Source organism: Cherax quadricarinatus, chromosome 98, assembly GCF_038502225.1.
Source record: "Cherax quadricarinatus isolate ZL_2023a chromosome 98, ASM3850222v1, whole genome shotgun sequence".
Lineage (NCBI taxonomy): Eukaryota > Metazoa > Arthropoda > Malacostraca > Decapoda > Parastacidae > Cherax > Cherax quadricarinatus.
Window position 1 is genome coordinate 5,097,590 of NC_091389.1, and position 132,060 is coordinate 5,229,649.

Genomic DNA, 132,060 nt, shown 5'->3' on the forward strand with positions numbered 1-132,060 from the left:
CATAGAAGATGAGGAGGTACCTGTACCTCCCCCCATAGTAGACATAGGTCTCAGACACTCCTAAGAGAGGGAGCCAAGACCGGGCGATTATACCGAATCGAATTCACTCACCATGTTAAGAGAGAGCTTTAGCCATAGGGCCACAAGGCACCTGAATCGATTCCACAGCCTTCGTATATGAGCCGAACAACCTACCACTTTAGCCATGAGCCATCTGTCAGTAAACAGACTCTGGAAAAGACAGTTTTCTCTAATATATGTCCTGATCTATACCCAAGTGTCTTCTTCCACATCTTTCTACGTCTATGATATTTTTCACATAAACTGTTTTCTATTCCTGGGTTGAGGCACTTATGGTTTAGTGCTTTCCTCTGATTGTAAGAACATGAGGAGCACTGCGGCAGGCCTACTGGGCCATACAGTGGATTGTGCAAGAAAGGTATAAAATACCGACAATATGAAAGTTAAGACACATGTGCAACATCTGGATATCTTTATTGTAGTAGACGTTTCGCCATCCAGTGGCTTTATCAATACAGATTCTAGGACATAATAGGAAGACAGTAGAACTATATACAAAAGATGAGGTAATCAGTCCCTCGGCCTTGGAGTTAGTGTTCACAGCATCGTGGTGGAGGAGAGTCTGGAGCAAAGGCAAGAAGACTGGCGCTTTTTATAGGCGTCAGTGAATGGGACGGGCAGCAGACGAGGGCGGTCACTGGTAGGCGGGATTCCCCAGTGGAAGTGGGTCCTTCCCAAAGAGATGGGTTAGTTGCAGCAGCCGTGAGGACATCTACAAGACCTTCTTCACGGCTGCTGCAACTAACCCATCTCTTTGGGAAGGACCCACTTCCACTGGGGAATCCCGCCTACCAGTGACCGCCCTCGTCTGCTGCCCGTCCCATTCACTGACGCCTATAAAAAGCGCCAGTCTTCTTGCCTTTGCTCCAGACTCTCCTCCACCACGATGCTGTGAACACTAACTCCAAGGCCGAGGGACTGATTACCTCATCTTTTGTATATAGTTCTACTGTCTTCCTATTATGTCCTAGAATCTGTATTGATAAAGCCACTGGATGGCGAAACGTCTACTACAATAAAGATATCCAGATGTTGCACATGTGTCTTAACTTTCATACAGTGGATTGTCCTTTGGCTTGGTTGGCACGCTCTCGCCTCACACACTGAGTGTCTGGGGTTCAATCCCCGGCACAGGTGAAAACGAACATTAAAATGGTATAAAATACCGACAGATTGTTAGGTAAGACACATATGCAACAGTTAGGTATCTTTATTTCGAAACGTTTCGCCTACACAGTAGGCTTCTTCAGTCGAGTACAGAAAAGTTGATAGAAGCAGAAGATACTTGAAGACGATGTAATCAGTCCATCACCCTTAAAGTTTTGAGGTGGTCAGTCCCTCAGTCTGGAGAAGAGCATTGTTCCGTTGTCTGAAACAATATTGTTTCAGACAACGGAACAATGCTCTTCTCCAGACTGAGGGACTGACCACCTCAAAACTTTAAGGGTGATGGACTGATTACATCGTCTTCAAGTATCTTCTGCTTCTATCAACTTTTCTGTACTCGACTGAAGAAGCCTACTGTGTAGGCGAAACGTTTCGAAATAAAGATACCTAACTGTTGCATATGTGTCTTACCTAACACAGGTGAAAACGTTGGGCGTCTTTCCTTATACCTGCTGTCCCTGTTCACCTAGCAGTAAGTAGGTACCTGGGTGTTAGTCACCTTATATCTGCTGACTCTTCACCTAGCAGTAAATAGGTACCTGGGTGTTAGTCACCTTACACCTGTTGTCTCTATTCACGTAGCAGTAAGTGACTAACATGCGGGTAGAACATAAGAACATAAGAACATAAGAATGTAGGAACACTGCAGAAGGCCTACTGGCCCATACGAGGCAGGTCCTTATCAAAACGACATCTAGCTTTAGGTAGATGTCGTTTTGATAAGGACCTGCCTCGTATGGGCCAGTAGGCCTTCTGCAGTGTTCCTACATTCTTATGTTCTTATGTTCTTATGTTCTACCCGCATGTTAGTCACTTTACACCTTCTCTCCCTGTTCACCTAGCAGTAAGTAGGTACCTGGGTGTTAATGAACTGGTGTGGGTGGCATCCTGGGGGAAATAAGACAGACAGTCCTAGATGACACACTGACTTTGTTGGGTTATCCTGGCTGGATAACATTCTCTACCCCGGGTAATCTTGGGCGGATAACACTACCTACTCTGGGTTATCCTGGCTGGATAACATTCTCTACCCCGGGTAATCTTGGGCGGATAACACTACCTACTCTGGGTTATCCTGGGTGGATAACCCTCGTCAGGGCTACAAATCCAAGAAATCTTAACTTTGCAGATAACGATGGGTGTAGCGGCTATGGCTGGGGTGATCGTGTATCGCATGTCAGTGTCCGCCGCCCCAATCTTCCGTCACAGAACTCCTAATTCTCCCGATCCTGCCGTGTTTTCCTCCATCACAGCCTCGTTGATCAACTTGTTCTGCATCACCATATTCAACATGGTAGGTTGTCCTTGGAAGCTGAAAAAAAATAGATGGTACAAGTGTCTTATCTCTGGAGAACAGTGGACACAGAACCTGTGTAGCGCCTCGTAGTCTTGTATATATCTACAATTGAAATCCTAGTATCAAATACTATTATTTAACTATTATTTACTGTATACATGCATGGCATACAATACCGACATCCAGTGGATTTGTCAATACAAATTCTAGGACATAGTTTGAAGACAGTAGAACTGTATACAGAAGATGAGGTAATCGGTCCCTCAGGTTTGGAGTTGGTCTGAGGATCACCGTAGTCGTGAAGACGCTGCAACATTATGGAATCTTGGTTCTGAGGACATCTCCACAACCTTCTTCATTGTTACTAACCCGTCTCTTGGGTAGGACCTACTTCCACTGGGTAATCCCGCCTACCAGTGACTATGCCTTCGTCTACTACCCGTCCCTTTCCACCTGACGCCAGTATATAAGCACCAGACTTCTTGCCTGTGCTCCAGAATCTACACGACTACAGTGCTCTTCACATCAACTCCAGTTAGGATGGTGTTGTTCCAGAGATGTGGAAGATGACTAATGTAATTCCAATATTTAAATCAGGGGATAATTTGATTCCATCAAATTACCGTCCAATAACCTGACGTCTATAGTAGTTAAAGTATTAGAATCAATTATAGCTGATGTTATTAAAAGTCACCTTGGTTAGTATAATTAGGTTGGATAAGTACATGAGTGGGAGGGGTTGGATTTGAGTGGGACTTTCACATCAGAGCTTATTTCTTGGGTGGCATTGAAAATTGGGTTGGGCAAATGTTTTGTTAGTGGGATGAATTGTAAAGGACCTGCCTAGTATGGGCCAACAGGCCTCCTGCAGTGTTCCTCCTTTCTTATGTTCTTATGTTAATTTGAGTAATGAATCTCAGCATGGGTTCACGAGAGGTCGTTCCTGCCTGACAAATGTACTGACGTTCTTCAATAGAACATTTGAGGCAGTTGACAGTGATAAGGAATATGATATTGTTTATTTGGATTTTAGTAAAGCCTTCGATAGAGTACCTCACAAGAGACTCTTGGGGTGGCCCGGTGGCCTGGTGGCTAAAGCTCCCGCTTCACACACGGAGGGCCCGGGTTCGATTCCCGGCGGGTGGAAAAATTTCGACACGTTTCCTTACACCTGTTGTCCTGTTCACCTAGCAGCAAATAGGTACCTGGGTGTTAGTCGACTGGTGTGGGTGGCATCCTGGGGGACAAGATTAAGGACCACAATGGAAATAAGTTAGACAGTCCTCGATGACGCACTGACTTTCTTGGGTTATCCTGGGTGGCTAACCCTCCGGGGTTAAAAATCCGAACGAAATCTTATCTTATCTTATCTTACCTCACAAGAGACTCTTAAGAAGATTGGCAGCTCATGGTATAATTTGATTCCATAAAATTACCGTCCAATAATCCTGACGTCAACAGTAGGCAAATTATTTAAAATCAATTATAGCTGACATTATTAAAAGTCACATTGAAGGGCATAACTTGATTAATATATCTCAGCATGAGTTCACGAGACGTCGTTAACAACTGAACAAGCATGCTGGTTCAGTTGTTAATGATAAGAGAAGATTTCGTTGGGATTTTTAACCCCGGAGGGTTAGCCACCCAGGATAACCCAAGAAAGTCAGTGCGTCATCGAGGACTGTCTAACTTATTTCCATTGTGGTCCTTAATCTTGTCCCCCAGGATGCCACCCACACCAGTCCACTAACACCCAGGTACCTATTTGCTGCTAGGTGAACAGGACAACAGGTGTAAGGAAACGTGTCGAAATGTTTCCACCCGCCGGGAATCGAACCCGGGCCCTCCGTGTGTGAAGCGGGAGCTGTAGCCACCAGGCCACCAGGCCACCGACCTTTACTAATAATATAATAAGGTCCTGGAGACGTGACTAATGAACAGATAAAATGTTATGTTAGTGCCAGGAATGTCTGTATTATTTATGCTGGACCCTATTTTCAAATTGGCCTTTTCTTGAATTTTGTGTGAAATTGGCAAAAGTAGTAATTTCAGATCACTTTATTGGGTAGTTGAACTAGGTAAATGGGCAGTTTCTTGTACTCAGTCGATAGAATAAAAAGAGTTCTAGCAAAATAGGTATGAGTTTGGTCGACTGGAACAATCTAATTGCTCCAAAATAGGGATCAAAGTGGGCGAAATTGTAGATGCGTAAATATCACCGAGACCATTAACTTCCCAATAACGTAATTCCGTAAGTTTTCCATCAAATTTCATACTTTTGGTTTCATTACCTTCAGAAGATACACAGCAAGAACTTAAGAGATGTTTACATCATATGCATTAGTTGCTATATTGACTGAGACCCACGATGTGGACTCTGGTGATCCCAGCATTGTCGGTCGACAATCAAGACCATGTACGAAAACCAAATCGAAGAAATCAGTTCAAAAATCTATTTGTTCGACAACTAGTCCGTTCGACAACCAAGGTCATTGCATTACTACTGCTACTACTACAACTATTATAATATGCACCTCACTCTGTACCTATATATACCCCTCTGTTCCTGTATTGTTTGCAACAGCTTGGCAAAGTTCCTGGAGGGTGAAAGGTCACATTAGTTGCACTTGTGTCGTTTTACCTAACAAAATGTAAGTGAATGTATAATCTTTATATACTTCTTTTAACTTTAGGTGTCTGCCTTAGGGCTGGTGCACAATTCATGATCCAAGGAACTAGAGTTATCCTCACACTTCTGGGATGAGACATAATTATCACTGATTCTCTAGGATGTGTGTGACCCATATGGGTTTAGTGCCACCTTGTGAATATAATCATAATAATGCTACTGCTACTACTACTACTACTACTACTACTACTACTACTACTACTACTACTACTACTACTAGTAGTATTAATAATAATGTGTGATCATGCAGGTGTACACAAGAGTTGCTGTAAGACTGACGGAATGGGAACTTCACAGAACACAGACGGAACACGAGGACTCCCTCACACTCAAAATGTACTTACTACAGTTTGTCAACTATTACTCCTCCATCTTCTACATAGCGTTCTTCAAGGCTACCTGGCCTGGATACCCAGGCGACTACAACCGCATCTTTGGTTTCCGCAAGGAAGAGGTACAAGTGATAGGTTGTAGTAGGCTGTGAAGATCAGTTGTCTGTGAGGGGTGAATGGTCTGTTAGGATCAGTGGTTTGTGAGAGTCAGTGATCTGTGAGAGTTGAAGATCAGTGAGGGGTCTTTAGCTGTGTGGCAAAGGTAATTTGGGGTGGAACTGGAACCCATGGCAAGCAAGTCCTAAAACTCGCAGAGCAGTGTGGTAACGGTGGGACCAGTTAACTCTAGTAAGATTCATCCAACTAGGTATATTTCTATACACCAAAGGAAGGTTAGCATGGGCCACCACTGTGACCACAAATAAAGCTTTTTCAAGATGAATACCACACCAGCACAACACTCACAACCCATATAAGAGTCAGTATCACTATACTCTTTCATGATCTCCCTTTTAGCCTCCATGTATAACATTCTTTGTTTTCACTGCTGATATCCGTGGCATGCAAAGAGTATGGTACAATTTATTCAGTGTATGTCACACTTCCATATAGGCTGCCTCCCAACCAACAAACCGGGTACTGAGGGTTTAACGATCGGTAGAGTACCCATCGTTAAATCAGTACATTGGTTCATTAGCCAATCACAGGCAAGCCCGCCAAAGCTGATGCAATGTGATTCACTTGTGGTAAGCAATGGCAGACTTGCCTAGCTGCTGGTTGAAAATCATACACTCTTGCTTCTGCCTTGCCAACTGTCACTCTGGTGTACACTTACTGTTCCATCTGTACATATACATAGTGTACATATTTGTATGTACCTGGCTAAGGCAAATATGCATTATAGTTTACTGCTAAGCTCTGTTTGCTTCATTTCCCATTATGACCAGGTCTCACAGGTCATTCTTTACCTGTGTTCGTAATAATATCTAGTATTTCATTACCTAATTTTTTTGTTATTCTCATCATTTTGCTCTTTCCTATGTTCACTTTTAATTTCCTTCTCTTACATACCTTCCCAAATTCGTCCACCAACTTTCGCAGTTTTTCTTCAGAATCTGCCAAAAGTACAGTGTCATCAGCAAAGAGCAACTGTGATAACTCCCACTTTGTGTTAGATCGCTTATCTTTTAATCCCACACCTCTTGTCAACACCCTATCATTCTCTTCTTTCATAACCCAGTCTATAAATATGTTAAATAACCATGATATCACCAAAAATATCTATCTAAGGCCTACTTTTACCTGAGCCTGACTATCGTTATTAAAACTCCTATTTACGCTCGGTAGCCTACCTCCTATTCCATTCACTTGCCACATGTGCCACTTTCCCCTCTTGTCCACCTATCGTGTGCCTTTTCTGAATTGACAAATGGAACGATAAACTTCTTTACCCTTTTCTAAATATTGCTCACTTATGTGCTTCAGTGTGAACACTCGGTCTAAACATCCCTTACCCTTCCTAAAATCTTGTTCGTCTGCGATGTTGCTCTCTGTCTTACTCTTAATTCTTTCAATAATCATTCTACCATTCACTTTTCCTGTTATATTCAACAGGCTTAGTCTCTTTTCTTTTATACAAAGGAACTATGCACCCTTTCTGACAGTCCTTAGGTACCTTACCCTCTTTCATACATTTATTGAACAAATGTACCAACCACTCCATCTTGATCCTGTAAATCCCTGCTGCTTTACCCCCTTTGTCATATGGATGGTGGTGTGTGGGGGGGTTGAGGAATGGAAAATGGGGTAATGATGGGTAAGGGGGAGAAGAGCGGAAGGCGGGAGTAGTTTTATACCTGGTAATGTAACACATTCCAGTGCTGACCGTACTACTGGCAAGACAGTCGCTGTACCATCAAGAGGATTCCCTTCTATTGAAGGGATACTTCGATCCCCCAATCTTCCAAGATGCCTCATCGCGTTAAGATTAAACCTGCAAGTACTAAAGTGGATGATGCCTCAAAGCTTGCACTTGCGGCTGTCCTAAAAGGCAGCCTGCAAGATATTGTCCACTACTGCCATCAAGACTGCATGACCTTTCCTTACTTGCAGGTGAAAAGTCCTGTGTTCGTGAAACGTCTTGACAGAATCGTCACCGCCATCCCAAGTGAAGAACTTGAGTCACTCACCGAAGTACAGAACATCAGGACTTTGGTGGAAACCATAAACATACGAAACACCTCGTCTATGATCAAAATCTCCTTCAAAAACATCACTGTGGCTGCCCAAGCTCTATCTGACGGACGGGCCATTTCTTACTACTTTATTCACCCCAGACACATGGAACCTGGGCCTTTTAAAAACATCTCTTGCAACCGCCATATCAAGGACAAGAAAATCTCTTCTACTTGCGGAAAAGATGACCACGATTACTAATCATGTACCACCGTCATTGTTCCTGCTTGCCTAAACTGCGGCCACATGTCCAGTAAGAAAAAGAATCTTGTCCAAAAAAAGATTACCGATAGATCCCTGGCTGTCTTCAAGACCCCAGGCTGTCTTCAAGATCCCTGGCTGTCTTCAAGACCCCAGGCTGTCTTCAAGATCCCTGGCTGTTTTCAAGATCCCTGGCTGTCTTCAAGATCCCTGGCTGTCTTCAAGACCCCTGGCTGTCTTCAAGACCCCTGGCTGTCTTCAAGACTCCAGGCTGTCTTCAAGACCCCTGGCTGTCTTCAAGATCCCTGGCTGTCTTCAAGATCCCTGACTGTCTTCAAGATCCCTGGCTGTCTTCAAGACCCCTGGCTGTCTTCAAGACCCCTGGCTGTCTTCAAGATCCCTGGCTGTCTTCAAGACCCCTGGCTGTCTTCAAGACTCCAGGCTGTCTTCAAGACCCCTGGCTGTCTTCAAGATCCCTGGCTGTCTTCAAGATCCCTGGCTGTCTTCAAGACCCCTAGCTGTCTTCAAGATCCCTGGCTGTCTTCAAGACCCTTGGCTGTCTTCAAGATCCCTGGCTGTCTTCAAGACCCCTGGCTGTCTTCAAGACTCCAGGCTGTCTTCAAGACCCCTGGCTGTCTGCAAGATCCCTGGCTGTCTTCAAGACCCCTGGCTGTCTTCAAGATCCCTGGCTGTCTTCAAGACCCGTGGCTGTCTTCAAGACTCGTGGCTGTCTTCAAGACCCCTGGCTGGCTTCAAGACCCGTGGCTGTCTTCAAGACCCGTGGCTGTCTTCAAGACCCCTGGCTGTCTTCAAGACCCCTAGCTGTCTTCAAGACCCCTGGCTGTCTTCAAGACCCCTGGCTGCCTGCAAGACCCCTGGCTGTCTTCAAGACCCCTGGCTGTCTTCAAGACCCCTGGCTGTCTTCAAGATCCCTGGCTGTCTTCAAGCAGGCACTTGACAAGCACCTAAAGTCGGTACCTGACCAGCCTGGCTGTGGTTCGTACGTTGGATTGCGTGCGGCCAGCAGTGACAGCCTGGTTGATCAGACCCTGATCCACCATGAGGCCTGGTCAGACAGGGCCGCGGGGGCATTGACCCCCGGAACTCTCTCCAGGTAAACCCCAGGTAAATTTATGCAGCTATAACGAAACTACAGACTGACACCTCCAAGATCTTCCAAGCCACTGGACAGGTATTTACATTAGGCGACTCACTCTCCAATTCCTGACGGTGCTCCCTGCAAGGTGCTGTAATACAAAGTGTACACCTTGCAGATGTAGCAAATCCCGTCTGTATATTTTGTCTGCCTTAGTTTTCGCAGACTCCACACCTTCAGGGAGGAATCGGCCAAAAAATTGTAGCTCTTTTGTTTACCGTCGGATTTCCTCCAGTTTTGGTGCACAAGAGAAAGTGTTTTTACTCTTTCTTGAAAATATTTATCAAAAATATACCTCAAACAACAACTGAGAAAAGACTGAAAAAAGACTGATTTACAGAAAATGCCATTTGGCAGGAAGGTAGTCGTATATGGGACGACGTAAGGTTGTTTGGACACTTGGTGCCCAGACAACAATGTTAATACGTATTTACCCCAAAACTTTTCCTCTAAATAACTTATCTTTATTTCACAAAAAAATAAAGTTTGTTAGTTCTTGGAATGTTGCAAAAAATCTGCCCTTTACTCCCACATAACTAACAAAGTATTTGGAATATTTCCAAAAATGAATAATTGCAAATTAGAGAAATCATTATTCTACAATTTCTGTGAATATTATTCCATTTAATTAAGTAATAAAGGCAGAAATAGGTACATTAGGTGAATAAGTTACTTCCGAGATATTGCATCGACACCATGCCTAACCCTTCTAGGGTAGGGTAGGTGCCTGAGCCCGAGCCTTTAGCTCATAAGACTGTCATTCCCATTTGCCCCCTTGTGGCGGGGATGGCAGACCAGAGAGGCCTAGCTTGTGGCTAGGCCTGGGGACAGTTGGTCCCAAAGATGAGGAGGTACTTGTGCCTCCTCCCATGGGAGACTTAGGTCTCAGACACTCCCTAAAGAGGGAGCCAAGGCCGGGCCACCACTTGAACAAGGCCCGGGCCGGGAGAATACCGGCGAATCTTTAACTAACTAACTAACGAGATATTGGCCGGGAGCGCCGGCCGGCCCGCCGTCTCAAAAAAAAAAAAAAAAAATCGCGAAAATCGCGTTTGTTTGGGAGTATTTCTTAGTAAACTGATGTTCTAGTGCAGTTATCCTCTTCAAAACACCGTTTTCTCTTACTCAGAGACGACATGGAGGAGTAACTCATTTATATCGAAATATTCCCGATAATCTCTCGCCATATTATGGCCTATTTTATTCAGTCTAGAGTATATAACATGTTTGTATGTTATTTATAGTGTTTATTATATCATATTAGATCAATTCTGATACATAAATAAGCCGTGGAGTTGATATATAAGCTGATATAAGCGTAATAATGAAGTAATTTCTCCTGGCACTCTCTGGAGCGGTGGTAGGCCTGGTAGGCTCAAAGTCTACGGATAATATCCGCCTACTGTTTTATGATGCCAAATAGTCAGTTTATTTATTTATTTATTTATTTTAATTTGAGCACACATACAGAGGTACAACAAATACAGATAAGAGCAGCATGCCAAAGCCACTTACACTATGCATAGCATTACGGGCTGGCTTAAAATTAACTTAAGATGAACTAAGCAATGATGACATCAGTGATAAAACTTTAATGTAAACAGATTACTATAAAGCACAAGTGAGTATTACAAAGACAGGTCATATTGTTGTATGCATTGTTGTACATTCAGTAGAATGGAGTATTCTGTTAGGTAGTGTATTTAAAAAATAATAAAGTTAGATTGGGTTTTAGGTTTAACATTTATGTGATATAATTGTGAGAAACATTTAAGATATACAATTTATAAGGTTCAGTTATTCAGTATTTATTTGGTTTTGGGTGAGTAAGTGATCTTTGAGAAGAGACTTGAATTTATAAACAGGTAGTGTTTCTTTTATATTTACAGGTAATGAATTCCAGATTTTAGGGCCTTTTATGTGCATTGAGTTTTTGCATAGTGTGAGATGGACACGAGGAACATCAAAGAGTGATCTGTGCCTTGTGTTATGGTCATGTGTTCTGTTGAGGTTGGCAAGGAGATGTTTGAGGGGAGGGTTAATATCAGAGTTGAGTGTTCTATGTATGTAATAGGTGCAGTAATAAGTATGAATGTTTTGTATGGTGAGTAGGTTTAGTGTATTGAATATTGGTGGAGTTTGCTGCCTGTAGTGAGAATTTGTTATCATTCTAACTGCAGCCTTTTGTTGGGTAATTAGTGGTCTGAGATGGTTAATTGTTGTTGAGCCCCATGCACAAATTCCATAGGTGAGATAGGGGTAAATAAGAGTGATATAGGGCCAGGAGGGCTGACTGTGGAACATAGTACCGTATCTTCGATAGTATGCCTACAGTCTTAAGATAAGATAAGAGATAAGATTTCGTTCGGATTTTTAACCCCGGAGGGTTAGCCACCCAGGATAACCCAAGAAAGTCAGTGCATCATCGAGGACTGTGTAACTTATTTCCATTGGAGTCCTTAATCTTGTCCCCCAGGATGCCACCCACACCAGTCGACTAACACCCAGATACCTATTTGCTGCTAGGTGAACAGGACAACAGGTGTAAGGAAACGTGTCGAAATGTTTCCACCCGCCGGGAATCGAACCCGGGCCCTCCGTGTGTGAAGCGGGAGCTTTAGCCACCAGGCCACCGGGCCTTGGAAATTTTCTTAGAAATTTGTTGTATATGTGTATGAAATTTGAGTCTATTATCAAGGTGGATTCCTAAGAATTTTCCCTCTGTTAGTTTTGTGATAGGTGATCCATTTATCATTATGTTAAGAGGGACATCTGTAGCTCTGTTACCAAACTGAATGAAGTAGGTTTTGTCAATGTTTAGTGTAAGTTTGTTAGTCCTCATCCAGGTAGATATTTTCTGTAATTCGGTATTTACAGTATTGGCTAGCGTGACTGGGCTCGGGTGAGAGAAGACGTATGTAGTGTCATCTGCAAATAGTGTGGGTTTGAGTAATTGCGAAGCATTTGGAAGGTCATTTATGTATAGGAGAAAGAGAAGAGGGCCAAGGACACTTCCCTGTGGGACACCAACTGTAATTGGTTGCGCAGAAGAGTTTGCCCCATTTGCGTACACATATTGGCTTCTGTTGCTGAGGTATGACTTGAGGTAGTTGAGGGAGTGCCCTCTTATACCATACTGTGACAATTTTACGTGGAGCAAGTCATGGTCAACTGTATCAAAAGCTTTACGTAAGTCAATGAAGATCCCCAGTGGGACTTCTTTTTTCTCTATTGCAGTGTATATATGTTCTAGCATGTGTATAATAGCATCATTAGTATTTTTATTAGGCCTGAATCCAAATTGGCAGGGGTTGAGTATGTTTTGGGAGATAAGGTAGGAGTAGATTCGTTTATGAATTAATTTTTCGAAGATTTTTGAGAGAGGGTGTAAGTTGGATATTGGCCTATAGTTATTCAACTCTGTTTGGTCTCCTCCTTTGTGGATCGGGGCCCCTCAAGGAAGGTTCCTTGATGTTGGTGAGGGGCTCTTGATTTAGGGAATTTGATCTGTGCTCCAGTTCCCCAAATTAAGCCTGAATGCCTTCCACAACCCCCCCCCCAGGCGCTGTATAATCCTCCGGGTTTAGCGCTTCCCCTTTGATTATAATAATAATGTGGATCGGGGTGACCCTTGCTATTTTGAGTACTGTAGGGAAGGTGGAGGATTCAATGGATTTGTTAAAGAGTGTTGCAATGATTGGTGATAGCACTTGTGACACTTTTTTGTATATAAAGGGTGGTAAGGTATTTAAATCTCCTGCCTTGTTTTTTAGTGCGTTGATAATAAGGGAGACTTCGTATGGGTTAGTCGGAGCTAGGAACAGTGTGTTCGGGTAGTTGCCGGTGAGGTAATCATTTGGTGGGGTATCTGAGCTTGGGATTTTATTGGCAAGGTTTTGTCCTATAGTGGAGAAGAAATCATTGAGTCTGTTTGCTGTTTCTGTTGGTGGGAGTTGGGGTTCATCTGATTTTGCTAATTTTATTTCGCTATTTCGTGATATCTTTTTTGTTCCCAGAATTTCTGATAGGGTTTTCCAGGTCTTTTTTATATCACCTCGTAAGTTGGATAATCTGTTCTCATAATACAATTTTTTTGCCTTTCTTATCAGGCTGATTAGGATTGACGAGTAACGTTTTGTTTGGTCTCTGGTTATGTGACCCATTCTGTACTGTTTTTCATATCGGTGTTTTGTATTTATGGATTTGAGAATGCTGGGTGTTAGCCAGGGACTGTTCAGTCTCTTTGCTGTCATCTGTTTAGTTTTTTTAGGGCAGTGCTTGTTATAGAGGTATTGGGTTTTTTTTAGAAAATTATTAAAACATTCGTCAATATCTGTATAGGTTTCTAGCTCAGTGTGCCAGTCAATGTTTGCTATTGCTGTTGTGAAGTTATTAATGGCTGCCTCATTGTGAAGTCTGAAGGTGACTTTAGTAGTGTCTTGGGGTATTTTACCAAGAGTTGTTATGAGGAAAGTAGGGTAGTGGTCTGTGGTATTATCTGTAATTATGCCTGATTTTAAAGGGGATATGGTGTTGGTCCAGATGTGGTCAAGTAGGGAAACACTAGTCTCTGTAACTCTTGTAGGTTTTGTTACTGTTGGTAGCAACATACAGTTACTCATTGTGTTTGTGAATTCAGTAACGTGTGGGTCCTGGTCTTGCAGGAGATTTATATTGAAGTCACCTGAGAGTAGTAAGTGATCTTTGTTCATGCGTGCATCAGTTATCATACTTCCTAGGTTTTGACTAAATTGGCTAATGTTTGACTGTGGAACTCTGTAGATGTTTATCAATGTGAGAGGTTTTTGTAGGTACTTGGATTTGAATTTAGCTATTATATATTCCCCATGTTCATCCCTTGTGCAAGTATTAGTGATACATTCTAGTTGGTCTGAGTAGTATATGGCTGTGCCACCCCCTTGTGTTATTATATTAGAAAGAATAATGCAAGAAAAATCGATAAAAAACAAGGAAAATTTTCCAAAATATATATGGGCTGTGAGCAGACTCGCTACCCATATCGCGGTCACCATACATGATATAAATGACAATAATTTCTTGTAGAAATGTCGTAGAACATTGATTCTGGTACCATTGTGTTGCCAGAGAGTTTAGCTATTTTTCTATATGAATAACTCTGTTTCCAAAACTTTTCGATTTTATTTTAGTTCGCGCAAATAATCAAGAACCCCTCACCAGCATCAAGGAACCTCCCTTGAGGGGATTGGTTCATAAATAATGGTGCATCAATATCATAAATAATGGTGCATCAATATCATAAATAATGGTGCATCAATATCATAAATAATGGTGCATCAATATCATAAATAATGGTGCATCAATATCATAAATAATGGTGCATCAATATCATAAATAATGGTGCATCAATATCATAAATAATGGTGCATCAATATCATAAATAATGGTGCATCAATATCATATTATTATTATTATTATTATTATTATAATCAAGGGGGAAGCGCTAAACCCGGAGGATTATACAGCGCCTGGGGGGGGATGTGCATCAATATCATAAATACAAGCAAATGCACTTTCAAGAAAATCAATGAATACATTGAACATTATTACAGAGTGGGTAAAAATACTCATAGTGCCTTTATACATTTATTGAGTAGAACTGGTTGTTCAGACAATATTCCTGAAGTTCCATGAAGATCCCTTCATCCTGATGTTCCATGAAGTTCCCTTCATCCTGAAGTTCCATGAAGATCCCTTCATCCTGAAGTTCCATGAAGATCCCTTCATCCTGAAGTTCCCTTCATCCTTTAGTTCCATGAAGATCCCTTCATCCTGAAGTTCCATGAAGTTCCCTTCATCATGAAGTTCCATGAAGTTCCCTTCATCCTGAAGTTCCATGAAGTTCCCTTCACCCTGAAGTTCTCTGAGGTCGGCCAGTCATGACAATCCATCCCAATCAAACTGAAAAGAAAGAAATGAATGCTCAAAATCCTATTCCCAGTAATTATTCCCAGTGATTATGTACACAGATGCTGTAATTGCACACATATATGATATTTATATACATAAAAATACACCAAAAAAAAAACACAAGAATTACGTACCTTTGACCAGGTGTAGGTGGACACATTGTCATCTAATGTCCACCAGGCTCGTAGGACATGTCCTGTCCCCTTTTCCTCTTCTTGCTTTTTCTGGTCCGTACTACCTGCATGTTCTTGTCCATTTTTTCAAGGTGTTTTTGAGTCACTGCTGAACGTCCATAGCCAAGGGGTATGTCTAGGCAGCTCCTCACATACCCACTATTGTACTCTGCCACAGCATGGCTGGCTGCGAAATCAGCTTGCCTCTTTGTTCGAAATAGGGTTTTATTGCAGTAAGACCATATGCGTTGATGTAGACTTTCATTAGCGTTTTGCGTTCTGCCTTTTACACAACGCCGCATCATTTCATCTGTTGTTAGGTCTTTGTAAATATTATGCACCTTCTTCATGTATGCAGGTTCTAACTGGAGCTGTACTTTCATTGTGGTGTGAGATGGTGGGGGAAGGTTTGCTGCTACTGCTTTCTGGTAGAAACACCAGGAATTATCACCTGTTGGGCAAAGGTGATGCTGTGGTTTTTCATCAGTTGAGGAACAATGAAAGAAGCTTGCCATGATACTATTCCTCATATCTTCAACATCATGATTGATCTTCTCTCGCAGGTTCTTCTGAAAGTAGTGCGTCAACTTATCGATTACAAAGTCGGTCAACATGCCCATTTTCTTCATGGCGAACTCCTTCCTCTTCCTCCCAGTTTTCAATTCTTTCTCAACATATTGTGACTTGACTAAATCTATTAGTCTGTTCTTTAGACGTTTAGCATAGTGATTGATACATTCCTCTTTTTCAACATTTACACCTGGATATGGACCTTCACCATCGTTGAGGTCAGCAATGGCTTTATATGTGTTGCTATCACCATCACTCACAATTGTTTTGTATCTTAATTTATTTTCAAGTGATCGCTCCCACATCATTACTGCTGCTTCACTTTCCATCTTTGCAGAGGTTCCTGAATAGTTTATGTTGCATTCAAGTTCGTGTTTTTTGCGAAATTCTTCATATTTTTCATTAGTTATTTTCTTACTGTTCAAACGATTTTCCAAAAAGGAACACATATTACAGTACTTGCTGAAAATTTGATAATCAACCACTAATTTTGTCAAGGCATCTATAGCAACACCAATGCCTATATTTGAGTGATGTCCCCTTGTGTGCCATGTTCCGTCATACGTTACATCAATGTCAAGAATTCCTGCATCATCTGGCACAATATTCAGTTTGCGATATTCTTGAACAATAATGTCTTTAGATTCAGCAAGTATTTTCTTACATGACTCGACAGATTTTTCTGTTATCATAGACGCATATTTATTGTATGTCTCCAGACTGATATGTGGCAAACTACACACTGCATTTCTACGGACAAATGCACGGTATCCACGACCTGCTAACAATTCCCCATACACCATCCTACCAGTTACAGCATTCAGTGTTTTATACGACCTGGGTTTTTCCCCCAACTTATAGGGACACATAATACACTCTAGAACAACAGTGCTCTCTAGATGTTGCTCATAATATACAGGCTTCAAGCTTGCAACACGACACTTAGGGCAAACTACATGCGAAAAGATATCAGTATATAATTTTCTACGATCAACAATCATCAATCTCTTTCCAGTGCTATGAGGATGTATAGTGTCAAATAATGACACTCTCTTTTTGGCACTTGACACCCCAGCAGGTGCAGGTGTTGACACTGGAATATCACTCGCAACACAACTATCACTGTCACGTTCAACACTATTATGAATATCAGTGGTGGCCATGGAGCTGTTGGCCACATCTGGGGTGGCAGTGGAGGTGCTGGCCACGGATGTGGCCACCAGAGATGTGGCCATGGAGATGCAGGCCACAGGAGATGTGGCCACCGGAGATGTGGCCACGGAGATGCTGGCCACAGGAGATGTGGCCATTGAGGTGCTGGCTACAGACGTGACATATCTTTTGGTTTTCGAACCTTTGGGTCGGCCAACTGGACGTCGTGTGGCCACAGGTATCGCTGTTTGTTTCTGCTTTCCCGATCCTCTAGGTCGGCCACGTGAACGTGGGGTGGCCACATATACAGTGGCCGTGGAGGTAGTGGCTGTGGAGGTAGTAGTCGTCATGGTGGCCATGGAGGTAGAAGTCGTGATAGTAGTAGCTGTCAAGGTGACCACGGTGGCCACAGTGGCCATGGATTCGTCTTGAGAGGAGTGTGGTGGCACTAACTCTTGAGAGGAGTGTGGTGGTACTAACTCTTGAGAGGAGTGTGGTGGTACTAACTCTTGAGAGGAGTGTGGTGGTACTAACTCTTGAGAGGAGTGTGGTGGTACTAACTCTTGAGAGGAGTGTGGTGGCACTAACTCTTGAGAGGAGTGTGGTGGTACTAACTCTTGAGAGGAGTGTGGTGGTACTAACTCTTGAGAGGAGTGTGGTGGCACTAACTCTTGAGAGGAGTGTGGTGGCACTAACTCTTGAGAGGAGTGTGGTGGTAAAGAAAGTCAGTGCGTCATCGAGGACTGTCTAACTTATTTCCATTGTGGTCCTTAATCTTGTCCCCTAGGATGCCACCCACACCAGTCCACTAACACCCAGGTACCTATTTGCTGCTAGGTGAACAGGACAACAGGTGTAAGGAAACGTGTCGGAATGTTTCCACCCGCCGGGAATCGAACCCGGGCCCTCCATGTGTGAAGCGGGAGCTTTAGCCACCAGGCCACCGGGCCTTCTCACAGCTACACTGATGGTTTCCAGTTACTATTTAGAAGATCTACCTAAAAAATACACCAAAAAAAAAAAAGGAAAAAATACGTGTGTGGTATTGTTATGACGTAAGCCGCCGCGCTGTGATGACCTAGTTACCTTTCTTATAATTACCATAACTTTTTATCTAATTGTCGTACAGACACGAGACGCACACCATAATGTTGCCAGATGTCTGCTCTATTTTTCGATAAATTAACTAATTTTTCATATTTTTTCGATTTTTTGGTCTCTGAGCTCAGAATTGCCCTACAGCCCCCTGAATTCTGCATCCTCAAGATTCTTCCCAACTATGTTAACTTCACTGCAGACCTGTCTCCTGCCCAAGATACTGTCCCTGGAAGCTCATCCACCGACACTGTTCATGCTGCCTCAACCACTGTCTCCCATGCCTCCCAACCCGTTGTTACACCACTATTACACCTCTCCACTGCTCCTGTCGACCCTCAGTCACCTGTTAACAACACTGTTTACCTGGAGTTTACCTGGAGAGAGTTCCGGGGGTCAACGCCCCCGCGGCCCGGTCTGAGACCAGGCCTCCTGGTGGATCACAGCCTGATCAACCAGGCTGTTGCTGCTGGCTGCACGCAAACCAACATACGAGCTACAGCCCGGCTGATCCGGAACTGACTTTAGGTGCTTGTCCAGTGCCAGCTTGAAGACTGCCAGGGGTCTGTTGGTAATCCCCCTTATGTGTGCTGGGAGGCTGTAGACTCGCCTACTGTATCCACTTCAGAAGAAGACACTGATGACTCCAGTACACCTTCATGGAAAAACCTTACCTTCTACACTGCTCCATCAAATGCACCAATGACCTGCTCTGAACTCTACAAAGGCCACGGTGCCGGAACAGTCAAGTTTGCCTGCGGGCCACCACTTCACACTCACCCAAGTTCTTGAGTCCATCAAGCTTCTGCGTTTCACCTTTGGAAATAAGATTAAACTATACCACCTCTCCAGGAGTAGCTTCAGCAAGTTTGAAAATGGTTCCACTTCAAACCTGCCTCCATAATCACTCCTCTAACACCCATCAGTGTGCTTCCCTCTGGAGCCCGGTCCCTGGACCCATTGTGTACCCCTGTAATCTGTAAATACCTTTGTAACTTGTCATGATTGTGACTAGACCTACCTGGAGTTCATTACCTTTGTAAACTGTGAGTTCATTACCTTTGTAAATTGTGAATTCATTACCTCTGTAACTTGCTCAGCTATCAAAACTTTGGAGTCCAGTCCCTGGACCCATTATGTACCTCTGTAATCTTTTGACTACCGCCCACAGGATGGGTATGGGGTGCATAATAAACATATTAAACTAACTAACTAACCTCTGATGTTCGTCTGCCTGCCCTCTCCTGCCACCTAACTTGCTGCCAGCTTCTCAAAACCTCCAACCACCACAAGACCGTTGCAACAGAGCCTGCACCTCGTCCTGCTTTTCCAGTCTGCCTCGCTAGTGCCTCATTTTCTCATTTTCTCTCTTTTTACACTCCCTCAACACTTTCCTAACGTCTTTTTTGCTCTCCTTATACCCCACCTTCCTTACATCATTCTACTTCGTAAACTCCTCTCATGCTAGATAAGATTTCGTTCGGATTTTTAACCCCCGAGGGTTAGCCACCAAGGATAACCCAAGAAAGTCAGTGCGTCATCGAGGACTGTCTAACTTATTTCCATTGGGGTCCTTAATCTTGTCCCCCAGGATGCGACCCACACCAGTCGACTAACACCCAGGTACCTATTTGCTGCTAGGTGAACAGGACAACAGGTGTAAGGAAACGTGTCAAAATGTTTCCACCCACCAGGAATCGAACCCGGGCCCTCCGTGTGTGAAGCGGGAGCTTTAGCCACCAGGCCACCGGGCCACCTTTCTTTACTGCTATCTTTACCTCGTCATTCCATGAATCATTTCTTTTGCCTCCTGCACCCACCCTATGTCCATGAAGTGTGATAAATGTTTTAAAAAACGACAAGTTGAAGACTGAGACACTTACGCAACATATGGGAATCTTTATTTATGTGTTTAGTCCATTATTCTACGAGATTGATGGACTGAACACATCGACTCCAGGCTGAGGGACTAATTACCTCTAGCTCCTCCTCTCCTTTCACCAATCTACTTTGTATTGGACTGATGAAGTCACTGTGTGGCGAAACGTTTCCTCAATAAAGATTCCCATATGATGCTTAAGTGTCTCTATATCCATAAACCTGTTCTGTACACTCTAACATTGCAGTCTTAAATCTACTCCATACACAAATAACCCGCACATAGATGAGAGGAGCTTACGACGTCGTCGTAAGCTCCTCTCATCTACGGGTTATTTGTGTATCGTTCCAGTCACGGTATTGTGCCTTTTTTTGTTATCTGCCCCATACCTCCAGTTTATAAACGAATTAGAGTATATTTAACATGTTAACAGTGTGAGCCTGGAGGCTGTCTGATTGAACTATCGGTGCAGTTGGCCACAATAATGATCGGGAGACAGGCCATCAACGCTGCCCTGGAAATGGGTGTTCCAGTTGTCCGTAGCTGGTGTAACAAAATGACTTTACACTCTCCCAAGCAACCCTTCAATGTTCTCTGGCCACAGTGGGTCAAGGACTTCTATCGCATCAACTGTGACTCCCGAAGCCTCTTCTTTGAGTATTTGGAGATGGGTGAGTGTTTTGTGATGGGATACTGTCTATTAAAATTTGTTAAATTTGTCCTGACACGAGTCTGAGTGATGCTGTCTATTGTCCAATTAAGAACGTACACTTTAGAGCGGATTTTTTCCCTTCATTTCTCCTCTGATATCTCTCACATAATATTTCTTATTTTGGGTCAGGATATGTTAAGTTTAAGCTAACATTATATTTAACCCGTTGCTATGTATAATAACCTGACAATATGATAATAAATTACAAAAGGTAAACCATACCACGGGTGGGGTTAGAACCCGCGGTCAGAGAGTTATAAAACTCCAGACCGACGCGTTAACCACTGGACCAGCTGCTACAATAAGATTCACCCAACTAGTTATATTCATACACCATAGGAAGGTTAGCACAGGCCACCACTGTGACCACAAATAGAGTGTTATTACTGACCGCGGGTTCTAACCCCACCCATGGTATGGCTTGTTCACAATCTTGTCATTATGATTTTATGAATCATGTACAACAGAATATTTGCTTCTGGTAATGAGAGACGGATTTCAGAGTTTTGTCCATACACTTACAATCAAATTTTACATTACATTTAAATGTAAGTGAAAAACCCAGTACTTACTAGTACCACTTTTTACCAGTGTCACAAAAGGAGAGAGAAAAAAAACTGGATGGGTTAATGACTTGCTTCGTGGAACCTCAGGTCGGTTGACTGAGACTGGAATATTTCTTGAGTATTCAACTTATATTTTGATGCTGCATCGTAAGGTGTGATGGATGAGATTTTACCCAACATTAATAAAAAAAATCCGAGCTTCACCTTACGGTAGAGTTATAGGATGTGTCTATGTTGCTAATGATTTCTCTAGTGATGAACTAGTGAGTGTTACGAGCATTTTGAGATCGTCTCAAAATTCACTCTGTTTAACCCCGTCACACATGTAAGTCAGTAAGTTAGTTTATTCAGGTATACACAAATACAGTTACATAGAATTATCATACATAGCAACATATGAGTAGACAACCTGGGATAATCCAAAAAAGTCAGATAAAGTGACTTATTTCTATTGGCTTCTTTTAATTGTATCCGTAAGTCCCCGTCACACCTCTAGGATACGTGTGGCAGCGTTCCTCTGGTCATAAGTCATTTACTAACATCGAGGTGCCCAGAAAAGACTTCAGGGCACACTTGTTGTGCCAGTAGTGAGGTATGAGGCAAAGTTATATCCTGGAAACTGGACCAGTTCTCCTCATCTTCTGATGGGCCCTGAGAGCCTCCCAGTTCCTGGTGTTGTGTGGCCCCTGTGGTTTAAGTGCGTCTCCCTCAATATAAGAAAATAACGAGAAAATGAAGTCATTGAACATGTTTTTGACATCAGAATCGCAGTTCCACTAATGTTGACGATAAAGATATCTAAATGTTTTTATCGTCAGTGTTAGATGGTTCGTAAGAACGATATAAACGTGTTTACTGTCAATGTTAGATGATTGGTTTGTAAAGACGATATATAACGTTGTGTTTTCCTTCTTAGTATTGCAGTTCGGGTTTGTAACGATCTTCGTGGCATCATTCCCGCTGGCTCCAGTGTTCGCATTGGTCAACAACTTGCTGGAAACCCGCCTGGATGCCAGCAAGTTTATCAGGCACTACAGAAGACCAGCACCACACCGCGGCAGAGATATTGGTGTTTGGTTGAAGATACTTGACACCGTCAGTAATATCGCAGTAGTTAGCAATGTTAGTGTCTAGTCTGTTAGTTAACATTGTTAATGCTCTCTCTAAGGTAGTTACCAGTATTAGTGGCCACTCTGGTGGTGTTACCAGTGTTAGTGGCCACTCTGGTGATGTTACCAGTGTTAGTGGCCACTCTGGTGATGTTACCAGTGTTAATGGCCACTCTGGTGATGTTACCAGTATTAGTGGCCACTCTGGTGGTGTTACCAGTGTTAGTGGCCACTCTGGTGATGTTACCAGTGTTAGTGGCCACTCTGGTGATGTTACCAGTGTTAGTGGCCACTCTGGTGATATTTCCAGTGTTAGTGGCCACTCTGGTGATATTACCAGTGTTAGTGGCCACTCTGGTGATGTTACCAGTGTTAGTGGCCACTCTGGTGGTGTTACCAGTGTTAGTGGCCACTCTGGTGATGTTACCAGTGTTAGTGACCACTCTGGTGGTGTTACCAGTGTTAGTGGCCACTCTGGTGATATTACCAGTGTTAGTGGCCACTCTGGTGATGTTACCAGTGTTAGTGGCCACTCTGGTGATATTACCAGTGTTAGTGGCCACTCTGGTGATGTTACCAGTGTTAGTGGCCACTCTGGTGATGTTACCAGTGTTAGTGGCCACTCTGGTGATGTTACCAGTGTTAGTGGCCACTCTGGTGATGTTACCAGTGTTAGTGGCCACTCTGGTGATGTTACCAGTGTTAGTGGCCACTCTGGTGATATTACCAGTGTTAGTGGCCACTCTGGTGGTGTTACCAGTGTTAGTGGCCACTCTGGTGATGTTACCAGTGTTAGTGGCCACTCTGGTGGTGTTACCAGTGTTAGTGGCCACTCTGGTGATATTACCAGTGTTAGTGGCCACTCTGGTGATGTTACCAGTGTTAGTGGCCACTCTGGTGATGTTACCAGTGTTAGTGGCCACTCTGGTGATGTTACCAGTGTTAGTGGCCACTCTGGTGATGTTACCAGTGTTAGTGGCCACTCTGGTGATATTACCAGTGTTAGTGGCCACTCTGGTGATGTTACCAGTGTTAGTGGCCACTCTGGTGATATTACCAGTGTTAGTGGCCACTCTGGTGGTGTTACCAGTGTTAGTGGCCACTCTGGTGATGTTACCAGTGTTAGTGGCCACTCTGGTGGTGTTACCAGTGTTAGTGGCCACTCTGGTGATATTACCAGTGTTAGTGGCCACTCTGGTGATGTTACCAGTGTTAGTGGCCACTCTGGTGATGTTACCAGTGTTAGTGGCCACTCTGGTGATGTTACCAGTGTTAGTGGCCACTCTGGTGATATTACCAGTGTTCCAAAGGTGAACACCCCTGGAACATTATATCAAATATTCTGGCTTTGAAGTGGCTAGTTTACCCCCCATATCCATCCTGTGGATGGTAGTGCAAGAGCATATAGATACAGAAAAGGCCTATGAACTAGGCCTAGAAACTAGGCCACAAAGGGTTAACAGGAATATATCTTCATTTAAATCTTGAGAGATTGATGTATCCGATATTTTGAGAATGTACTTAAAGATACACTTTACGGTAGTGTCTTCATTGATTACGTTCTATTATTTTTCAAAGTTTTTGCGTAATGTTCCGGTTGTGGTACCTGTTATGTCAGGAGTGGAGGTCTGGAACCTGTCTTGTCAGGACTCAAGGAGGTCTGGAACCTGTCTTGTCAGGACTCAAGGAGGTCTGGAACCTGTCTTGTCAGGACTCAAGGGGGTCTGGAACCTGTCTTGTCAGGACTCAAGGGGGTCTGGAACCTGTCTTGTCAGGACTCAAGGAGGTCTGGAACCTGTCTTGTCAGGACTCAAGGGGGTCTGGAACCTGTCTTGTCAGGACTCAAGGAGGTCTGGAACCTGTCTTGTCAGGACTCAAGGGGGTCTGGAACCTGTCTTGTCAGGACTCAAGGGGGTCTGGAACCTGTCTTGTCAGGACTCAAGGGGGTCTGGAACCTGTCTTGTCAGGACTCAAGGGGGTCTGGAACCTGTCTTGTCAGGACTCAAGGGGGTCTGGAACCTGTCTTGTCAGGACTCAAGGGGGTCTGGAACCTGTTATATGCCAGAAGTGAAGGAGATCTGGAACCTGTTATATGTCGGGAGTGAAGGAGGTCTGGAACCTGTCTTGTCAGGACTCAAGGGGGTCTGGAACCTGTTATATGCCAGAAGTGAAGGAGATCTGGAACCTGTTATATGTCGGGAGAGAAGGAGGTCTGGAACCTGTCTTGTCAGGACTCAAGGGGGTCTGGAACCTGTTATATGCCAGAAGTGAAGGAGATCTGGAACCTGTTATATGTCGGGAGTGAAGGAGGTCTGGAACCTGTCTTGTCAGGACTCAAGGGGGTCTGGAACCTGTTATATGCCAGAAGTGAAGGAGATCTGGAACCTGTTATATGTCGGGAGTGAAGGAGGTCTGGAACCTGTCTTGTCAGGACTCAAGGGGGTCTGGAACCTGTTATATGCCAGAAGTGAAGGAGATCTGGAACCTGTTATATGTCGGGAGTGAAGGAGGTCTGGAACCTGTCTTGTCAGGACTCAAGGGGGTCTGGAACCTGTTATATGCCAGAAGTGAAGGAGATCTGGAACCTGTTATATGTCGGGAGTGAAGGAGGTCTGGAACCTGTCTTGTCAGGACTCAAGGGGGTCTGGAACCTGTTATATGCCAGAAGTGAAGGAGATCTGGAACCTGTTATATGTCGGGAGTGAAGGAGGTCTGGAACCTGTCTTGTCAGGACTCAAGGGGGTCTGGAACCTGTTATATGCCAGAAGTGAAGGAGATCTGGAACCTGTTATATGTCGGGAGTGAAGGAGGTCTGGAATCTGTTATATGTCAGGAGTGAAGGAGGTCTGAAACCTGTTTTATGCCAGGAGTGAAGGAGGTCTGGAACCTGTTTTATGCCAGGAGTGAAGGAGGTCTGGAACCTGTTTTATGCCAGGAGTGAAGGAGGTCTGGAACCTGTTTTATGCCAGGAGTGAAGGAGGTCTGAAACCTGTTTTATGCCAGGAGTGAAGGAGGTCTGAAACCTCTTATATGCCAGGAGTGAAGGAGGTCTGAAACCTGTTTTATGCCAGGAGTGAAGGAGGTCTGGAACCTGTTTTATGCCAGGAGTGAAGGACGTCTGGAACCTCTTATATGCCAGGAGTGAAGGAGGTCTGAAACCTGTTTTATGCCAGGAGTGAAGGAGGTCTGGAACCTGTTTTATGCCAGGAGTGAAGGAGGTCTGGAACCTGTTTTATGCCAGGAGTGAAGGACGTCTGGAACCTCTTATATGCCAGGAATAAAGGTCTAAACACCGATAGCTTTCTTGGTATATATTGTATTTGGACACGGTAACTGGGTAAGCACAAAGTTGCATTGTAGGATGAACAAAAGTCACAGTAAAGTAGCTGGAGCAATTTACAAACTGGAAATATAAATTATGGAAAGTCTCAGTCATCCATGACTTAGCAGAGGCAGGAAGGTGGGTCGTGTATAGTCTGGTCTGCCGAGTACATGACGACGCTTGATACAGCATTTAGACTGACCCTTCATAACTCTAGTAACCATAACAACACGATTGCAAAAATATCACGGTACGGATTGGGTTTGAACCCATGGCAAGTGAGTTTTAAAGACTTAGTTGCCATGGGTTCTTTAAGCCCCACCCGTTCTTTGATTTACTTCTCTGCGCCTTCTTGCGTTCGACCCACAAGAAATACAATATATTTCTCAGCAAGACAGATCACACATTAAAGTCACTTACTTTCTCTCCTCCCAGAGTTTTATCATCGCCTTCACGTCCAACTTCATCCCAGAGACTGTGTACCGCTACACCGTGTCCAGCGATGGCTCACTACGAGGCTTCCTACAGAACTCTTTGGCGTACTTCTCCGTAATGGATTTCCCCGCGCCCTATAGACCACGAAATGCACAGAGCCACGTCTTCTGCCGGTGAGGACAGGTCCTTCTCAGATCCACCCCTTCTCTCATTGGTCAGACATAAAAGATTATCAAAGACGGTTGTGTACCAGTATTCTGTTGTATTGTAGTGTGTGCCTGAGTGGATATTATAATGGTATCAGTACGGACAAGTGATGGCCTACACAGTATGTGGGTGGCCTGGTGGCAGCAACTCTCGCTTCACACGGTGAGGGTCCGGGTTCGATTCCCGGCAAAGGTGGGAATCTGGCGTGTTTCCTAACAGCGGTTGTCCATGTTCACCTAGCAGTAAAAAAAGGTACTTGGGTGTTAGTGGACTGGTGTGGGTGGCATCCTGGGTGTTAGTGGACTGGTGTGGGTGGCATCCTGGGTGTTAGTGGACTGGTGTGGGTCACATCTTGGGTGTTAGTGGACTGGTGTGGGTCACATCCTGGGTGTTAGTGGACTGGTGTGGGTCACATCCTGGGTGTTAGTGGACTGGTGTGGGTCACATCCTGGGTGTTAGTGGACTGGTGTGGGTCACATCCTGGGTGTTAGTGGACTGGTGTGGGTCACATCCTGGGTGTTAGTGGACTGGTGTGGGTCACATCCTGGGTGTTAGTGGACTGGTGTGGGTCACATCCTGGGTGTTAGTGGACTGGTGTGCATCACATCCTGGGACAAAACTGACATAATTTGCGGGAAATGCTCAGCATAACAAGGTACTTTTTATATAGTAGTATGTCATTGATGTCAACTATGGTCTGTATACATTGTACATGTATACCTTGTACATGTATACCTTGTACATGTATACCTTGTACATGTATACCTTGTACATATATACCTTGTACATGTATATCTTGTACATGTATACCTTGTACATGTATACCTTGTACATGTATACCTTGTACATGTATACCTTGTACATGTATACCTTGTACATTTATACCTTGTACAAGACTTGTCTTTAGCATTGTCAGTAATTGCACTGGAAAACCTCCCAGAGGCAAAACATTGTTAAATCAAGTGTTATATTCCCGAGTACAAATTTAACAAGAAGTATTTAACATTAGATACCGGGCGTACCGGAGGGCAGGAGGGCAGCAGGATGAGTACCAACACACACACTTGTACTGGATCATCCTTACATCCAGGCTCGTCTTCGCTCTTGTGTTCCAGGTGAGGTTCTCTCTCTCTGCTCTCTCTTTTACTTCTAGAAAACTCTCTCAGTAGGTAACTGTTCATGCTGGAAGTTTTCCAGTATTGCTCATTCATGTCACAGGTTTTCCAGTATTGCTCATTCATGTCACAGGTTTTCCAGTATTGCTCATTCATGTCACAGGTTTTCCAGTATTACTCATTCATGTCACAGGTTTTCCAGTATTGCTCATTCATGTCACAGGTTTTCCAGTATTACTCATTCATGTCACAGGTTTGCCAGTATTGCTCATTCATCATCACAGGTTTTCCAGTATTGCTCATTCATGTCACAGGTTTTCCAGTATTGCTCATTCATGTCAGAGGTTTTCCAGTATTGCTCATTCATGTCACAGGTTTTCCAGTATTGCTCATTCATGTCACAGGTTTTCCAGCATTAAGAGGTGCCTAAATTTCCCTCTCCTAATATAATATTTATTTTTCCCCTTTAATCTATTGGTGACCGTAGCGCAGTGGTCAGTGCAGTCGGTTCGCAACCTATTGGCCCCAGGTTCGGATCCTGGACAGGTCGAGACATATGGACCAGTCTCCTCACACTCACTGTCCTTGTTAACCTTCAGTAAAAAGGTTCCTAGGAGTTAGTCGGTCGTTGTGGGTCGCATCCTAGGGAATGGTCAAGTTCTACAAACTACTGGGCAACTTGAATATCTCTCAGTTGACCTATTGATGCACTATCTGTCCCCAAAGTTCACGACAAACGAATCATAAAATCCGCAAGGCTACACCCAAAAACCTAGCCTAAAACACCTATCTTGCCCGTAATTACTTACTTGCTCATTTGTGTATGAATTTTCATCTGGGCTGCCTCTTGGGATTATCTCTGATAAACCATTATTTACCATATTTCTCCATTTTAGGTGTCTTAAGTTGACAAGACCCAGCAACAATATATTTGGGCTGGAACTGGAAGATTTTCCAGGCGGTAGACCATTTTCAGAAGCTGTTCCTTGAATTATTGGAAAGTTGTATCAGGTCGCTTGTATACAAGCGACCTGATACACTGCCATAACTTCAATATCATTTGTAATGCTTAGTAATCCCGAGCAAATGAGCAACTCTGTGACATACAGGCCAACACCCCCATCCCCTCCTTGTTGCCTGTTCATCCAGTCGCCTTCGAATAAGATGTACCCTGGAATCCATATTTCGTTTTCAAAGTGATCCGTTGTGTGGGTCTCTGTGAAAGCCTCAGATATTGTACTTGACTCTGTGAGCAGTCCATTGATGAAAGGCATTTTTTCTGTCTGTTGATGGCTTTAGAACCTGCGAACCTGCATATTTGCAATACAAATATGTTGCCGTACCGATGGGACTGGGGTAGGTGGCTTTATTTGGCACTAATATCTGTTGTTCTGGAGTGGGGGCCACTGACTGTACCTCCACTCTGGTAGTGACCCGAAGTGGTGGGTGTAGTGTTTTCTTTCTGGCACCAAGGTCTGTGTGTTCTGTACTTTCATTTTTATTATAATTAACACATCGGCCGTCTCCCACCAAGGCAGGGTAGCTCGAAAAAGAAAAACTTTCGTCATCATTCACTCCATCACTGTCTTGCCAGAGATGCACTTGCACTACAGTTATAAAACTGCAACATTAACACCCCTCCTTCAGAGTGCAGACACTGTACTTCCCATCTCCAGGACTCGAGTCCGGTCTACCGGTTTCCCTGAATCCCTTCATAAATATTACCTTGCTTACACTCCAACAGCACGTCAAGTCCTAAAAATCTTCTTGTCCCCTTTAAACGGCATGCCTGACAGTATATTCCAGTTGTAGATTCGCTGGTACATTTACCTGCCCTGGTCTTTTCCAGATGGTGACCAGCAGCTGACAGTAAATGTTGTAACATTGTCTTCCATGAGTAAAATACGAGAAGAATTATATACTTTTTGGGTCATAAAGTTGCAACAAGATTTTGGATGGTCAGAATTGCATGTCCCACCTGTTTCTCCAGATATGCCATGTACACAGATACCCTGAGGCCTGGTCACAGACCGGGCCATTGAGCCGTTGACCCCCGGAACGCTCTCCAGGTGCACTCCAGGTATACTCCAGGTATACCAAGGGCACATAATTTACAGATTCGATTTCTGTTTGCCAGGAGTTTTTGTAGCCACGAGGTTGTTGTTTCAGAACACTGTGTTTGTTTCAGAACACTGTATTTGTTTCAGAACACTGTGTTTATTTCAGAACACTGTATTTGTTTCAGAACACTGTGTTTGTTTCAGAACACTGTGTTTGTTTCAGAACACTGTGTTTGTTTCAGAACACTGTATTTGTTTCAGAACACTGTGTTTGTTTCAGAACACTGTATTTGTTTCAGAACACTGTATTTGTTTCAGAACACTGTGTTTGTTTCAGAACACTGTATTTGTTTCAGAACACTGTATTTGTTTCAGAACACTGTATTTGTTTCAGAACACTGTGTTTGTTTCAGAACACTGTATTTGTTTCAGAACACTGTGTTTGTTTAAATTACTTTGTATGTGTTTCAGAACATAGTGTTGGGTCTTACCATCATGGTAGAGTGGGTCATCTCGGATATACCAAGCAGTCTCAAGGTTAGTTTGGTAGTTACCTTCATAAACGAGGGTTGCCTTTCAAGGCTAGTGGTTAATGGGCACCGTTCTTCAGATCAAGGTTAGTGGGCACCGTTCTTCAGATCAAGGTTAGTGGAGCACCGTTCTTCAGATCAAGGTTAGTGGAGCACCATTCTTCAGATCAAGGTTAGTGGAGCACCGTTCTTCAGATCAAGGTTAGTGGAGCACCGTTCTTCAGATCAAGGTTAGTGGGGCACCGTTCTTCAGATCAAGGTTAGTGGAGCATAGTTCTCCAGATCAAGGTTAGTGGAGCACCGTTCTTCAGATCAAGGTTAGTGGAGCACCGTTCTTCAGATCAAGGTTAGTGGGCACCATTCTTCAGATCAAGGTTAGTGGAGCACCGTTCTCCAGATCAAGGTTAGTGGGGCACCGTTCTTCAGATCAAGGTTAGTGGGGCACCGTTCTTCAGATCAAGGTTAGTGGAGCATCGTTCTCCAGATCAAGGTTAGTGGGGCACCGTTCTCCAGATCGAGGTTAGTGGAGCACCGTTCTCCAGATCAAGGTTAGTGGGGCACCGTTCTTCAGATCAAGGTTAGTGGGGCACCGTTCTTCAGATCAAGGTTAGTGGAGCACCGTTCTTCAGATCAAGGTTAGTGGGGCACCGTTCTTCAGATCAAGGTTAGTGGAGCACCGTTCTTCAGATCAAGGTTAGTGGGGCACCGTTCTTCAGATCAAGGTTAGTGGAGCATCGTTCTCCAGATCAAGGTTAGTGGAGCACCGTTCTTCAGATCAAGGTTAGTGAAGCACCGTTCTTCAGATCAAGGTTAGTGGGGCACCGTTCTCCAGATCAAGGTTAGTGGAGCACCGTTCTCCAGATCAAGGTTAGTGGGGCACCGTTCTTCAGATCAAGGTTAGTGGAGCATCGTTCTTCACATCAAGGTTAGTGGGGCACCGTTCTCCAGATCAAGGTTAGTGGGGCACCGTTCTTCAGATCAAGGTTAGTGGGGCACCGTTCTCCAGATCAAGGTTAGTGGGGCACCGTTCTCCAGATCAAGGTTAGTGGGGCACCGTTCTTCAGATCAAGATTCGGCCGTTCCCTGAATCAAGGTAAATATGTCCCAGTCGAAGCCAAAAAAACTCCTAAACAATGTTAGTACGTCTAATCAACGTCAATGCACATTTCTGATCAAATTCAGAACGTTTTTGTAATCAACGTGAGTACTTTTCTGTAATCAACGTGAGTACTTTTTTTGTAATCAACGTTCTTAGTGTCAGTATATTACTGGTTAAGAGCCGTTTGTGTGACTGACACTGTAATTCAATTCTATTTTTTAATATTGCGGACGTAAGAAATTGTGTGGATGTTCCACGGATGCGGATGCGGATGCGGATATCCGATACATCACTACGGGATGCTCTACATAATCTATTCTTTTGTAATCAAACCTAGCCTGGCCTAATTTATTATGTAATGTAATCTTGTTTTGCCTAACCTGACTTAGGTGGTCAAACCTTTCCTAGCTCAACCTATCCAAGCTCAACCTATCCAAGCTCAACCTATCCTAGTTCAACCTATCCTAGTTCAACCTATCCTAGTTCAACCTATCCTAGTTCAACCTATCCAAGTTCAACCTATCCTAGTTCAACCTATCCTAGTTCAGCCTTTCCTAGTTCAACCTATCCTAGTTCAACCTATCCTAGTTCAACCTATCCTAGTTCAACCTATCCTAGTTCAACCTATCCAAGTTCAACCTATCTGTGGAAAATACTGTATATATTTTCCAGAAATACAGTAGTTATTAAATGTAAATAGATGGCCATACTGTATTTAAAATTTATGTAATCGAAAACGGGAAGCTGCGCCTGCGCAGAGGAGACTCGCCATCTTGGTTTTGAATTTGTATTAGAAACGTTGGTGAATGGGGAAGAATTTTTCGTGCTCTAGAGGTTAAAATTGTGTTGACACCTCTCAAATAGGAGGCGAAATTGTTGGACATGCATTCCTGCATAACTTGAGATATCAGACGACTGGACAAGACAGCTCCAGGAACCTCAGATAAGCTCTCTAGATTTATGTTATAATTCTCACCAGTGTTATTTTCATAGATTTAGTTAGAGTGAGGTTTTCTGAGTATGATACATATTAATCTCCTGTCAGATTGGTGAGTGATATTAAGATATATTTTCCTTCTGTTATGTAATTGTATATATATATAACCATTTATTATTTTTAATATACAGTCCACAAATTTATATATTTACCAGTATTCCTGGTGATGTATATTTCATTTAATTAATAGGTCCAGAGCAACTTGTGGTTATGACAGTGGTAGGTATCGAAGGGGGACATTTTTTGCGACCTAAGTGTCCCAAATTCCTACTTGTCTATGTAACATTGATAAATAATAATTATCTTTGTTATCATTTACTGTTATGTACATAATTAGTTACATTCAGATAAATGCAATTTTCCACACTATCCTAGTTCAACCTATTCAAGATCAACCTATCCAAGCTCAACCTATCCTAGTTCAACCTATATAAGCTCAACCTATCCTAGTTCAACCTATCTAAGCTCAACCTATCCTAGCTCAACCTATCCAAGCTCAACCTATCCAAGCTCAACCTATCCTAGCTCAACCTATCCAAGCTCAACCTACCTCATTGTTACAATCAACCTATCCTAGCTTAACCTATATGTTAAAGATTCTGTATAAATATACAGACACAGTTGTATACAGGTGATACTTGAGGTACAGTGGGTTACAGTAAGTATATTCAGGTATACACAAATACATAGATGATCATACATAGCAGTATATGTGTAGAGAACCTGGGATAATCCCCCAAAAAAGTCAATGACACCAATCAAACCCAGCCCCTCCCACTGATGCATTTATCCAACCTAAATTTGAAACTACCCAAGGTTTTAGCCTCAATAACCCAACTAGGTAGACTGTTCCACATGTAGAGAACCTGGGATAATCCCCAAAAAAGTCAATGTGATTTATTTCCATTGGGGTCCTTTTAATACCATTGGAATCCTCTAATTTCTATTGGGGTCCTCTAAAAGCAGTGCCCCTCCTTCGACCCCGACACATCAATACTCACATAATCTGGATCTTCAATATACCAACAGTTACCAAGTATGAAATCCAATAACACTAATAAATTATGATAGATGGATTGTATAAGTCTGATTTTGATTTAACGTTATCAGAGAATTGTGGTGTCCACGACCTTTATTATATTAATACGCATAATGATATAAATTATTTGTCAGTATAGTATTTTTCACCAGTTATATAAATATAACTTTATAAATGACTAACCATAGTTATTGTTGATAAATAACGTCCTAATGCTTCTCTGACAGCTAAATATATTCACTAACAAATTCAAAATCTACTAAAAAAATAAGGAAACATACTACTGTACATACAGTAGGCTGCACACACCGTTCAGCGTCTCCTTATTTTCCACAATTCCTGCGATAATGTAGGTGTCTCCGAGGGAATTTGACCATTAACAGCAGCCCACGATGTTTACGTATTTTTTAGTCCCTCATATTCCCCTATATACCCATTTTCAGCTTCGATGACACCCGATTTATCACCACTCTGTACAACCAAAGTTTTCAACTTCTCGACACTTCCCTGGTTTCCCTATTACTCGAAATTTCTCTATAATGAACCCAACAACACATTTTAATAAACACATAGTATGTTGTTTAATTTTATATACTCTAAATTCAGGAAATTTAATAAAATTCTTCTTGTTATTGTTGATTCGTCGGTACTGTCCTGGTCCGGGTGTTTTCCAGGTGGTGGCCAGGTCTTGACTCCCTGTCTTAGGAGTATCTAAGACCTAAGTCTGCCATGGGAGGAGGTACAAGTGCCTCCACATCTTCTATGTCTACCATGGGAGGAGGCACAAGTGCCTCCACATCTTCTATGTCTACCATGAGAGGAGGTACAAGTACCTCCACATCTTCTATGTCTACCATGGGAGGAGGTACAAGTACCTCCACATCTTCTATGTCTACCATGGGAGGAGGTACAAGTGCCTCCACATCTTCTATGTATACCATGGGAGGAGGTACAAGTACCCCCTCATCTTCTATGTCTACCATGGGAGGAGGTACAAGTGCCTCCACATCTTCTATGTCTACCATGGGAGGAGGTACAAGTACCTCCACATCTTCTATGTCTACCATGGGAGGAGGTACAAGTACCTCCTCATCTTCTATGTCTACCATGGGAGGAGGTACAAGTACCTCCACATCTTCTATGTCTACCATGGGAGGAGGTACAAGTACCTCCACATCTTCTATGTCTACCATGGGAGGAGGTACAAGTACCTCCTCATCTTCTATGTCTACCATGGGAGGAGGTACAAGTACCTCCTCATCTTCTATGTCTACCATGGGAGGAGGTACAAGTGCCTCCACATCTTCTATGTCTACCATGGGAGGAGGTACAAGTACCTCCACATCTTCTATGTCTACCATGGGAGGAGGTACAAGTACCTCGTCATCTTCTATGTCTACCATGGGAGGAGGTACAAGTACCTCCACATCTTCTATGTCTACCATGGAAGGAGGTACAAGTACCTCCACATCTTCTATGTCTACCATGGGAGGAGGTACAAGTACCTCCTCATCTTCTATGTCTACCATGGGAGGAGGTACAAGTACCTCCTCATCTTCTATGTCTACCATGGGAGGAGGTACAAGTGCCTCCACATCTTCTATGTATACCATGGGAGGAGGTACAAGTACCCCCTCATCTTCTATGTCTACCATGGGAGGAGGTACAAGTACCCCCTCATCTTCTATGTCTACCATGGGAGGAGGTACAAGTACCTCCTCATCTTCTGGGACCAACTGTCCCCAGGCCTAGCCACATTCCCCGCCCTCACGGGGCTCGTAGGGAGAAGCTAGGCCTCTGGTCTGCCATCTTCCCCACCCCAGGGTGGCTAATGGGAATGACAGTCTTGTGAGGTGCAGGTGGTATCAAGCTCTAGCTCTGGCACCTTCCCTGCTCTAGGAGGGCTCCTGGGAGTAGAGTTTACCTGGAATTTACCTGGAAAGGGTTTCGGGGGTCAACCCCCCCGTGGCCCGGTTTGAGACCAGGCCTCATGGTGAATCAGGGTCTAATCAACCAGGCTGTTACTGCTGGCCGCGCGCAAGCTGACGTACGAACCCCAGCCCTGTTGGTCAGGTACTGACTTTGGGTGCCTATCCAGTGCCTTCTTGAAGACAACCAGGGGTCTTGAAGACAGTCAGGGGTCTTGAAGACAGCCAGGGGTCTTGAAGACAGCCAGGGGTCTATTGCTAATACCCCTTATGTATGCTGGGAGGCAGTTGAACAGTCTTGGGCCCCGAACACTTATTGTGTTGTCTCTCAGTGTGCTCGTGGCACCCCTTCTTTTCATCGGGGGAATGTTGCATCTCCTGCCGAGTCTTTTGCTTTTATATGGAGTGATTTTCGTGTAAAGGTTGGTACCAATCCCTCCAGGACCTTCCAAGTGTATATTATCATGTATCTCTCTCGCCTGCTTTCCAGGGAGTACAGATCAAGGACCTTTAACCGTTCCCAGTAGTTTAGGTGCCTTATTGCACTTATGTGTGCCATGAAAGTTCCTTGTACACTCTCCAGGTCTGCAATGTCGCCAGGCTTGAAGGTGGCCGTTAGTGTACACAGTATTCCAGCCTAGAGAGCACAAGCAATTTGAAGACAATCATCATGGGCATGGTGTCCCTAGTTTTGAAGGTTCTCATTATCCATCCTATCATTTTCCTAGCGGATGAGGTAGATACATTGTTGTGGTCTTTGAAGGCGAGATACTCTGACATTATCACTCCCAGGTCCTTCACATTACTTTTCCGTTCTGTTGTATGGTTAGAATTTGTTGTATACCCTGATGCATTTTTAATTTCTTCAAGTTTTCCATATCTGAGTAGTTGAAATTTCTCCTCGTTGAACTTCATATTGTTTTGAGTGGCCCATTCAAAGATTTGGTTGATGTCCACTTGGAGTCTCGCAGTGTCTTCGATGGAGGTCACTGCCAAGGTGATCCGGCACTGCCATGGTGATCCGGGTGTCATCCACAAAGGAAGACATGGAGCTATGGCTTACATCTCTGTCTATGTCAGAAATGAGGATGAGGAATAGAATGGGAGCGAGTACTGTGCCTTGTGGAACAGAGCTTTTTACCATGGCTGCCTCAGACTTTACTCTGTTTACTATTACTCTTTGTGTTCTATTTGTCAGGAAGTTGTAGATCCATCTACCAACTTTTCCCATTATTCCTTTATCACGCATTTTGTGTGCTATTACACCATGGTCACACTTGTCGAGAGCTTTTGCAAAGTCTGTGTACACTACATCTGTATTTTCTTTATCCTCTACGGTATCTAGGACCTTGTCATAGTGGTCCAGTAGCTGGGACAGACAGGAGTGACCTGCTCTAAACCCGTGTTGCCCTGGGTTGTGTAACTGATGGGTATCTACATGGTTACCTACCATGCTTCTTAGAGCCCTCTCAAATATTTTTATAATATGTGCTGTAAGTCTGTAGTTCTTTGCTGTTGCTTTACTGCCACCTTTGTGGAGTGGGGCTATGTCTGTTGTTTTTAGTGTGTGTGGGATGACCCCTGTGTCCATGCTCCCTCTCCATAAAATGCTGAAGGCACGCGATAGGGGCTTCTTGGAATTCTTGATAAGCACGGAGTTCCATGAGACTGGGCCTGGGGCAGACTGCATGGGCATATCATTTATTGCCTCTTCAAAGTCTTGTGGAGTTAGGATAATATCCGAGATTTTTGGGATGACCAAATTTTGGGTTTCGTTCATAAAGAATTCATTTGGATTGTCGACCCTTAGAGTGGGCAGTGGATTACTGAACACTGAGTCATATTGGGACTTTAATATCTCACTCATTTCTTGGCTGTCATCTGTGTATGTCCCATCCCGCCTAAGCAGGAGCCCAATTCTGGATGTTGTTTTTCCCTTAGATTTGGCATAAGAAAAGAAGTATTTGGGGTTTTCTTCAATTTCCTTTATGGTTTTTAGTTCTTCCTGTGATTCTTGTCTCCGGTTAGAATCCTTCAGCTGAAGTTCGATATTTGCAATTTCAATGACTAGTGCTTCCCTTCGTATTTCAGATATATTGACCCTACTCAGCAGCTCTGTGACTCTTCGCCTTCGTCTGTATAGGGAGCATCTCTCTCTTTCCAGTTTACATCTTCTCTTTCTTTTTCTTAATGGCATGTGTCTTAAGCAGATCTCAAGAACCACAGAATTCATTTTTTCAAGGCAAATGTGGTGTATATAAAATATTTCCACACTATTCTTATGTAATCAAACTAGTCTTGCCTAACCTAACCTAACCTAATCCTATATAAGCAAACATAGCCTAGATTAACATAATCTAACCTAATTCTATATAAGCAAACATAGCCTAGATTAACCTAATCTAACGTAACCTAAACTAGACTAGTCTAATCTTACCTGCTGAAAGAATAACAGAACTCACTGCTATGACAATTACAGGGCAAACTAAAACATTATTTACATTTCCATTACTGAGTTGTAAATTATTTCAGTCACGGTATTATGATTTTCACTTTTAAAGGATTTATTCATCTCGCTAAATATTTATATTTGTAATTATTTCAGGAACAGATTCAAAAGGAATCACATGTGGCGAATAAACTGATAATGGAAGAAGTGTGTGTGAGAGGTGTCAGGGCTGGTTATCCCCTGGCGGATGGCAGTGGTCGTCCACACGGACCTAGTGAGAGGGATACATGTCATCTGGTGGATGGCAGTGGTCGTCCACACGGACCTAGTGAGAGGGATAAAGGTCATCTGGCGGATGGCAGTGGTCGCCCACACGGACCTAGTGAGACAGATACCTGTCACCTGGCGGATGGCAGTGGTCGTCCACACGGACCTAGTGAGACGGATACCTGTCACCTGGTGGATGGCAGTGGTAGTCCACACGGACCTAGTGAGACGGATACCTGTCACCAGGCGGATGGCAGTGGTCGTCCACACGGACCTAGTGAGAGGGATACCTGTCGCCTGGCTGATGGCAGTGATCATCCACACGGACCTTGTGAGACGGATACATGTCACCTGGCTGATGGCAGTGATCATCCACACGGACCTAGTGAGACGGATACCTGTCACCTGGTGGATGGCAGTGGTCGTCCACACGGACCTAGTGAGAGGGATACCTGTCACCTGGCAGACGGTAGTCACCTTCCACACGGATCCAACGAGAGGGATAATTGCCACCTAGCAGACGGCAGCCACCTTCCACATAGACCCAACGAGGACACCTGTTACCCTACAGACGGAAGCCACTCAGGACACGAACTCAGTTCGGAGACAAGCTTCTGAGATACATCTTGCAACATCAACAATGGCATCCATGTTACCACTCCTGTTTAAACGATTGATTTCACACAAGATACGTGTGCAACATGTTTTCAATTTTAGAAACTTTACGCTATCCAGTGGCTCCTTCAGTCCAACACAGAGAGGAATGGAAAGTGAAGATAAATCTAAAATAAACAGTCCCTCAATCAGTAGGGATCGTGCATGTTCACCACTGTGTATATTGTAACAATGTTTGTGTTGCGTTAGAAATACACAAGTGCCATTAAGTATGGGTTTAGGTTGCATAGTAATGCTGAGTATTGGTTTATAAACCAGGTAAATGCACGAGTGTATTTTGCATTCCTCTCTTTTGTTCAGTTAAGTCAAAATTGGACGTCTTTTGTATATAAAGTTTAGCTGAAGTTAGTTTAATTTTGTTTAATATGTTTATTATGCACCCCATACCCATCCTGTGGGCGGTAGTCACCCCATACCCATCCTGTGGGCGGTAGTCACCCCATACCCATCCTGTGGGTGGTAGTCACCACATACCCATCCTGTGGGCGGTAGTCAAAAGATTACAGAGGTACATAATTGGTCCAGGGACTGGACTCCAAAGTTTTGATAGTTGAGCAAGTTACAACGGTAATGAACTAGATCTGGTCATAATCATGACCAAGTTACAAAGGTAATGAACTAGATCTGGTCATAATCATGACCAAGTTACAAAGGTAATGAACTAGATCTGGTCATAATCATGACCAAGTTACAAAGGTAATGAACTAGATCTGGTCATAATCATGACCAAGTTACAAAGGTAATGAGCTCCAGGTAGAGCTGGTCACACTCATGAATAATTGCAAAGGTAATGAATCATAAACACATTAATCATGAGAATTTACAAAGGTAATGAGCTGAAGTGACAGATTATTTGGTAATATTGTAACTATTACCTTAATGTGGAATTACCTAAGAATATTTTTGTGTTGAGGAGGATTTTGTGTTGGTGATGTATTTAGTGTTACTGTGAGTGTTGGTGATGTATTTAGTGTTACTGTGAGTGTTGGTGATGTATTTAGTGTTACTGTGAGTGTTGGTGATGTATTTAGTGTTACTGTGAGTGTTGGTGATGTATTTAGTGTTACTGTGAGTGTTGGTGATGTATTTAGTGTTACTGTGAGTGTTGGTGATGTATTTAGTGTTACTGTGAGTGTTGGTGATGTATTTAGTGTTACTGTGAGTGTTGGTGATGTATTTAGTGTTACTGTGAGTGTTGGTGATGTATTTAGTGTTACTGTGAGTGTTGGTGATGTATTTAGTGTTACTGTGAGTGTTGGTGATGTATTTAGTGTTACTGTTGGTGATGTATTTAGTGTTACTGTGAGTGTTGGTGATGTATTTAGTGTTACTGTGAGTGTTGGTGATGTATTTAGTGTTACTGTGAGTGTTGGTGATGTATTTAGTGTTGCTGTGAGTGTTGGTGATGTATTTAGCGTTACTGTGAGTGTTGGTGATGTATTTAGCGTTACTGTGAGTGTTGGTGATGTATTTAGTGTTACTGTGAGTGTTGGTGATGCATTTAGTGTTACTGTGAGTGTTGGTGATGTATTTAGCGTTACTGTGAGTGTTGGAGATGTATTTAGTGTTACTGTGAGCAACAGGAAAAATATTGTTAATATCAGCCACACAGAATCAGAACCCTGCCAATAACCTGTGGAGTTCCTCAAGGTAGTATTCTGGGTCCTTTACTGTTCCTGTGTTACGTGAATGACTTGCCCGTCAAATGTGAGGTGTTACTGTACGCAGATGATAGTGCTCTGTTAGTATCAGGTCAAGACCCACAAGATATGGCTAGGGTACTGTCACTAGAACCAGAGTCCTATAGCTAATGGTTGGTAGACTATACCACGGGTGGGATTAGAACCCGCGACTTACTAATTAACACTACATCTCAGTTTAATATGTTTATTATGTACCCCAGACCCATCCTGTGGGTGGCAGTCAAAAGATTACAGAGGTACATAATGGGTCCAGGGACTGTACCTCAACATTACAGAGGTACATAATGGGTCCAGGGACTGTACTTCAACATTACTGAGGTACATAATGGGTCCAGGGACTGTACCTCAACAGTACTGAGGTACATAATGGGTCCAGAGACTGTACCTCAACATTACAGAGGTACATAATGGGTCCAGGGACTGTACCTTAACATTACTGAGGTGCATAATGGGTCCAGGGACTGTACCTCAACATTACAGAGGTACATAATGGGTCCAGGGACTGTACCTCAACATTACAGAGGTACATCATGGGTCCAGGGACTGTACCTCAACATTACAGAGGTACATAATGGGTCTAGGGACTATACCTCAACATTACATAGGTACATAATGGGTCTAGGGACTGTACCTCAACATTACAGAGGTACATAATGGGTCCAGGGACTGTACCTCAACATTACAGAGGTACATAATGGGTCCAGGGACTGTACCTCAACATTACAGAGGTACATAATGGGTCCAGGGACTGTACCTCAACATTACTGAGGTACATAATGGGTCCAGGGACTGTACCTCAACATTACTGAGGTACATAATGGGTCCAGAGACTGTACCTCAACATTACAGAGGTACATAATGGGTCCAGGGACTGTACCTCAACATTACAGAGGTACATAATGGGTCCAGGGACTGTACCTTAACATTACAGAGGTACATAATGGGTCCAGGGACTGTACCTCAACATTACAGAGGTACATAATATGTCCAGGGACTGTACCTCAACATTACAGAGGTACATAATGGGTCCAGGGACTGTACCTTAACATTACAGAGGTACATAATGGGTCCAGGAACTGTACCTTAACATTACAGAGGTACATAATGGGTCCAGAGACTGTACCTCAACATTACAGAGGTACATAATGGGTCCAGGGACTGTACCTCAACATTACTGAGGTACATAATGGGTCCAGAGACTGTACCTCAACATTACTGAGGTACATAATGGGTCCAGGGACTGTACCTCAACATTACAGAGGTACATAATATGTCCAGGGACTGTACCTCAACATTACAGAGGTACAAAATGGGTCCAGGGACTGTACCTCAACATTACAGAGGTACATAATGGGTCCAGGGACTGTACCTCAACATTACAGAGGTACATAATGGGTCCAGGACCTGGACCCCAAAGCTTTGATAGCTGAACTAGTTACAAATTGATAATAAATCATAATCTTAGGCACGAAACATAAACTATAAAGGGTAAATAATTTTAATGTCTATTGCAATGGGGAATGTAAGGTGTTGGGAGCAGTGAGAGAATTAAATACCCCGCATAACGATTACCTCCAAATGTGACCAATTATGTAAGTGTATTTATGTAAGTGCATTTGTACGTGTATGTTTCGGGGTCTGAAATAGACTAATCTACTTCACAATATTTCTTATGGGAACAAATTCGGTCAGTACTGGCACCTGAACATACTTCTGGAGTGAAAAAATATCGTTAACCGGGGGTCCACTGTACTATGTATTTTGCAATTATCTATTGTAGTGTTTATAGGTGTTAATTGTTGTTACCTGCGACTTGGACAACAGTAAACACATCAGAGACAAGGAGAGTGGGTCAGTGTAGTGAGGATATTGGCAGCCCAGGATGCCGCAGCAGAGTGGTGATTATTGTAAGTCTACAGCAGCATCTGCGGTGGTAGAGTCGGTGGTATCACAGGGAAGGTTGGAACCTTTCAAGTTTGAACCCATGTAAGGTTGCTTTGGAGCTTTGGTTAAGTTTATATTAAGCCAATTTCGCTCATTTGGGAATTAAGAGGAAGACACCAAGAGGAACTTCTTGCTAGTGTCCCTGGGATCAGAAACTTAGTGTTTTAGGTAATGTTTGTGCACCAGAGTTATGACGACTTGGTAGTGATGGCTATGAAGTGTAACTCTGGGGGCCAATATGACCCCAGAGTTAGTGACCAGTTAGTCATGGCGCTGGTGCTGCCTCAAGTGTATTTCCCTAACTTAGTTCCTGAATATTTGGATTTGCAAGGTACGCAGTCTGCAAAATTTGCTGGAAAACTTTAAAGTTGCAATAAGCATTTGTTGGAGATGAGAACACTGTTTCTGAGGTACAAGTAACAGTGTGACATGTAAACATTGTGGGCACCATAGTAATAAATCTTGTGCTTAAAGATTATTCCTGTAATAAATGTCATAAGAAATATTCACGAGTGTCTCCTAAGGTTGTCTCAAAATCACGTAGCGACAAGAAGGGGACATTAATGAAATAGTCATTGAGACGTCCTAGAATAAAGTCCATGTCCTAATGTCCTAAATGTCCTAAATGCAACAAGCTGGGAAGATATCCTAAACAACATGGATTCGAACCTTTCCCAAGAGAGAATTAACTCGTAGATGAGGTACGTTGAAGACAAGTAAACTAGAGAGAGAGAGAGAGAGAGACGTTCCCTGTAAAGGCAAAGGGCTGTATGACCCTTGCAGGTTTAACGCTTCATTTTTATACTACTACTACTACTACTACTACTAATAATAATAATAATAATAATAATAATAATAAAAATAATACAGGCAGATACGTAAAGTCAGTACCTGACCAACCAGGCTGAAGTTCGTACGTCAACTTGCGTGCGGCCAGCAGTAAAAGCTGTGAACACTAACTCCAAGGCCGAGGGACTGATTACCTCATCTTTTGTATATAGTTCTACTGTCTTCCTATTATGTCCTAGAATCTGTATTGATAAAGCCACTGGATGGCGAAACGTCTACAATAAAGATATCCAGATGTTGCACATGTGTCTTACCTTTCAGTAAAAGCCTGGTTAATCAGACCCTAATCCATGAGGCCTGGTTTCACACCAGGCCGCAGGGGGCGTTGACCCCCGAAACCTTCTCCAGGTAAACTCCAGGCATAGGAGAAGACCCAGAGAGCTGGTGCGAGGGGCCAGAATATCATACATAGAGCCTTAACATAGAGTCATACAGGAGACAACAAACATAGAGTCATACGGGAGACAACAAACATAGAGTCATACGGGAGACAACAAACATAGAGTCATACGGGAGACAACAAACATAGAGTCATACGGGAGACAAACATAGAGTCATACAGGAGACAACAAACATAGAGTCATAAGGGAGACAACAAACATAGAGTCATACAGGAGACAAACATAGAGTCATACAGGAGACCACAAACATAGTCATACAGGAGACAACAAACATAGAGTCATACGGGAGACAACAAACATAGAGTCATACGGGAGACAACAAACATAGAGTCATACAGGAGACAACAAACATAGAGTCATACAGGAGACAACAAACATAGAGTCATACAGGAGACAAACATAGAGTCATGCAGGAGACAACAAACATAGAGTCATACAGGAGACAACAAACATAGAGTCATACGGGAGACAACAAACATAGAGTCATACGGGAGACAACAAACATAGAGTCATACGGGAGACAAACATAGAGTCATACGGGAGACAACAAACATAGAGTCATACGGGAGACAACAAACATAGAGTCATATGGGAGACAACAAACATAGAGTCATACAGGAGACAAACATAGAGTCATACAGGAGACAACAAACATAGAGTCATACGGGAGACAACAAACATAGAGTCATACAGGAGACAACAAACATAGAGTCATACGGGAGACAACAACCATAGAGTCATACGGGAGACAACAAACATAGAGTAATACGGGAGACAACAAACATAGAGTCATACGGGAGACAACAAACATAGAGTCATACGGGAGACAACAAACATAGAGTTATACGGGAGACAACAAACATAGAGTTATACGGGAGACAACAAACATAGAGTCATACGGGAGACAACAAACATAGAGTCATACAGGAGACAAACATAGAGTCATACAGGAGACAACAAACATAGAGTCATACGGGAGACAACAAACATAGAGTCATACAGGAGACAACAAACATAGAGTCATACGGGAGACAACAAACATAGAGTCATACGGGAGACAAACATAGAGTCATACGGGAGACAACAAACATAGAGTCATACGGGAGACAACAAACATAGAGTCATACGGGAGACAACAAACTCAGGACAAAATAAGATAGAGTACTGGGCCCAGACCTGGATGAGACGGATTCTAGACACGTTGTGACACCAAAGAAATGAGTGAGATACTGAAGGACCAGTATGACCCTGTGTTTAGTGACCCGCTGACCAGACTAACAGGTCACAACATGATTTATATTTCATGACTGAGAATCAAAATTTGGTCAATTGAAAAATCTCTGATATATACCCATGCCATAAGTCTTGGAAAAGTAATTATTGACATGCCCATGTACTCCGCCCCACTCTGCCCCGCTCTGCCACAGTGTCCCACTCTGCCATACTGTCCCACTCTGCCCCACTCTGCCCCACTCTGCCACACTATCCCACTCTGCCCCACTCTGCCATACTGTCCCACTCTGCCCCACTCTGCCCCACTCTGCCACACTGTCCCATTCGGCCCCACTCCGCCCCACTCTGCCCCACTCTGCCCCACTCTGCCACACTGTCCCACTCTGCCCCACTCTGCCATACTGTCCCACTCTGCCCCACTCTGCCACACTGTCCCACTCTGTCTCGCTCTGCCACACTGTCCCACTCTGTCCCACTCTGTCCCACTCTGCCCCACTCTGCCACACTGTCCCACTCTGTCTCACTCTGCCCCTCTGTCCCACTCTGTCCCACTCTGCCCCACTCTGCCACACTGTCCCACTCTGTCTCACTGCCCCACGCTGTCCCACTCTGTCCCACTCTGCCCCACTCTGTCCCACTCTGTCCAACTATATCCCACTCTGTCCCACTCTGCCCCACTATATCCCACTCTGTCCCACTCTGCCCCACTCTGGAGTTTACCTGGAGAGAGTTCCGGGGGTCAACGCCCCCGCGGCCCGGTCTGTGACCAGGCCTCCTGGTGGAGCAGAGCCTGATCAACCAGGCTGTTACTGCTGGCTGCACGCAAACGAACGTACGAGCCACAGCCCGGCTGATCAGGAACCGACTTTAGGTGCTTGTCCAGTGCCAGCTTGAAGACTGCCAGGGGTCTGTTGGTAATCCCCCTTATGTGTGCTGGGAGGCAGTTGAACAGTCTCGGGCCCCTGACACTTATTGTATGGTCTCTTAACGTGCTAGTGACACCCCTGCTTTTCATTGGGGGGATGGTGCATCGTCTGCCAAGTCTTTTGCTTTCGTAGTGAGTGATTTTCGTGTGCAAGTTCGGTACTAGTCCCTCTAGGATTTTCCAGGTGTATATAATCATGTATCTCTCCCTCCTGCGTTCCAGGGAATACAGGTTTAGGAACCTCAAGCGCTCCCAGTAATTGAGGTGTTTTATCTCCGTTATGCGCGCCGTGAAGGTTCTCTGTACATTTTCTAGGTCAGCAATTTCACCTGCCTTGAAAGGTGCTGTGAGTGTGCAGCAATATTCCAGCCTAGATAGAACAAGTGACCTGAAGAGTGTCATCATGGGCTTGGCATCCCTAGTTTTGAAGGTTCTCATTATCCATCCTGTCATTTTTCTAGCAGATGCGATTGATACAATGTTATGGTCCTTGAAGGTGAGATCCTCCGACATGATCACTCCCAGGTCTTTGACGTTGGTGTTTCGCTCTATTTTGTGGCCAGAATTTGTTTTGTACTCTGATGAAGATTTAATTTCCTCGTGTTTACCATATCTGAGTAATTGAAATTTCTCATATCCCACTCTGCCCCACTCTGCCCAACTATATCCCACTCTGTCCCACTCTGCCCCACTATATCCCACTCTGTCCCACTCTGCCCCACTATATCCCACTCTGTCTCACTCTGTCCCACTCTGTCTCACTCTGTCCCACTCCGTCTCATTATATCCCACTCTGTCCCACTCTGCCCCACTCTGTCTCACTCTGTCTCACTATATCCCACTCTGCCCCACTCTGTCCCACTCTGTCTCACTCTGTCCCACTCTGTCCCACTCTGTCTCACTCTGTCCCACTCTGTCTCACTATATCCCACTCTGTCTCACTATATCCCACTCTGCCCCACTCTGCCCCACTATATCCCACTCTGTCTCACTCTGTCCCACTCTGTCTCACTCTGTCCCACTCCGTCTCACTATATCCCACTCTGTCCCACTCTGCCCCACTCTGTCTCACTCTGTCTCACTATATCCCACTCTGCCCCACTCTGTCCCACTCTGTCTCACTCTGTCCCACTCTGTCCCACTCTGTCTCACTCTGTCCCACTCTGTCTCACTATATACCACTCTGTCCCACTCTGTCCCACTCTGCCCCACTCTGTCTCACTATATCCCACTCTGTCCCACTCTGCCCCACTCTGTCTCACTCTGTCTCACTATATCCCACTCTACCCCACTCTGTCCCACTCTGTCTCACTCTGTCCCACTCTGTCCCACTCTCTCACTCTGTCCCACTCTGTCTCGCTCTGTCCCACTCTGCCCCACTCTGTCTCACTATATCCCACTCTGTCCCACTCTGCCCCACTCTATCCCACTCTGTCCCACTCTGTCTCACTCTGCCCCACTCTGTTCCACTCTGTCCCACTCTGTCTCACTATATCCCACTCTGTCCCACTCTGCTCCACTCTGTCTCACTCTGTCTCACTATATCCCACTCTGCCCCACTCTGTCCCACTCTGTCCCACTCTGTCTCACTATATCCCACTCTGTCCCACTCTGCCCCACTCTGTCTCACTCTGTCTCACTATATCCCACTCTGCCCCACTGTCCCACTCTGTCCCACTCTGCCCCACTCTGTCCCACTCTGTCCCAATCTGTTTCACTATATCCCACTCTGTCCCACTCTGCCCCACTCTGTCTCACTCTGTCTCACTATATCCCACTCTGTCCCACTCTGTCCCACTCTGCCCCACTCTGTCCCACTCTGTCCCACTCTGTCTCACTATATACCACTCTGTCCCACTCTGCCCCACTGTCTCACTCTGTCTCACTATATCCCACTCTGTCCCACTCTGCCCCACTCTGTCTCACTCTGTCTCACTATATCCCACTCTGTCCCACTCTGTCCCACTCTGTCCCACTCTGTCCCACTCTGTCTCACTATATCCCACTCTGTCCCACTCTGCCCCACTGTCTCACTCTGTCTCACTGTATCCCACTCTGCCCCACTCTGTCTCACTCTGTCCCACTCTGCCCCACTCTGCCCCACTCTGTCTCACCCTGTCTCACTATATCCCACTCTGCCCCACTGTCCCACTCTGTCCCACTCTGCCCCACTCTGTCCCACTCTGTCCCAATCTGTCTCACTATATCCCACTCTGTCCCACTCTGCCCCACTCTGTCTCACTCTCACTATATCCCACTCTGTCCCACTCTGTCTCACTCTGTCCCACTCTGATTCACAATACCCCACTCTGTCCCACTCTGCCCCACTCTGTCTCGCTCTGTCTCACTATATCCCACTCTGCCCCACTCTCACTCTGTCCCACTCTGCCCCACTCTGTCTCACTCTGTCTCACTATATCCCACTCTGCCCCACTCTGCCCCACTGTCCCACTCTGTCCCACTCTGCTCCACTCTGTCCCACTCTGCTCCACTCTGTCCCACTCTGTCCCACTCTGTCTCACTCTGTCTCACTATATCCCACTCTGCCCCACTCTGTCTCACTATATCCCACTCTGCCCCACTCTGTCTCACTCTGTCTCGCTATATCCCACTCTGCCCCACTCTGCCCCACTCTGTCCCACTCTGTCCCACTCTGCCCCACTCTGTCCCACTCTGTCTCACTATATCCCACTCTGCCCAACTCTGTCCCACTCCGACCCACTCTGCCCCACTCTGTCCCACTCTGTCCCACTGTCTCACTCTATTCCACTCTTCCCCACTCTGTCCCACTCTCCCCCACTGTCCCACTCTGTCCCACTCTGTCCCACTCTGCCCCACTCTGCCCCACTCTGCCCCACTCTGCCCCACTCTGTCCCTCTCTGTCTCAATATATCCCACTCTGTCACTCTATCCCACTCTGCACCACTCTGTCCTACTCTGTCTCACTATATCCCACTCTGCCCGACTCTGCCCAACTCTGTCCCACTATGTCCCACTCTGCCCCACTCTGTCCCACTGTCACTCTATCCCACTCTGTCATTCTATCCCACTCTGCCCCACTCCATCCCACTCTGTCACTGTATCCCACTCTGTCCCACTTTGTCTCACTCTGTCTCCCTATATCCCACTCTGCCCCACTCTGCCCCACTCTGTCCCACTCTGTACCACTCTGTCCCACTCTGTCTCACTATATCCCACTCTGTCCCACTCTGTCACACTCTCCCCCACTCTGTCCCACACTGCCCCACTCTGTACCACTCTGTCCCACTCTGCCTCATTCTGTCACAACCACTAAACCCAACAATAACAGTCCTCAGACCGTCACAACCACTAAACCCAACAATAACAGTCCTCAGACCGTCACAACCACTAAACCCAACAATAACAGTCCTCAGACCATCACAACCACTAAACCCAGCAATAACAGTCCTCAGACCGTCACAACCACTAAACCCAACAATAACAGTCCTCAGACCATCACAACCACTAAACCCAACAATAACAATCCTCAGACCGTCACAACCACTAAACCCAACAATAACAGTCCTCAGACCGTCACAACCACTAAACCCAACAAAAACAATCCTCAGACCGTCACGACCACTAAACCCAACAATAACAGTCCTCAGACCATCACAACCACTAAACCCAACAAAAACAATCCTCAGACCGTCACAACCACTAAACCCAACAATAACAGTCCTCAGACCATCACAACCACTAAACCCAACAATAACAGTCCTCAGACCGTCACAACCACTAAACCCAACAATAACAGTCCTCAGACCGTCACAACCACTAAACCCAACAATAACAGTCCTCAGACCGTCACAACCACTAAACCCAACAATAACAGTCCTCAGACCGTCACAACCACTAAACCCAACAATAACAATCCTCAGACCGTCACAACCACTAAACCCAACATTAACAGTCCTCAGACCATCACAACCACTAAACCCAACAATAACAGTCCTCAGACCGTCACAACCACTAAACCCAACAATAACAGTCCTCAGACCGTCACAACCACTAAACCTAACAATAACAGTCCTCAGACCATCACAACCACTAAACCCAACAGTAACAGTCCTCAGACCGTCACAACCACTAAACCCAACAATAACAGTCCTCAGACTGTCACAACCCCTAGAGAGAGCTCGGGGGGGGGGGCATTATGGAGTGTGGACGTGTCTTCTGAAGGTTCCTCAGTTGTTACTTGGTGGTGTAGGCCCTATTTAGGCTCTGCTCCACCATCTTTCTTTTCTTGTGTGCTTGTGTTGTCATTGTCTTCTCCTTCAGGCGGTGTTGTGTGGCCCATTTATGGGGGGTTCGACTGAGATGTCCTTCGTCCCCATAGGGAGGGATCCCCCTCCTGTCTCTACTCAGTTGACAACTGTTTCACTACCATCGGACCAAGATATGGCTAGTGTGCCCCCTACTGGGATAAACAAACGGGCCCTTGAGGTTGACCACGGTGCCAGGCCCCTGTCTAGCCCAAAACGCCAATCCACCACTTGTCTAGCCTATGCTCCTTCTCCTCATATTACTCCAGACGTAATGGTGGTTCTTGTGCATCCTAAGGATGGCGGTACGCCCTTCACCAACCCACAGGAGGTCACCAATGCCATTAGTGGATCTCCTTTCGGCAAGGCTTGCATAGATGGGGACGTCCAACAACTCGGTAGGGGTGCAGCTCTAAGGCTCTGGCTCCATCGTAAGTCTTTTCTGGCTAGAAATTTGCCATTAAATGCCATTCATGTTCTGGGTAGGTGGAATGTTGTTTGCTGGGAGGTCCACTCCTCAATCCTCGCCACTGGCTGTTGTTACAGCAGAATTGGACCGATTTCTACATCCCTCTCAGATGAGGAGATCCACTCTGAATTGGTTCACAGTGGGGGTGACGTCTTAGGTTTACGGGAGGTTTGGAGCCTCTCGAATCGTCTTACCCCATCTTGTATGGTTAGTGTATGTTTCTCGGGTGCCCTCCCGATATTTGTGACTTTTGGCAATCTAAGATTTCCTGTTCTTCCTTATACTTTTCCTTTACTCCAGTGTTGGAAATGTTTCCTTTTCGGGCATGGAGAGTTGTCTTGCCGTGGTAAGGTAAGATGTGCGAACTGCAGCCGGTTTCACCCAGTAGTTAAAGACGGCATTACCTGTACCTGCCTGGCTTCATGCTACTTCTGTAAGGGGAACCACAAGGTAACCTCCCGGTCTTGCCCGGCATATCGCCAGGCTCTTGATCTGGCAAACTCAGTCAGGGCCCGGTCTTGTATGCTCGATGAATGTAACTCCTGCTTGGGGTCCGTAAAGCTAGCCACAGTCCGTCAGCCCCTGCCTCCTTCGCCTCCAGTGCCCCCCACTAAGGGAGTCTCCCCAACACCAACACGGCCAGGGCATCTGTACTCCGCAACTGTGAGGGCTAATATCCCTGCTACAAATCGGTTTGGGGCTCTTGCGGACCTCTTTTTACCTTTAGAGGATTCCCCACCCCCAGGGCAACATCAACTTAGGGTGTCCTCGGACCCGGCTTCCATTGCAGAAATTATTGCACATGCCCCCCTCTCGTCCACAATGCACGTCCTCCCGTCGAGGTGGTACAGTTCCCAAATCGACTCGTTGTTCAGAACCCCACCCAGTTCAGATGGACATCATACCCAACCGGGAGCCTCCCGTCTCGCAGCCGACTCCCCCCCAATTCTCCTCAACCCCAGCCTCGGCCTGTTTCCACTCCAGGACCCTTCCTGTCTGAAGGTCCTGCTTTCTCACTCTCGCCTGCCTGGGCTTTATTCCTTCATCCTATCCTCATCCTGGTGGAGAAGGTGCTACATTCTTACCTCCAGGGCACCTCTTTTGTGACTGCATGTCTCTCGGTTCTCCCTCGCCTTATTGGGCTGCTTAGTTCACACACGTGAACCTTTCTCCTCCCTCTGTTTTTCTTCTTTGGAACACACGTTCTGTACTGGGGAAGCTTCCAGACCTTCAGAGGTACCTGGCTGAGGTACAGCCACTGGTGATGGGTCTCTCTGAGACATGGTTACGCCCTCGACATTCTTTTCGGATGCCTGGTTTCACTGTTTACTGTAGGGATCGCCTTGAAGGGAGCGGAGGTGGCCTAGCTCTTCTTGTATGCAACGGACTCCAGAGTACAACCCTCTCCCTCCAAGCCTATGAGAGTGGAGTGTTGGAAACTCTTGCTGTGAGAGTTGCCTTGGGCACTCAGTGGTGCAACATACTCCTGATCTATAATCCGGGCAGGTCGGTTACACAAAGTGAATTTACTTATTACTTTGGACAACTCCATGGTTCTACGCTTGTGATGGGAGACTTTAATGCAAGGCACCAGTTCTGGGAGCCATCCATTTCTTTGGAATCGGTGAATCCCACGGTAGGGCCATGTTCCAAACCCTCCTCACATTTCACCTTTCATTGCTCACACCACCAGGTTTGGAGACTAGAGTGGATCCTTATACTGGATGAGTTTCTACCCTAGACCTCGTTCTTGGGTGTGGATATTTTACTACAGCTACTGTTACTGTAGGCCCCTTCATGGGGAGTGACCATCTTCCAGTACTTACTTCTACAAATGAAGCCTTAGCAGTGCCGGTGACGGCAGTTCGTTCACGGTGGCAAATCACCCAGGCTGGTTGGACAACCTATAATCGGGCACTTGCTGATTACAGCCTGCCTCAGGACTCCTTGCTGAATAAGGCTGTTGCGTCTCTGCAAGGGGCCATGCTTGAGGTGGGCTCACGTTTATTCTGTCTCTCCGGGAGCTTCTCCCGTTCACAGCCCCGGGTTCCATGGTGGAATGATGAGTGCCTCTGAGCAGTGAAGGCACGTCGGACAGCGTGGGCACGGTGGCGGCGCCAACCCTCTCAGACTCAGCAGTTGGCTTACCGAAGGGCAGACGCGAGCGTCGGCGAACCCTCCTCCAGGCAAAACGTGCATCCTGGGCTTTATTCTGTTCTTCTCTTTCTTTTCATACCTCTGCCAGTCAGGCATGGGGTTTCTTCCACTCCATGTTGGGATCACGTTCTGTAAGTACTTTTCCCCTGCTGGGGGAAGGAGCGACTCCACTCTTACCCCAGGACAAGGCTGAGACATTTGCAAATTTCTTCAGTCCTATGTTTTCTCCTCCTCCTCCTCTACCCTCTAAGATGATCAAATTGGGCCCTTTGCCACCTGCTGTGCCCGAGGTTCACTGCCAGGTGTTGGCATCTCCCTTTAGCTCCCATGAACTGCAGCGGGCACTTTCCCAACTTTCTTCCCGCTCTTCTCCAGGGGAGGACAACTTACCCTATTCATTCATACTACATCTACCTCCCTCCTGTACAGAAGCTATGCTGGAGGTTTCCAATACCAGCTGTCCAATACAGGTGTCTTCCCTGATATGTGGAAACACTCTCTTCTGGTTCCGATTCAAAAGCTGGGCAAGGATAATACCCAACCGAGCTCTTACCGGCCCATTGCTCTACTGCCCTGCTTGGGTAAGGTGCTGGAACGACTGGTGGCTACTCATCTCTCTTGGTGGATTGAGGAACATGGCCTCCTGCCTGAAAACCAGAGTGGCTTCCGAGAGGGTCGATCCACCCTCGACCCTTTGCTTCAATTTACACAGCTTGTGCACACTTCATTTGAATGTCGGGAGTTCCTTTTAGCTGCATTTTTGGACCTATGCAGAGCATTTGACTCTGCATCACACACAGCGATTGTTTTCAAGTTGGCCTGCATGGGGCTGACAGGAGCTCCCCTCTGCTGGATGCGCAACTTTTTGCAAGGGAGGACCTTTCGTGTAGCAGTGGGTGGCGCTTTGTCCTCACCCTGTCCTGTATACCAGGGAGTGCCCCAGGGATCTGTTCTTAGCCCACTCCTTTTCTCCGTCTTATTGTCAGATCTCCCTTCCATCTAGGGAGTACATACTCTGGCATATGCGGATGATGTGGCCCTTATGTGCAGTGCCCCAGCTTTACTGACAGCACAGGAAACACTTCAGGGTGCCCTGCAATGCATAACATCATGGGCCACCACCTGGGATTTGGAGGTTAGTAACACTAAGTCCAAGCTCATATGCTTCACTAGACGCTGACTCCCCACTCTTCCATCAGTCTCATTGAATCAGACGCCAATCCCTTTGGTCTCTTCTCATCGTTGGTTGGGAGTCACCTTAGATGCACCATTCTTGACATGGAAGAAACACATAGCAGCCCTCCACCTCTCATGTGCATATCGCATTGCACTTATGCGCCGATCTCTGGCACCAAGTGGGGGCGGATCGAGACTTTCTCCATAAGTTCTATATAGCTATGGTTTGCAGCAAGCTCACTTATGTGAGTGAGGTGTATGGCTCGGCTTCTTCCTCCTCTCTTCATCACTTAGACATTCTCCAGAATTCAGCCATTCGTAATATGCTGGGGGCATTCCTTTCCACCCCTATCGCAGCCTTAGAGGCAGAGTCGGGGATAGCCCCTCTCTCGTCGGTGAGGACAGCGAGGAACTGTTTACGACTCCATTATATGGCCTCTCTGCCTTGTACTCACCTCTGTTGCCTCTCTTCACAGATGTGGGAGACAGCCTCTGTCCCCCCACGTTTGGTTCAGCCTTCCTTTGTAGCCAGGGCCCAGCATTCTCTGACCTGCCTTACTCTTCCTGCACTTGTGGTGACTCCCTCCCCTCTCAACTCTCTGGCACCCCCCTGGCTGGACCTGACACGATACATCCACCTGGATTGGCATTACAGGAACAGGGAACCCCCTCAGTTAGTTGCATTTCTGTGTGAAGAGTTTCGCTCTGTTACATATGGCTCTTCATTCTCCATCTACACGGATGGCTCGGCACGGTCCTCCCCCCCTTCTACATCATCTGCGGCCTTCTTCGCTAATCTCTCCCTGTGTCAAACATGGCGGTTGGACCCTGCTCATTCTGTTCTGGCAGGGGAGCTCTTAGCCATTCACCAGGCTCTGGCTTTTGTCCTAGATCACATTCCCCCACAACCACTGGTCCTCTTCTCTGATTCCCAATCTTCCCTGGCACTTCTTCACTTTTGTTTGTTGTGCTCTGCCCATCCAAGATCACTGCGCGTCCTCGTTCACCAGACACAATCTCTCCTCCTGCGCTTCTTGCGGAGCCCAGGTTGGAGGATCTCCCTTCAGTGGGTTCCCGCCCATGTTGGAATCTGGGGAAATGAAGTGGCAGATCGGGCGGCCTCCCTCGCGCACACACTTCCTACTGTTACCCCTCTTGCCCTGGGCCATAGTGATTTCACAAGGGCTGACTGGAAGGAAATCCGTCATCAGTGGCAAGAGGGCCTTGCACACTCCCTCTCTTGTTCGGCGTTGGGCTCTGTCCAAACTTTTAATGGCCCATGCCCTTGGGCTCGCCATCCCAACCGCTCGGTGGACATTGTACTGACTCGTCTTCGAGTCGGGCACTCGCGACTGGCGGCTCATCTATATCGCCTTCGGATGATGGACTCTCCGTACTGCCAGTGGTGTCCCTCACAGCCTGAGACAGTGGAACACTTCCTGCTGTTGTGCCCACGTTATCACTCTGCACGGACTACTCTCCGCGAGGCCTTGCGTACACTTGGGGTGCACACTTTCACTCTACCTGTCCTCCTCAACGGGGAGAGGTTTCACCCTCTGAACCGTCAGGAGATATTGGCTTGTACCTGCTCCTTCCTGCTGGCTTCAGGACGTATCAGAGACATATGATATTAGTCAAAACATTCTTCCACTATGGTTGATATTCCCTCTCCTAGCACTGGACGGCCGGGCTCGATATGGCGTATGCTGTCAGTGGCCCTGAAACCCAACACAAGCAGAACACTAAACCCAACAATAACAGTCCTCAGACCGTCACAACCACTAAACTCAACAATAACAGTCCTCAGACCGTCACAACCACTAAACCCAACAATAACAGTCCTCAGACCATCACGACCACTAAACCCAACAATAACAGTCCTCAGACCGTCACGACCACTAAACCCAGCAATAACAGTCCTCAGACCGTCACAACCACTAAACCCAACAATAACAGTCCTCAGACCGTCACAACCACTAAACCCAACAATAACAGTCCTCAGACCGTCACGAGCACTAAACCCAACAATAACAGTCCTCAGACCGTCACAACCACTAAACCCAACAATAACAGTCCTCAGACCGTCACGAGCACTAAACCCAACAATAACAGTCCTCAGACCGTCACAACCACTAAACCCAACAATAACAGTCCTCAGACCGTCACAACCACTAAACCCAGCAATAACAGTCCTCAGACCGTCACAACCACTAAACCCAACAATAACAGTCCTCAGACCGTCACTAAACCCAACAATAACAGTCCTCACCGTCACAACCACTAAACCCAACAATAACAGTCCTCAGACCGTAAACCCACAATAACAGTCCTCAGACCGTCACAACCACTAAACCCAACAATAACAGTCCTCAGACCATCACAACCACTAAACCCAACAATAACAGTCCTCAGACTGTCACAACCACTAAACCCAACAATAACAGTCCTCAGACCATCACAACCACTAAACCCAACAATAACAGTCCTCAGACCGTCACAACCACTAAACCCAACAATAACAGTCCTCAGACCATCACAACCACTAAACCCAACAATAACAGTCCTCAGAGACCACTAAACCCAACAATAACAGTCCTCAGACCTCACAACCACTAAACCCAACAATAACAGTCCTCAGACCGTCACAACCACTAAACCCAACAATAACAGTCCTCAGACCATCACAACCACTAAACCCAACAATAACAGTCCTCAGACCGTCACAACCACTAAACCCAACAATAACAGTCCTCAGACCGTCACAACCACTAAACCCAACAATAACAGTCCTCAGACCATCACAACCACTAAACCCAACAATAACAGTCCTCAGACCATCACAACCACTAAACCCAACAATAACAGTCCTCAGACCGTCACAACCACTAAACCCAACAAAAACAATCCTCAGACCGTCACAACCACTAAACCCAACAATAACAATCCTCAGACCGTCACAACAATAACAGTTATTACAGCTGTTATCAGAACAACAGTGACGGAGGTTAGTGATCCAGGATATCCTGGAGGGTTAGTGATCCAGGATAACCTGGAGGGTTAGTGATCCAGGATAACCTGGAGGGTTAGTGATCCAGGATAACCTGCAGGGTTAGTGATCCAGGATAACCTGGACGGTTAGTGATCCAGGATAACCTGCAGGGTTAGTGATCCAGGATAACCTGGAGGGTTAGTGATCCAGGATAACCTGGAGGGTTAGTGATCCAGGATAACCTGGAGGGTTAGTGATCCAGGATAACCTGCAGGGTTAGTGATCCAGGATAACCTGGACGGTTAGTGATCCAGGATAACCTGCAGGGTTAGTGATCCAGGATAACCTGGAGGGTTAGTGATCCAGGATAACCTGGACGGTTAGTGATCCAGGATAACCTGGAGGGTTAGTGATCCAGGATAACCTGGAGGGTTAGTGATCCAGGATAACCTGGAGGGTTAGTGATCCAGGATAACCTGGAGGGTTAGTGATCCAGGATAACCTGCTGGGTTAGTGATCCAGGATAACCTGGAGGGTTAGTGATCCAGGATAACCTGGAGGGTTAGTGATCCAGGATAACCTGGAGGGTTAGTGATCCAGGATAACCTGGAGGGTTAGTGATCCAGGATAACCTGGAGGGTTAGTGATCCAGGATAACCTGGAGGGTTAGTGATCCAGGATAACCTGGAGGGTTAGTGATCCAGGATAACCTGGAGGGTTAGTGATCCAGGATAACCTGGAGGGTTAGTGATCCAGGATAACCTGGAGGGTTAGTGATCCAGGATAACCTGGAGGGTTAGTGATCCAGGATAACCTGGAGGGTTAGTGATCCAGGATAACCTGGAGGGTTAGTGATCCAGGATAACCTGGAGGGTTAGTGATCCAGGATAACCTGGAGGGTTAGTGATCCAGGATAACCTGGAGGGTTAGTGATCCAGGATAACCTGGAGGGTTAGTGATCCAGGATAACCTGGAGGGTTAGTGATCCAGGATAACCTGGAGGGTTAGTGATCCAGGATAACCTGGAGGGTTAGTGATCCAGGATAACCTGGAGGGTTAGTGATCCAGGATAACCTGGAGGGTTAGTGATCCAGGATAACCTGGAGGGTTAGTGATCCAGGATAACCTGGAGGGTTAGTGATCCAGGATAACCTGGAGGGTTAGTGATCCAGGATAACCTGGAGGGTTAGTGATCCAGGATAACCTGGAGGGTTAGTGATCCAGGATAACCTGGAGGGTTAGTGATCCAGGATAACCTGGAGGGTTAGTGATCCAGGATAACCTGGAGGGTTAGTGATCCAGGATAACCTGGAGGGTTAGTGATCCAGGATAACCTGGAGGGTTAGTGATCCAGGATAACCTGGAGGGTTAGTGATCCAGGATAACCTGGAGGGTTAGTGATCCAGGATAACCTGGAGGGTTAGTGATCCAGGATAACCTGGAGGGTTAGTGATCCAGGATAACCTGGAGGGTTAGTGATCCAGGATAACCTGGAGGGTTAGTGATCCAGGATAACCTGCAGGGTTAGTGATCCAGGATAACCTGGAGGGTTAGTGATCCAGGATAACCTGGAGGGTTAGTGATCCAGGATAACCTGGAGGGTTAGTGATCCAGGATAACCTGGAGGGTTAGTGATCCAGGATAACCTGGAGGGTTAGTGATCCAGGATAACCTGGAGGGTTAGTGATCCAGGATAACCTGGAGGGTTAGTGATCCAGGATAACCTGGAGGGTTAGTGATCCAGGATAACCTGGAGGGTTAGTGATCCAGGATAACCTGGAGGGTTAGTGATCCAGGATAACCTGGAGGGTTAGTGATCCAGGATAACCTGGAGGGTTAGTGATCCAGGATAACCTGGAGGGTTAGTGATCCAGGATAACCTGGAGGGTTAGTGATCCAGGATAACCTGGAGGGTTAGTGATCCAGGATAACCTGGAGGGTTAGTGATCCAGGATAACCTGGAGGGTTAGTGATCCAGGATAACCTGCAGGGTTAGTGATCCAGGATAACCTGGAGGGTTAGTGATCCAGGATAACCTGGAGGGTTAGTGATCCAGGATAACCTGGAGGGTTAGTGATCCAGGATAACCTGGAGGGTTAGTGATCCAGGATAACCTGCAGGGTTAGTGATCCAGGATAACCTGGAGGGTTAGTGATCCAGGATAACCTGGAGGGTTAGTGATCCAGGATAACCTGCAGGGTTAGTGATCCAGGATAACCTGCAGGGTTAGTGATCCAGGATAACCTGGAGGGTTAGTGATCCAGGATAACCTGCAGGGTTAGTGATCCAGGATAACCTGCAGGGTTAGTGATCCAGGATAACCTGCAGGGTTAGTGATCCAGGATAACCTGCTGGGTTAGTGATCCAGGATAACCTGGAGGGTTAGTGATCCAGGATAACCTGCTGGGTTAGTGATCCAGGATAACCTGCAGGGTTAGTGATCCAGGATAACCTGGAGGGTTAGTGATCCAGGATAACCTGGAGGGTTAGTGATCCAGGATAACCTGCAGGGTTAGTGATCCAGGATAACCTGGAGGGTTAGTGATCCAGGATAACCTGGAGGGTTAGTGATCCAGGATAACCTGCAGGGTTAGTGATCCAGGATAACCTGGAGGGTTAGTGATCCAGGATAACCTGGAGGGTTAGTGATCCAGGATAACCTGCAGGGTTAGTGATCCAGGATAACCTGCAGGGTTAGTGATCCAGGATAACCTGGAGGGTTAGTGATCCAGGATAACCTGCAGGGTTAGTGATCCAGGATAACCTGCAGGGTTAGTGATCCAGGATAACCTGCAGGGTTAGTGATCCAGGATAACCTGGAGGGTTAGTGATCCAGGATAACCTGGAGGGTTAGTGATCCAGGATAACCTGGAGGGTTAGTGATCCAGGATAACCTGGAGGGTTAGTGATCCAGGATAACCTGGAGGGTTAGTGATCCAGGATAACCTGGAGGGTTAGTGATCCAGGATAACCTGGAGGGTTAGTGATCCAGGATAACCTGCAGGGTTAGTGATCCAGGATAACCTGGAGGGTTAGTGATCCAGGATAACCTGGAGGGTTAGTGATCCAGGATAACCTGCAGGGTTAGTGATCCAGGATAACCTGCAGGGTTAGTGATCCAGGATAACCTGCTGGGTTAGTGATCCAGGATAACCTGGAGGGTTAGTGATCCAGGATAACCTGCAGGGTTAGTGATCCAGGATAACCTGCAGGGTTAGTGATCCAGGATAACCTGCAGGGTTAGTGATCCAGGATAACCTGGAGGGTTAGTGATCCAGGATAACCTGCAGGGTTAGTGATCCAGGATAACCTGGAGGGTTAGTGATCCAGGATAACCTGGAGGGTTAGTGATCCAGGATAACCTGGAGGGTTAGTGATCCAGGATAACCTGGAGGGTTAGATCCAGGATAACCTGGAGGGTTAGTGATCCAGGATAACCTGGAGGGTTAGTGATCCAGGATAACCTAGGGTTAGTGATCCAGGATAACCTGGAGGGTTAGTGATCCAGGATAACCTGCAGGGTTAGTGATCCAGGATAACCTGCAGGGTTAGTGATCCAGGATAACCTGCAGGGTTAGTGATCCAGGATAACCTGCAGGGTTAGTGATCCAGGATAACCTGGAGGGTTAGTGATCCAGGATAACCTGCAGGGTTAGTGATCCAGGATAACCTGGAGGGTTAGTGATCCAGGATAACCTGGAGGGTTAGTGATCCAGGATAACCTGGAGGGTTAGTGATCCAGGATAACCTGGAGGGTTAGTGATCCAGGATAACCTGGAGGGTTAGTGATCCAGGATAACCTGGAGGGTTAGTGATCCAGGATAACCTGGAGGGTTAGTGATCCAGGATAACCTGCAGGGTTAGTGATCCAGGATAACCTGGAGGGTTAGTGATCCAGGATAACCTGGAGGGTTAGTGATCCAGGATAACCTGGAGGGTTAGTGATCCAGGATAACCTGGAGGGTTAGTGATCCAGGATAACCTGGAGGGTTAGTGATCCAGGATAACCTGGAGGGTTAGTGATCCAGGATAACCTGGAGGGTTAGTGATCCAGGATAACCTGGAGGGTTAGTGATCCAGGATAACCTGGAGGGTTAGTGATCCAGGATAACCTGGAGGGTTAGTGATCCAGGATAACCTGGAGGGTTAGTGATTCAGGATAACCTACAGGGTTAGTGATCCAGGATAACCTGGAGGGTTAGTGATCCAGGATAACCTATAGGGTTAGTGATCCAGGATAACCTGGAGGGTTAGTGATCCAGGATAACCTGGAGGGTTAGTGATCCAGGATAACCTGGAGGGTTAGTGATCCAGGATAACCTGGAGGGTTAGTGATCCAGGATAACCTGGAGGGTTAGTGATCCAGGATAACCTGGAGGGTTAGTGATCCAGGATAACCTGGAGGGTTAGTGATCCAGGATAACCTGGAGGGTTAGTGATCCAGGATAACCTGGAGGGTTAGTGATCCAGGATAACCTGGAGGGTTAGTGATCCAGGATAACCTGGAGGGTTAGTGATCCAGGATAACCTGGAGGGTTAGTGATCCAGGATAACCTGGAGGGTTAGTGATCCAGGATAACCTGGAGGGTTAGTGATCCAGGATAACCTGGAGGGTTAGTGATCCAGGATAACCTGGAGGGTTAGTGATCCAGGATAACCTGGAGGGTTAGTGATCCAGGATAACCTGGAGGGTTAGTGATCCAGGATAACCTGGAGGGTTAGTGATCCAGGATAACCTGGAGGGTTAGTGATCCAGGATAACCTGGAGGGTTAGTGATCCAGGATAACCTGGAGGGTTAGTGATCCAGGATAACCTGGAGGGTTAGTGATCCAGGATAACCTGCAGGGTTAGTGATCCAGGATAACCTGCATGGTTAGTGATCCAGGATAACCTGCAGGGTTAGTGATCCAGGATAACCTGCATGGTTAGTGATCCAGGATAACCTGCAGGGTTAGTGATCCAGGATAACCTGGAGGGTTAGTGATCCAGGATAACCTGGAGGGTTAGTGATCCAGGATAACCTGGAGGGTTAGTGATCCAGGATAACCTGCAGGGTTAGTGATCCAGGATAACCTGCAGGGTTAATGATCCAGGATAACCTGCAGGGTTAGTGATCCAGGATAACCTGGAGGGTTAGTGATCCAGGATAACCTGGAGGGTTAGTGATCCAGGATAACCTGCAGGGTTAGTGATCCAGGATAACCTGCAGGGTTTCCAGGATAACCTACAGGGTTAGTGATCCAGGATAACCTGGAGGGTTAGTGATTCAGGATAACCTACAGGGTTAGTGATCCAGGATAACCTGGAGGGTTAGTGATCCAGGATAACCTGGAGGGTTAGTGATCCAGGATAACCTGGAGGGTTAGTGATTCAGGATAACCTACAGGGTTAGTGATCCAGGATAACCTGGAGGGTTAGTGATCCAGGATAACCTGGAGGGTTAGTGATCCAGGATAACCTGGAGGGTTAGTGATCCAGGATAACCTGGAGGGTTAGTGATCCAGGATAACCTGCAGGGTTAGTGATCCAGGATAACCTGCATGGTTAGTGATCCAGGATAACCTGCAGGGTTAGTGATCCAGGATAACCTGGAGGGTTAGTGATCCAGGATAACCTGGAGGGTTAGTGATCCAGGATAACCTGGAGGGTTAGTGATCCAGGATAACCTGGAGGGTTAGTGATCCAGGATAACCTGGAGGGTTAGTGATCCAGGATAACCTGGAGGGTTAGTGATCCAGGATAACCTGGAGGGTTAGTGATCCAGGATAACCTGGAGGGTTAGTGATCCAGGATAACCTGGAGGGTTAGTGATCCAGGATAACCTGGAGGGTTAGTGATCCAGGATAACCTGGAGGGTTAGTGATCCAGGATAACCTGCAGGGTTAGTGATCCAGGATAACCTGCAGGGTTAGTGATCCAGGATAACCTGCAGGGTTAGTGATCCAGGATAACCTGGAGGGTTAGTGATCCAGGATAACCTGCAGGGTTAGTGATCCAGGATAACCTGCAGGGTTAGTGATCCAGGATAACCTGCAGGGTTAGTGATCCAGGATAACCTGCAGGGTTAGTGATCCAGGATAACCTGGAGGGTTAGTGATCCAGGATAACCTGGAGGGTTAGTGATCCAGGATAACCTGGAGGGTTAGTGATCCAGGATAACCTGGAGGGTTAGTGATCCAGGATAACCTGGAGGGTTAGTGATCCAGGCTTATTTCCTGTGTGTTTGTTTCTCAAGGATGCGACCCACACCAGTCACGTAACACCCAGGATGTGACCCACACCAGTCACCTAACACCCAGGATGTGACCCACACCAGTCACCTAACACCCAGGATGTGACCCACACCAGTCACCTAACACCCAGGATGTGACCCACACCAGTCACCTAACACCCAGGATGTGACCCACACCAGTCACCTAACACCCAGGATGTGACCCACACCAGTCACCTAACACCCAGGATGTGACCCACACCAGTCAAATAACACCCAGGATGTGACCCACACCAGTCACCTAACACCCAGGATGTGACCCACACCAGTCACGTAACACCCAGGATGTGACCCACACCAGTCACGTAACACCTAGGATGTGACCCACACCAGTCACCTAACACCCAGGATGTGACCCACACCAGTCACGTAACACCCAGGATGCGACCCACACCAGTCACCTAACACCCAGGATGCGACCCACACCAGTCACGTAACACCCAGGATGCGACCCACACCAGTCACCTAACACCCAGGATGCGACCCACGCCAGTCACGTAACACGTAGGATGCGACCCACACCAGTCACCTAACACCCACGTACCTACTTACTGCTAGGTGCTCAAAATCAAGTGTATTCTATAGGCTTTTCAATATTTATATTTTTTATTAATGCTTTGTGACCTGTACACCTTAGTTTAATAGTTTAATATGTTTATTATGCACCCCATACCCATCCTGTGGGTATTAGACAAAAGATTACAGAGGTACATAATTGGTACAGGGACTGTACCCCAGAGTTTTGATAGCTGAACAAGTTACGAAGGTAATGAACCATTCACACGTCTACACCTGATTACAATTGCAATGAGCTATTAACGCAAATACAGTGGACCCCTGCTTAACGATCACCTCCCAATGCGACCAGTTATGTAAGTGTATTTGTGTAAGTGCGTTTGTATGTGTATGTTTGGGGGTCGAAATGGACTAATCTACTTCACAATATTCCTTATGGGAACAAATTTGGTCAGTACTGGCACCTGAGCATACTTCTGGAATGAAAAAATATCGTTAACCGGGGGTCCACTGTATTAGCTTTATTTACAGGGAGCAAAGTCAGGGTAATATACCATTGTTGATAAAATACTCTGACATTTCTTGAACATTTCCGAGTGAGTTGTCTCTCAGTTCATCTGTACATAAAACAGGACGATAATAAAGTATGCTTGATTAGGGTAACTAGTGACATGGTCCTCAGACAGATAGAGAAATTAAGACCTAAGTAATCCCCAGGTCCTGATGAATTGTTTGTAGGGGTTTTAAAGGAATGTAAAGAGGAACTTAGCAAACCTTTGGCTAATCTTTTAATACCTTCAGGGTCCAGAGGCCAAATTTCAAAGTGTGCACCAGGGTCCAAGAATTTAAAAAAAAAAAATTTTGTTATTTTTCTTATGAAATGGTAGAGAATCTTTTTCTGGAGGTAATAAAACAAAAAGTATGAAATTTGACGGAAAACTGACGAAATTATGTTCCCGCGAATTTTGATGTGTCAGCAATATTTACGCATTGGCATTTTTGCCAACTTAGACTCCCATTTTAGGCCAATTACATTACTATTCCAGTCGGCCAAATTCTTAGCTATTTCACTAGTATTACTTCTATTCTATTGATTGAGCACAAGAAATCACCAAGTCAACTGTTTCAACTACAAAATAAAGTGATCGGAAATCGGTAATTTGGCCAATTTAACACAGTTTAAAATATTCCAGTTGCAAAATAGGGTCCAAAATAAACAATGCAGACATTCCTGGCACTAAACTAACATTTCTTCTGTTCATTAGTTATGTTTTCAGTCTTTACAAATGAATTCCATTTTGATTTTTTATTCACATAATGAATTTTTATTCAAACCAAAAAATAGAAGATTTACTGTTCTGCAATATTGTAATAATTGTATATATAATATCACCACATTTGTGAATGTATATTAGAACCACCAGCTGGCGTGTATTAGACGCCCGATGTCACTTGTTTACTCTTGAACATAGGCAAAAATTTAACATTTCCGCTAATTTCAGCTCAGTTTCAAGCCATTTCCAGTACTAAAACAAATCAAAATCATCTTTATTTCTGTAATATATCTATCAAAGGACACCAAGAAATCGCAAATACAACTATAAAAAGCATATGAAAAAACACTGCAAAGTCGCTGTTTTAATCGAAAATTACGGTCTCAGTTTTTCTCTCATTATGGATTATGTGCTGCAGGATTTGTTTTATGTGGTGAGCACATACCACAGATGTATTCTCTCATATCTAGGCCCATATTTACTGCTCACAGCTTATCAGAGTGAGCTGAGCCTGTGGCGTAGATCTACAGTTTGGACCCTCAACTTAAAGCCGTAGAACTATGGCACGGACCCTGTAAGGGTTAACACATCACTATAAACTGTCGTAGTGCCAGAGAAGTGGAAAATGGCAAATGTGATGCCTACCTACAAAGCATGTCCTTTGCTTCTAACTATAGTGGGAAAATTTATGGAATCAGTAATTGCTGTGGCAATTCATAGCCATCTTGAAAGGCATAAATTGATTAATGAATCTCAGCACGGTTTTACAAAGGGGCGTTCCTGTCTTAGGAATTTACTAACTTTTTGAGGAAAATTAAGTCATACACAATAGGAGGAGAAATTTTTCCTGGGTAGAGGCATAGTTGACAAATAGGCAACAGAGAGTTTGAATAAATGGGGAAAAATCAGTGTGGGGGCACGTCACAAGCGGTGTTCCACAGGGGTCAGTGTTTGGCCCGTTGTTGTTCACAATTTGCAAAAACGACATGGATGAGGGAACAAATAGTGACATAAGCAAGTTTGCCGATGACACCAAAATAGGCCATCTAATTCATTCTAATGAGGACATTAGAGCACTCCAGGAAGATTTTAATACATAGACTGATGCAGTGGTCGGAGAAGTGGCAGATGCAGTTTAACCCTTAAACGGTCCAAACAGATCGACGTTCAAATCCGTAGCGCTCCAAAAGTAAATCTACGTTTTTTTTTATATATTTTCAAATATAACAAAAAAAAATGTGTAGATAAAAGTTTTTTTACACATTTTCAAATGTAAAACATGAAAGAAGATCTACATATTTTTACATACTTAAAGATGTTGAAAAAACGTATATATACGTTTGGACCATTTAAGGGTTAATATTGACAAATGCAAAGTTCTAAGTGTTGGACAGGTAAATAACCATGCCACATATAAACTAAATAATGTAGATCTTAATACAGTGGACCCCCGCATAACGATTACCTCCGAATGCGACCAATTATGTAAGTGTATTTATGTAAGTGCGTTTGTACGTGTATGTTTGGGGGTCTGAAATGGACTAATCTACTTCACAATATTCCTTATGGGAACAAATTCGGTCAGTACTGGCACCTGAACATACTTCTGGAATGAAAAAATATCGTTAACCGGGGGTCCACTGTATTACTAAGTGTGAAAAAGATTTGGAAGTTCTGGTTAGTAGTAATCTAAATCCAGGACAACAGTGCATAAGTGTTCGCAATAAAGCTAACAGAATCCTTGACTTCATATCAAGAAGTATAAATTATAGAAGTCCTCAGGTTGTTCTTCAACTCTATATATCTTTGGTTAGGCCTCATTTAGATTATACTGCTCAGTTCTGGTCACCCTATTACAGAATAGATATAAATACTCTGGAAAATGTACAAAGGAGGATGACAAAGTTGATCCCATGTATCAGAAATCTTCCCTATGAGGATAGACTGAGACCCTGAATCTGCACTCTCTAGAAAACTGTAGAATTAGGGGGGATATGATTGAGGTGTATAAATGGAAAACAGGAATAAATAAGGGGATGTAAATAGCATGTTAAAAATATCTAGCAAAGACAGGACTCACAGCAGTTGTTTTAAGATGGAAAAATTCAGGTTCATGAAGGATATAGGAAAGCACTGGTTTGGTAATAGAGTTGTGGATGAGTGGAACAAACTCCCGAGTTCCATCATGGAAGCTAAAACATTGTGTACTTTTAAAAATTGGTTAGATAAATACATGAGTAGGGGTGGATGGGTGTGAGTTGGACCTGACTAGCTTGTGCTAAGAGGTCTGATGCAGCGCTCCTTCCTTAAGTGGATGTGGCCTGGACCTGAGTAGGTTGAGTCAGTGGCTTAAGCCGGTAGGTGGCTTGGACCTGCCTCGCATGGGACAGTAGGCCTGCTGCAGTGTTCCTTCTTTATGTTCTTATAAGTTTCATTCTCCTATGTGTGGGTTATTTATGTATTGCTTCAGTCACGATGTTGTGTCTTGTTATTCTTTATTATTTTTATGATTAATATTATTATTATTATTATTATTACTGTTGAATAACTAAAGTGTAATCAACACTCATCATTGGTCATTAATAACCCAGTTGGAGACAGAAACACAGAAGGTTGACCAATCAACCTCCAGTGTTTGTGTACATGTGGGTTATTATTGATTATTATTATTATTCTTATTCTTGAGTGGTTGTTTGTAACGTATGTGTTGTGTTGTGAGACAGGAGATGTCTGGGACAGAACTGGATGGGATCGCAAGCCTGGAAGATATGTTGTTCCAAGCTGCCGGAGACTTGCCCCAGAGTGGCCACACTCCCGACGACTGTGAGGTGGTCCACACCGGGGCCCATTCTACCTCCTTATTGTTGCACGAGCGCAGGTATTCCTGTTTTTTTTTTTGTGTGTTTTTGTTTGGATTTTTTTACGTGTTTTTTTGTGTTTTCTTTGCATGTGTTTTTGGTTATTTGTTTTTATTGTGTTTTTTGTTTTTTGTGTGTTTTCTTGCACCTTGTTTGCATTTTTTTGCATGTGTATTTTGGGCACATTTTTCGCCAAGTTAGGGCATGTATCATTACCCATTTGTAGGCATCTCATCTCTTATAATAAAATTTGTATCCATGGATTTGGTTTCTGCAGTTTTCAGTTATCCACGGTTGAGCATGGCCCAAAAATAAACCTTAATTTTGCTTAATAATGGCAAAGTGCAAAAGTAGTGATGCTCGCATTTCTTCAGAGCCTAAGAGAAGCTGTGAAGTGCTTCCCATCAGTGACAAAGTGCTAATTCTTGACTTATAGTGCATAATTTTTAAATTAAACTGTATCAGAGGTATGTATGTAAATGAGAAACAACTTATAAATAGGGTTCACTACTATTCATGGTTTTGAGTATCCATCGTAGGTGTTGGAAAGTACCCCCTTCACATACAGGGTGACTATTATACAATAATTTTGGCTTAAACTATTGTGGAATTTTTATCTATGAACATTAGAGTTGCAAGCATTCACCCAAACTTAACCCTTTGAGGGTCGACAGGCCCACTCCGAGACGCGTTCTCAGGGTCGGCCAAATTTAAAAAGAAAAAAATAATTTTCTCTTATGAAAAGATAGAGAATCTTTTCCCGGTCATAATGACACCAAAAGTTTGAAATTTGATGGAAAACTTACAGAATTATGCTCTCACGAAGTTAGCGGTCTCAGCGATGTTTACGCATCGGCGATTTTGCCCACTTTGAGCCCCATTTTCGGCCAATTTCACTGTACTAGTCGACAAAAAACATGAATATTTCGCTAGAACTCCATTTTTTCTATCGAATGAGTGCAAGAAACCACCCATTTATCAATTTCAACTATCCAGTACAGTGGTCAGAATTTAGCAATTTTGCCAATTTCACACAAATTTCAAAAGATACCAATTTCCGAATAGGGTCCAGAATAAACAAGAAAGACATTCCTGGCACTAAAATGACATTTCCTCTGTTCATTAGTCACGTCTCAAGGCCCCTCTTATATTCTTTTGCTTTCCACTTTGAATTTTTATTCTCACAAAAAATAGAAGATTTACTGTTATGCAGACTACTGCATTAGTGTAAAAAATGGTTTAAATAATATTGGCACACTTGCGAAAGAATATTAGACTCACCAGTTGACGTGTATTGGAACCTTGGCATGATTTGTTTACTTTTGAACTTTGGTAAAAATCGAACATTTCTGCTACTTTGAGCTCAATTTCAAGGTACTTTTCATTGTAAAACCAGTCAAAATCATCTCAATTTCTGTAATATGTCTTCCATTCTATAAAATGAGACCAAGAAAACTAGAATACAACAATAAATACCATACGAAAATACAATGCAAAGTCTGTGTTTTATTAAAAAAAACAAAGTTTTTTTTTTCTCATTATGCACTGTGTGCTGCAGGATTTTTTTATACTGTGCACACTGACCACATAGACCCATTCTTTCATATGTAGGCCTACCAGCTTTCTCCCACTAGATTTGAGGGCGCTAAAATTTAGGCGTACTAGTACGTCAAAAACCCTGGGTTGTAAGCCGTACTAGTATGGCCGAAACCCTCAAAGGGTTAATAACAAACAGTATTTTGCTGCTGCTATGATAGTCAAATGGATGACTGTTTAACCTTTTTAGGGTCTGTGCCGTAGTACTACGGCTTTGAACTCTGTGTTGGTGCTGTAGATCTGTGTAATGAGCTCAGCTCGCTCAGATAAGCCATGAGCTGTAACCGTTGGTCTAGATATGAGTGGATGGGTCTGTATGGTGAGTGTTCACCATTTATTTATTTATTTATTTATTATTAATTTGGACATGATACAAAGAAATACAGTGGACCCCCGCATAACGATTACCTCCGAATGCGACAAATTATGTAAGTGTATTTATGTAAGTGCGTTTGTACGTGTATGTTTGGGGGTCTGAAATGGACTAATCTACTTTACAATATTCCTTATGGGAATAAATTCGGTCAGTACTGGCACCTGAACATACTTATGGAGTGAAAAAATATCGTTAACCGGGGGTCCACTGTACAGTGGTTAAGTGTACATGCCAAAGCCCCTTGTATACAGAGCATTACGGGCAGGCTTAAAATTAACTTAAGATTAACTAAGCAATGATATATTCATTGGTAAAAATTATAGTAAACAAATAACAATTAAGCACAAATGAGTATTTTAAAGACAGGTTATTTGGTCATTTGCATTCAGTAGAATGGACTATTCTGTTAGGTAATGTAATTAAAAAAAAAAAAGTTTGATAGGGTCACAAGTTAAATGTTTATGAGATACAATTATTCAGTATTTATTTAGTTGTGGTTGAGTAAGTGATTTTTAAGAAGAGACTTGAATTTATAAACAGATAGTTTTTTTTTTATATTCACAGGTAATGAATTCCAGACATTAGGGCCTTTTATGTGCATTGAGTTTTTGCATAGTGTGAGATGGACACGAGGAACATCAAAGAGTGATCTGTGCCTTGTGTTATGGTCATGTGTTCTGTTGAGGTTGGCAAGGAGATGTTTGAGGGGAGGGTTTATATCAGAGTTAAGTGTTCTATGTATGTTTACCTGGAGTTTACCTGGAGAGAGTTCCGGGGGTCAACGCCCCCGCGGCCCGGTCTGAGACCAGGCCTCCTGGTGGATCAGAGCCTGATCAACCAGGCTGTTGCTGCTGGCTGCACGCAAACCAACATACGAGCCACAGCCCGGCTGATCCGGAACTGACTTTAGGTGCTTGTCGAGTGCCAGCTTGAAGACTGCCAGGGGTCTGTTGGTAATCCCCCTTATGTGTGCTGGGAGGCAGTTGAACAGTCTCGGGCCCCTGACACTTATTGTATGGTCTCTTAACGTGCTAGTGACACCCCTGCTTTTCATTGGGGGGATGGTGCATCGTCTGCCAAGTCTTTTGCTTTCGTAGTGGGTGATTTTCGTGTGCAAGTTCGGTACTAGTCCCTCTAGGATTTTCCAGGTGTATATAATCATGTATCTCTCCCTCCTGCGTTCCAGGGAATACAGGTTTAGGAACCTCAAGCGCTCCCAATAATTGAGGTATTTTATCTCCGTTATGCGCGCCGTGAAAGTTCTCTGTACATTTTCTAGGTCGGCAATTTCACCTGCCTTGAAAGGTGCTGTTAGTGTGCAGCAATATTCCAGCCTGTGCAGTAATAAGTATGGATGTTTTGTATGGTGAGTAGGTTTAGAGTTTTGAATATTGATGGAGTGTGCTGTCTGTAGTGGGAATTTATCATTCTAACTGCAGCCTTTTGTTGGGTAATTAATGGTCTGAGATGGTTTATTGTTGTTGAGCCCCATGCACAAATTCCAAGGTGAGATAGGGGTAAATAAGTGAGTGATATAGGGCCAGGAGGGCTGGCTGTGGAACATAGTACAGTGGTCCCTCAATTATCGTCTATAATCCGTGGGACTATTATCGAAAGTTACGATTTATGAATCAATTTTCCCCATAAGAAATAATGTAAATTCAATTAATCCGTTCCTGACACCCAAAAGTATTAACCCTTTGGGGGTTTCGGACGTACTAGTACGTCTTACGACCCAGGGTTTTTGACGTACTAGTACGCCTAAATTCTAGCGCCCTCAAATCTAGTGAGAGAAAGCTGTTAGGCCTACACATGTAAGAATGGGTCTATGTGGTCAGTGTGCGCAGTATAAAAAAAATCCTGCAGCACACAGTGCGTAATGAGAAAAAAAAAACTTTGACCGTGTTTCTGGATTAAAACAGCGACTTTGCACTGTATTTTCGTATGGTATTTATTGTTGTATTCTAGTTTTCCTGGTCTCATTTTATAGAATGGAAGACATATTACAGAAATTGAGATGATTTTGATTGGTTTTACAATGAAAAGTACCTTGAAATTGAGCTCAAAGTAGCAGAAATGTTCTATTTTTACCAAAGTTCAAAAGTAAACAAATCATGCTAAGCGTCCAATACACATCAACTGGTGAGTCTAATATTCTTTCACAAATGCGCTGATATTATTTATACCATTTCTACACTAATGCAGTAGTCTGCATAACAGTAAATCTTATTTTTTTTTGTAAGAATAAAAATTCAAAGTGGAAAGCCAAAGAAATATAAGAGGGGCCTGGGGATATGACTAACGAACAGAGAACTTGTCATTTTAGTGCCAGGAATGTCTTTCTTGTTTGTTCTGGACCCTATTCGGAAATTGGCATCTTTTGAAATTTGTGTGAAATTGGCAAAATTGCTAAATTCTGACCACTTTATTGGATAGTTGAAATCAGTAAATGGGTGGCTTCTTGTACTCATTCGATAGAAAAAAATGGAGTTTTAGCGAAATAGTTATGATTTTTGTCAACTAGTACACTGGAATTGGCCGAAAGTAGGGCTCAAATTGGCCAAAATCACCGATGCGTAAACATCGTCGAGACCGCTAAGTTTGCGATAGCATAATTCCATAAGTTTTCCAAAAAATTTCATACTTTTGGTGTCATTATGATTGGGAAAAGATTCTCTCTTTTCATAAGAAAAAATTATTTATTTTTTTTTTTTTTTTGAAATTTGGTCGACCTTGAGAACACGTCTCTGAGAGGACCTGTCGACCCCCAAAGGGTTAAAACAAAAATTTTTTTTACTTGAAATATAGATGTAGTACATAAACAATACAGTGGCACATGATGAATTAAACATTAACAGAATAACACTTACCTTTATTGGCGATTCTTCTTTGTGTATGGAAAACTGGAGAATGAGACTGATTGGATGAATTACTGTTTGGAAGGGGAATCCCCTTCCATCAACACCTCGGGTACCAATTGCTTTTCTGGGGTTACTTCTCTTCTGTTTCTTAATGCCACTAGGACCAGCTTGAGAGTCACTGGAGTCCTGTCTCGCAAAAAATCTGTTCAGAGAGCTCTGTTTCTGGCGTCTCTTTAAAACTTCCCTAAAATGGGCCAAGACTCTGTCACTGTACAAGTTGCCGATATGGCTTGCAACATCCTTGTTAGGGTGATGTTTCTCCATAAAGCTTTCCATCTTACCCCACATAGTAAAAATCTCCTTAATTTCTGAAGAAGGCACCTTCTTCCATCTCTCTTCCTCCTCCTCTGCAGCAAGATTCTGAGCTGCGATCTGTTGCTCTTCCTGCTGAAGCTCTTGCAGCTCCTCAGTGGCTAGCTCTTCATTGTGGTCCTCCACCAACTCTTCCACATCCTCCAAACTCGCATCCAACCCCATGGAACTCCCCAGTGCCACAATAGAGCTCACAACTGACATAGGCTCATCATGGGCTGCCTCAAACCCTTCAAAATCCCTCTTGTGGACACAATCTGGCCACAATTTTCTCCAAGCAGAGTTCAAAATCCTGGTAGTCACTCCCTCCCAAGCCTTACCTATAAGGCTTACACAATGAAGAATACTGAAGTGTTCTTTCCAAAAATCTCGTAGGATCAAGTGAGTGTCTGAGGTCACATTAAAGCACCTTTCAAACATTGCTTTGGTGTAGAATTTTTTAAAGTTTGAGATGACTTGCTGGTCCATGGGCTGGAGGAGAGGAGTGGTATTCGGGGGCAAGAACTTTACTGTGATGAACCCAAACTCCTTCAGAATTAGGTCATCCAAGTTTGGAGGATGAGCAGGTGCATTGTCCATTGCTAGGAGGCACTTGAGATCCAATTTCTTTTCCAGGAGGTAATTCTTCACACTAGGGCCAAACACTTCATTGAACCACTCGACGAAAATGTCCCTTGTGACCCATGCCTTACTATTAGATCTCCAAAACACACACAATTTACTCTTCATAACATTGTTTTTCTTGAACACACTGGGATTTTCAGAATGGTACACTAGTAACGGCTTCATTTTGAAATCCCCACTAGCATTAGCACAGAACATTAGCATCAGCCTGTCTTTCATAGGCTTGTGTCCTGGCATTGACTTTTCCTCTTGTGTAATGAAGGTCCTCTTTGGCATTTTCTTCCAAAAGAGGCCTGTTTCATCACAATTGAACACTTGTTCAGGTTTCAGTCCTTCAGCCTCTATGTACTCCTTGAATTCATGCACATATTTTTCAGCCGCCTTGTGGTCCGAACTGGCAGCCTCACCATGCCTTACCACACTGTGTATGCCAGTACGCTTCTTAAATCTCTCAAACCAGCCTTTGCTGGCCTTAAATTCACTCACATCACCACTAGTTGCAGACAATTTCTTTACCAAATCGTCATGCAACTGCTTAGCCTTTTCACAAATAAGCGATGTCAGAAGACTATCTCCTGCTAATTGTTTCTCATTTATCCACACCAATAATAACTTCTCAACATCTTCGAGTACTGGTGATCTCATTTTTGTCAGCATATTTACCCCCTTTACAACAACAGCGTCCTTGATTTCCTTTTTCTTGGCTATGATGGAAGATATGGTTGTACGGGATTTGTTATACATCCTGGCCAGTTTGCCCACACGTATGCCACTATCATATTGTTCAATGATGTTTTTCTTAAATTCAATCGTATTTCTCACCTTCTTTACCAAAGGCTTGGCACTAGGAGCTTTCTTTGGAGCCATGGTAGCTTATTTAGCACTTGCAAGCACTAAAATAAATGGAATATTATGAAATATTTTGCTGGAGCACGTGAGGGGACCGTCCCTCACTGGTAAACAATGGCACACTGGCTGGGAAGGGAAGGCCTAGGCGGCTCAGAGCGTGAGTACGCATCCCGGACGAAGGACTATTAGCGAGTTACCGGACCATTTGTGAGCCAATATTTAGACGAAATAACAGGACTATTTCCGAAATGGACGACTTTCAGGCCGGACAATTATTGAGGGACCACTGTACAATATCTTCGATAGTATGCCTACGGTCTTGGAAATTTTCTTTGAAATTTGTTGTACATGTGTTTGAAATTTGGGTCTATTATCAAGGTGGATTCCTTAGAATTTTCCCTCTGTGAGCTTTGTGATAGGTGATCCGTTTATCATTATGTTAAGAGGGAGATCTGTAGCTCTGTTTCCAAACTGAATGAAGTAGGTTTTGTCAATGTTGAGAGTAAGTTTGTCAGTCATCATCCAGGTAGATATTTTCTGTAATTCGGTATTTACAGTATTGGCTAGTATGACTGGGCTTGGGTGAGAGAAGACGTATGTAGTGTCATCTGCAAATAGTGTGGGTTTGAGTAGTTGTGATGCATTAGGTTGGTCATTTATGTAAACAAGAAAGAGAATGTTCTGCCCTCACAGTGCACGATGAGAAAGAAACTGTAACCGTTTGTTTGGTGTAAAATAGAAACTCTGCGGTGTATTTTTGGATGTTTTTTATGGTTTTATTCATGGTTTCTTGATTACACTTGATAGAATGGAAAATATATTACAGAAATTGAGGTGATTTTGACTCGAAGTAACTTGAGTTTGAGCTCAGAGTAGTGGAAATAGTATTTGATTTTTGCCAGTATTCCAAAGGGCACAAATGATGCCAATCTTCCAATATGTCTCTATTTGGCCAGTCTAATTCGTGTTTAGGAATGCATTGACATTATTTATACAATTATTTAAATATTGCAGTAGTCTGCATAACAGTAAATCGATTTTTTGTGTGAATTAAAACTGCAAATGGAATTCGTGTGTAATATATGGGAGGTCTAGGGATATAGCTAATAAACAGAGAAAATGTTATTTTAGTGCCAGGAATGTCTGCATTGTTTATTATGGACACTATTTTGAAATTGGCATTTCTTGAATTTTGTGTGAAATTGGCCAAATTACCAATTTCTGATCGCTTTATTGGGTAGCTGAAATGGGTAAAAAGGCGGTATCTTGTACACAATCGATAGAATAAAAGAAGTTCTAGCTAAATAGCTATGAATTTGGTTGAGTGGACGATATCACTGATGTGTCAATATCGCCGAGACTGCTAATTTCATGAGTTTAATTCCGTAAGTTTTCCATCAAATTTTGAACTTTTGTTTTCATTACTTTTGATAAAAGATTCTCTATCATTTCATGAGAAGTAGCAAGACGTACCTGAAATCTTGCATGTTCATGAGACAGAAAAAAGGACACCAGCAATCCTACCATCATGTAAAACAATTACAGGCTTTTGTTTTACACTCACTTGGCAGGACGCTAGTACCTCCCTGGGTTGTTGCTGTCTACCAACCTACTACCTATAGTTCATACAATACATTTCATAATAATCCATTGTTTTTTGTGCTTGCAACTGCTAAATAAGTCACCATGGGCCCAAGGAAAGCTAGTGCAAGCCCTTTGGTAAAGTAAGTGAGGAACACGATCGAATTCAAGAAGGAAATCATTGAAAGATATGAGAGCAGAGTGCGTGTTACAGGACTTGCCAGGATGTATGGCAAACCCCATTCAACCATCACTTCAGTCATGGCGAAGGGAAAGGAAATAAAGTGTGCTGTTGTTGCAAAAGGGGTAGATATGCTGACAAAAAAGAGATCGCAAATCCTCAAAGAAGTGGAAAGGTTATTGTTGGTGTGGATTACCCAAAAACAGTTAGCAGGAGATAGTATTATGCAGTTGAGAATACAGTGGACCCCCGGTATTCGATGGCATCGGTATTCGATAAATCCGGTATTCGATGCATTATATCACAAAAAAATTTCCTCGGTATTCGATTGAAAACCCGGTATTCGATGCATTATATCGCAAAAAAATTTCCTCTGTATTCGATTGAAAACATGGTATTCGATACGACTCGTACGAGACCTGTCCACATGTGGCCTGAACTGTCCCTTGTGTGCCAGTGTTTACAAGCCAGCCAGTGTGCGTGCATCTAAGGATACATTCGGTACATTCCATATTATCCATATTATCACTGTGTTTGGTGCTTGTTTCTGCAAAATAAGTCACCATGGGCCCCAAGAAAGCTTCTAGTGCCAACCCTGTGGTAAAAAGGGTGAGAATTAGTATGGAAATTAAGAAAGATTTTGAAGGGTTTGGGGCTAACCCTGAGAAGCCTATACCAGTTGTGGAATACATTGTGCCTACTTCAAAAATTAAGGAAATGTGTGCACAATGGGTTGAAGTGCAAACCTTTATGGATGAAAATCACCCTAACACAGCTATTACAATGACAATGTTGTGGCCCATTTTAGACAAATCGTAAAGGAACGGGAGGTACAGAGCTCTATGGACAGATTTGTTGTGCGACAGAAGTCCAGTGACTCTCAAGCTGGTCCTAGTGGCATTAAAAGAAGAAGGGAAGTAACCCTGGAAAAGGACTTGCTACCTCAAGTACTAATGGAAGGGAATTCCCCTTCTAAACAATAACACCTCTTCCCTCCTTCCATCCCATCAATCATCACCAGATTTTCATTAAAGTAAGTGTCAATTATTTTATTGTTATTGTAATTATTCTATTGCATTAAACTTAATATTTCATCTAGTAAAATTTTTTTTTCATACTTTTGGGTGTCTTGCATGGATTAATTTGATTTTCATTATTTCTTATGAGGAAAATTGATTCGGTTTTCGATATTATCGGTATTCGATGAGCTCTCAGGAACGGATTAATATCGAATACCGGGGGTCCACTGTATGTGAAAAGGCAAGGCAGTTGCATGACGATCTCGTAAAGAAAATGCCTGCAATGAGTGGTGTTGCTTGTGATTTTAAGGCCAGCAAAGATTGGTTTGAGAGATTTAAGAAACATAGTGGCATTCACAGTGTGATAAGGCATGGTGAGGCTGCCAGTTCTGACAAAAAAGCAGCTGAGAAGTTTGTACAGGAGTTTAAGGAGTGCATAGACACTGGAGAATTCAAACCCCAACAAGTGTTTAATTGTGACTAAACAGGCCTCTTTTGGAAGATAAAGCCAAAGAGGACCTACGTCACACAGGAGGAAACGGCACTCCCAGGACACAAGCCTATAAAGGATAGGCTTACTCTCATATTTTGTAGTAATGCTAGTGAGGATTGCAAAGTGAAGCCTTTACTGATCACAGGTCAGGAAATTGCTGCAGAGGAGGAGGAAGAGAGATGGAGGAAGGTGAATTCCTCAAAGATTAAGGACATTTGTGCAAAGTGGACTGAAGTGCAAACATTTATGGATGAACTTCACCCTGACAAAGCTGTTCCAGGCCGTATTGGCAACATGTACGATGAGTGTTGTTTCCCACTTCACACAAATCTTAAAGAAACGGCAGATATTTTGTGCGACAGAGGTCCAGTGACTCTCATGTTGTTCCCAGTGTCTTTAAAAAACAAAGAAGGGAAGTAACCCCAGATAAGGACTTGGTGCCTGAAGTCCTAATGGAAAGAGATTCTCCTTCCAAACAATAGTGCACACCTTCCTCCTATCCCCTCCTCCCGTCTTCCATCCACCCAGAAGTCTTCAGTAAAGGTAAGTGCAATGTTATTATTATTTTATATATATGTGTACTTGATTTCTCATTGTTTTCCGCATGTAAATCTTTATTTAATTTGAAAAAAAAAATTATTTTAATATTTTTGGGTGTCAGGAACGGATTAATTTTATTTCCATTATTTCTTTAGGGAAAATGGTTTCGCCATTCGGCAATTTCGACATTTGGCAGACTCTCTGGAATGGATTAATCACGAAACTTAGGGATCCACTGTACCTTGTTATGCTGAGCATTTCCTGCAAATTATGTCAGTTTTGTCCCAGGATGTGACCCACACCAGTCCACTAACACCCAGGATGTGACCCACACCAGTCCACTAACACCCAGGATGTGACCCACACCAGTCCACTAACACCCAGGATGTGACCCACACCAGTCCACTAACACCCAGGATGTGACCCACACCAGTCCACTAACACCCAGGATGTGACCCACACCAGTCCACTAACACCCAGGATGTGACCCACACCAGTCCACTAACACCCAGGATGCCACCCACACCAGTCCACTAACACCCAGGATGTGACCCACACCAGTCCACTAACACCCAGGATGTGACCCACACCAGTCCACTAACACCTAGGATGTGACCCACACCAGTCCACTAACACCCTAGTGCCCATTTTATAATGATAGGTGAACATGGTGGAAATACAAGTACTGTATTTTTTATGAAATACAGTATAGAGATAATGTAATTTACATGTAATAAAATATTGCTAGGCACAAAAAAAATCCACTAACATGCAATGCATTTCGTGTATTATGATTTATTTTCATTATTGTATTTCTGTTCATTGGTAATGTATTTCCACAGTGCTCCAGTGCAAATTTATGCAATCGACATGGACATCAGTGAGACTATGGGTACCCTGAAGTCACGAGCCGCTGAAGCACTCCGTCTTGACCTTCAGAACTTTGCTGTAACTGTTTTGTCTGAGAGAGAGGTGAGTATTAACTAATAAATTCTCTTAATGTATTGACTGTTCCAAATACAGTGGACCCCCGGTTAACGAACTTTTTTCATTCCAGTAGTATGTTCAGGTGCCAGTACTGACCGAATTTTTTCCCATAAGGAATATTGTGAAGTAGATTAGTCCATTTCAGACCCCCAAACATACACGTACAAACGCACTTACATAAATACACTTACATAATTGGTCGCATTTGGAGGTGATCGTTAAGCGGGGGTCCACTGTACATTAATACAGAATACAAATACAAGTATAAAATTTTTTCTTTGCAAAAGTTACAGCCTGATTATTTTTTATAATCTATAAGATATAAAAAAATCCGCTGTCGTTCCTGGCAGTTTGGAGGGATATGTTGTGTGTCTTTATATGGATATGCTTCTAAACTGTTGTATTCTGAGCACCTCTGCAAAAACAGTGATAATGTGTGAGTGAGGTGAAAGTGTTGAATGATAATGAAAGTATTTTCTTTTTGGGATTTTCTTTCTTTTTTGGGTCACTCTGCCTCGGTGGGAGACGGCCGACTTGTCGAAAAAAAAAAAAAAATCAGCCAACCTGTAATCCTTAAAACAAAATCAATAAAAGTGTTCATTGAAATTCCTAAATTTATTGTTAGAACCTCTTAAAGACCGTATATGAAAGTAATCAATTAATTATTGCCTTATTAGTCTTAATATACATAATAAGGGATTTTTTCATGCACACCTAAATGCCATCCATCTCTTTATAAACATTGTATTGTGCTAAAATAAAGAATCTTTAATGTTTAACCCTTTGGCTGTTTCGGTCATATATATACGTCTTACGAGCCACCGTGTTTGACGTACATATGTACTCAAAAACTCTAGCGGCTTCAAATCAAGCAGGAAAAAGCTGGTAGGCCCACATATGAGAGAATGGGTCTGTGTGGTCAGTGTGCGCTATATAAAAAAATCCTGCAGCACACAGTGCATAATGAGAAAAAAAATCTCCGACCGTGTTTTTGGATTAAAATGCCGACTTTGCAGTGCATTTTTGTATAGTACAGTGGACCCCCGCATACCGGACGCCTTGCATAACGGACAATCCGCATACCGGATGCTTTGATCGCTAAAATTTTGCCTCGCATACCGCCCAAAAACCCGCTCAGCGCCCTTCGTCCGAGACGCGTCCAGTGTGCGGCCTGAGCCAGCCTCATATGTTCCGCCGGTGGCATTGTTTACCAGCCAGCCTCCGCGGTAACATTCAAGCATACAATCGGAATATTTCGTATTATTACAGTGTTTTCGGTGCTGTTTCTGGAAAATAAGTGACCATGGGCCCCAAGAAAGCTTCTAGTTCCAACCCTACAGCAATAAGGGTTAGAATTCCAATAGAGATGAAGAAAGAGATCATTGATAAGTATGAAAGTGGAGTGCGTATCACCGACCTGGTCAGGTTGTACAAGAAACCCAAATCAACCATCTCTACTATTGTGGGCAACAGAAAGGCAATCAAGGAAGCTGTTCTTGCCAAAGGTTTAACTGTGTTTTCGAAACAGAGATCGCAAGTGATGGAAGATGTTGAGAGACTCTTATTGGTGTGGATAAATGAAAAACAGCTAGCAGGAGATAGCGTTTCTCAAGCTATCATAAGCGAAAAGGCTAGGAAGTTGCATGAGGATTTAATTAAAAAAAGGCCTGCAACTAGTGATGATGTGAGTGAATTTAAGGCCAGCAAAGGTTGGTTTGAGAGATTTAAGAAGCGTAGTGGCATACATAGTGTGATAAGGCATGGTGAGGCTGCCAGTTCGGACCACAAAGCGGCTGAAAAATATGTGCAGGAATTCAAGGAGTACATAGAAACTGAAGGACTGAAACCTGAACAAGTGTTTAATTGTGATGAAACAGGCCTGTTTTGGAAGAAAATGCCAAGCAGGACTTACATTACTCAGGAAGAAAAGGCACTTCCAGGACATAAGCCTATGAAAGACAGGCTTACTTTGTTGATGTGTTCCAATGCTAGTGGTGATTGCAAAGTTAAGCCTTTATTAGTGTATCACTCTGAAACTCCCAGAGCGTTCAGGCAAAAGAATGTCCTCAAGGATAATCTGTGTGTGCTGTGGAGATCAAACAGTAAGGCATGGGTCACTAGGGACTTTTTCTATAACTGGTTACACCATGCATTTGCCCCCAATGTCAAAGATTACCTAACTGAAAAGAAATTAGAACTTAAGTGCCTCCTGGTGTTAGACAATGCCCCTGGTCATCCTACAGACGTGGCAGAGCGACTTTATGGGGACATGAGGTTCATTAAGGTGAAGTTTTTGCCTCCTAATACCACTCCTCTCCTGCAGCCCATGGACCAGCAGGTTATTGCAAACTTCAAAAAACTGTACACAAAAGCTCTGTTTGAAAGGTGCTTTGTAGTGACCTCAGAAACTCAACTGACTCTAAGAGAGTTTTGGAGAGATCACTTTAATATCCTCAATTGTAGAAACCTTATAGGTAAGGCTTGGGAGGGAGTGACTAAGAAGACCTTGAACTCTGCTTGGAAGAAACTGTGGCCAGAATGTGTAGACAAAAGGGATTTTGAAGGGTTTGAGGCTAACCCTGAGAGGAGTATACCAGTTGAGGAATCAATTGTGGCATTGGGGAAGTCCTTGGGGTTGGAGGTTAGTGGGGAGGATGTGGAAGAGTTGGTGGAGGAGGACAATGAAGAACTAACCACTGATGAGCTGATAGATCAACTTCAAGAGCAAGAGGCCAGACCTGGGGAAACTGGTTCAAAGGAGGGGAGAGAGAAATTGAAGGAGTTGCCTACTACAAAGATTAAGGAAATGTGTGCAAAATGGCTTGAAGTGCAAACCTTTTTTGATGAAAATCACCCTCACACAGCTATTGCAAGCCGTGCTGGTGACTGTTACAATGACAATGTTGTGAACCACTTTAGACAAATCATAAAGGAACGAGAGGTACAGGCCACTATGGACAGATATGTTGTGCGAAAGAAGTCCAGTGACTCTGAAGCTGGTCCTAGTGGCATTAAAAGAAGAAGGGAAGTAACCCCAGAAAAGGACTCGACACCTCAAGTCTTAATGGAAGGGGATTCCCCTTCTAAACACTAACACTTTCTCTCTCCTCCTCCCATCCCATCAATCATCACCAGATCTTCAATAAAAGTAAGTGTCATGTAATTGTGCATGCCTTTTTCAGTTTGTGTGTATTAAAATTAACATTTCATGTGGTAAAAATTTTTTTTTTCATACTTTTGGGTGTCTTGCACGGATTAATTTGATTTCCATTATTTCTTACGGGGAAAATTCATTCGCATACCGAACATTTCGCATAACAGCCAGCCCTCTTGCACGGATTAAGGTCGCTATGCGGGGGTCCACTGTATTTATGGTTGTATTCCCATTTTCTTGGTCTCATTTGATAGAATGGAAAACATATTGTAGAAATAGAGGTGGTTTTGATTGGTTTTACTATGAAAAGAGCCTGGAAATGGAGCTCAAATTAGGGAAAATGTTTGATTTTTGCCAGTGTTCAAAAGTAAACAAATGATGTCATTGTTCAATAAATGTCCAACTAGCCATTCTAATATGCAGTCATGAATGGGTTGACATTATTTATACAATTATTACAGTATTGCAGTAGTCTGCATAACAGTAAATCTTCTATTTTTTGTTTGAATAAAAATTCAAAATAGAAAGCAAGAGTAATATCAGAGGGGCCTGGAGACATGACTGATGAACAAAGAAAATGTTATTTTAGAGCCAGGAATGTCTGCATTGTTCATTCTGGACCCTATTTTGAAATTGTCATATTTTTAATTTGCGTGAAATTGGCCAAATTGCAAATTTCTGACCACATTATTGGGTAGTTGAAATCGGTAAATGGGTAGTTTCCTGTACTCAATCGATAGAACAAATGGAGTTCTAAAGAAATAGCTATGAGTTTGGTCGACTGGAACAATGGAATTAGCTGAAAATAGGGCTCAAATTGGGCAAAATCGCCGATTCATAAATGTCGCTGAGGCCGCTAACTTCGCAAGAGCGTAATTCCATAAGTTTGCCATCAAATTTTGTTCTTTTGGTGTCATTACCATCGGGAAAAGATTATCATTTCATAAGCAATTTTTTTTTTTTTTTTTTTTTTTTTTTTTTTTTTTTTTTTTTTTTCAAAATTTTTGAAGACCAGGAGACACCTCAGGATTTGGGGTTGTGACAGTCAAGGGGGTTAACCCTTTTAGCGTCCAGACCACCGATCTGAAACTTGTCCACAGGGTCCAAGAATTTTCCAAAAGATTTTTTGTTATTTTTTCTTATGAAATGGTAAAGAATCATTTTCTGAAAGTAATAAAACAAAATGTACGGAATTTGATGAAAAACTGATAAAATTTTGCTGCATCATCGATATTTACGCATCGGTGATTTTACCCATATTGATTCCCATTTTTGGCAAATTACATTATTCCACCCTACCGAATTCTTAATTTTTTTGCTAGTATGTATTACAGTGGACCCCCACATAACGATTACTTCCGAATGCGACCAATTATATAAGTGTATTTATGTAAGTGCGTTTGTACGTGTATGTTTGGGGGTCTGAAATGGACTAATCTACTTCACAATATTTCTTATGGGAACAAATTCGGTCAGTACTGGCACCTGAACATACTTCTGGAGTGAAAAAATATCGTTAACCGGGGGTCCACTGTTCTTCTGTTTTCTTGATTGAGCACAAGAAAGCGTCCAATCAACTATTTCAGCTACTTGATAAGGTGATCAGAAATTGGTAATTTGGCCAGTTTCACACAAAGTTAAAAATATTCCAGTTTCAAAATAGGGTCCAGAATAACAAAAAAAAGGCACAATACCGTGACTGGAACAATACACAAATAACCCGCACATAGAAGAGAGGAGCTTATGACGACGTTTCGGTCCGACTTGGACCATTTACAAACACTGCAGACATTCCTGGCACTAAAATAACATTTCCTCTGTTTATTAGTTATGTTTCCAGAATTTAAAATGAATTCACTTTGATTTTTATCACATAATGATTTTTTTACACCAAAAATAGAAGACTGCAATATCGTAATGATCGTATAAATAATAGTGCATTTGTGAACACACATTAGACACACTAGTTAATGTGTATTGGTCACATGATGTCATTTCTCAGCAGCTCTGTGATTCTTTGCCTTTGCCTGTATAGGCTACATCTCTGTCTTTCTAGTTTACATCTCTTTCTTTTTCTTAATGGAATAGCCTTGAGCAGACCTCAAGTGGCACAGAGTTAATTTTTCTAGGCAAAGGTTTGGATCCGTGTTGCTTAGGATATCTTCCCAGCTTGTTTCATTTAGGTCATGGTTGACTTGTTCCCATTGCATATTTTTGTTATTGAAGTTGAATTTGTGACGAACCCTCATAACTGATCACATTTTGCTGGTCAGGAGCCCTGTGCATACGTGTCTGTACCTCATTATGTTTTGATCTGAGTGAATTATGTTTGATATGGTTATATCATGTATCAGATCATCGTTGTTAGTGAAGATCAGGTCAGCATATTTTCTAGTCATGTAGGCTCTAATATCTGCTGGTTTAAAGTGAATTTGCAGTAGAGATTTAATAGCTCGTGTGTGTGTAAATTTTCATCTGAGCTGCCTCCTGGGGTGATCTCTGCTAAAATATTATTTGCTACACTCCTCCATTTTAGTTGTCTCAAGTTGAAATCTCCCAGTAGCAAGATGTTTTTGGCAGGAATTGGGAGATTTTCAGACAATGGTCAATTTTCAAAGCTGTTACTGGAATTGCTGGGAAGTTGCATCCGTGAGGCTTGTATACAACCACAGTCTTTACGCAAAACTCCAACTACATTATTTAAGGTGTTTAGTAGTTCTGGGCAAATGAGCGACTGTAAGATACAAGCCAACCCTCCCTTTTGTCTGTTCAGCCTGTTGCATCTGAATAGGTTATAACCTGAGATCCATATTTCGTTGTCAAAATGATCCTTTATGTGGGTCTCTGTGAAAGCTGCAAACATTGCATTTGACTCGTGAGCTGTCCCTTAATGTAAGGAATTGTGTTGTTTGTTGATGGCTTTAGACCCTGTATGTTTGCTAAGATAAATGTTGTTATATTGATGGAATTTAGGGGTTTTATTTGCTGGCTTTAATATCTATTGTTCTGGAGTGAGACCAATGACTGTGCCTCTGCTGCAGAAGTGTTTTCAGTTGGTGTAAGACTTCTGTTATTTCTTGCCGGTCTTTTTTTCTTCCTGGCACTAAAAACCTCCTTTTTGGAAAATTTTTTATTTTCCCTGGTCTGTCTGGGTCTTCTTGCCCCTTGGGTGAGGGCCTGGCAGCTTTGTAATTTTTTTCTTTCATGGACTGATGAGGAAAATTTTGGGAAAAAGTTCAGAGGGCGAGGGCTTCCGTTTCATGTAGGGGGAATTTTGGATGGCCATATGTGATGTCCTAGGTAGAGGGGAAAAGGAAAACCCAAGGGTATTATGTCCCCAAGGAGGTAAACGGAAACCGTTTGTTTTAGGGGAGGGAGATTCTGGTGTTTTTTTTCTTCTCATAAACATGAAAGATTTGGTATGTTTTTACTTCTTCACACTTGGTCACACTCACAAGCATATATATAAAACACATACCCTCTGGGTTTTTTTCATTTTCTTATAGTTCTTTTTTGTTTTTTTCCCTTTATCTCCATGGGGAAGGGATCAAATTCTTCCTCCAAAACAAATTAAAAGTAAATTTGGGAGAAAACAAAACCCCTTCTTTATATATTATAAAAAAAGAGCTTTTTTTTTCCCCCCTCCCCCAGGGGCCCATGTGTTAAAAATACATTCCCACCTGTTTTCCAGATACCATGCCTGCAGATCCCCAAGGCAATGAATTTTTATTGTTTTTTGTTTGTAGGAAATTTTTTGCAGCTGCTTTCCCCCTGTGTTTTTTCTGTTTTCTTCTACCACGCCCCGGGACACCTTCCCCCAGTTTTTACTGGAATTTTCAAACTAACCCTTTTGTTTTTTTGTTTTGCTCCAGACGTACTTTATATCTCTTTTGTATAACCCATCTTTCCTGTTCATACCGGGGTAATTTTTATTTGGTACTGCCCTCCAGAAAACCCCCAGCACCCTCGGGATGCCCCCAGAACACCACTACACCCCCCAAATGTCCTCCAGCCCCACTAGCACCCTCTGGGACACCCCCAGAACAACTAACCTCTGGGACACTGTCTCAGAAACCACTAGACCCGGGTGCACTGTCCCCCGAACACCACTAGCACCCTCGGGCCCTGCCCCCAGAACACCACTAGCCCCCTCTGGGCACTGTTCCCGAAACCGCCCCTTTCGGGGACACTGCCCTCCAGCCCCACACCCTCCACTGTCCCAGAACAAACAGCATTTTTGGGGACACTTCCTCCAGAACAAACTAGACCCTCTGGGGACACTGTCCCCCAGAAACCACTACCCCTCTGGGGCACTGTCCTGAACAACTAGCCCCCTTCGGGGAAATGTCCCCAGAACCCCCTTTCTGGGACACTGTCCCCCAGAAACCACTAGCATTGCACTGTCCCCCAAGACAGCCCTAACCCCCTTTTTTTTTCCCCAGCGTTTACCGGGCTGAATTTTTTAAAAAAAATTTTTTATTTATGTTCTTGTTTTTTAATATAGGTGAATTTTTTCCCCCTTATATTTTTATTTATTTATTTCGTTTTTGCAAACAGTACTTTGGGGATTGTGTATATACAAGTGGGTTGCAATGCAAAGAGAGCCCCTTTTTGCCTTAAGGCCAACTTAACAAATTTGGGTTACAGTCTACTTTAATACTAAGGATTTATCAAAGGGGGGGAAAAATTATTTTAAGGAGGAAATTATGTATCTCTTTTGGGAGAAAAAATTTTTTATTTTATACCAAAAAAGGGGGTTTACTGGTTTAAAGTTTACACCCCCGGAAATTTTTTCACAAAATTAACAATCCAGGATGACTTTTTGTTACCCTTCTGATAAAAGATTTTCAAACATTTTCTCCTGACACTTAACTATAAATTTTAGTTTTAGTGTTTAAAATTCTTTAAAGTTCTTCTGGGGAGGTTTGGGAGGGTAGGCTATATATAAATGTTTTTTTTTTTATACAAAATATATGTAGGATATATATATATATATAAAATATATATATATATATATATATATATTATATTTTTTTTAAAAAAGTTATAGTGGTGTATACCCGGGGAAGAGAGAAAATTTAAGGGGGAGAGAGATTTTTGGGGGTGTTTAAAGGGAAAGTGAGCCTTGAACCAAGGAGAGAATTAAGGGGATCTGAATGCAAAATAGGAGAAACTTTAGAGAGGGGGGGTAGGTGTTTTGGGGGAGGTAAATGATAATGAGCCTTTTTTTGAACTTTGTATGAAAGGGGGTTTTGTTATAGGTAATAATATTTTTAAAAAAAGAGGAAAATAAGTATACAAGATATGATGTAGGTGAAATGACAGTAGTTTTTGTTTGAGAAAAAGCTTTGGAGACTTGGATGAATGTTTATGAGGGGCCACAGATATATCAGATCACTTTCAGGTTTTCACACTAGAGTAAAAAAGATGGGGGGACAAGAATAGAAATTGGGAAAAGAGGGAAAGGTTTAAACAAAAAAGGAGGCAGTTGGGATATAAAAAGTATTGGGGGATAGATGGGGGAGAGCAAAGGGAGGGTAAGAGGAGAGGAAAAAGGGAATGTTCAGCAGAAGTTTTGGTTTCAGGAAAAGGGGGGGGAGGGGGAAAAGGGGAAGGGGATGGGGTGTAAAGAGAGCAGTTGGAAAAAGTTGATAAGGTTTGCAAAGGGAAATGATGCAAGGAGGAAAGAGAAAAAAAAAAGAGAGAAGAAGAGGGGTAAAAAAAAAAGAGAAAAAGAAAAAGGGGGGAAAGTTATCAAAAAATTTTGTTGAAAAAAAAAGGGGTTTTTGGGGGAGATTAAAAGTTAAGGAAGTTTAAGAACAAATGGATTTGTCAGTTAAAAAAAAAGAGATTTAAAAAGATTAGAGGGATTGGGAAATGAGGGGAAATTTGAGGAATTTTAAAAGTTGATGAAGATAGGGGAAAGGGGATTTTTGTATAGGGGGAAGGGGGAAAACATCTCGGGAAAAAGGAAGAGCCAGTGTGAGTGGGGGTTTAAAGGGGGAGGAAAATGGGGGAGCGGGGTTATGGGATAAAGATAAAATGTTAAAACAGGGGGGGAAAAGTTTTTGGGGTGGGGTTTTTAATTTTTTTAAAAAATGTATGGAAGAGGGGAAAGGGACCATTGGGGAAAAGATGCTAGTTCCTGTATAAAGGCAAAGGAAAAAAAGGCAAAAATAAGGGGGTGTCTGAGATACCTTAAAGTGAGGAGAGAATTGAAAAAAAATTAAAAAAGAGGAGAATAGATAGCAAAAAACAAGGAGGCTGGGGAAAAGGGAGGGGGGGGTGGACCAGGGGTTTTCAGGGAAACATATAAGTGAACAGTATTTAGGTAAGGCTAAAGAGGTCTTTGTGGCATTTATGGATTTGGAAAAGGCGATGACAGGGTGGATAAGGGGCAATGTGGCAGATGTTGCAGGTGTATGGTGTTGGAGTGGTTACTGAAAGCAGTGAAGAGTTTTTACGAGATAGTGAGGCTCAAGTTAGAGTATGTAGGAAAGGGGGAAATTTTTTCCCCAGTAAAAGTAGGCCTTAGACAAGGATGTGTGATGTCACCATGGTTGTTTAATATATTTATAGATGGGGTTGTAAGAGAAGTAAATCGAGGGTCTTGGCAAAGGCGTGGAGTTAAAAGATAAAGAATGACACAAAGTGGGAGTTGTCACAGTTGCTCTTTGCTGATGACACTGTGCTCTTGAAGATTCTGAAGAGAAGTTGCAGAGATTGGTGGATGAATTTGGTAGGGTGTGCAAAGAAGAAAATTAAAAGTGAATACAGGAAAGAGTAAGGTTATGAGGATAACAAAAATATTAGGTGATGAAAGATTGGATATCAGATTGGAGGAGAGAGTATGGAGGAGTGAATGTATTCAGATATTTGGGAGTGGACGTGTCAGCGGATGGGTCTATGAAAGATGAGTGAATCGTAGAATTGATGAGGGGAAAAGGGTGAGTGGTGCACTTAGGAGTCTGTGGAGACAAAGAACTTTGTTCTTGAGGCAAAGAGGGAATGTATGAGAGTATAGTTTTACCAACGTTCTATATGGGTGTGAAGCATGGGTGATGAATATTGCAGTGAGAGAAGGCTGGGGGCAGTGGAGATGTCATGTCTGAGGGGAATTTTTGTGTGAATATGATTGCAGAGAAATTTGTAGTTTGGAAGTTAGAGGAGTGCGGGATTACCAAAACTGTTGTCCAGAGGGCTGAGGAAGGGCTGTTGAGGTGGTTCGGACATGTAGAGAGAATGGAGCGAAACAGATTGACTTCAAGAGTGTATCAGTCTGTAGTGGAAGGAAGGCGGGGTAGGGGTCGGCCTAGGAAAGGTTGGAGGGAGGGGGTAAAGGAGGTTTGTGTGCGAGGGGCTTGGACTTCCAGCAGGCATGCGTGAGCGTGTTTGATAGGAGTGAATGGAGACAAATGGTTTTTAATACTTGACGTGCTGTTGGAGTGTGAGCAAAGTAACATTTATGAAGGGATTCAGGGAAACCGGCAGGCCGGACTTGAGTCCTGGAGATGGGAAGTACAGTGCCTGCACTCTGAAGGAGGGGTGTTAATGTTGCAGTTTAAAAACTGTAGTGTAAAGCACCCTTCTGGCAAGACAGTGATGGAGTGAATGATGGTGAAAGCTTTTCTTTTTCGGGCCACCCTGCCTTGGTGGGAATCGGCCAGTGTGATAAAAAAAAAATAAAAAAATTGTTTAAAATTATGCCACAATTTTTCAATAGTGTAATAACCAAAACGTGCCAAATAAATCCATGTAATATGAGGGGTCTACTGTATATGGAGTTTAAATCCCTTACAACAATCTTCCCTCCTGGTACACTTGAACAGTTCTTCTGGGAAGGCTGGTTAACAAGCCTACTATAAAATTATTTTGTTTTGTATGAAATATTGTTCTGAGTAATACTTATGTGAGAGTAGTAGGTTCAGAAGAGTGCTCACCCACTGACAATAACCATCTTACAACACACTGGTTAAAATATAATTTTTATTATTATTATCACACTGGCCGATTCCCACCAAGGCAGGGTGGCCCGAAAAAGAAACACTTTCACCATCACTCACTCCATCACTGTCTTGCCAGAAGGGTGCTTTACACTACAGTTTTTAAACTGCAACATTAACACCCCTCCTTCAGAGTGCAGGCACTCTACTTCCCATCTCCAGGACTCAAGTCCGGCCTGCCGGTTTCCCTGAACCCCTTCATAAATGTTACTTTGCTCACACTCCAACAGCATGTCAAGTATTAAAAACCATTTGTCTCCATTCACTCCTATCAAACACACTCACGCATGCCTGCTGGATCAAAAGCCCCTCGCACACAAAACCTCCTTTACCCCCTCCCTCCAACCTTTCCTATACCGACCCTAACCCAGCCTTCCTTCCACTACAGACTTATACACCCTTGAAGTCACTCTGTTTCACTCCATTCTCTCTACATGTCCGAACCACCTCAACAACCCTTCCTCAGCCCTCTGGACAACAGTTTTGGTAATCCCGCACCTCCTCCTAACTTCCAAACTACGAATTCTCTGCATTATATTCACACCACACATTGCCCTCAGACATGACATCTCCACTGCCTCCAGCCTTCTCCTCGCTGCAACGTTCATCACCCATGCTTCACACCCATTTAAGAGCATTGGTAAAACTATACTCTCATACATTCCCCTCTTTGCCTCCAAGGACAAAGTTCTTTGTCTCCCCAGACTCCTAAGTGCACCACTCACCCTTTTCCCCTCATCAGTTCTACGATTCACCTCATCTTTCATAGACCCATCCGCTGACACGTCCACTCCCAAATATATGAATACATTCACCTCCTCCATACTCTCTCCCTCCAATCTGATATCCAATCTTTCATCACCTAATCTTTTTGTTATCCTCATAACCTTACTCTTTCCTGTATTCACTTTTAATTTTCTTCTTTTGCACACCCTACCAAATTCATCCACCAATCTCTGCAACTTCTCTTCAGAATCTCCCAAGAGCACAGTGTCATCAGCAAAGAGCAACTGTGACAACTCCCACTTTATGTGTGATTCTTTATCTTTTAAATCCACGCCTTTTGCCAAGACCCTCGCATTTACTTCTCTTACAACCCCATCTATAAATATATTAAACAACCATGGTGACATCACACATCCTTGTCTAAGGCCTACTTTTACTGGGAAATAATTTCCCTCTTTCCTACATACTCTAACTTGAGCCTCACTATCCTCGTAAAATCTCTTCACTGCTTTCAGTAACCTACCTCCTACACCATACACCTGCAACATCTGCCACATTGCCCTCCTATCCACCCTGTCATACGCCTTTTCCAAATCCATAAATGCCACAAAGACCTCTTTAGCCTTATCTAAATACTGTTCACTTATATGTTTCACTGTAAACACCTGGTCCACACTCCCCCTACCTTTCCTAAAGCCTCCTTGTTCATCTGCTATCTTATTTTCCGTCATACTCTTAATTCTTTCAATAATAACTCTACCATACACTTTACCAGGTATACTCAACAGCCTTATCCCCCTATAATTTTTGCACTCTCTTTTGTCCCCTTTGCCTTTATACAAAGGAACTATGCATGCTCTCTGCCAATCCCTAGGTACCTTATCCTCTTCCATACATTTATTAAATAATTGCACCAACCACTCCAAAACTATATCCCCACCTGTTTTTAACATTTCTATCTTTATCCCATCAATCCCGGCTGCCTTACCCCCTTTCATTTTACCTACTGCCTCACGAACTTCCCCCACACTCACTGGCTCTTCCTCACTCCTACAAGATGTTATTCCTCCTTGCCCTATACACGAAATCACAGCTTCCCTATCTTCATCAACATTTAACAATTCCTCAAAATATTCCCTCCATCTTCCCAATACCTCTAACTCTCCATTTAATAACTCTCTTCTATTTTTAACTGACAAATCCATTTGTTCTCTAGGCTTCCTTAACTTGTTAATCTCACTCCAAAACTTTTTCTTATTTTCAACAAAATTTGTTGATAACATCTCACCCACTCTCTTAACCTCTCTCTTTTTCTCCATATACTCTTCCCTCCTTGCATCACTTCTACTTTGTAAAAACTTCTCATATGCTAACTTTTTCTCCCTTACTGCTCTCTTTACATTATCATTCCACCAATCGCTCCTCTTCCCTCCCGCACCCACTTTCCTGTAACCACAAACTTCTGCTGAACACTCTAACACTACATTTTTAAACCTTCCCCATACCTCTTCGACCCCATTGCCTATGCTCTCATTAGCCCATCTATCCTCCAATAGTTGTTTATATCTTACCCTAACTGCCTCCTCTTTTAGTTTATAAACCTTCACCTCTCTCTTCCCTGATGCTTCTATTCTCCTTGTACCCCATCTACCTTTTACTCTCAGTGTAGCTACAACTAGAAAGTGATCTGGTATATCTGTGGTCCCTTTATAAACATGTACATCCTGAAGTCTATTCAACAGTCTTTTATCTACCAATACATAATCCAACAAACTATTGTCATTTCGCCCTACATCATATCTTGTATACTTATTTATTCTCTTTTTCTTAACCCTTTCAGGGTCCAAGGCCCAAATCTGGAGTCACGCACCAGTGTCCAAGAATTTAAAAAAAAAAAAATTTGTTATTTTTTCTTATGAAATCGTAGAGAATCTTTTTGTGAAGGTAATAAAACAAAAAGTACGAAATTTGGTGGAAAATTGACGAAATTATGCTCTCGCGAATTTTGATGTGTCAGCGATATTTATGAATCGGCAATTTTGCCGACTTTGACTCCCATTTTAGGCCAATTACATTATTCCAATCAACCAAATTCTTAGCTATTTCACTAGTATTACTTCTATTCTATCGATTGAGCACAAGAAATCGCCAAGTCAACTGTTTCAACTACAAAATAAAGTGATCGGAAATTGTTAATTTGGCCAATTTAACACAAAGTTCAAAATATTCCAATTTCAAAATAGGGGCCAGAATGAACAATGTAGGCATTCCTGGCACTAAACTAACATTTCCTCTGTTCATTAGTTATGTTTTGAGGCTTTACAAATAAATTCCATTTTGATTTTTTATTCACATAATGAATTTTTATTTACACCAAAAAATAGAAGATTTACTGTTATGCAATACTGTAATAATTGTATAAATATCATCACTATATTTGTGAATGTATATTAGACCCACCAGCTGACGTGTATTAGACGTGTGAGGTCGTTTGTTTACTCTTGAATATCGGCAAAAATTTAACATTTCTGCTAATTTGAGCTCAGTTTCAAGCCATTTCCAGTGCTAAAACCAATCAAAATCATCTCTATTTCTGTAATATGTCTTCCATTCTATCAAATGAGACCAAGAAATCGCAAATACAACTATAAAAAACATACAAAAAAACACTGCAAAGTCGCTGTTTTAATCGAAAAATCATGATTTCAGTTTTTTTCTCTCATTATACACAGTGTGCTGCAGGATCTGTTTTATGTGGTGCACACATACCACATAGATGTATTCTCTCATATCTAGGCCCAAATGTATCACTCACAGTTTATCAGAGTGAGCTGAGCTCATGGCGTAGATGTACGGTTTGGACACTCACCGTAAAGCCGTAGATCTACGGGACGGACCCTGAAAGGGTTAAAATATGTATTACCTATAACTAAACCCCTTTCTATACAAAGTTCAATCAAAGGGCTCCCATTATCATTTACACCTGGCACCCCAAACTTACCTACCACACCCTCTCTAAAAGTTTCTCCTACTTTAGCATTCAGTTCCCCTACCACAATTACTCTCTCACTTGGTTCAAAGGCTCCTATACATTCACTTAACATCTCCCAAAATCTCTCTCTCTCCTCTACATTCCTCTCTTCTCCAGGTGCATACACGCTTATTATGACCCACTTTTCACATCCAACCTTTGCTTTAATCCACATAATTCTTGAATTTACACATTCATATTCTCTTTTCTCCTTCCATAACTGATCCTTCAACATTACTGCTACCCCTTCCTTTGCTCTAACTCTCTCAGATACTCCAGATTTAATCCCATTTATTTACCCCCACCGAAACTCCCCTACCCCCTTCAGCTTTGTTTTGCTTAGGGCCAGGACATCCAACTTCTTTTCATTCATAACATCAGCAATCATCTGTTTCTTGTCATCCGCACTACATCCACGCACATTCAAGCATCCCAGTTTTATAAAGTTTTTCTTCTTCTCTTTTTTAGTAAATGTCTACAGGAGAAGGGGTTACTAGCCCATTGCTCCTGGCATTTTAGTCGCCTCATACGACACGCATGGCTTACGGAGGAAAGATTCTTTTCCACTTCCCCATGGACAATAGAAGAAATAAAGAAGAACAAGAGCTATTTAGAAAAAGGGGAAAAACCTACATGTATATATATATATATATATATATGCATGTGCGTGTCTGTGAAGTGTGACCACAGTGTAAGTAGGAGTAGCAAGATATCCCTGGATTTTGCCTGTTATTTCAGAAGTCTATTATATCGAGGTCCAAGGCCAAAATCTGAAGTGGTGCCCCAGTGTCCAAGAATTTAAAAAAAAAAAATTGTTATTTTTTCTTATGAAATGGTAGAGAATCTTTTTGTGAAGGTAATAAAACAAAAAGTACGAAATTTGATGGAAAATTGAAGAAATTATGCTCTCGCGAATTTTGATGTGTCAGCTATATTTACAAATCAGCGATTTTTGCCGACTTTAACTCCTATTTTAGGCGAATTACATTATTCCAGTCGACCAAATTCTTAGCTATTTCACTAGTATTACTTCTATTCTATCGACTGAGCACAAGAAGTCACCATGTCAACTGTTTCAACTACAAAATAAAGTGATCGGAAATTGGTAATTTAGCCAATTTAACACAAAGTTCAAAATATTCCAATTTCAAAATAGGGTCCAGAATAAACAATGTAGGTATTCCTGGCACTAAACTAACATTTCCTCTGTTCATTAGTTATGTTTTGAGGCTTTACAAATAAATTCCATTTTGATTTTTCATTCACATAATGAATTTTTATTCACACCAAAAAATAGAAGATTTACTGTTATGCAATATTGTAATAATTGTATAAATATCATCACCACATTTGTTAATGTATATTAGACCCACCAGCTGGCGTGTATTAGACATGTGACGTCGTTTGTTTACTCTTGAACATCGGCAAAAATTTAACATTTCCGCTACTTTGAGCTCAGTTTCAAACCATTTCCAGTACTAAAACCAATCAAAATCATCTCTATTTCTGTAATATGTCTTCCTTTCTATCAAATGAGACCAAGAAAATTTCAAATACAACTATAAAAAACATACGAGAAAACACTGCAAAGTCGCTGTTTTAATCGAAAATCACGGTCTCAGTTTTTTCTCTCTCATTATGTACTGTGTGCTGCAGGATTTGTTTTATGTGGTGCACACATACCACATAGATGTATTCTCTCATATCTAGGCTCAAATTTACCACTCCCAGTTTATCAGAGTGAGCTGAGCTTATGGCGTAGATCTACGGTTTGGACCCTGAATGTAAAGCTGTAGATCTACGGTTTGGACCCTGAACATAAAGCTGTAGATCTATGGGACGGACCCTGAAAGGGTTAAGCGTATCACAGGATGGTTTATTCATCATTGTTAATCTAGACTCATATCAGTGGTACATGAGGAGAAATTAAGTAATTTAATTCAGTACAAAAATAATATAGTTTACGTGTAATAAAACATTGTTAAGTACAATAGAAAGCACTAATATGCAGTGTATTTCAGGCAGACTAATCCAAATGCTTAAAACTTTACAACTGGACATAGACTATTAAGTAAGATTTCTTATGCATTTAACTACAATCATATGTATAATAAGAAAGATAAATAATGAACAAATGGAATATGTACACAATTGTACAGTGGTACCTCGAGTTTCGAACTTAATTCGTTCCAGAAGGCTGTTTGAGTGCCGTTACCAAACGAATTTGTTCCCATAAGGAATAATGTAAACTAGATTAGTCCATTTCCAACTCCCAAAAATGCACTTACAAAAGCACTGACAAAAATACACTTGCATAATTGTTCGAGTTGGGAGCTGTTTGAAACTTGAGGTACCACTGTACTTGTGAATTTTTAGTGACTCTCTGTTTACATATTGAGTCGTAGGTGCTGTTTCTTGAAATATTTTCATGTACAGGTAATACTTTTTTATTCTCTCCATGTGTGTGTGCCTTTTAATACAATAATAGCAGGAAATTACAGTGTTTGTGCTTCAAACATCAGTGGTATATAATACTGATAAACTGAAGAATTAGACACATGTACAACATCTACTTAATAAAGCTTCCTGGTAGTTGTGCATGTGTTTAATTCTTCATTGCTTTCAGTTGTTTAACAGATATTCCACATGAGCAGATAAACTATAGTTTTATTTGTACTAAACAGCTGAGCGATGATGACACATTACAAGAACAGTGTGGTACTAGTACTGGACTTGTACAGATCCAGTTTGTTGTGAAACCGGAGGATTCTGGAGGCCGCATTGATATTTTGGACGTCTTGAAACCAAACGAAGGTAATGCATATCTGGAAGCTACCTTTCACGTGTTTATGGTCATTCTAAAATATTGGTTTTATTGGCAAATTTTTGTTATTACATTTTTTTAGGTAGGGAACTATTGTCTGAGCAAAGCTCAGACCTCTACAACACAATTGTCCTCAAAGATTTGTTAAGTTACTCTATGAATTAACCTTTAAACTGTCCAAACGTAGATCAACATTTTCCCACGTAGCACTCTGACCTTGATTTTCTCCATTTGAAAGCATGTAAAAAAACAGATCTATGTTCGGAGCTCTACGTGAGTGAACGCAGATCTACATTTGGACAGTTTAAAGGTTTAAGAAAGATCCTGGACTTCACCTTACGAAACAGGCAAAGCAAATGTGATAGTAACTATGGACAAGGTAGATTATAGTGGAAAAAATAAAATTTTTTTAGAAGACAGGGGTACTGACTTGCCCGTTAATGGTCCAAGGTGGACCAGAACATCATAAATTTCAGTCTACTGTGTACAGGTTATTTGTGTATTCTTCCAATCAAGGTATTGTGCCTTTTTTATTCTTCATGAAGACAATCCAATAGTTACTTGCACTAAAGATTATTTCTTGCAGTGTTTACTGCATAGTGCTTGCAAGTATGATCAGTAGGCTGTTCATTGCTGTATTCAGTATGTTATTTAGAATACAGTGGACCCCCGGTTAACGATATTTTTTCACTCCAGAAGTATGTTCAGGTGCCAGTACTGACCGAATTTGTTCCCATAAGAAATATTGTGAAGTAGATTAGTCCATTTCAGACCCCCAAACATACACGTACAAACGCACTTACATAAATACACTTACATAATTGGTCGCATTCGGAGGTAATCGTTATGCGGGGGTCCACTGTACTTTAACGTTCCATCTTAGGAATACTAAAGGGTTTTTGATGTGCTTCTAGTATGTTATAGGTTGGCCCGTTGTAAGATCTCTTTACTCTTGCATCTTTTGCTGTAGTCTCCCCTCATGGGAGGTTCCTTGACGCTGGTGAGGGGCTCTTGATCTAGGGAGTTGGATCTGTGCTCCAGTTCCCTGAATTGAGCCTGAATACCTTCCACCCCCCCACATGTGCTGTATAATCCTACAGGTTTAGCACTCCCCATAATTATCATAATAATAATTTGCTGTAGTCTTCAAGTTTGTTCATGAATTTTTGAGAGTGAGCGAAAGTGATTATTCTGACTTCGGAGTGACTGGGTACTGCCGCTCCCAACTCTGGAACTACACAGCTCCACATCTCATCATCTTACTTTCCTCGGAAAGTACAGTGGTCCCCCGGTTAACGAACTTTTTTCATTCCAGTAGTATGTTCAGGTGCCAGCACTGACCGAATTTTTTCCCATAAGGAATATTGTGAAGTAGATTAGTCCATTTCAGACCCCCAAACATACACGTACAAACGCACTTACATAAATACACTTACGTAATTGGTCGCATTTGGAGGTGATCGTTAAGCGGGGGTCCACTGTAGTTAGAGTTCTCTGTTCAGTTACTGGATTGGGAGGATGAGTCTGTTGTTTAGAAGTGATTTCAATAATTTTATGTATTCTGATCAGTTTGTGGAACCTTTCAAATGAAGACCTCTGACAGGGTATTTAAATGCTGAAAACTTGAGTTCAGGGTCACTGTGTATGTGCATAAACTGAATAATTACCATATTGCACAGCTTATAAGACTTGTTTTAGTTTCAATGGCTCGGCATCGGACATAACTGGGAGAGTTACAGCCCACCTCACACCCCAGACTTATTGCTCCCGTCACTGACCTTCAGTTTATAGGATACAGGCTCATTTTTTGGGGGGACATTTTATGGAAAAAATGCATCTAATAAGCCTCGAAATACGGTATGTAAACTTTAATAGTAAGAGGATAAGAGCAGTGAGAAACAGGAATAAAACAATGGTGGGTATCAAAAGAAAAAATATATACAGTGGAACCTCAAAAATCGAACTGCTCCCAACACAACCAATTATGTAAGTGTATTTTTGTAAGTGCTCTTATAAGTGTATTTTTAAGGGTCTGAAATGGAATAATCTAATTTACATTATTCCTGATGGGAATAAATTCATTCAGTAAAGGCACTCGAACAGCCTTCTGGACTGAAAAAAGTTCGATATTTGAGGCTCCACTGTATATAAGAGTGCTGTGATTAAAGGTTGTGATTCTTAAATTATTTGAGGGACACTGTAAAAATATATGCATTATGTATTATGGTTATACAGTGTGAAAAATTTATAGACAAGTGGTAAATGGTGTTGTTAATGTAACTCAGCACTGTATGACCCTTGTTGGTTTAGTGCTTTCTTTGATTATAATAATAATGTTAATGAAATTGATACAATGAGAGGCACAAATGACTTTCCGGCAAAAAATTTCTACTTAACTGAAGATCATCGAATTAGTTTGAAATAATAAGTCGTATTTTTAAAACTCTACCATTTGTTTATTAGCTGCCTTTCTTATTATACATATAATTGTAGTTCTTCTTCTTTCAACAAACCAGCCGTATCCCACCGAGGCGGGGTGGCCCAAAAAAGAAAAACAAAAGTTTCTTTTTAAATTTAGTAATTTATACGGGAGAAGGTGTTACTAGCCCCTTGCTCCTGGCATTTTAGTCGCCTCTTACGATACGCATGGCTTATGGAGGAAGAATTCTGTTCCACTTCCCCATGGAGATAAGAGGAAATAAACAAGAACAAGAACTAGTAAGAAAATAGAAGAAAACCCAGAGGGGTGTGTGTATATATGCTTGTACATGTATGTGTAGTGTGACCTAAGTGTAAGTACAGTGGACCCCCGGTTAACAATATTTTTTCACTCCAGAAGTATGTTCAGGTGCCAGTACTGACCGAATTTGTTCCCATAAGAAATATTGTGAAGTAGATTAGTCCATTTCAGACCCCCCAAACATACACGTACAAACGCACTTACATAAATACACTTGCATAATTGGTCACATTCGGAGGTAATCATTATGCGGAGGTCCACTGTAGATGTAGCAAGACGTACCTGAAACCTTGCATGTTTATGAGACAGAATAATGGACACCAGCAATCCTACCATCGTGTAAAACAATTACAGGCTTTCGTTTTACACTCACTTGGCAGGACGGTAGTACCTCCCTGGGCAGTTGCTGTCTACCAACCTACTACCTAGAATAACTATAGTTAACTGCATATATTATCATAGCATGCATGAGTGTGTTAGATAGAAGTGAGTGGAGACAAATGGTTTTTATAACTTGATGTGGTGTTGGAGTGTGAGCAAGGTAACATTTATGAAGGGATTCAGGGAAACTAGTAGGCCGGACTTGAGTCCTGGAGGTGGAGAGTACAGTGCCGGCACTCTGAAGGAGGGGGGTGTTAATGCTGCAGTTTTATAACTGTAGTGTAAGTGTACCTCTGGCAAGACAGTGATGGAATGAATGATGATGAAAATATTTCTTCTTTTTCAGGTCACCCTGCCTTGGTGGGAAATGGCCGATGTGTTAATAAAAAAATAAATTATCGTACTTAATAATCTAATCTATTCTATTATGCCTAACAATGTTTTATTACATTTAAACCACATTATTTTTGTGCTGCATAAAAAGAAAGAAAAATCTGAGCTTGAATATACAGTGGACCCCCAGTTAACGATATTTTTTCATTCCAGAAGTATGTTCAGGTGCCAGTACTGACCGAATTTGTTCCCATAAGGAATATTGTTAAGTAGATTAGTCCATTTCAGACCCCCCAAACATACACGTACAAACGCACTTACATAAATACACTTACATAATTGGTCGCATTGGGAGGTGATCGTTAAGCGGGGGTCCACTGTACGTACATATTTAATATGCGACAGTTTTTAGTACCATCGAAGTAGATCTTGATGCATTCTTCCTCCAGGAGAGACAGCAGACAACAAGAGTCAGGAGTGCATGGGGTCAGGCAGCAAGAGTGCCTCCACTGATGCCAAGACCCAGCACAAGGTGCCCAAGACCACACGCTGGATAGTCTGCCCAACCTTCAAGGAGATTCAGAGAGTCTTAAAAATACCTCAGAGTAAGTCGAGCTTTCAGAAAATTGTACAGGAAATCTGTAAATGTTGTGTAGGAAGTTTTCACTTGCTCTCTCTCTCTCTCTTATTTATTCTGTTAAATATTTTCGTTTTAATTCACTGACCATGAATACCCTTTAAAGTAGAGTCTGGTAAAGGGCTCTGATCCAAGGAATTGCAGTTACTCTCATCTTCAAGATCTAATTACAGTAAGCTCTCATTTAACCCTTAAGCTGTCCAAACATAGATCTATGTTTACACGCTTAGCGCTCCGATCTTGATTTTCTCCATTTGAAAGCATGTAAAAGAAAATGTAGGTCTATGTTCGGAGCGCTACACGAGTGAACGTAGATCTACGGTTGGACAGTTTAAGGGTTAAAGCTCATCCGTAGAGTGGGATTTTTTTGTAAATGTAATTCCTCTAATGGGAGGTAACTTGACGCTAGTGAGGGGCTCTTGTTCTAGGGAATTGGATCTGTGCTCCAGTTCCCTGAACTGAGCCTGAATACCTTCCATCCCCCCCCCCCACACGCATTGTATAATCCCTACAGGTTTAGCACTCCCCCATAATAATAATAATAATAATAATAATAATAATGTAAATGTGCTTGAAAAAGTACATCATAATTTTAAGAGAGCAGAAACATAAACAAAATTAACTTAATTTCTATAACATGGAGTGTATTATATAATTATGGTGATTGATATATACAGTACAGTAGGCCCCACTTATACGGCAGGTTAGGTTCCAGGCTACCGCCGGAAAGCGGACATCGCCAGAAAACAACACCATTTTGTCCACTTATAAATGTATATAAATGCCAGACAAGAACTAGGCATTAAAAAAAAATAAAAATAAAATACACACGCAGTACACTCATTATTTACCTTAAAATATTTGTAGTCTTCATGTAGGGTGAGAGGTGAATGCTATTTATTTTTAGGAAGTCGGGTGTGAGAGGTATAGTAGGCAGCCATGCCAGGCCTCCCCACCTACACATAATATATGTACTACAATATTTAAGCACCCAAGAGCGGTAAAATGCATATTCAGTACACTCATTACTTAACTTAAAATATTTATAGCCTTAATGAAGGTTGAGAGGTGGAAAAAGAGGTAAAACGAATAAACGAGAGAGAGAGAGAGAGAACAAGTAAATGAGAGAGGACAGAGATGTAGAGATGATGTTTATATGTTACATAGCATGTTTATTATATAGTTTTGAAAAAAATATCTTTAATGGATTAATGAATGTTTATATTAACCCTTTCACTGTCGAGACCCCTGCTCACAAGCCTGCTCACAAGCCTGCTCACAAGCTTGCTCACAAGCCTGCTCACAAGAATTTTTGTTGAAGAATTTTCAAAGAAAAAAAAAGTATTTTTTGTTATGAAATTATAGAGGATCTTTTCCCGATGGTAATGACACCAAAAGTACAATACAGTGGAGCCCCGGTATTCGATATTAATCCGTTCCTGAGAGCTCATTGAATACCGAAAATATTGAAAAGCGAATCAATTTTCCTCATAAGAAATAATGGAAATCAAATTATTCCGTGCAAGACACCCAAAAGTATGAAAAAAAATTTTACCACATGAAATATTAAGTTTAATGCAATAGAATAATTACAATAACAACAATAACAATAGAATAATTGACACTTACCTTTAATGAAGATCTGGTGATGATTGATGGGATGGGAGGAGGGGAGAGGTGTTAGTGTTTAGAAGGGGAATCCCCTTCCATTAGGACTTGAGGTAGCAAGTCCTTTTCCGGGGTTACTTCCCTTCTTCTTTTAATGCCACTAGGACCAGCTTGAGAGTCACTGGACTTCTGTCGCACAACATATCTGTCCATAGTGGCCTGTACCTCCCATTCCTTTATGACATTCCTAAAGTGTTTCACAACATTGTCAGTGTAATAGTCACCAGCACGGCTTGCAATAACTGTGTTAGGGTGATTGTCATCAAAAAAGGTTTGCACTTTAAGCCACATTGCACACATTTCCTTAATCTTTGAAGTAGGCAACTTCTTCAATTTCTCTATCCCCTCCTCCGAAGCAGTTTCCTCAGGTGTGGCCTCTTGCTGTTGAAGATGATCTTGCAGCTCATCAGTGGTTAGTTCTTCACTGGCCTCCTCCACCAACTCTTCCACATCCTCCCCACTAACCTCCAACCCCAAGGACTTCCCCATTGCCACAATGGATTCCTCAACTGGCATAGGCTTCTCAGGGTTAGCCTCAAACCCTTCAAAATCCCTTTTGTCTACACATTCTGGCCACAGTTTTTTCCAAGCAGTGTTCAAGGTCCTCTTAGTCACTCCCTCCCAAGCCTTACCTATAAGGTTTATACATTTGAGGATATTAAAGTGATCCTTCCAAAACTCTCTTAGAGTCAGTTGAGTTTCTGTGGTCACTATAAAGCACTTTTGAAACATAGCTTTTGTGTACAGTTTCTTGAAGTTGGAAATGACCTGCTGGTCCATGGGCTGCAGGAGAGGAGTGGTATTAGGAGGCAAAAACTTGACCTTAATGAAGCCCATGTCCCCAGAAAGTCGCTCTGCCAAGTCTGTAGGATGACCAGGGGCATTGTCTAACACCAGGAGGCACTTAAGGTCTGATTTCTTTTCAATTAGGTAATTTTTCACAATGGGGGCAAATGCTTGGTGTAACCAGTCATAGAAAAAGTCCCTAGTGACCCATGCCTTACTGTTTGCCCTCCACAGCACACACAAATTAGCCTTGACGACATTGTTTTTCCTGAACGCTCTGGGAGTTTCAGAGTGATACACCAATGAAGGCTTCACTTTGCAGTCACCACTAGCATTGGCACACATCAATAGAGTAAGCCTGTCTTTCATAGGCTTATGTCCTGGGAGTGCCTTTTCCTCCTGAGTAATGTAGGTCCTGCTTGGCATTTTCTTCCAAAACAGGCCTGTTTCGTCGCAATTAAACACTTGTTCAGGTTTCAAGTCTTCACTGTCTATGTAATCCTTGAATTCCTTCACATATTTTTCAGCTGCTTTTTGGTCAGAACTGGCAGCCTCACCATGCCTAATCACACTATGTATGCCACTACGATTCTTAAATCTTTCAAACCAACCTTTGCTGGCCTTAAATTCACTCACATCAGCACTAGTTACAGGCAATTTCTTTACCAAATTGTCATGTAACTTCCTAGCCTTTTCACAAATGATCACTTGAGAGATGCTATTTCCTGCTATCTGTTTTTCATTTATCCACACCAATAACAGTCTCTCAACATTTTCTAACAATTGCGGTTGCTGTTTCGTAATCACAGTTGCACCTTTTGCAAGAACAGCTTCCTTGATTGCCGTTTTCCTGGTCACTATAGTAGAGATGGTTGATTGGGGTTTACTATACAACCTGACCAGCTCCGACACACGCACTCCACTTTCGTATTTTGCAATTATCTCTTTCTTCATTTCAATAGTCATTAGCACCTTTTTTCTTGAAGGGTTGGCACTAGAAGCTTTCTTGGGGCCCATGGTGACTTATTTTGCAGAAACAAGCACCAAAAACAGTGATAATATGGATAATATGGAATGTACCGAATGTATCCTTAGATATGCGCACACTGGCTGGCTTGTAAACACTGGCACACACGGGGCAGTTCAGGCCACACGTGGACACGTCTCGTACGAATCACATCGAATACCGGATTTTCGATTGGATACCGAGGCAAAATTTTTGCGATATAATGCATTGAATACCGGATTTATCGAATACCGATGCCATCGAATACCGGGGGTCCACTGTATTTGATGGAAATCTTGTGGAATTTTGCTCTTGTGAAGTTAGCGGCCTCAGCGATATTTACCCATCGGCGATTTCACCCAATTTGAGAGCAATTCTCGACCAATTCCATCGTTCCAGTCAACCAAACTCATAGCTATTTCGCTAGGACTCCATTTGTTCTATCGACTGAGCACAAGAAACTACATATTTACTGATTTCAACTACCCAATAAAGTGATAAGAATTTGGTAATTTGGCCAATTTCATACACAATTCAAGTAAGGTCAATTTCAAAATAGGGTCCAGAATAAACAATGCAGATATTACATGCCTCCAGGTCACTCGTATATTACACATGCTCTTATGTTACACTTGCTTTCACACAAAAAATAGATTTACTATTGTGCATACTACTGCATTATTGTAAAAATGGTATAAATTATATCAGCGCATTTGTAAAAGCATATTAGACCCGCCAGTTGACATGTAATGACGTGATTTGTTTCCTCTTGAACACTGACAAAAATCGAACATTTTTGCTACTTTAAGCTCAATTTCAATGTACTTTTTGTCTGTAAACCCTTCAAAATCATCTCTATTTCTGTAATATGTATTCCATTCTATCAAATGAGACCAGGAAAATGAGAATACAACCATAAATACCATACAAAAATATACCACAAATTTGGTGTTTTAAACCAAAAACACAGTCGGAGTTTTTTTTCCTTATGTACTGCATGCTGCAGGATTTTTTTTATACTGCACACACTGACCACTCAGACCCATTCTCTCATATGTAGGCCTACCAGCTTTCTCCCACAAGATTGGAAGCCACTATAATTTTGGCATAATATTAGGGGACTGACACTGGCTTGAAGCCATAATGTTACTGGACCGACAGTGAAAGGGTTAATGTAATATATGACATTTAACCCACCTCAGAGTGATTATTATTGCATGTTATTATAATTATCATTATTAACCCTTTCAGGGTTTCGGACGTACTAGTATGGCTTATGCACCAGGGTTTTTGACGTACTACTAGTACGCCTAAATTCTAGCGTCCTCAAATCTAGTGAGAGAAAGCTGGTAAGCCTACATATGAAAGAATGGGTCTATGTGGTCAGTGTGCGCAGTATAAAAAAAATCCTGCAGAACACAGTGCATAATGAGAAAAAAAAAACTTAGACCGTGTTTTTGGATTAAAACAGCGACTTTGCACTGTATTTTCGTATGGTATTTATTGTTGTATTCTAGTTTTCCTGGTCTCATTTTATAGAATGGAAGACATACTACAGAAATTGAGATGATTTTGACTGGTTTTACAATGAAAAGTACCTTGAAATTGAGCTCAAAGTAGCATAAATGTTTGATTTTTGCCAAAGTTCAAAAGTAAACAAATCATGCTAAGCGTCCAATACACGTCAACTGGTGAGTCTAATATTCTTTCACAAGTGCGCCGATATTATATATACCATTTCTACACTAATGCACTAGTCTGCATAACAGTAAATCTTCTATTTTTTGTGAGAATAAAAAATTCATAGTGGAAAGCAAAAGAATGTAAGAGGGGCATGGGGACGTGACTAATGAACAGAGGAAATGTTATTTTGGTGCCAGGAATGCCTTTCATGTTTATTCTGGACCCTATTTGGAAATTGGCATCTTTTGAAATTTGTGTCAAATTGGCAAAATTGCTAAATTCTGACAACTGTATTGGATAGTTGAAATCGGTAAATGGGTGGTTTCTTGTACTCATTCGATAGAAAAAATGGAGTTTTAGCAAAATAATTATGATTTTTGTCGACTAGTACACTGGAATTGGCCGAAAATAGGGCTCAAAGTGGGCAAAATTGCCGATGCGTAAACATCGTCGAGACCGCTAAATTCGCGAGAGCATAATTCCGTAAGTTTTCCATCAAATTTCATACTTTTTGTGTCATTATGATCAGGAAAAGATTCTCTATCTTTTCATAAGAAAAAAATAATTTTTTTTTTTGAAATTTGGGCGACCCTGAGAACAAATCTGGGACACCGCCTGGGGACCCTGAAAGGGTTAATATGGCATCCTCAAGACTAACAGACTAATAAGACAGTGATTTTAATGTGTACCTGGACGACATCACAGTGTGTAAGTTTATTTAGGTACAGGTACACACAAGTATAATTATCAGAGTACATATATATAAAACACAAAATAACTTTAAAACACTTGAAATTTTGGAAAGTTTCCAGACATAATGGACAGGTGCAGTGTTCACGGAGCTCACAGATAATGTAAACAAACTGGGTGGGGTGCGGTGACCATATTAGAAAGCCATGTGGGGGGGGGCATATAGCGAGTTTTGGTCATAATTTGATACGTCCATATTAGCAGAACACTGTAGGGCAAAATGCCATAAAGTGAGACCCTACTGTATAAACTACTGGTTATGTAGGACATTTTAGGCAACCTTAAAACTAAATTATAACTACTAGTACAAAAGAATAAGAATTATGCTGGAGGAATTCAATAAGTCACTAAAAAAATTGCAATTAGGATATATTAAGGATGAAATCCTTCCCGTTCTACTGGAGCTGTATCGTCTGTTTATTACTACCCTATAAATATAATAATATACAGTGGACCCCCGCTTAACGATCACCTCCGAATGCGACCAATTATGTAAGTGTATTTATGTAAGTGCGTTTGTATGTGTATGTTTGGGGGTCTGAAATGGACTAATCTACTTCACAATATTCCTTATGGGAAAAAATTCGGTCAGTACTGGCACCTGAACATACTACTGGAATGAAAAAAGTTCGTTAACCGGGGGTCCACTGTACAGTAATTTTGATGTATTTAAGGCACTTTGGAAATATGGAATGGAATCTACTTGGTCAGTAGATTTGGAAACACAGGCTGTACTTCACACGCTTCGCTTTATGGTATTTTGCTGATGCAGTGGTTTTCAATTATAATCATTCTTCATTTATTCAGATATTCTATAATAAATCTATAAAAAATATAAATGGTTATAACTATGACCATAATTTTGAAATGGGTGGACTGGTAAGCCAGTGGAAGGCCTCAGTCAGATGACCCTAAGCTCCAGCGGTGGGTCATCATCTGACTAAGACCCTCGTCAGGAAACATCCTGACGAAGTTTACCTAACTTAGCCTAATAAGTATATTCTCCACTCACTATAAACTAAGGACAAAAATATTTTAAGCTGAGTAACGTATGTACAGTGGTCCCTCGTTTTTCGTAATTAATCCGTTCCTGGAGCCATTACTATAAAGGAAATTTACGATTTGCGAATCAATTTTCCCCATAAGAAATAATGTAAATACAATTAATCCGTTCCTGACACCCAGAAGTATTAAAACAAAAAATTTTTTTACATGAAATATACATGTAGTACATAAACAATACAATGGGAAATGATGAATGAAACATTAACAGCATAACACTTACCTTTATTGGAGATTCTTAGTGTATGGGAGACTGGAGGAGGAGAGAGATTGGATTGTTTACAGTTTGGAAGGGGAATCCCCTTCCAGCAACACCTCAGGTACCAATTGCTTCTCTGGGGTTGCTTCTCTTCTCTGTTTCTTAATGCCACTAGGACCACCTTGAGAGTCACTGGAGTCCTGTCTCGCAAAGTAACTGTGGAGAGAGCTTTGTTTCTGGCGTCTCTTTAACACTTCCCTAAAATGGCCCAAGACTTTGTCACTGTACATATTTCTCACCTTCTTTACCACAGGCTTGGCACTAGGAGCTTTCTTTGGAGCCATTGTAGCTTATTTAGTACTTGCAAGCACTAAAATGAGTGGAATATTATGAAATATTTCGTAGGAGCACTTGAGGGGACCTTCACTCACTGGTAAACAATGCCAGACTGGCTGGGTAGGGAGGCCTCCCCGGCTCACACGGTGCGTACGCGTCCCAGACGAACTACTATTCGCGAGTCAAACTATGAAAAGCGAGTCCATGTTTATACGAAAATACCCCTATGATTGGCAAAATTTACGATTGCCGAGAACTACGAAAAGCGAGGGACGACTGTACTCTATATGTACGTATTGTTTTAGGCCTGACTCTATTGCTCACTTAATATATGATAATGTAAATTGTTGCATAAAAATGGGTATTAAGTCTGAAGTAACACATACAGAGACTGTTTGGATAGAATTTTCAGAGGGGCATGAAAAATTGATTTTAGGTGTGATATACCGTCCCCCAAACTTAGATAGGGACCAAGGGAGACTACTATGGGAGGAAATTGTTAAGGCCACAAGGCACCATAATGTAGTAATTCTAGGAGACTTTAACTTTAGTCATATTGATTGGAATTTCTTGACTGGGGATTTAGAATCATACGACTTCTTAGAAGTAGTTCAGGATTATTTTTTGAAGCAGTTTGTGACAGAACCTACAAGGGAAAATAACCTGCTTGACTTAGTTCTGGCAAACAATGAATCCCTTGTTAATAATTTAGAAATTTCAGAGGAACTGGGCGCTAGCGACCACAAATCAATTACATTTAGCATTGAATGGAAGTATGATAGTAGGGATAACTCAGTAACAGTCCCAGATTTTCGCTTAGCAGATTACGATGGGCTTAGAGAACACTTATCATATGTTGACTGGGGTAACGAAGAGAGCTATCAATATGACAGTTTTCTGAACACTATACATGAGGCTCAAAGAACATTTATCCCATATAAAGAAATTAGATCAAATAGAAATGACCCAAAATGGATGAATAATAGGCTGAAATATCTACTAGGGCATAAGAAGGGAGTTTATAGGCATATCAAAAGAGGTGAGGGTCATCTTATGAATCAGTATATTGACATTAAGAGGAACATTAAAAAGGGGCTAAGAAAAGCTAAAAGGGACTATGAAATTAAAGTTGCTAGGGATTCTAAAACTAACCCAGGTCTATAGAACAAAAGTTAGAGATAAGATAGGTCCCCTTAAAAATAACTATGGGCATCTTACAGACAAAGAGAATGAAATGTGCTCGATTTTAAATAATTATTTTCTCTCAGTTTTTACACAGGAAGACACTAACAGTATTCCTGTAATTAATTTTTTTATAATAAGAACATAAGAACATAAGAAAGGAGGAACACTGCAGCAGGCCTGTTGGCCCATACTAGGCAGGTCCTTTACAATTCATCCCACTAACAAAACATTTGACCAACCCAATTTTCAATGCTACCCAAGAAATAAGCTCTGATGTGCAAGTCCCACTCAAATCCAACCCCTCCCACTCATGTACTTACCCAACCTAAATTTGAAACTACCCAAAGTCCTAGCCTCAATAACCCAACTAGGTAGACTGTTCCTCTCATCAACTACCCTATTTCCAAACCAATACTTTCCTGTGTCCTTTCTAAATTTAAACTTATCTAATTTAAATCCATTACTGCGGGTTCTCTCTTGGAGAGATATCCTCAAGACCTTATTAATATCCCCTTTATTAATACCTAACTTCCACTTATACACTTCGATCAGGTCTCCCCTCATTCTTCGTCTAACAAGTGAATGTAACTTAACCCTTTGAGGGTTTCGGACGTACTAGTACGGCTTACGACCCAGGGTTTTTGACGTACTAGTACGCTTAAATTCTAGCGCCCTCAAATCTAGTGGGAGAAAGCTGGTAGGCCTCCATATGAAAGAATGGGTCTATGTGGTCAGTGTGCATGGTATAAAAAAAATCCTGCAGCACACAGTGCATAATGAGAAAAAAAAAACTTTGACCGTTTTTTTTTAATAAAACAGCGACTTTGCAGTGTATTTTTGTATGGTATTTATTGTTGTATTCTAGTTTTCTTGGTCTCATTTTATAGAATGGAAGGCATATCATAGAAATTGAGATGATTTTGACTGGTTTTACAATGAAAAGTACCTTGAAATTGAGCTCAAAGTAGCAGAAATGTTCGATTTTTACCGAAGTTCAAAAGTAAACAAATCATGCCAAGTGTCCAATACACGTCAACTGGTGAGTCTAATATTCTTTTGCAAGTGCGCCAATGTGATTCATACCATTTTTTACACTAATGCAGTAGTCCGCATAACAGTAAATCTATTTTTTGTGAGAATAAAAATTCAAAGTGGAAAGCAAAAGAATGTAATAGGGGCCTTGAGACGTGACTAATGAACAGAGGAAATGTCATTTTAGTGCCAGGAATGTATTTCTTGTTTGTTCTGGACCCTATTCAGAAATTGGCATCTTTTGAAATTTGTGTGAAATTGGCAAAATTGCTAAATTCTGACCACTGTACTGGATAGTTGAAATTGGTAAATGGGTGGTTTCTTGCACTCATTCAATAGAAAAAATGGAGTTCTAGCGAAATATTCATGTTTTTTGTCGACTAGTACACTGGAACTGGCCGAAAATGGGGCTCAAAGTGGGCAAAATCGCCAATCCATAAACATCGCCGAGACCGCTAACTTCGCGAGAGCATAATTCCGTAAGTTTTCCATCAAATTTCATATTTTTGGTGTCATTATGATCGGGAAAAGATTCTCTATCTTTTCATAAGAAAAAAATATTTTTTTTTTTAAATTTGGCCGACCCTGAGAACGAGTCTTGGAGAGGGCCTGTCGACCCTCAAAGGGTTAAGAGTCTTCAATCTTTCTTCATAAGGAAGATTTCTAATGCTATGTATTAATTTAGTCATCCTACGCTGAATGTTTTCTAACGAATTTATGTCCATTCTGTAATGTGGAGACCAGAATTGAGCTGCATAATCTAGGTGAGGCCTTACTAATGATGTATAAAGCTGCAGTATGACCTCTGGACTTCTGTTGCTTACACTTCTTGATATAAATCCCAGTAATCTATTTACCTTATTACGTACGCTTAGGCATTGCTGTCTTGGTTTAAGGTTGCTGCTCACCATAACCCCCAAGTCCTTTTCGCAATCTGTATGGCTAAGTTCTACATCATTTAAGTTATAAGTACTAGGGTTATGGGCACTCCCGAGCTTCAGAACCTTGCATTTATCTACATTAAACTGCATCTGCCACTTTTCTGACCAAGAATATAGTTTGTTTAAATCCTCTTGAAGTTCCCTAACATCAACGTTTGAATCAATTATCCTACCTATCTTTGTGTCATCGGCGAATTTGCTCATATCACTAGTAATTCCCTCATCAAGGTCATTGATATATATTATAAACAACAACGGGCCCAAGACTGATCCCTGTGGAACACCACTTGTTACAGATCCCCACTCGAATTTAACCCCATTTATGGACACTCTCTGCTTCCTGTCAGTGAGCCATGATTCGATCCATGAGAGCACTTTTCCCCCAATCCCATGAGCTGCCACTTTCTTTAACAGTCTATGGTGGGGAACTCTATCAAAAGCCTTACTAAAATCTAAGTAAATAATATCAAATTCTTTATTGTGGTCAACAGCCTCAAAAGCTTTACTGAAGAAAGTTAATAAATTAGTTAGACAAGACCGGCCTCTTGTGAATCCATGCTGAGTATCATTAATCAAGCTATGTTTATCGAGATGGCTTCTTATAATCTGAGCTATAATTGACTCTAGTAATTTGCCTACAATTGAGGTCAAGCTTATTGGGCGGTAATTTGACGGTAACGACTTGTCCCCTGTTTTAAAAATAGGAATTACATTAGCCATCTTCCACATATCAGACACTACACCTGTTTGAAGAGATAAATTAAAAATATTAGTTAATGGTTCACAGAGTTCCATTTTGCATTCCTTAAGAACCCTTGAAAAAAGCTCATCAGGACCCGGTGACTTATTTTGCTTCAGTCGGTCTATCTGCTTCACAACCATTTCACTAGTGACTGTGATGTTACATAATTTATCTTCTTCTAGCCCACTATAAAAATTAATTACTGGAATATTGTTAGTGTCTTCCTGTGTAAAAACCGAGAGAAAATAATTATTTAACCCTTTCAGGGTCCAAGGCCCAAATCTGGAGTCACGCACCAGTGTCCAAGAATTTAAAAAAAAAAAATTTGTTATTTTTTCTTATGAAATCGTAGAGAATCTTTTTGTGAAGGTAATAAAACAAAAAGTACGTAATTTGGTGGAAAATTGACGAAATTATGCTCTCGCGAATTTTGATGTGTCAGCGATATTTACGAATCGGCGATTTTGCCGACTTTGACTCCCATTTTAGGCCAATTACATTATTCCAATCAACCAAATTCTTAGCTATTTCACTAGTATTACTTCTATTCTATCGATTGAGCACAAGAAATCGCCAAGTCAACTGTTTCAACTACAAAATAAAGTGATCGGAAATTGTTAATTTGGCCAATTTAACACAAAGTTCAAAATATTCCAATTTCAAAATAGGGTCCAGAATAAACAATGTAGGTATTCCTGGCACTAAACTAACATTTCCTCTGTTCATTAGTTATGTTTTGAGGCTTTACAAATAAATTCCATTTTGATTTTTTATTCACATAATGAATTTTTATTCACACCAAAAAATAGAAGATTTACTGTTATGCAATACTGTAATAATTGTATAAATATCATCACCATATTTGTGAATGTATATTAGACCCACCAGCTGACGTGTATTAGACGTGGGAGGTCGTTTGTTTACTCTTGAATATCGGCAAAAATTTAACATTTCCGCAAATTTGAGCTCAGTTTCAAGCCATTTCCAGTGCTAAAATCAATCAAAATCATCTCTATTTCTGTAATATGTCTTCCATTCTATCAAATGAGACCAAGAAATCGCAAATACAACTATAAAAAACATACGAAAAAACACTGCAAAGTTGCTGTTTTAATCGAAAAATCATGATTTCAGTTTTTTTCTCTCATTATACACAGTGTGCTGCAGGATCTGTTTTATGTGGTGCACACATACCACATAGATGTATTCTCTCATATCTAGGCCCAAATGTACCACTCACAGTTTATCAGAGTGAGCTGAGCTCATGGCGTAGATCTACGGTTTGGACACTCACCATAAAGCCGTAGATCTACGGGACGGACCCTGAAAGGGTTAAAATCGAGCACATTTCATTCTCTTTGTCAGTAAGATGCCCATAGTTATTTTTAAGGGGACCTATCTTATCTCTGACTTTTGTTCTATATACCTGGAAAAAAGTTTTTGGGTTAGTTTTAGAATCCCTAGCAACTTTAATTTCATAGTCCCTTTTAGCTTTTCTTATCCCCTTTTTAATGTCCCTCTTAATGTCAATATACTGATTCATAAGGTGACCCTCACCTCTTTTGATACGCCTCTAAATTCCTTTCTTATGCCCTAGTAGATATTTGAGCCTATTATTCATCCATTTTGGGTCATTTCTATTTGATCAAATTTCTTTATACGGGATAAACGTTCTTTGAGCAGCATGTATAGTGTTCAGAAAACTGTCATATTGATAGCTCTCTTCGTTACCCCAGTCAACAGATGATAAGTGTTCTCTAAGCCCATCGTAATCTGCTAAGCGAAAATCTGGGACTGTTACTGAGTTATCGCTACTATCGTACTTCCATTCAATGCTAAATGTAATTGATTTGTGGTCGCTAGCACCCAATTCCTCTGAAATTTCTAAATTATTAACAAGGGATTCATTGTTTGCCAGAACTAAGTCAAGCAGGTTATTTCCCCTTGTAGGTTCTGTCACAAACTGCTTCAAAAAACAATCCTGAACTACTTCTAAGAAGTCGTATGATTCTAAATTCCCAGTCAAGAAATTCCAGTCAATATGACTAAAGTTAAAGTCTCCTAGAATTACTACATTATTGTGCCTTGTGGCCTTAACAATTTCCTCCCATAGTAGTCTCCCTTGGTCTCTATCTAAGTTTGGGGGACGATATATCACTCCTAAAATCAGTTTTTCATGCCCCTCTGAAAATTCTATCCAAACAGACTCTGTATGTGTTACCTCAGACTTAATACCCGTTTTTATGCAACAGTTCAAGAGATCTCGGACATACAATGCCACCCCACCCCCCTTCCCGATACTTCTATCTACTTGGAACAATTTAAAACCCTGAATGTGACATTCCGCAGGCATGTCCCGACTTTTTGAATTAAACCATGTCTCAGTTAAGGCAAATACATCAATGTTACCTGCACTAGCAACTAATCTCAACTCGTCCATCTTATTCCTAGCACTACGGCTATTAGCATAATAAACATTGAAAGACTCTCCTTTCTTTTTACCCTTCCTGCTCATTTCTGTTTTTCTACTAAACCTATTACTGTCCTTATCACCCAGTGTCACTGGCTTTTCAATATCTACCTCGTTCTGCTTATTACTAGTTCCCCTAGAACTCGTAATATTACTACACTTGGACTTCACCGTTTTCCTGCCAAAACCCATACCACTAACTATTCCTAGTTTAAAGTCCTAACAGCTCCCTCCACTGCAGTTGCCAGTGCTCCCACCCCAGACCTAGATAAGTGAACCCCATCCCTGGCATACATGTCATTTCTGCCATAGAAGAGGTCCCAGTTGTCAATGAATGTTAACGCATTTTCCTTACAGTATTTGTCCAGCCAGCAATTGACACCAATTGCCCTGGACAACCATTCATTTCCAACTCCTCTCCTTGGCAAAATACCACATATGACAGGGTTTCCACCCTTCCTCCTAATTATTTCTATTGCTGACCTATACCTGCTAATCAGGTCTTCACTCCTACGTCTGCCAACATCGTTGCCTCCAGCACTGAGACAGATAATAGGATTGCTCCCATTACCTCTCATGGTGTCATCCAGACGGCTAACAATATCCTCCATCCCAGCCCCAGGAAAGCAAACCCTCTGTCTCCTACTCCTGTTCTTCAAGCAGAACGCCCTATCCATATACCTAACTTGGCTATCCCCAACAACAACAATATTCTTACCTTCCTTGATGTCGTTTGTCGTGACGTTCCCAGTAGTCGACTCACATTCGTCAGGTAGCACTGAGAATGTATTAGATGTTTCCACAACCGTTTCCACGGCAGTCTCTTTCTTCTTCATCGTTTCTACCTTTCCATTCGTCTTCTTGATTGTCAACTTCGTTCCCTGCTGTCCAGCCACTGACCAGTTTCCCTTCTTGACCTGAGGACTCAAAACAGGAGGACTACTACGAATCTTCTTGTTTTCCTCGGTCAGTCGCCGAATCTCCATCTTCGCCATCCTTAATTCTTCCTTAAGCTGTTGGTAAAGTTGCCTGAAGAAGATAAATTATGTAACATCACAGTCACTAGTGAAATGGTTGTGAAGCAGATAGATAGACTGAAGCAAAATAAGTCACCGGGTCCTGATGAGCTTTTTTCAAGGGTTCTTAAGGAATACAAAATGGAACTCTGTGAACCATTAACTAATATTTTTAATTTATCTCCTCAAACAGGTGTAGTGCCTGATATGTGGAAGATGGCTAATGTAATTCCTATTTTTAAAGCAGGGGACAAGTCGTTACCGTCAAATTACCGCCCAATAAGCCTGACCTCAATTGTAGGCAAATTACTAGAGTCAATTATAGCTGAGATTATAAGAAGCCATCTCGGTAAGCATAGCTTGATTAATGATACTCAGCATGGTTTCACGAGAGGCCATTCTTGTCTAACTAATTTATTAACTTTCTTCAGTAAAGCTTTTGAGGCTGTTGATCACGATAAAGAATTTGATATTATTTACTTAGATTTTAGTAAGGCTTTTGATAGAGTTCTACACCAAAGACTGTTAAAGAAAGTGGCAGCTCATGGCATTGGGGGAAAAGTGCTCTCGTGGATCGAGTCATGGCTCACAGACAGGAAGCAGAGAGTGTCCATAAATGGGGTTAAATCTGAGTGGGGATCTGTAACAAGTGGCGTACCACAGGGATCAGTCTTGGGCCCGTTGTTGTTTATAATATATATCAATGACCTTGATGAGGGTATTACTAGTGATATGAGCAAATTCACTGATGACACAAAGATAGGTAGGATAATTGATTCGAACGTAGATGATGTTAGGGAACTTCAGGAGGATTTAGACAAACTCTATTCTTGGTCAGAAAAGTGGCAGATGCAGTTCAATGTAGATAAATGCAAGGTTTTGAAGCTCGGGAGTATCCATAACCCTAGCACTTATAAGTTAAATAATGTAGAACTTAGCCATACAGATTGCGAAAAGGACTTGGGGGTTATGGTGAGCAGCAACCTTAAACCAATACAGCAATGCCTAAGCGTACGTAATAAGGCAAATAGATTATTGGGGTTTATATGAAGAAGTGTAAGCAACAGAAGCCCAGAGGTTATACTGCAGCTTTATACATCATTAGTAAGGCCTCACCTAGATTATGAAGCTCAGCTCTGGTCTCCATATTACAGAATGGATATAAATTCGTTAGAAAACATTCATCGTAGAATGACTAAATTAATACATAGCATTAGAAATCTTCCTTATGAAGAAAGATTGAAGACTCTTAAATTACATTCACTTGTTAGAAGAAGAATGAGGGGAGGCATGATCGAAATGTATAAGTGGAAGATGGGTATTAATAAAGGGGATATTAATAGAGTCTTGAGGATGTCTCTCCAAGAGAGTACCCGCAGTAATGGATTTAAATTAGACAAGTTTAGATTTAGAAAGGACATAGGAAAGTATTGGTTTGGAAATAGGGTAGTAGATGAGTGGAACAGTCTACCTAGTTGGGTTATTGAGGCTGGGACTTTGGGTAGTTTCAAATTTAGGTTGGATAAATATATGTAAAAAGCAATGTAAAAAGAGAGCAAATGAGAGAGTGGGTGAGATGTTATCAACAAATTTTTTTGAAAATAAGAAAAAGTTTTGGAGTGAGATTAACAAGTTAAGAAAGCCTAGAGAACAAATGGATTTGTCAGTTAAAAATAGGAGAGGAGAGTTATTAAATGGAGAGTTAGAGGTATTGGGAAGATGGAGGGAATATTTTGAGGAATTGTTAAATGTTGATGAAGATAGGGAAGCTGTTATTTCGTGTATAGGGCAAGGAGGAACTACATCTTGTAGGAGTGAGGAAGAGCCAGTTGTGAGTGTGGGGGAAGTTCGTGAGGCAGTAGGTAAAATGAAAGGGGGTAAGGCAGCCGGGATTGATGGGATAAAGATAGAAATGTTAAAAGCAGGTGGGGATATAGTTTTGGAGTGGTTGGTGCAATTATTTAATAAATGTATGGAAGAGGGTAAGGTACCTAGGGATTGGCAGAGAGCATGCATAGTTCCTTTGTATAAAGGCAAAGGGGATAAAAGAGAGTGCAAAAATTAAAGGGGGATAAGTCTGTTGAGTATACCTGGCAAAGTGTATGGTAGAGTTATTATTGAAAGAATTAAGAGTAAGACGGAGAATAGGATAGCAGATGAACAAGGAGGCTTTAGGAAAGGTAGAGGGTGTGTGGACCAGGTGTTTACAGTGAAACATATAAGTGAACAGTATTTAGATAAGGCTAAAGAGGTCTTTGTGGCATTTATGGATTTGGAAAAGGCATATGACAGGGTGGATAGGGGGGCAATGTGTCAAATGTTGCAGGTGTATGGTGTAGGAGGTAGGTTACTGAAAGCAGTGAAGAGTTTTTACGAGGATAGTAAGGCTCAAGTTAGAGTATGTAGGAAAGAGGGAAATTATTTCCCAGTAAAAGTAGGCCTTAGACAAGGATGTGTGATGTCACCGTGGTTGTTTAATATATTTATAGATGGGGTTGTAAGAGAAGTAAATGCGAGGGTCTTGGCAAGAGGCGTGGAGTTAAAAGATAAAGAATCACACACAAAGTGGGAGTTGTCACAGTTGCTCTTTGCTGATGACACTGTGCTCTTGGGAGATTCTGAAGAGAAGTTGCAGAGATTGGTGGATGAATTTGGTAGGGTGTGCAAAAGAAGAAAATTGAAAGTGAATACAGGAAAGAGTAAGGTTATGAGGATAACAAAAAGATTAGGTGATGAAAGACTGGATATCAGATTGGAGGGAGAGAGTATGGAGGAGGTGAATGTATTCAGATATTTGGGAGTGGATGTGTCAGCAGATGGGTCTGTGAAAGATGAGGTGAATCATAGAATTGATGAGGGGAAAAGGGTGAGTGGTGCACTTAGGAGTCTGTGGAGACAAAGAACTTTGTCCTTGGAGGTAAAGAGGGGAATGTATGAGAGTATAGTTTTACCAACGCTCTTATGTGGGTGTGAAGCATGGGTGATGAATGTTGCAGCGAGGAGAAGGCTGGAGGCAGTGGAGATGTCATGTCTGAGAGCAATGTGTGGTGTGAATATAATGCAGAGAATTCATAGTTTGGAAGTTAGGAGGAGGTGCGGGATTACCAAAACTGTTGTCCAGAGGGCTGAGGAAGGGTTGTTGAGGTGGTTCGGACATGTGGAGAGAATGGAGCGAAACAGAATAACTTAAAGAGTGTATCAGTCTGTAGTGGAAGGAAGGCGGGGTAGGGGTCGGCCTAGGTAAGGTTGGAGGGAGGGGGTAAAGGAGGTTTTGTGTGCGAGGGGCTTGGACTTCCAGCAGGCATGCGTGAGTGTGTTTGGTAGGAGTGAATGGAGACAAATGGTTTTTAATACTTGACGTGCTGTTGGAGTGTGAGCAAAGTAACATTTATGAAGGGGTTCAGGGAAACCGGCAGGCTGGACTTGAGTCCTGGAGATGGGAAGTACAGTGCCTGCACTTTGAAGGAGGGGTGTTAATGTTGCAGTTTAAAAACTGTAGTGTAAAGCACCCTTCTGGCAAGACAGTGATGGAGTGAATGATGGTGAAAGTTTTTCTTTTTCGGGCCACCCTGCCTTGGTGGGAATCGGCCTGTGTGATAATAAAAAAAATAAATATATGAGTGAGAGAGGTTGGATTTGATTGGGACTTGCAAATGAGTTGATAGAGTTATTAGAGATTATTTCTTGGGTAGCATTGAAAATTGGGTTGGGCAAATGTTTTGTTAGTGGGATGCATTGTAAAGGACCTGCCTAGTATGGGCCAACAGGCCTGCTGCAGTGATCCTCCTTTCTTATGTTCTTATGTTCTTAAACATGAAAATAAATGGTATAAATACCGACACAATGGAAACATAAACACATATGCAGTTTAATGTGATCCTTTATTGACAACGTTTCGCCCACACAGTGGGCTTTTTCAAGTCACAAACAGATCTACCTGGGGTAGATCATTCTGAACCTGACTATAAATACTCACATACCTTCCACCCCAGGTAGATCTGTTTGTGACTTGAAAAAGCCCACTGTGTGGGCGAAACGTTGTCAATAAAGGAACACATTAAACTGCATATGTGTTTATGTTTCCATATTCTTCAACATGTTTACAGACTTACACACATTTGAAAGTGAAAAAAAGATTACGTTTCACTGTTCTGTAATTTTCACTTTACATCAGTAGCCTGGAACCTGGTGTATGAGCAGGTCCCGTCGTTAATGGACAAAGTTCTTTGATCGCTGAATTGTTTCTTATTGTTACAATTATGGCAAAACAGTTTTTTCTTAACACCATAATTTCCATTACTGGCTCCCCGCTCCCCACAGTTAGTTTGTTAAATACAGGGCTTACCATACTGTACCCATTACTGTGTTAATGTATTTTCCATAGATCCGCTGGAGTGGTCTGTTGCTCATGTTCGACAGTGGCTGTCTTGGGCCGTCTGCCAGTTTGGTCTTCTGAATATCGACGTAAACAACAGCAAGTGGAACCTCAATGGCCGAGTGTTGTTTGGCCTCAGCCAGACTGACTTCCGTAAATTAGTACCAGACGACCCAGGAGATGTATTTTATATGCACTTTGAACTCTTGCGGAGAACCAATGTTGTTGGTAAGTAAATGTTGAATTTTTTGATGTTGCAAGGCAAGTAGTAATGAGAAAGCCAGTTGTCTTGTTTTGTTTTGAGTTCCATGCTATATACAGTGGACCCCCGCATAACGATCACCTCCGAATGCGACCAATTATGTAAGTGCATTTATGTAAGTGCGTTTGTACGTGTATGTTTGGGGGTCTGAAATGGACTAATCTACTTCACAATATTCCTTATGGGAATAAATTCGGTCAGTACTGGCACCTGAACATACTTCTGGAGTGAAAAAATATCGTTAACCGGGGGTCCACTGTATATGGGTCATCCCAATTCTTTTAAGATTCTTTATTTTAGCATGATACAGTTTTAGTACAGTGATGGGTGACATTTAGGTGTGCATGCAGAAAGCCAAGAATTTTCAAAAAATTTAAATTTTTTTTATAAAATGGTAGAGAATTTGTTTTTCTGAGGGTATTAAAACAAAAAGTACGAAATTTGATTGAAAACTGACAAAATTATAAGAAGAAAAAGACACTGTGCTCTTGGGAGATTCTGAAGAGAAGTTGCAGAGATTGGTGGATGAATTTGGTAGGGTGTGCAAAAGAAGAAAATTAAAAGTGAATACAGGAAAGAGTAAGGTTATGAGGATAACAAAAAGATTAGGTGATGAAAGATTGGATATCAGATTGGAGGGAGGGAGTATAGAGGAGGTGAATGTATTCAGATATTTGGGAGTGGACGTGTCAGCGGATGGGTCTATGAAAGATGAGGTGAATCATAGAATTGATAAGGGGAAAAGGGTGAGCAGTGCACTTAGGAGTCTGTGGAGCAAAGAACTTTGTGGTATAAACCTTGGTAATAAATACCGACAAGTTGGTTCAGAAAGACACGTAAGAAAACACTATGACATATTTATTAGAAAACGTTTCGGTCCTGGCACCTTGATCACTTCTAACATACAGAGGTAGAAAGGCATTATATATATAGGCGGAGAGTGAGGTGTGACGCACGTGACCTGAGGAATGTTATAAGAACATAAGAATGGAGGAACACTGTAGAAGGCTTACTGGCCCATGCGAGGCAGGTCCTTATCAAAACAACCTCTGCCTATGATGAGGACGGGTAGACGATGAAATCATGTGACTCCTGTGTTGTTGAGTTGGTGCTGCTTAAGTATCATGTATGCCAATGTTTTTGAAATTTTGTAGTTTCCAGTGTTGCGTTCTATAGTGTCTTATGTTCTTATGACATTCCTCAGGTCACGTGCGTCACACCTCACTCTCCGCCTATATATATAATGCCTTTCTACCTCTGTATGTTAGAAGTGATCAAGGTCCCAGGACCGAAACGTTTTCTAATAAATATGTCATAGTGTTTTCTTATGTGTCTTTCTAAACCAAAGAACTTTGTCCTTGGAGGCAAAGAGGGGAATGTATGAGAGTATAGTTTTACCAGCGCTCTTATATGGGTGTGAGGCATGGGTGATGAATGTTGCAGCGAGGAGAAGGCTGGAGGCAGTGGAGATGTCATGTCTGAGGACAATGTGTGGTGTGAATATAATACAGAGAATTCGTAGTTTGGAAGTTAGGAGGAGGTGCGGGATTAGCAAAACTGTTGTCCAGAGGGCTGAGGAAGGGTTGTTGAGGTGGTTCGGACATGTAGAGAGATGGAGCGAAACAGAGTGACTTTATTAAAGAGTGTATCAGTCTGTAGTGGAAGGAAGGCGGGGTAGGGGTCGGCCTAGGAAAGGTTGGAGGGAGGGGGTAAAGGAGGTTTTGTGTGCAAGGGGCTTGGACTTCCAGCAGGCATGCGTGAGCAAGTTTGATAGGAGTGAATGGAGACAAATGGTTTTTAATACCTGACGTGCTGTTGGAGTGTGAGCAAAGTAACATTTATGAAGGGGTTCAGGGAAACCGGCAGGCCGGACTTGAGTCCTGGAGATGGGAAGTACAGTGCCTGCACTCTGAAGGAGGGGTGTTAATGTTGCAGTTTAAAAACTGTAGTGTAAAGCACCCTTCTGGCAAGACAGTGATGGAGTGAATGATGGTGAAAGTTTTTCTTTTTTGGGCCACCCTGCCTTGGTGGGAATCGGCCAGTGTGATAATATAAAAATAATAAAAAGAAAGGAGGAACACAGCAGCAGGCCTGTTGGCCCATACTAGGCAGGTCCTTTACAATCCATCCCACTAACAAAACATTTGCCCAACCCAATTTTCAATGCTACCCAAGAAATAAGCTCTGATAACTCTATCCACTCTCATATGCAAGTCCCATTCAAATTCAACCACTCTCACTCATGTATTTTTCCAACCTATATTTAAAACTACCCAAGGTTTTAACCTCAATAACCCAACTAGGTAGACTGTTCCACTCATCAACTACCCTATTTCCAAACCAATACTTTCCTATGTCCTTTCTAAACCTAAACTTGTCTAATTTGAATCCATTACTGCGGGTTCTTATGCTGTCTCGAATCTTGCTGCATGAGCAATATTTACTCATCTGCTATTTTACCAACTTTGATTCCTATTTTAGGCCAATTACATTATTCCAGTCACCCAAATTCTTAGCTATTTCACTAGTATTACTTCTATTTTATTGACTGAGCACAAGAAATCACCCACTCAACTGTTTCAACTACCCAATAAAGTGATCAGAAATTGGTAATTTGGCCAATTTTGCACAAAGTTCAAAATATTCCAATTTGAAAATAGGGTCCAGAATAAAGACTGCAGACATTCCTGGCACTAAAATAATATTTCCTCTGTTTATTAGTTACATTTTCAGGCTTTACAGATGAATTCCACTTTGATTTTTTATTCACATAATGAATTTTTACTCACACCAAAAAATAGAAGATTTACTGTTATGCAATATTGTAATAATTGTATAAATAATATCAGCGCATTCACAAGCATATATCTGACCCACCAGTTGACGTGTATTGAACACGTGACGTCATTTGTTTACTCTTGAACATCGGCAAAAATCAAAAATTACTGCTAATTTGAGCTCAATTTCAAGCTATTTTCAGTACGAAAAACCAATGAAAAACATCTCTGTTTGTGTAATATATCATCCATTCTATGAAATGAGACCGAGAAACCACGAATACAACCGCTAAAAACCTGCAAAAAATACACTGCAAAGTCGCTGTTTTAATAAAAAAACACGGTCTATGTTTTTTTTTCTCATTATGCACTGCATACTGCAGGATTTGTTTTATATGGTGCACACTTACCACATAGATGCATTCTCTCATATCTAGGCCCAAACTAACTGCTCACAACTGTTCTGAGTGAGCTGAGTTCATGGTGTAGTACTACGGCACTGAGCTCGTGGCGTAGTACTACGGCACTGAGCTTGTGGTGTAGTACTACGGCACTGAGCTCGTGGTGTAGTACTACGGCACTGAGATCGTGGTGTAGTACTATGGCACTGAACTCATGGCGTAGTACTATGGCACTCACAGTGACCTCAAAACCATAGTAATATGGCATAGTCAGTGAAAGGGTTAAGGATTAAAGGTTGTTGGCTTATGATTAAAGGTAATGAGGATTCTAGCATACTTTGAAACTTATGTTATATTCTAATTAGAATTTCTATTCAAGGGCTGGCCTAGACAGTATGCAGGAACACCCTACTAAGAAATAAACAGATGCATGAGTTGAGGACCAGAGATTCATTGTGACCTTTGGTTGATACTTATCTTTCCTGCACATTTTTATAGTGTTTATATGTCTTACAAGAATGGTATGCAGTACTGACAAGATGATATTTAGACGTGTGTGTGCAGAGTCACTTGTTTGCACAGAACTGCTTAATGCCTCAAATGATGTAGTGGAAGTTTTAGCAGTAAAGGTCGAGAACCAAAACCTAGTCATTGTGGTAGTCTACAAGCCTCCGGATGCAACATCCCAGCAATTCCAGGAACAGCTGTTAAAAATTGACCACTGTCTGGAAAATCTTCCAGCTCCTGCACCCAACATCTGGCTCCTGGGGAATTTCAACTTAAGGCACCTAAAATGGAGGAATATAGCAAATAATATTGTTGCAGTAATAACACCAGGAGGCAGCTCTGATGAAAACTCACACTCACACGAGCTTTTAAATCTCTGCACAAAATTCAATTTAAACCAGCAAATAATAGAGCCTACTAGACTGGAGAATACACTAGACCTCATCTTCACTAACAATGATGATCTGATAAGAAATGTCACCATATCAAAAACAATATACTCAGATCACAACATAATTGAGGTTCAGATATGTATGCGTGGAGCCCCAGACCGACATAATGAGATTAGTCACGAGGGAGCATTCACCAAATTCAACTTCAATAACAAAAACATAAAGTGGGACCAAGTAAACCAAGTCCTAACCGATATAAGCTGGGAAGATATACTAAGCAACACAGACCCCAACTTATGCCTAGAACAGATTAACTTGGTGGCACTCGATGTATGCACAAGGCTTATTCCTCTAAGAAAAAGGAGGAGTAGATGTAAAATAGAAAGAGACAGGCGCTCCCTTTACAGGCGACGGAAAAGAATAACAGAGCGGCTAAAAGAGGTCAATATATCTGAAATGCGTAGGGAGACACTGGTCAGAGAAATAGCAAGCATCGAACTTAAGCTAAAGGAAACTTATAGTAGTCAGGAATCACAGGAAGATCTAAAAGCCATAAATGAAATCGAAAGAAACCCAAAGTATTTCTTCTCCTATGCCAAATCAAAGTCGAGAACAACGTCCAGTATTGGGCCCCTACTTAAACAAGGTGGGTCCTACACAGATGACAGCAAGGAAATGAGTGAGCTACTCAAGTCCCAATATGACTCAGTTTTTAGCAAGCCGCTAGCCAGACTGAGAGTCGAAGATCAAAATGAATTTTTTATGAGAGAGCCACAAAATTTGATTAACACAAGTCTATTCGATGTTATCCTGATGCCAAATGACTTCGAACAGGCAATAAATGACATGCCCATGCACTCTGCCCCAGGGCCAGACTCATGGAACTCCGTGTTCATCAAGAACTGCAAGAAGCCCCTATCACGAGCCTTTTCCATCCTATGGAGAGGGAGCATGGACACGGGGGTCGTCCCACAGTTACTAAAAACAACAGACATAGCCCCACACCACAAAGGGGGCAGTAAAGCAACAGCAAAGAACTACAGACCAATAGCACTAACATCCCATATCATAAAAATCTTTGAAAGGGTCCTAAGAAGCAAGATCACCACCCATCTAGAAACCCATCAGTTACACAACCCAGGGCAACATGGGTTTAGAACAGGTCGCTCCTGTCTGTCTCAACTATTGGATCACTACGACAAGGTCCTAAATGCACTAGAAGACAAAAAGAATGCAGATGTAATATATACAGACTTTGCAAAAGCCTTCGACAAGTGTGACCATGGTGTAATAGCCCACAAAATGCGTGCTAAAGGAATAACAGGAAAAGTCGGTTGATGGATCTATAATTTACTCACTAACAGAACACAGAGAGTAGTCGTCAACAGAGTAAAGTCTGAGGCAGCTACGGTGAAAAGCTCTGTTCCACAAGGCACAGTACTCACTCCCATCTTGTTCCTCATCCTCATATCCGACATAGACAAGGATGTCAGCCACAGCACCGTGTCTTCCTTTGCAGATGACACCCGAATCTGCATGACAGTGTCTTCCATTGCAGACACTGCAAGGCTCCAGGCGGACATCAACCAAATCTTTCAGTGGGCTGCAGAAAACAATATGAAGTTCAACGATGAGAAATTTCAATAACTCAGATATGGTAAACACGAGGAAATTAAATCTTCATCAGAGTACAAAGCAAATTCTGGCCACAAAATAGAGCGAAACACCAGCGTCAAAGACCTGGGAGTGATCATGTCGGAGGATCTCACCTTCAAGGACCATAACATTGTATCAATTGCATCTGCTAGAAAAATGACAGGATGGATAATGAGAACCTTCAAAAGTAGGGAGGCCAAGCCCAGGATGACACTATTCAAGTCACTTGTTCTTTCTAGGCTGGAATATTGCTGCACACTAACAGCACCTTTCAAGGCAGGTGAAATTGCTGACCTAAAAAATGTACAGAAAACCTTCACGGCGCGCATAACGGAGATAAAACACCTCATATATTGGGAGCGCTTGAGGTTCCTAAACCTGTATTCCCTGGAACGCAGGCGGGAGAGATACATGATTATATACACCTGGAAAATCCTAGAGGGACTAGTACCGAACTTGCACACAAAAATCACTCACTACGAAAGCAAAAGACTTGGCAGACGATGCAACATCCCCCCAATGAAAAGCAGGGGTGTCACTAGCACGTTAAGAGACCATACAGTAAGTGTCATGGGCCCAAGCCTGTTCAACTGCCTCCCAGCATACATAAGGGGGATTACCAACAGACCCCTGGCAGGCTTCAAGCTGGCACTGGACAAGCACCTAAAGTCTGTTCCTGACCAGCCGGGCTGTGGCTCGTACGTTGGTTTGCGTGCAGCCAGCAGTAACAGCCTGGTTGATCAGGCTCTGATCCACCAGGAGGCCTGGTCACAGACCGGGCCGCGGGGGCGTTGACCCCCGGAACTCTCTCCAGGTAAACTCCAGGTAAACATCTGGGTATCTTTATTTTAGATGTTTCACCATCCAGTGGCTTTATTATTATTATTATTTTTTTTATTATCACACTGGCCGATTCCCACCAAGGCAGGGTGGCCCGAAAAAGAAAAACTTTCACCATCATTCACTCCATCACTGTCTTGCCAGAAGGGTGCTTTACACTACAGTTTTTAAACTGCAACATTAACACCCCTCCTTCAGAGTGCAGGCACTGTACTTCCCATCTCCAGGACTCAAGTCCGGCCTGCCGGTTTCCCTGAATCCCTTCATAAATGTTACTTTGCTCACACTCCAACAGCACGTCAAGTATTAAAAACCATTTGTCTCCATTTACTCCTATCAAACACGCTCACGCATGCCTGCTGGAAGTCCAAGCCCCTCGCACACAAAACCTCCTTTACCCCCTCCCTCCAACCCTTCCTAGGCCGACCCCTACCCCGCCTTCCTTCCACTACAGACTGATACACTCTTGAAGTTATTCTGTTTCGCTCCATTCTCTCTACATGTCCGAACCACCTCAACAACCCTTCCTCAGCCCTCTGGACAACAGTTTTGGTAATCCCGCACCTCCTCCTAACTTCCAAACTACGAATTCTCTGCATTATATTCACACCACACATTGCCCTCAGACATGACATCTCCACTGCCTCCAGCCTTCTCCTCGCTGCAACATTCATCACCCATGCTTCACACCCATATAAGAGCGTTGGTAAAACTATACTCTCATACATTCCCCTCTTTGCCTCCAAGGACAAAGTTCTCTGTCTCCACAGACTCCTAAGTGCACCACTCACTCTTTTTCCCTCATCAATTCTATGATTCACCTCATCTTTCATAGACCCATCCGCTGACACGTCCACTCCCAAATATCTGAATACGTTCACCTCCTCCATACTCTCTCCCTCCAATCTGATATTCAATCTTTCATCACCTAATCTTTTTGTTATCCTCATAACCTTACTCTTTCCTGTATTCACCTTTAATTTTCTTCTTTTGCACACCCTACCAAATTCATCCACCAATCTCTGCAGCTTCTCTTCAGAATCTCCCAAGAGCACAGTGTCATCAGCAAAGAGCAGCTGTGACAACTCCCACCCTGTGTGTGATTCTTTATCTTTTAACTCCACGCCTCTTGCCAAGACCCTCGCATTTACTTCTCTTACAACCCCATCTATAAATATATTAAACAACCATGGTGACATCACACATCCTTGTCTAAGGCCTACTTTTACTGGGAAAAAATTTCCCTCTTTTCTACATACTCTAACTTGAGCCTCACTATCCTCGTAAAAACTCTTCACTGCTTTCAGTAACCTACCTCCTACACCATACACTTGCAACATCTGCCACATTGCCCCCCTATCCACCCTGTCATACGCCTTTTCCAAATCCATAAATGCCACAAAGACCTCTTTAGCCTTATCTAAATACTGTTCACTTATATGTTTCACTGTAAACACCTGGTCCACACACCCCCTACCTTTCCTAAAGCCTCCTTGTTCATCTGCTATCCTATTCTCCGTCTTACTCTTAATTCTTTCAATTATAACTCTACCATACACTTTACCAGGTACACTCAACAGACTTATCCCCCTATAATTTTTGCACTCTCTTTTATCCCCTTTGCCTTTATACAAAGGAACTATGCATGCTCTCTGCCAATCCCTAGGTACCTTACCCTCTTCCATACATTTATTAAATAATTGCACCAACCACTCCAAAACTATATCCCCACCTGCTTTTAACATTTCTATCTTTATCCCATCAATCCCGGCTGCCTTACCCCCTTTCATTTTACCTACTGCCTCACGAACTTCCCCCACACTCACAACTGGCTCTTCCTCACTCCTACAAGATGTTATTCCTCCTTGCCCTATACACGAAATCACAGCTTCCCTATCTTCATCAACATTTAACAATTCCTCAAAATATTCCCTCCATCTTCCCAATACCTCTAACTCTCCATTTAATAACTCTCCTCTCCTATTTTTAACTGACAAATCCATTTGTTCTCTAGGCTTCCTTAACTTGTTAATCTCACTCCAAAACTTTTTCTTATTTTCAACAAAATTTGTTGATAACAGCTCACCCACTCTCTCATTTGCTCTCGTTTTACATTGCTTCACCACTCTCTTAACCTCTCTCTTTTTCTCCATATACTCTTCCCTCCTTGCATCACTTCTACTTTGTAAAAACTTCTCATATGCTAACTTTTTCTCCCTTACTACTCTCTTTACATCATCATTCCACCAATCGCTCCTCTTCCCTCCTGCACCCACTTTCCTGTAACCACAAACTTCTGCTGAACACTCTAACACTACATTTTTAAACCTACCCCATTCCTCTTCGACCCCATTGCCTATGCTCTCATTAGCCCATCTATCCTCCAATAGCTGTTTATATCTTACCCTAACTGCCTCCTCTTTTAGTTTATAAACCTTCACCTCTCTCTTCCCTGATGCTTCTATTCTCCTTGTATCCCATCTACCTTTTACTCTCAGTGTAGCTACAACTAGAAAGTGATCTGATATATCTGTGGCCCCTCGATAAACATGTACATCCTGAAGTCTACTCAACAGTCTTTTATCTACTAATACATAATCCAACAAACTACTGTCATTTCGCCCTACATCATATCGTGTATACTTATTTATCCTCTTTTTCTTAAAATATGTATTACCTATAACTAAACCCCTTTCTATACAAAGTTCAATCAAAGGGCTCCCATTATCATTTACACCTGGCACCCCAAACTTACCTACCACACCCTCTCTAAAAGTTTCTCCTACTTTAGCATTCAGGTCCCCTACCACAATTACTCTCTCACTTGGTTCAAAGGCTCCTATACATTCACTTAACATCTCCCAAAATCTCTCTCTCTCCTCTGCATTCCTCTCTTCTCCAGGTGCATACACGCTTATTATGACCCACTTCTCGCATCCAACCTTTAATTTAATCCACATAATTCTCGAATTTACACATTCATATTCTCTTTTCTCCTTCCATAACTGATCATTTAACATTACTGCTACCCCTTCCTTTGCTCTAACTCTCTCAGATACTCCAGATTTAATCCCATTTATTTCCCCCCACTGAAACTCTCCTACCCCCTTCAGCTTTGTTTCGCTTAGAGCCAGGACATCCAACTTCTTTTCATTCATAACATCAGCAATCATCTGTTTCTTGTCATCCGCACTACATCCACGCACATTTAAACAACCCAGTTTTATAAAGTTTTTCTTCTTCTCTTTTTTAGTAAATGTATACAGGAGAAGGGGTTACTAGCCCATTGCTCCCGGCATTTTAGTCGCCTCATACGACACGCATGGCTTACGGAGGAAAGATTCTTTTCCACTTCCCCATGGACAATAGAAGAAATAAAAAAGAACAAGAGCTATTTAGAATAAGGAGAAAAACCTAGATGTATGTATATATATATATATGCATGTGCGTGTCTGTGAAGTGTGACCAAAGTGTAAGTAGGAGTAGCAAGATATCCCTGTTATCTAGCGTGTTTATGAGACAGAAAAAGAAAACCAGCAATCCTACCATCATGCAAAACAGTTACAGGTTTTTGTTTCACAGTCATCTGGCAGGACGGTAGTACTTCCCTGGGTGGTTGCTGTCTACCAACCTACTACCTATATCCAGTGGCTTTATCAATACAAATTATGTCCTGGAATTTGTATTGGTAAAGCTACTGGATGGTGAAATATCTACAATAAAGATACTCAGATGTTGCACATATGTCTAAACATAATGATTTTGTTGTTATTTTTTGTATAATCGTTGCCCAGCATCTCGACTAGATAATTTGATATTATTCCTAAAATTATGCCTCCTACGTTACACTTGTTCTCCATTTTGAATTTTTATTCACACAAAAATAGAACATTTAATCTATTTCTCAGGTAGTAAACTGCAGTGGACCCCCGCTTTACGATCAGCTCCCAATGCGACCAATTATGTAAGTATATTTATGTAAGTGCGTTTGTATGTGTATGTTTGGGGGTCTGAAATGGACTAATCTGATTCACAATATTCCTTATGGGAACAAATTCGGTCAGTACTGGCACCTGAACATACTACTGGAATGAAATAATATCGTAAACCGGGGGTCCACTGTATAACTAAGAAAGATTAGTCATGGTTTATATCATCCCAGTAACTGAATCAGACCTATTAAAAACCCATAAAACAGATTGAGGTTTTACAGGGCCTTACCCATCCTTGGGAATATCGGCAAATACAGTGGACCCCCGGTTTACGATATTATTTCATTCCAGAAGTATGTTCAGGTGCCAGTACTGACCGAATTTGTTCATGATGATTCCCGGATTCCTCGGGATTAGTGTTGTCTTCTGTGGCAATGTCGATTTCTGTGTTTATCGTGGTTGGTTTCGGTGTTATGCAGGCATTCCGTGTCTCCCGACCTTCGTATTGGTGTTCTAAAAACGTGTTTGGAGGGCCTTGATGTTTGCCCCATTTAACTTGTTGCAGTCACTCGGATTATTTTACCCCCGCAGGGATGGAGGCTTGTCCGCCTACTCTGGTGATGTCCTTTATGGTGTGGTTGGGGGGTAGATCGGAAAGATGTTTTGGTAAAGATGGGAAACATGTTTGGGAATGGGTTAGTGGGAAGGACTATTTTCTCTTCCGGCAGTGTCTTTCTGGGGTGTTGAAGATTTTAATGCTCGCCCCTCTGCAGTCTCTGATGAAGTACGGGGTGTGGAATTTAAAATATTTGTTCAATTATATGCATTCTTCCTCCCAAAGGCTGGGTTTCTGCAGATTCTGAGTGCCCTAGGAAAAAACCCATAATTACACCCGTTTGGTTTGGTGTCGTGGTGGGGGGAGAAAGTGGGGAAAATGTTTGGGTTTGGGTTTATGACTTTAAAAAAAGTTGTGTCGCTTTGCAGAGCAGGACATCAAGGGGAAAGGGAAAAGTGTTGTGACTTCTTCTTCAAGTGTAACTGGATTGAAGGCTGACCTGGTTGAGCTTGTCTTGGGGCTTGACTTGGGCGTTTGGAGTTATGAGGAGAATGTGTCACATAGCGACCGGGGGACGGCGAAGGAATAATGGGGGAAAAACGTTGGGCCCGATGTTCCCTGTATTTCGCCCGGACTG

The 132,060-nt window shown here is 42.4% G+C and overlaps 4 protein-coding genes across 4 annotated transcripts in view; 3 read left to right on the forward strand and 1 right to left on the reverse strand.

The window, feature by feature from the left end:
• Positions 1-28,350, forward strand: part of LOC128702551 (anoctamin-1-like) — a 118,122-nt gene extending 89,772 nt beyond the window's left edge. The window contains exons 10-16 of the mRNA XM_070105410.1: positions 2,378-2,542; positions 5,488-5,691; positions 20,413-20,650; positions 22,174-22,379; positions 26,124-26,296; positions 27,340-27,445; positions 28,342-28,350. Coding sequence (XP_069961511.1) covers positions 2,378-2,542; positions 5,488-5,691; positions 20,413-20,650; positions 22,174-22,379; positions 26,124-26,296; positions 27,340-27,445; positions 28,342-28,350 — 1,101 coding nt within the window. The remainder of the gene's footprint in view (positions 1-2,377; positions 2,543-5,487; positions 5,692-20,412; positions 20,651-22,173; positions 22,380-26,123; positions 26,297-27,339; positions 27,446-28,341) is intronic.
• LOC128702592 (uncharacterized) lies at positions 14,775-17,717 on the reverse strand. Its single transcript, XM_070105263.1, has 2 exons — positions 15,245-17,717; positions 14,775-15,101 (listed from the first exon to the last, which is right to left on the reverse strand). Exon 1 carries the CDS (start codon positions 17,422-17,424, stop codon positions 15,277-15,279), a length of 2,148 nt encoding a protein of 715 aa, XP_069961364.1. The 5' UTR covers positions 17,425-17,717; the 3' UTR covers positions 14,775-15,101; positions 15,245-15,276.
• Positions 28,351-29,972: 1,622 nt separating the features above from the next.
• LOC138855521 (dentin sialophosphoprotein-like) lies at positions 29,973-40,789 on the forward strand. Its single transcript, XM_070105264.1, has 2 exons — positions 29,973-30,042; positions 37,704-40,789. Exons 1-2 carry the CDS (start codon positions 30,001-30,003, stop codon positions 38,430-38,432), a joined length of 771 nt encoding a protein of 256 aa, XP_069961365.1. The 5' UTR covers positions 29,973-30,000; the 3' UTR covers positions 38,433-40,789.
• Positions 40,790-55,328: 14,539 nt separating this feature from the next.
• Positions 55,329-120,352, forward strand: LOC128702501 (proteoglycan 4). The gene is made up of 7 exons (XM_070105411.1): positions 55,329-55,871; positions 56,226-56,636; positions 67,407-67,561; positions 78,876-79,005; positions 96,619-96,748; positions 100,662-100,817; positions 120,110-120,352. Exons 1-7 carry the CDS (start codon positions 55,329-55,331, stop codon positions 120,334-120,336), a joined length of 1,752 nt encoding a protein of 583 aa, XP_069961512.1. The 3' UTR covers positions 120,337-120,352.
• The last annotated feature ends 11,708 nt before the right edge of the window (positions 120,353-132,060 follow it).

Bases quoted from the DNA above. Each gene is read 5' to 3' on its own strand.
- LOC138855521 (XM_070105264.1), top strand. From the start codon at position 30,001: ATGGTAGAGTGGGTCATCTCGGATATACCAAGCAGTCTCAAG. The intron at 30,043-37,703 runs GTTAGTTTGGTA...TAATTATTTCAG, and splicing joins ATATACCAAGCAGTCTCAAG to GAACAGATTCAAAAGGAATC.
- LOC128702501 (XM_070105411.1), top strand. From the start codon at position 55,329: ATGGCGTATGCTGTCAGTGGCCCTGAAACCCAACACAAGCAGAACACT. The intron at 56,637-67,406 runs GTTAGTGATCCA...GTTGTGAGACAG, and splicing joins TCAGAACAACAGTGACGGAG to GAGATGTCTGGGACAGAACT. The intron at 79,006-96,618 runs GTGAGTATTAAC...TGTACTAAACAG, and splicing joins CTGTTTTGTCTGAGAGAGAG to CTGAGCGATGATGACACATT.
- LOC128702592 (XM_070105263.1), bottom strand. From the start codon at position 17,424: ATGGCCACTGTGGCCACCGTGGTCACCTTGACAGCTACTACTATCACG.